The sequence below is a fragment of the Dermacentor silvarum genome, chromosome 3 (assembly GCF_013339745.2).
Source record: "Dermacentor silvarum isolate Dsil-2018 chromosome 3, BIME_Dsil_1.4, whole genome shotgun sequence".
NCBI classification, from domain to species: Eukaryota; Metazoa; Arthropoda; class Arachnida; order Ixodida; family Ixodidae; genus Dermacentor; species Dermacentor silvarum.
Genome location: NC_051156.1, coordinates 121,409,977 through 121,554,155, shown reverse-complemented (window position 1 = coordinate 121,554,155; position 144,179 = coordinate 121,409,977). Strand labels below are relative to the sequence as shown.

At 48.0% G+C, this 144,179-nt stretch overlaps 1 protein-coding gene across 2 annotated transcripts; it reads right to left on the bottom strand.

Annotated features, from left to right (window-relative positions):
- Positions 1 to 24,063: 24,063 nt before the first annotated feature.
- On the bottom strand, positions 24,064 to 139,613 carry LOC125943969 (digestive cysteine proteinase 1-like). Of its 2 annotated transcripts, none has more exons than XM_049663599.1 (3): positions 139,383 to 139,613; positions 138,921 to 139,063; positions 24,064 to 24,217 (listed from the first exon to the last, which is right to left on the bottom strand). In XM_049663599.1, exons 1-3 carry the CDS (start codon positions 139,486 to 139,488, stop codon positions 24,188 to 24,190), a joined length of 279 nt encoding a protein of 92 aa, XP_049519556.1. In that variant the 5' UTR covers positions 139,489 to 139,613; the 3' UTR covers positions 24,064 to 24,187. The 2 variants fall into 2 exon arrangements, with proteins under 2 accessions (XP_049519556.1, XP_049519555.1); XM_049663598.1 differs by lacking the exon at positions 24,064 to 24,217 and adding an exon at positions 99,896 to 100,065.
- Between the last annotated feature and the right edge of the window lie 4,566 nt (positions 139,614 to 144,179).

Here is a 144,179-nt window from a genome sequence, read left to right as displayed (position 1 = left end):
CCTTGCATCAGTAGATGCGATAAGTTACTTTCAGCGACCACTTCACCTTCGCGCATTCCACCGCACATCACTTCGACTAGGACACTGGTTCGCGGAGGAAGCGTAACACATTCGGTGGAGACACGAAGGGCGTCGTCTCGACGCTTGTGGTCGTACCCGTCGAGTGCTCGGTCTGCTGAGAAGGTGACTACACCTCCCCGTAGGTCAATAACAGCGCCGTATTCTTGGAGAAAATCAACCCCGAGAATGACGTCACGGGAGCATACGCGTAGGACAAGGCAGCTCGCCACGAATGTCGATCCTCGAATCCGAACTCTTGTCGTGCAGGTTCCCAGTGGAGTAACGACGTGACCGCCAGCCGTACGAATCTGCGAGCCATTCCAAGGGGTAATTACTTTCTTCAGCAACGTCGCCAGCTTCCCGCTTAAGATGGAATAGTCCGCACCGGTATCTACTAAAGCGCTAACCGCGTAACCGTCGATCACCACCGGTATGTCGAGCGAAAGCCGGTCATTCCGTTCATCTGCAGTTGACGTCGGATCGGTGTCCTCGCTCGTTCGTGTCGATCGGAGGTCTTCAGCGTGTCGACTGTCAGCGGCCTCGCCCCCAAAGGTCGCTGTGGTTAGTTTTCCCGGCGGGGACTTGGTGATCGTGTGCCGGAATATCGCTGGGGCGGTGGTGAAAATCGCCGTGGTGACGGCGAGCGGGACTGTCGCCCGGTAGACGGTGGCATGCGTTGTTGAGCAAGGTAATCTTCTATCTCCCGAGGTCGTTGGCCAAGTCGGGGTGGCGGTGAGTAGGTGGAAAAGCCCCGCAACCCGAGACGTCGGTATGGGCACTGGCGGTACAAATGATCTGCCTCACCGCAGTGGAAGCACAGAGGCCGACGGTCCGGTGTGCGCCAAACATCCGACTTCCGAGGGGTCATGCGGCGATCGTCGGCGTAATATACCGGTAGCTCCTGCGGAACCGCAGCGGGAGGCGCGCGTCGTTCTGCGATGTATGGTACTGGTTGTGCAGATGAAAGCGTAACCGGATGAGCCGCGTGAACTAACAGCGGGGTTGGTGCAGGGAGTCTCAGGGCTTCCGCGTAGGTCGCACGGCGATGTTCAGTAGGTGCAGGCGCGGTGTAAGGAAGAGGACAGGTCGACCGGAGCGCTTGATGAACTTCATCTTTGACGACACTCTCAATAGAGCTCACCACCGCTTGTGACGTGCCGAAAGCCTTCTGTATTTCTTCGCGCACGACAGTGCGGATTAGTTCGCGAAGGTGGTCATCGTTGCTTCTGGTGGCCGTGAAAATATCGGTGGTGGATGTCACGTTCACTTGCCGCTCATAGAAATTCGATCGTTGCTGCAGCATCTTCTCCATACTTACAGCTTCAGATAAAAACTCGGCGACAGTCTTCGGAGGGCTCCGCACAAGACCAGCGAAGAGCTGCTCCTTCAGTCCTCGCATCAGGTGACGCAACTTCTTGTCCTCGGTCATTCCCGAGTCTGCTCGTCTGAAGAGGCGCGTCATATCTTCGACGAACGTGGTAACACTTTCGTTGGGAAGCTGAACGCGGACCTGGATTGCTCGTTCGGCTCGTTCGCGGCGATCAGCACTGGCGTAGGCATCTAGTAACTGACGGCGGAACTCAGGCCACGACGTCAGTTGCTGCTCACGGTTTTGGAACCATGTGAGCGCGCCGTCTTCCAGGCAAAAGTAGACACTTCGAAATTTATTTCTGTCGTCCCAGTCATTGTATTCGGCCACGCGCTCGAAGTCGGCCATCCAGTCTTCGACGTCTTCGAAAGCCTTGCCATGGAACGACTTTGGAACCCGTGGATTTTGAAGCGTGTACCGGTTCGTCACTGCGGCGCCTTCCATACCGGTTGAGATGGTCTGAAGCGCTGCGGGGTCTTCAGGAGGCAGTCCCCGGATCCTGCGGCTGGCCCGGTGGACCGGCGTATCGATTGGCACGGGGGTAGTGGTTCCACTGCCAGAAGGGGTCTGCGACATGGGCGAGGAATACCCAGCACCTCCACCACTTTGTCACGTGCCTTGTGAGAGAACTGGCGACGCGACGTTTATTGAGGGTAGCGGCTCCTGAAAAACACGGCGCTGGGGGCTGGCTATGGAGCGGGCGGAGAAGCACACGCACTTCTTCCTTCTTGTCCGTGCCTGCCTCTTAGCACTGTACCCACTACTGCTGGTGGCAATATCAGTGTCTTTGACTGGTATTACATGTAAAGTAATAGAGCACGTTATATACAGTTGTATTATGTCACATCTTGTTAAACATAACCTATTGAATATAAACCAACATGTCTTTCGGCAAGGTTCTTCGTGTTCCACACAACTTGTGGAATTCACACACGACTTGGTACTAGCAATTGACAAAAGGCAGAAAACTGATTGCATCTTTCTAGATTTCCGAAAAGCGTTTGACGTTGTGGCTCATGATCCGCTTATTAGCAAATTACACGCCTACAAATTGAACAAAAAGGTAATTGCATGGATATCTGAATACCTATCAAATAGACAATAGTCTGTGGTTCTCAACGGCATATCGTCTGATCATGCTGTGGTGACCTCTGGAGTGCCCCAGGGCTCAGTTTTGGGGGCTCCCTTATTTTTGTTATATATAAATGACATTACTAGAGGTATTGCGTCGACTTTCAGGATGTTCGCGGATGACTGTGTGGTGTATAGGGTTATTGATAGCGATTCTGATTTTTCTTCCCTTCAGAGTGACTTGGATAGAGTTTCATCTTGGTGTGACAAATGGAAAATGTCACTTAACGTTCCTAAATGTTTAAACATCACCTTCACAAGGAAACATTCATATAGGTCATATGAGTACAAACTAAATGGCGTTACCCTACGCAGGGTTAGCGAATGCAAATACTTAGGTGTTTTGTTTACGTCAGATTTAAGATTGAACAGGCATGTACAGGAGATAAGAGGAAAGGCGGCACGTAAGTTGGGCTTCCTACGTCGAAATTTTGGCCAATTACCCAGTAAACTGAAAGAACGACTATATTTTACTCACGTACGTACGGTACTTGTACGCATGTGTTTTTGGGACCCTTCTACTGGTGAGTTAGTTGATTTGCTTGAAAAAATCTAGAATAGGGCAGTCCGATTTGTATTGCGAAATTACAACAAAAACCTTAGTATCACTGAAAGCTAGCGTAAACTTCAGTGGCAGGATTTAAAGGACACAAGAAAAGTCCTTAGACTTAAATTTTTCATAATATATATTATTCTAAAACAGGCATTGACAGAGAAAAGTACATTAGGCCACCATCGTATATTTCACACAAAAGGGACCATAACTTGAAGCTTTACGAACTTCCTTTTAAAGGTGATGCCTTGCGATACTCATTTTTTTGTCGAACCACGAGGCACTGGAACGTTCTTCCGTCACATATTGTAGGTATTGACTCTAATGATGAATTTTACCGCGCCTTGTGTGTTTTAATTGAAAAACAATTTTTGTCGCGATTTGTATACGCCCCTGCTGTAATGCCTGCAGAGGTGATGCAGGTACCAAATAAATAAATAAATAAATAAATAAATAAATAAATAAATAAATAAATAAATAGCAGTATACCGCTCGGTAATAAGAACCGACTTGAAAGCTGCTTTTGTTCTTGAGCATCCTCTAGTCTATAGAGTATTATGGGGAATCTAAAGAAAAAGCTGTCTTCTACACTTATTGTGTGTTTTTCTACAGACGATTTTTTAATGTTAGGTAACACAGTCGCCAAATATGTTGATGGCGTATGATAGTATTGGAGACCTAAAGTTTTTGTTTTTCAGTGCATCTGAGTCAGATGCTTTTATGGTCGGCATTGCCACGTCACACTATTTTATTATCACAACCATTATCAAAAGGAGCCCGAACTGCGGTGACAACGTGTATACAATCGTTCAATGTCCCTTTGAGCGACTAGTAATAATTTCGAAACGAGCTTCATTCTTTTGAGACAGATTGACTTTGGTTGTGTTACCTCCATCATAAGTGATACGGTCACTCAGTAGGGCATAGAAGCTGCTATTCGTCTTTCTAAAAGCTCGGCTCCCGGTCCAGACGGAATCTGTCCATCTGTACTGAAATAAAGGAAATGACCTCCCGCATGGCACTATAATAAAATTCCTATAGCTTGTCCACCAAGTAAACTTTGTGTGTGTTTCAAGTGAATGGCTTTAGGAAGATAATGGCAAACACATTTCACATTACTTAGAAGACGCCACCCATAAAGTCGGCTTATTTGCCCGTCCGCTAAGAAACCTTGTGTGTGCTCTCAATCGAATGTTTCTTCTGAAGCTAATGCTCCAACACAGTATTAATTTACCCATAAGGCGCCACAGAAAAAAGTGTTTATCAGCACAAGAAGAAGCTGATGTGCTTTCTGAAATGAGAACCTGTTTAGAGAAGTAGATACTGGATCATATCGTGTATTGATATTGAATGAATTTCTAGTGCCTCATAAGGAGAGACTTATGAGCCCACCAGAAATTGCAAAACCAATTTTACAAGAGTGGTTTGTTGAAGCCAGACAATGCCCCAACTAACTAATTTCATAAAGCAAGGTTACGTGTAGCCAGAAGCTATTTACTGTATTCCGTTTTACAAGTAATCATTTATAATTACTGCGAAATATCTAGATTCAAGTGCGTCACAAGTGTCCTTGAAATTGAATGCATTTGTTTAGCCCATAAAAACTGGGTAGCACTCCAACCACCTTCAAAATGCTTCGTACTTAGTAACGGTGTTTAAAAAAAATCTGATCAGAAAGCCGGCCTTTTTAATATCTGCCAGCCAGAAAAATAAAAAAAAAACGTCCGTGATGCATGAATAGGTCACGAAGCAAAATTGCATAAACTATTAAGGACATAGTATCTTTACTACATTAGGCGCCGTGCTCACTACACATTTTTGTCCTCCGGAAAACCGTCTTTGAATCAAGCCGTCATTCATACGAGTTTCAGTATTGTTTATTGCAAATAAAAGTTGACTCTCTCCGATTTTATGGATACAGGCATGCATTCTAAGGCCTGGTTTGCTAGAAGAACGGAAATTCTGTGATGACGTAGAGCAAACGCCATTTTTTATAATTGTTTTGCTTGCGGAGTACGAAAAGACGTGAACTTTTATTTGCCACATTTTTTCTCTGCTATTATCTAGTGCAAACAATGCACATTTTTGAAACGCGTTTTTATTTTCTGCAAATCTGCCGTGTTAGCGGCTTGCTTGTTGCTAAGGGTGTTCAGTTCCAATGCTTAACTTTCGACACGTGCCTGCAAGGCTCGTTCTATGTAGCGTCAGTGACCACTTGTAAATCAGAATGCACACTGATCTTAGCTGTTATTAAAGGCAGCCCGCCATCGATTAAGTGAATATTCATCTGAGACATTCAGTAGAAATAATGTAGAACTAGCATACTCTTGCCGTAATCTTTCGCAAAATTTGCATAAATTTGATATCGGCCGTTGTGTCGTTACAGAGATTGCAAAAAAAAACGGTAGCGTGTTTCCAATACTGCTACTTCATGTGAAAATCTAGGTTGTGGCCATCGTCAGTCTACCTTGTACAGGATGTTTCACCTTAAGTTGCGTGATTAGAGAAACAAAACATATTTCCCACACAATCTATTTGGAGACGGGTTGTGATGCTGTCTTCCACATTTCTATGATTTAAAAGAAAACGTGATTCTTGGTTTCGCAATATATCACTTGGCAATAAGAACCGACTTGAAAGTTCCTGATGTTCTTCAGCATCCTCTAGCCTAAAGAGAATCTAAAGAAAAAGCTTGCTGCTAGACTTCTTTGTTTTTATACAGCCGATTTTTGAATGTTAGATAACACAGTCGCAAAATATGTTTACGGCGTTTAATAGTATTGGACAACAAAAGTTTATGTTTTTGAGTGCTTCTGAGTGAGATAATCTTATGCTGGTCATTGCCACGTCAAGCTATTTTCTAGAAAATGCATAATGTTTTTTATTTCATTTGCGTGAAGCCGTAATCAAAAGGAGTCTGAAATGCGGTAACAACGTGCATACAATCGTTAGTGTCACTTTGAGCGACTGGTAAGAATTTCGAGACGAGCTTATTTTTTTTACACCTACTGACTTCAGTTGTGTTACCTTCATCACGAATGATATAATCACTCAGACGGGCGCAGAAGCTGCTCTTCGTCTTTCTAACAGTTCGGCTCCTGGTCCAGGCGGAATCTGTCCAATATGTACTGAAAATAGTTAAACCAGTGAGATATTGCACTTTGCCTTTTCTTTCTCATCAATCTGTTCATTAGGATGCGTTCCCGACAGATGGAAAATAGTTACAATAATTCCAAAATTTAGGTTTGCTGAACAATTATCTGTCTCCAACTACAGACCCATTTTACTGGTCAGTATACGATATCTCCTATTAGAACACATTATATCATCATCAATTATGAAATACGTAACAGAGCAAAATCTTCTCTTCATTAACCAACGCGGTTTCCAAAAGGATCGCTCATGCGAGACGCAGTTATTTGAGCTAGTCTCCGATCTACACCAAGCTATTAAAGACTCATTACAAATAGACGCCATATTAGTTATATTTCGAAGGGTTTCGTCAAGGCAGCTCATAACCATTTAAGGGAACAGGATAGGGGCAAGATTTCATTGTTAGAGATTTAGAATCTGCAGTCTTTCCTGAACAATGCTGACTCATCAACGCGTGCGCGATTTATATACCCGGAAAATGCCTTTTTCAAAACCTAGGTGGTATCCGGCCATGCCCTTTTTACACATATACGTGCTCTGTAACTATCCTGCGTGTGAAAAAAAAAATGTGGAAGAAAAAGGCAGGCTTTCTCTAGGTTTAGCGGAATGGTCATTGCGCGTTTGGCAACAGCAGAAAGCGACCTGGCTTTCCATTTTCACCCAAATCCTAAGACGCTGCCAGTATTACTTCAAGGCCAAGTATCACAAAACAACCATTTCGCCACGCTTGGCTCTTTTTCTCTGGAACCACGAAAGCCTGAAGCATTATTATTTCCCACTGCCAAGGCAACACAAGGGAGAGAGGGGAAAGAAGTTGCCGGCGGAGCGAACGGACGCATGTTTACTTCGCTCCGTCTTTCGACCTCGACTACAGCGATTGTTTGACAGGATTGACAGGATTTTTTTTCACCAAAACTCCGTGAAGTCTTCCCGGACATGTGGACATAAATTTCACAGGTGGGAGATCTCGGATTTGCATTCTAGAGGACTTTGAGTGAAATCAGCTGCCGACGCCGCTCTGACCCTAACCTCGACTACGGCCACGCCGGGGTCGAGGCGGGTCCCGGGCGGACACCGATAGCGACAGCGGGAGCTACTCGGCTGTTAGAAGAGATGGCTTCGGCCATGCACATAGAAGTGCAAGTGCAAACATGTACGATGTCGCTTCTGGCGTGGAAGTCGATGAGCTGGATGCCGTAGGGGCATCTCATAGGTGACAGGAGTCACCTGGCGCAGCACGCGGTATGGCCCGACGTACTGCGGCATTAACTTTTCACAGAGGCCGACACGACGAGCTGGGAGCCAGAGAAGGACGAGAGAGCCCCTTGGAAAATCAGTAACCCGGTGTCGACGATCGTAAATGGACTTTTGTGCGGTCTGCGATGACGAGAGCCGAGCGCGGGCTACTGAACGCGCGGCGAGTGCACGCGTGATGCCATCTTGCGCATAGGAAGTCGTGCGCAGAGCAACTCCCAGTGCCCCGGTGGTATGCGTTGTTGCAGGGATATCGCGGCACACCGTGAGTTGCTTAACGGATGTTTGTGCGCGTGCCTGTTCCAGCTGTGAGGCGCTACGTTTATATTTGCAGGTGAGGGCGTCTAGTTCGAGTAGCTTGGGTTCAATGGTTCATTTGACTGAGGCCAAGCTTTATTCCTGAATTCTTTGTATAGAGGCGAAATGTTGGTCCCCCATTTGTTATAGTCCCTCGTTAATCTGTTCTGTTATGAGTGGTGTGAGCGCCTTGACAACTGTGTTAGCGATTTGCCCGATCAAATATTGCTGGGGTTTGTTTCATGGATCTTGTACTGTTGCGGTTGTACTGGATAGCGTTGGACTGGCTTTCTGTGACTTGAGTGCTTGTTCGAGTTGCACTATCTTGTGTTGTTCTTTCGAGAGTGCCTTTTGTTGGGTGGCTATCCTCTTTTGGAGTTGCGCGATCATTCGCGCATCGTCGTTGTGTGTAACTTGGGTGGGAGTGACGATCTCTTCCGGCACCTCGTGACGGCCGCAGTGTAGCCGATCGCAGCGACCAATAGCAGCCGCGTATTTGAATTCGTTATATTACGAAATAAAGCGCGCAGAAAAGAGTGAGGATTATGGCTTATGTTGAAAAGAGAGCGTTTCAGAGAAAGATGCGTCGCGCTCAGATTGCGAGCTCCGCGTACCTCGTACGACAGCGAAACTTGGCTGAGATGTTCACAACAACGTATGCTACATGCGGACTATGTTATTTCACCAAGCCAGATGGGTGGTTCAGGGCCACTTTAAGTTCTAAGTATTGTCACGGTACTGTCACCTGCACCAAAATTTGACGGGTATAAAATATTTACAAGATGTATTTACAGGAGATAGATTAACAACAACTTAGAATACAGAGAGGCTGTTGCCACTTCGCCGTCTTCTACATCATCGACATTGTCTGTTTTTCTCATCGTAACAATATAACCTCCATGAATCATCTAGTAATACCAAGATATCCATAAAGCAGGGATATAAGAATTTCGAGCAGTTCCAGTCGCTCTAGTTCCTTCGCTGTAACAACTTGCAGAGCAATGGTGGAATGAATGTGAACATTTAGGAAAATATTTATTGTCTAGGTAGAAGCTGCCCGTATACCATTGGGAATGAAGATTAGTTTGATAATTTTGTCTTTTACGCACGGTTCCCTCGATTATCAGCGTTCGCAGAAATTACGGGCAACTAGTATTTAATAAAAGGTGGAGTACGCGCACATGACCAAAATTATAGCAAGCTTTTAGTCAATTGAAAAAATTAACAATGAAAAGTCAGGAACCTAAAAGAAACCTCAGATGTCACTGATAGCTGCCTGGTTATGAGAAAATCGGCCACAGGGAAGGAGGGTGGTCTGGCATCAGCATCCCTGGGGAGGGGGGGATGGATGGCGAGAACGTCGGAGGGGGCTCAGTCCGTGAGTGCCCCCGTAGTCGACGCGTATGCCTCCATCACACTGGCTACGTATAACTTGGATTCTAAATTCATCTACCTCTCGTGATACACCATTTCATAGCTAATGTTACAATTCCATCCGGGTGAAACAACACATGAGCCTTGTTTCTTCACTTGTGCGTTTTTTTAATGAGTTCAGGTCGTGGCTACGAATCATAAACATGCACTAATAGTAGCTGTTTTGACGTGATCGACCATCCGATGCCTTGTGTCCCAGTTGCACAACACGCCGCGTGGCCTTTCTTTAATGGACGCATTCGACATATTTTCCTATGGCGTCAGTATCTGGTCGACCTAATTTTATAAGTTTCTGGGCTTGCGGACGAAAGTTGCCCCTTAATGGTTCCGAGATGATGAGTTCGTACACGCCTTCGTACGTCTTAGACGTCTTTAATAGGCCGATCCAACAGTATAAATTGGGCGTTCCATTACATCGTTAAGAAATGATTCGCGACCTTAATGCTATGAGCAATCGACGTGACGGTTAGTGCGTAGTTCTGAATGATATATATTATATAATGATTATGAAAGGCAGCACATATCCTATGACGCAACCAAGTTGAGTTATAGATACGCAGTGACCCACGTAGCCATCAAAGAGGTTTCTTGAGAAGAAGCACAGGTCATATGAGAAATACCCTCTGACTCAAGTTTTTCTCTAGTATGTTCAATATAGAGCAGAACATACCCCGTGGCGCATGCGTACTGACCAAATTCTGCGTCTAAGAAGTTCATTGAACAGCAGAAACTATCGACTGGCACATATCCAGACTTAAATGACCAAACTTAGCCTCTTAGTCATTGTTATTCTTATTAATACTAGTTATTCTTATTATTAAACTTCTGAAATTTTAAATCAGAGGAATACTGTCAATAAAAAAAAATTAGATCATGCTGTAAAATTTCTGCTCCAGCTTTGTTTCGCAATACGGGCTTACATAAAGGTCTATTACAAACCTGGAACAAATAAATTGCCCCGCGACTAGTCCCGCAGTCCCTTTTTTGTATGTTGGGCACATGGCATAGATCGATTAGGGCGTGTAAACTCAAGATTTAAAGCCACAGTGTGGTTTTCAACTGCTTACCGCGTACTCTATAGCTTTAAACTCGCATAGCTGCCACATTTTGATAGAAGGCGAAATAAAAACATGCATGCTTGCTGCTTGCGTGATCTCGTTATTCACCCCAGTAGTGAGAATTGTGTCAATTGTGCGATGACGCTAATGATCCAAGTTTTAGTTGGGGACGTAGAACCACAGAAACATATCTTTCAAACGATTATTGCGAGCGCTTCAAGTATCCTGGATACCAACGCATATATATTTGCAGTGCAATTAGTATTCTTAAGTTACGTCCCGCAGTTTCGTGGGCTGTTGTCCGTCTATTTATCTCTATGTGTTTAACGGTTTACCCGCCAACTTGGGTCACTGCGTAGTACATAGTCTAATGTTCAGAGCGTGGAGCAATCATCGGGCCAATTTGAGTCACGGATACCGGACACTGCAGATGTACCGCTCATCAGTTAAACTGTTTCACGCGAACTACTGATACTGGGAATGCGTCAGTGTTGATGTGCCGCCATTCAGTGAACATCAGTCAGTTCAACTTGGATCACTGCGTATGTGTCACTGGGTATATGCTGCTTTTCGAGAAACGCCTGTTGCGACCGCTTGGGTCACTAACTGTGTGTAATTGTAGAGGGGCTGCTCTTCAATGAACCTCTTTTACGTCAACTTGGGTCGCTGGGTATATGTGCCACTCTTCAATAAGAAAAAAAGAAATTGGTCGGCTCTTCCACTCCGTGAAGATGGCTTATCACCATCCCAACAAATGTAGGGTATACGCACCCGTTGACAGTGCTGAACACAGGCAGTTTTCCCTTGATGAATGATTCCTTACACGTACCGCAAACTCTAAATTCACCAAGGTATTCTCCACTAGTAGCGTAATGTTCGTTCAACACTTCCAAGGCATTGTGTCGCTGTTCGTTGGAGTGGATCACACTGATCGCTGCAACATCGAAAGAAAACGCTTGCCTTTGATGTCTCGAGTTTTCTTGGCAGCTTGGTTAACAGCATCCAGCCGCCCCCATTGCCGCTTGCGATTCTTCAAAATTAATATGCTTCAAAATTAAACCTGTCCATCAAGTAAGACAATGAATAGCTCATACCCCCGTAAACGAGACCTCCCCATTACGATGACACAAGAGAAGTGAAATGCTACGCTGGAATGATGAGCGGCAATGGAGCCAGCTATGGAAGAAGACAACGCTCGAGCTGTTGCTGATGGTGATAGTTTCAGCGAACAGACACGGAAGTTCAGGCTAGACATAGACAAACTTCGTTTGTAAATAAAATTCTGAGCCCTTCCACTACTGTGAAGATGGAAGTCAGTCAAGCTGTGACTATAGTGGGCCTGATATACTGAATATTGCTATAGTGTATTTATATATTATCATTATTGACAAGGCCCTAGGCAATCAGGCCAAGACGCTTTACCTGAAGCCAAGTCGTCAATTGCATTCATTATTTTCCGCACAGTAATCTGCTATTCGAGACGTGCTTTAACTTCGTCATCAAGCTTCGGCATAAATGGAAGAAATTCTTTCTGGAAGCCATGTTAAAAATGCCTTTGGTGGCCTAGAAAATTACTGAAATGCTCGGCTCTCACGTGCTATTTTAATAACCTTGCTATCGGACATTATTTCATTCCCGTAAGCTATCTGGCGGATTTCCTTCTGGCACGCGTATCTTTTTTTTTGTCCGATAGCGCACGGTTCGTTGGTCTTTTCCCGACCCATAGGTTTTTGTATCTTGGACGTAATATAGCAGCTTTGTACTTCTGGGCATCGATTCCCTCCAGTTGACTTTTCACGTCTCTTAATTTCATAACAAAAATATCTGGCTGGAGGTTTTTCATACTAATCAAGAATCCTAGTTGCTCGCGCAATTTTTATTCAGTGTCGTTCTGGTTATCCTTAAGTAGGGTACTTTTTTTATTGGCTGTTGTTTTAACCCTCTGTTTAAATTCTTCCGATTCAACTGCCAGGCTCATTGGCTGCGCTGCAAGTAGCTTCTCCAACTCTTCCGTTACTACGCTAAAAAAGTGTTCGTCGTGCAGCAGCTTCATAATAAACTTTCAGAGGTTCCAGTTCGATCGGTTTCTTGCCTGCCTTCTTCCAAACGAGGCAATAACTAAACAATGGTCACTAAATCGAATGGGTTTGCCCTCGTACGCGGTGCACAACGGGACATATTTTCAGCTGAGACATATATTCTATCCAGGCTGGCGTTACTGTCACGCTGGAAATGAGTGTACTGCGGGGGAGTGCCGTTGGGGAAAAAAACGCCCGCCTAAGCACTTCGTAGAGATAGTTAACCAGCGAAGCTGAAACGTGCAGCCCCGGTGTTTATCATTCCGTTAATTCCGAGGGTTCTTTAAAGTACTTCTAAATTACGAGGTTACACACACGGTCGGTTTCGACGGAGAGAACGACGTCACAGACAGTATGCCCGAAGTCGCGACTCTGCGTAATTAAATTGCTTTAAAATTAAATCTATCCGTTACGTAAGACAATGAATGGCTCATAACGCCTTAGGCAATGGCTCAAAACCCCTGTTAACGCGGCCTTTCAATTACCGCGAAACTCTGCGCTGGAATGATTACCGGCAACGCAGCCAGCTGTCGAAGCAGACGGCGACGACGAATGCGGGAGCAGTGGCACGAGTGCGTGCCGGGCACGAGCCACCCAGCCAGCCGCGGAAGAAGACGACGCACGAGTTAATGCTGATGATGATAATTGTCTGTAGACAGGCGATTTCACCTAGCCATATAAAGTTTCGCTTTAAAACCTTGCGAACGTCTTCTAAGCTGTTATCAAGCACTATTTCAGACAGCAACTCAGCGCTCTTGTCGCGCACTCTTGTGTTCTTCGAGCGATCCTCAGCTGCACAAACACACTTTAAGTCGGCTAAGAGTAATACCACTTTTGCACAATTTAAGTACATTTTGAAGCGATCCAAAAAGAACCTGCGCTCTGTTTTGACGTTTGGTGCATACGTACAAATGACGCAGTAACATAAACCAGAAAAACTGAAATTAACGACGAGAAGGCGTCCACTGTGGCACTAATCGACCATCTTTACACATATACTCAAGTTATTAAGGCGAAAGTCTTATTTGTCTCATAGTTCACTCGACCTTCAACGTCCTTGAGGGAAAAACGTGTCGTCGAGGCGAAATCGTACACGATGTCGACTCGGTGTAGTAACTGATTTACTACACCGACCCGGCATTGTGTCCCACCTATATCCAAACGCTCATGCAACAATGATGGTGGTGTGCGGGTGAAGCAAGCAATGCTTACTCAAAGTTATTTTGATGGTGCGCGAGTCACCGTCGTCATCGTGTTAATTAGGATAGAGTTAATTCAGGCACTCAAACCCACGACCTTCGGTAGCAGTCGAACCCTCGAGCATATGTGGGAGTCGAACCCACAACATTTGGCGTTAAGGCGAAGTTAATTAAGGTACAGTTAATTATTGTAGAGGTAATTAAAACGCTCGAACCTACGACCTTTGGTGGGAGTCGCATCCTGGATTTTGATGGGAGGAGAACCCACGAACATTCGTGTTATTTAGGGCGAGGTTAAGTAAGGCGCAGTTAATTAAGGTAGCGTCAAATAAGACACTCGAACCCGCAACATTTGGTTGCAAAAAACAAGTAAGAAGTAATAACATATTCGACTGAGCATGTCAAGTAATTTAATGAATGTCGCTTGAGCGCGAAGGCTTTCGCCTTCACCCTCTTTGGCATATGCTACAGTGACTGCCAGTTTTGAGTATGAACAGAGCATAACCACCCGAACTACCAACTGCATGACACACATACATCGAAATGGGCACAAAAATTGGATGCCATTAGGTCTATCACTTCCTGCTTTCTATTTTTGTTTCTTGGACTGTTAAAAAGTGGAAGTCGGTATCTAGCTGTAGGTGCTTTAGTTTACACTGTAAAAAACCCAGTTGACACTGAGATACATAGTAAAAGTCGTTATCTAGCAGTAGGCGGTTTAGTTGACACTGTAAAAAAAACAGTTGACACTTAGGTACACAGTGCAAGTTTGTTATCTAGCAGTAGGCGGTTTAGTTGACACTGTAAAAAAAACAGTTGACACTGAGGTACACAGTGCAAGCGTTATCTAGCAGTAGGCGGTTTAGTTGACACTGTTAAAAACACAGTTGACACTGAGGTAAAACGGCGTGGGGGCGTGTTGTTTCTTGCGTAGCAGTGTTTACATGCAAACGCTACGTGAGGAACTATCTCGTCGCTTGTGTTCTGCTGTACGTCCACGTACCTAAGCAGCATGTCAGTCATTGTTTTGTTCAGTCGTTCGGTCAAGCCATTTGTCTGCGGATTATAGGCAATTGTCTTTCGATGGGTCGTGTAGCTGAGTTTAAATACGTCTACAATAAGCTGTGCTATAAAGGCTTCGCCTCGGTCTGTGATGACGTGCGATGGGGCGCCATGCCACAGTACGATGCTCTGTATGAAACACTGGGCAACCTTGCAAGCTGTCCCTCGAGGCAGCGCCTTTGTCTCAGCATACTACGTTCAATCAAGTTGGAATACGCTAGCGCAAGACAGGGGTAATTGGACATAGCAGGGAGAGGCCTTCGTCCTGCAGTGGACATAAAAATATACGCTGATGATTATGATGACTACGTTTAATAGTCTGTGCCGTAGATTATCCACATGTTTCCAGAAGATGACAGTCGAAACAGGCTCAGAAGATCCATGCCGACCTGAAAAAGACAGAGAGGGAAGGGATAAAGGAAAGACAGGGAGGTTAACCGGACTTAGTCCTGCTTCCTGTCTTACACGTGGGGAGGGGGATGGGGGAGTGAAAGAAAGAGAGAGACATGGTCGAAAACTTAGGCAGTCGGGTCAACCGGATTCAGCAGTCCCGCAGGCTTCACAGCTGGCGACTTGCGGCACTGGCATTCACGGCAGGCTTGGCTGTATGGCTTAACACACGCGGCAAGTTACGACCAATAGTAGGATTGGCGTACTCTAGCAAGGGTTCGCGTTTAACCGAAAAGGTCGAACGGAGGCTCGTCATGACAGGCGAACAAAATTCGTCACGGAGGTGTGCCGGAATGGCCGAAAGGTAGGACTTGTTGATAGCGACGTTCTACTTCTACAAGGTGCCATGCTGTAAACTAAAGGCGACAATCCTCGAGCGATATACCGGGGTATCGATAGGTTTCGTCCGTTTAGGTGTTCGAATATAGGTCCTAGTGCATCGTCTTCGCGCTGCCGTGTGGACAAATCAGTAACGCTTACGACCCCAAGGAAAGCGACGTCGTCCTCAATGTCTTGGTCGCTAGTATCGATGAGGACACGCGAGAGTGTGTCAGCGTCTTCGTGTATGCGGCTCGACTTGTACACGATGGTCACGTCATGCTCCTGCAAGCGTAAACTCCTCCATGCCAGTCGTGCAGAAGGGTCCGGCAGGTTGGCAAGCCAGCATAATAACTGATGTTCTGTCACAACTTTGAATGGGCGGCCGTAGAGGTAAGGATGAAATTGAGCCAGCGCCCACACGACCGCAAGACACTCTTTCTTCATGGTGGTGTCGTTGGTGTCTGCACGCGATAATGTGCGACTTGCGCATGTTATCACTCATTCAGTGCCTTCCTGCCGTTGTACAAAACAACACACCAAGACGAACGTTACTGGCGTCGGTATGTGTTTTCGTGTCCGCCTCCTCGTGTCTGCCTTTCGTGTCCACCGAGCTGCCGAAGCTCAGTGAAAGCAGTCTCTTGCTCCGAGGTACAGACGAACGGTACATCGTCCCTCGTTAGGCGAGTCAGCGGCTCCGCCATCTTCGAAAAATTTTGGATAAAGCGCCGGTAGTATGCGCAAAGGCCCAGGAAGCGTCGGACACCTTTTTTGTCGGTCGGTGTTGGAAACGTAGCTACAGCGTAAGTTTTCGCGGGATTAGGGCTGACGCCTTCCGCGCTGTCCACTTGTCCCAGAAACATCAGATCCTTGTATCCGAAGTGACACTTTGATGCTTAAGGGGTGAGGGTTGCAGGCGGGATGGCGTCGAGAAATTGCTACAGTTGTTTTAGGTGTTCGTCAGGTGTCACCGAAAAAACAACCACGTCGTCGAGGTAAACGAGGCAGCTTTGCCAATTCAGACCAACCAGAACGGGGGCCATCATTCGCTGGAAAGCTGCTAGTGCAAAACAGAGGCCGACAGTAAGTACCCTGAATTCGTAAAGGACATCTGAAGTAGAGAAATCAGTTGATTTTGGCGGTATCGTTCATCTACCTCAGTTTGCCAGTAATCACTCTTTAGATCAAGAGACGAAAAATCGTTAGCTCGCCGCGACATGTCTAAAGTGTAATCAATACGTGGCAGCGGGTACAGGTCCTATTTATTGGTAACCTCGTTGAGGCGCCTATAATCAACACAGAAACAAAGCGTTCTGTCTTTTTTCTTGACATCAACGACCGTAGAGGACCACGAACTGGGCGAGGGCTGAATGACGCAATCATCTAGCATCTCCTTGACATGGGCTTGAATTATTTCACGTTCTTTCGACGAGACACGATAATGTTGTTGCTTGATTGGGCGTGTGTCGCAGCACGTCGTTATTGGGTGCTTCGTGATTGCATCTGGCCCACTCTAGAGTAGACCTAGCGAAGCACGCGTGGAACTAGTTTAAGAGTTCCTGCAGTGCGCTTTTTTAGTCTTCCATAACATCAGAGTTTACATCGTTGCCTCTGAGGAAACCGTCGTCTGTGCCCAGTGCAGAAGCAAAACACCTGACGATGTCTACTGATGGTTCGACGTAGGCGATGGCAGTGCCACGAAAAATGTACCGATGCTCAAAGGTAAAGTGGCTAAGGAGGACCGCTGTCAGGCTATCATGAAGTTCAACAAGCCTTCGCGCTACACATATAGCTTGGCTCAGCAACAAAGAAATGATGCCTTCTACAATGGTTTCACAGTTTAGTAGTTCGGCGGGCTTGAGGGAACCATCACACTCGTACACGGAGGCATGGTAATGCTGTCGTCCGAAACGCGAAGTGCGGATCTGCGGCCGGTGGCGTTGGTTTGTGCTGTTGCCCTCCTTGTCAGGAACGTGATTCAGCGCTCGCGAAGGTCAATAATGGAGCCATAATGCCGTAGGAATTCCATCCCAAGAATTAAGTAGCGGGAACGCTCGCGCAAAGCCAGACAAGTGGCAAGAAAAGCAGCGCTGCGAATTTTTTCCCTGGCCATGCATAAACCAAGCTGTGTGACGACGTGGCCACCTGCTGTACGAACTGGCGCCCCAGTCCAGGGCAACGTAAAACTTTCAGAACGGTCTTCAGTTTACGACTGAGAATCGAGTAATCTGCGCTGGTATTTACAATTGCACCCATTTTGCTGCCGTCTATCAACAAAAGTATGTCTAGTGAAATCTTGTTTGTGGGAATGGTTTCTGACGTCGTCGTATATTCGTTGTGCTGCAGCCGTCTCGATAAGAGGTCTTCAGTGCGTCGAGTATCAGTACCTTCGCTTACTCTGTGAAAAGGCTGGCTTCTTTGTGCACTATGTCACATGTGACGTTGCCAACTAAAATACATCAACGTGGAAGCTGTTTGGTATACAAGGTAACATCTGAACTGAATTCGGAAATTTCTTCTTTCAGTGGGACATTTTCCTTGAAATTGGTGCATCTTTTAACGCAAGCGTACTCATACGCACACGATGCAAAACTCCGCATCCAGTCGGTACAGCTCGTCATTAGCACTTATTGTCAGATTTTCCCCATCTAGAAAAAGATGTTGCAAACGCATTTGTCACTAACGGCTTCAACATATCTGAAGGCCGCGCGCATGTAGGGCCCAGTCAAGAAACTTGTAAAAGGGATAATAACAATGCTTCACTGAAATGTGGTGCCAAAGATTCCCAGCAGCCATATACATCTCAGTTCATTCGAGAACATGAGAGTTGCCCCAGCTTTGCAAATATTTGGCGACGACGTAATCAAGGACTTTTCCTTTATCGCTCCCATTTAGAAAGGCCTTATTAATATCTTGAACAAACAAAGCATTTTATGAAAAAATGAGCAAACAGATAAGGATAATGACTGCTCGTGTCCTAAAAGTGGATTTGTATGCTCAGTCACGCAACTACATGTTTCTAAAAGAATTCCTGGAATACCTGACGAAATAGGAAGAACACGCTGGCGGCTTTTTAAGCTGGACTACCGCTGAGGGCCTCCTATTGACAATCGGAAGCACGCTGAACATGCTTTATACCTCGATAGCATTGTCTTCACGTACATACTTACTGCAAATTACAGCCAGGACATATTCGAAAAAAATTTGGCATTTTCAGGCTACCTTCTGGAACTAATGATCACCCTACTTCTGCACAGTTCCTATTTATTGTGAGCGCGACCCATGACTGACTCTTCTTCATGTCCACACATCATCATCACTTGTACAAATTACTCATTTGTATTTATCATCATCAGCCACCCAGCTTGTTCTTCGTCGTAGCTTGAGCTGGGCTGGAATAAACGGTTCCTTATAAGTGGTGGAAGATGCTTTTCATTCCCCGAGACCTCTCGCCCTTCTCACTGAAGCTCCGCTCGGGTCCCCGCATACCACCTACTGCCATGTCTGCTTAGGACAATCCGAGCAAGTCCGCTATACTACCACCTCAGCACAGCCTTCGCCATCCGTCGTGGCCATCCACAACCGGCACCGTGACCCACCAGTCCTCGCTGGTGTGCCGGGAGATGACATCGAGGAATGGTTCCAAAACTACAACTAGGCAAGCGAGTTCAATAAGTGGGATAACACACAGAAATTGCACGATGTCCCCTTCTACCTCAACGAGGTCGCGAAAACCTGGTTTTGGAACCATCAGCCTGATCTCCCCGACTGGGAAACGTTCACGCAGCAACTTCGCCAGATCTTCGGCGCTTCCACTGTTCGCGCTGAGGTCGCGAACAAGAAGCTCGATGAGCACGTCCAGTTCCCCGGGAAATCGTACACATCATACATTGAGGATGGGCTAGCTCTGTGCAAACCTGTCAACGCCACCATGTCCCAGACCGACCGACCGCATACAGCATATTATTAAAGAAATATACACCGTCGCCTTTAGCGTTCTCACCACGCAAAATCCTGCTACCATCCAAGATGTAATAGCCACTTGCCAGCGCCTAGAGGAACTTCAATATATACGGCTATGCACGGATACGACAGACCTCCGTCTGCCTTCAACATTGGAATTGCGCACACTCATACGTGATATCGTTCGGGAGGAACTTCACGGGCGGTGTTCTTCTTGTGCGACAGAACCTGGCGTCGCCCCTTCTCCCACCGGCTTACGCGAGATGATCAAGCAAGAGATCACCGCTGCATCCCGTCTAACGTGCACCGACGGCCCCTGTGCTCGAAATGTGCCAACATATGCTTCCCATCAACTTGCCGACCCATACTGCCGAACTATTCTCGACCGCATACAAGGTTCTGCTTCACCTCCGAATGCCCGACTCCGTCGACAACTTAAACAATTCAAGCTTCACGATGGGGCTTTGCATCACTATATTTACCCCGTCGATGGCAACAAATGGGTACCCATCATACCACGTTCTCTGCAACGCGAGGTGCTTGAAGCCTTTCATGATGATCCAACGGCAGGTCATCTTGGATACCACAAGACATATGACAGAATGCGCAGTCAGTGCTCTTGGCCTGGCCTCTCTTCTGCCGTAGCCAGGTACGTCGAATCATGCGTTAGTTGTCAATGCCGCAAACGCCCTACGACTCCCCGTTCTGGTTTCTTGCAACCTCTTCCTTGTCCCGCTTCGCCGTTCGAGGTGGTCGGAATAGACTTGTACGGTCCTCTTCCCAAGACTACCAATGGCAATCGCTGGATTGTTACGGCCGTAGACCATCTGACACGCTACGCCGAGACAGCCTGTATACAATCTGGTACTGATGCTGAAGTCACCGATTTCTTTCTACGAAACATCCTCTTACGTCACGCACCTCCGTGCGTTCTCCTCAGCGACCGCGGCAGAGCCTTCCTCTCGTCTCTTCTTACCGAAGTTCTGCGTGCCTCAAACACCGTTCACAAGACCACTTCGAGTTACCAACAGCAGAACAGCGGCTTGACAGAGCGTTTTCATCGTACTTAATCGGATATGATTGCAATGCACATCAGACCCGACCACACCAACTGGAATGCAATCGTGCCGTTTGTGACATTTGCTTACAATACGGCTGTGCAACTTACCACCGGCTTTTCTCCATTTTTCCTTGTCTATGGCCGCTCACCAAGTTTTGTTCTGGGTGTCTCGTTCTTTACGGCTCCCGTGTCCTCAGCAATGCTCTTCTCAGAACAATTTTTATCCGGCCTCGAAGCCTGCCGTCATCGAGCCGCATTAACACCGACATCGCTCAGGATGTTCGGAAGCATAGCTACGAGTCTTTTATGGACTCCAGTGCGCGTTCCCGGTTTATGCGAAAAATTCGCCAGTCGTTTCATTGGACCCTACGCAGTCATTGAGCAGGCACCTCCGGTTAATTGCCGCGTCTCCTCCCTTATAGTTTCTTCCGTCCACCGTTGCCATGGTACAGAAATTTTGCGTGTATCACGCTTAAAACCGTACACTCGCCGCATTTCATCATAATGCCGCGCGACCAGGCGGCCGCTTCCAACGCGAGAGGGAATTAGTGTGAGCGCGACCTATGACTGACTCTTCTTCATCTCTACACATCATCATCACTTGTACAAGTTCCTCATCTGTATTTATCACCATCAGCCGCCCAGCTTGTTCTTCTTCGTCGTAGCTCGAGCTCGGCTGGAACAAACGGTTCCTTATATAAGAATCAATTTAGTTGCATTTTGTAACCTTGCGAAAGCCCCTAAATCGGGAAACTGTTCTCCAGAACTTAACACTGCACTGACTTCTGTTCCTAAGGCGGTACCCGAAAATCAAATTGCAATAATGGACGAATTGATTCATGCAGGAGAGTTTGGCGATGCCGAAAGTGCACTCATATGTTGCGCTTTGCGCCGAAGCATTTTTTCAGACTACACTGCTTTTGTGACTGCAAGAAGCCATGTCAAGCTCACATATTGTGTAACAAGGTGCAGGGCAAGGAAGATTTTAAAGAAGACCTCATGTAGGAAATGTGCGCTGATGCCGGAAATTGAAAAACAGACAGCTATAGCGAACAGCGAAGCTTCAGCCTTCACATCGCAATTTGACAATGCAGACTTGCTGTACCCCAGATGTACTCTACAGACGTATTATTAACCTCCTTCAAGGCAGCTTCACTACATTTTTCAGTTTAAATAGACTACATGAGAAAAGCATTCTTAGCTTTGCTGAATTTCTTGCTAAGGTGCATTTTACTGCAATAACAGGTCCTGACTAGGGATAGGAAATGACTAGTGAATAGTGATGTTTTACACTCTTGGGCGTCTCCGGTTTTTCATGAAGTCTCTCAAAAATGAAAGGACAGCTCAGAAACAAAAGATAAAACATTTGAAAATTAGAATATGCAAAAAATTCCTTTTGCCAATTGCCTCACATCGGAGACGCATATTCAGCGCCCTTGTAAATGTAGTTTTTCTATAATTTTTCCTCTTATTCGCGCACTTACCATTTCATCGGTTCTTGTGGGCTGTAATTTGTTTACGCTGTTTCTAAAGGTTCTTCATTGTTGACATTATAATTTATTTTTGACTGTGTGCTTGATTACATTTGTGCTTGATTACTTGCGCGGAATTATCGCGGAGTGGAACGTGCTTCCACAATTTTATCTAATGTCGAAACATGTTCGGATGCTATCCTTGACCACGAGCGATATCAAGGTTACTTGTTGCGTCTTTTCCTTGCATCCCATCAGCGGGGCATGGTTCGCAAATGATGTTATTTTTTTCTTTTTGTTGACGTTTGCCATTTACAATTTGGTCTATTGTTATGTGTTGATATTTGTTCTCACCGTTTTGCCTCACACTCACATGGAAGTGCTTTCTTTTTGTCTTGTATGGTTTTGAACAAGCTCGGGCTTGATTTGTTTTTTTTTTACCCTCTACTATGCCAAATCGCACACCTGTACCTCATGTTGGTTATTCTTTTCACTTTTAACCTCTCCGGCCTTGGCTGCCAAAGGGCGGCTGGCAGTAACACATGAATAAATAAATTCAGTGCTCAACCTATTCAAGGGTGTGCAATCGCTTTGTGCTTTGAGTAAACCGCTTTCTAGTATTTCTTTATTGCTTGTGCAGAAAATACTTTTTCTCCGAACGAAGGTGTTGTCATTGTTTTATTTTCATTTGGCTTAGAGGCAGTCGGCGAGCAAGGTCGAATACTCGTATCTGTAATCCACAGGCACGCTTGTGATGCGGTTGAGTAAAACCAAGTCTTCGCGAACGAATACCAAGTTACGATGCTGAAACCTCTCATCACACGCGTAACAAATATTTCTCTAGTGCAGCACAAGCACGTGGCAACGGAAAATAATTGAAAAAAAAATCACCGCATATCCCCGAAGCGAATGATGATGAGTGGGCGAAGCACCGGGGGATCAATTGGTTACGTGAATCCCCCGACGCCGGCAAGCGGACCCAGAGGCGGCGGGAGTGCGAGAAGCGGCGGCAAAACGCCGGAAGCGTTCTCTACCTGATGTTGGTGACGCCGAAGCTCGGTTCAAGCGCGAGCTTCACGAGCCCTCCACTCCGGGTCCGCTTGGCTGCGTTGCGGTACTGCTGGAGCTTTGCGAGCCTTCAGGTCTGGGTCCGCATTGCGGCGTTGCCGTGCTGCTGCAGCTTCGCGAGCCCTCAGCTCCGGGTCCGCTTGCCGGCGTTGCCGTTTTGCTGCAGCTTCCCACGCCCTAGAATGCGGGTCGGCTTGTTGTCTACGTGACGTGCTGCAGCAGCTTTGCGAGCCCTCGACTCCGCTTGCAGTTGAGCCGCCACTCTCGCCTTTTCATCCATAGCGGACGCGCCGTTATCAGAATCGACCGTTATCATCCATGGCTGTAGAGAGAAAGAGAGCGGGCGTCCGGAACGAAAGAAGCCCTTGTGCATCGCTGCGTCCCTAGTGAACTCCATGCAAACCAGAGCTACGGACGAGAGAGAAAGAGGGCGCGCGTCGGGAACGAACGCCCTTGTGCACCGCACCGCCCCTAGCGGTCTCCTTGCAAACCAGGGCTACGGACAATGGATGACGAGGGAGGGACAAGGCTCGGTCCTAAGGTGCTTTGGCCCTAAAGAGGGAATGGCTAAACTACGTCGAATGCACGTGCGCTTCGCCAACACGCAGCCGGGCGGCCGAGCGCCGCGCCTTAGCATGAGGACTGCTCGCAGCGCCACCACCGCCGTCATTCGGGAACAGTTCTCGCTCCTCTCGGCGGACGGCAGACTAGCCAATATTCTAGGAACCTTAGCAGAACATTGGAACCACCACCAGAGAGAAATGCAATAAAGGAGTGAAAGCAGCAAATACACGACGCCGGCATCGGCTATATCCGTCGCTATGGCCACCCGATTCATCTCCATGATGAAGATGATGATAGGACCATTTATGTTTTGCTTTCAGTTTTGTTTGTTGACACGGCTGCTGTTATGCTTGTTTTCGCGCTAGCATATCGCGCTAAAACGCCATTTTCGAGCCCTATGGCGCGTAGGACAGATCTCAGCAGAATTTCTGGCAACTGGAGCAGCTGTTCTACCACTTAGTGGTAGAACAGCTTGTGAACAGCAAATTGTGAAGACGATTTATTATTCTTCAGCGTGCACTTAAGATTTAACGCAAAACTCCTAGTTTTTATTTGTTCAGCCAGCAATTATGATTGCTTCCGAGATGTCTTGCACATGTCCTTCCGCCCTTTCGGACTTTGGTGATCGGGCCACATCGATACCTTTACATGATTTGCCTAATCTCCTCCATAGTCTGCATAGAAAACAGATAAATGCACGGTAAGAACACGAGATTCAGTTGCTTGCTGCTCGAAATCTCACTAAATTGCACAAGTAATACCTACCCACATTTTGCACGATACACAATGTCGCGCCATTTAACTGTATGAATGGGTTTGCTGCAAGATGAATTTCCTCAGAGTACTACTACAAGCACTGTATTTTGTCGCACATCTTGAAGACAATTTGATTCGTCGAACTTGGAGCGAAATAAAAATAAAATTGAGTAGCGGTATAGCGGTAAGTACGAAAGAAATGCGTCAGTATTACATCGCACAAGTTTAAGACCCCGGATCCATGATGTCAATCGCGTTGCACACTGCAACTGACGATGGTCCAGAGCAGCCCGCCGTCAGCTGCACTGATTTTGTATATATATATATATATATATATATATATATATAGATATGCAGTCGAGGACGCCAGAAAACTAGGTGGGGTGATGACGTTAGGAAATTTGCCGCTTGGAATCGGCTGGCGCAACACCGGGGAAATTGGACACCACAGGGAGACGCCTTCGTCCTGCAGTGGGCATATAGGCTGATGATGAGGACATACATACATACATACATACATACATACATACATACATACATACATACATACATACATACATACATACATACATACATACATACATACATACATACACGCTCTTCTAAGCTATCCCACCTTGTATTTACGTTTACGACATGACCGGCTTTCCACACTTCATATATAGTTTTTTCCACTTTGACGTGCCTTATGCTAGCGCATTATTCAAAGGATAAAGGACATCCTAAGCACCTTGAACATTTCGCTGTTCATTTTTAACCAACTACGCATGGTAATTGCAAAATAAACATTGATTCCGTTAATTGCTTGACTTGACGGGGGAACATTCGAACCGACGAACATCACATGGAATCTAGACACCTCATGTACTGCACCAAACAGCAGCCTGATATTTTTTTATTGGACGGCAAGGAGACGCAGAGAACTTAAAATACTATATGAACAGAGACCTAATATTGAGGCAGACAAGCCCATGCGTCTGTTGAGTAGTTTAATTTAGAGCATGTGTCTCCAAACTACGGGCACCGGTCCGCATCTGGCCCACGCAGGCTTGGCAACTGGCCGGCAACCGATGGCGGTCCATCCGATGAAGGTCGACCCACAGGCTGGCCGTTTTAACAGCGGAGCTGTTTAACTCGACGTTGAGCCGTGCAGAGCGTACGCCAAGAATCAGCGCAGCTGTGTGAGGAGCGCGTGTCGGGGCGCCGGTGTTCGGAGAGCGACGAGGGTGAGAAAGGAGGAAGGCACGCGCTGAGCAGCAGGAGGGTGGAGCTAAGCCAAGTTATAGCTAAGTAAAAGCCAAGTTAAAGCTAAGTAAAAACTAGTATAAGCCACGAGCTCCGCTGTTTCGTCAGTCTTCGCGAGACTTAAGTCTGTGAAGCTGGCTAAATTTTTTCTCTTCACAAAGCCTTCATCTTAGAGCGGAGGTTTTCCAAAAAACCTTGGGCTATGGCGCTTATTTTTGGCAGCTGTGAAGCGGCTTCATACAACGATAGCCCGAGGAGCACGTTATGATTCGATTGGCGAATCCAACCCAACGTTCTTAGACATACTTTAGTTTTACAGCTCCGCTCGAGAGATCAAGCAGCGGTCATGTGTACTAGTGCCGCTGCGATCGGGTGTTGTTTCACGTCTTGTTTCGCTCCTAATCGGAGGTCTTTCACTTCTAGTAAGATTCTGGCGTCAATTTTTCTCAGAAGTTCTTTTACAGTGTTTACTTGTTGGCCTGTCGTGAAAATGTGACATATTTGGTCTACATATTGTGATTGCACTTATTGTAATAAATATGAAACTTTACTGTTGCTTTTAGTCCTGGTGATGTCGATGGCACTACGTCGTCTGCCGGTATACTTGTTCGTTTCGTTGGAGACGTGTGATGTGTTCCGCTTCTTCCTGGTTCACAGCTCCGGGAAAAAGCGTTTCCGCGTTTCATGGCACAAGGAGTTCTGAATGCCATGCTGTTTTCCCCCGCCTGTATCAGTGGCCTGAGACACGATGCCGCTTGTCACCATTTTTAGCACCGCCACATAACGCCGGGGAGCTTACAATATGGGAACTCATGCTGCAGTGACAGCACAGACGCCTCAAAAACAATAAAAAATTATGCGAACGTCACTTTGAAGACGACGACATTTTGAAGCACTAAATGCACGTTGTTAGGTTCAAAGAAACATTAATTACTCGCATGAAATGAATGCTCGTTCCCGGCACACTTCCTCGACTTGATCCCAGTCTGCCTGAGCACTTCTCAAAGCCAAAAAAGTGTGAAGCGGAAGCGGGATCCAACGAAGGAACCAGCTCAAGCGTCGGCAAGATCACGAATGAATGAATTCTGGGGGTTTACGTGGCCAAAACCACGGTTTGATTATGAGGCACAGTGGGGAGACTGCAGATTAATTTTGACCACCAGGGATATTTAACATGTCCAAATGCACGTGACACGGGCATCTATGCATTTCCCGCCCATGGAAATGCGGCCGGCGCGCCCTCTTGATTAGCAGCGCAACACCATAGCCGCTAAGCCACGGCGGCAGGTGGCAAGAACATCGTAGGGAGTTTGTAGTGAGAACGCTTCATCTGCAAACCTGCAGTTATGCTTCGAAGGAACGTGAGGAACATGCGCCACTCACATGGTGCTCAAAGAGAATAGATCACGAACGTGACATTGCCTGCTTGGCAAGGTTGTATTTATTGAAGACGACGCCACACAAAAGCGGTGTGAGTACTTTATATAAGGCAGTAGGTAGCGGGGTATCTGCGAGTATTTTAAAACTGGTGTGCTTGAAGAGGATGACACTTGTTGCATAAGCAGCCACAACAAAATCCGCAAGAGGCTACTTCAAGCTGCAACTAGCAGCAAAAGTGAAGACAGAAATCCATTAAGAAGCTGAAAGCTTGAATAAATGTGCGGGCGTGAAAAGAGGTCAGCAACACACACTGTCATCAGATAGTATACACCCCAAGCATTGCAATGTACTTACAGATCAACTATAGTTGGTGCGCGATGTCTCCGTCGCCACAGGAAACGTCGACGCAATCTTCAAGTGATGTGAGAAACTACACAATACGCTTATAACATATAATTAAAAAACAGCGCTCAAGCATTCCGTACAGATGGTTAACCAGCAAAGCTCAAACTTGCGGTTCCGTTGTTTAGCAGTGGGTTAATCCCGAATTATTGGTTACATGTTTGTGTTTCTAGTGTAACGCAAGCGCCAATGGCGGGCGCATGCTGCTAACCATGACGCTGAGCTAACTCGCGATATCGAACGCATGCGTCAACGGATAGCGGAGGAGGCGGCGTTGCGGGCAGGGCAGCGTCAACATGGCAATGGCGGGAACGCGTTCGCCGGGGCCAACGCCCGCTTTCAGCGGGAGTTTCTCGAGCGGCACTTTGGCTTCGGCTGCGATGAAACGTCCATGTTGAAATAGCAAAGTGGAATGCAAGCGCCAATGGTCGGCGGATCCTGCTAACTACTACGTCGAGTTAACTCGAGATTATAGTGCCTAGAATATTTTTTATTTACGATACTGTTGGCCATAAGGCCGTTACAGGGTGGGTTTTAAGGCATCACAAAGCGAATTTCGTTGTTACGACAAAAGGTTATCAAAGATACAAACTGGGTGTTACAGCAGTAAAGTACATCAATAAAGTGTCAGTCATAGAAAACGGGTAAACACATAATTTGAACAGCAGTTATCAAAATAGAAGCTGGGTATTACAACAGTAAAGTGCGTCAACGAAGTGTCCGTGATAAAAAACAAAAAAAAAATAACACGTAGAATGACAATTTGTACAGGAGTCTAGCACTTCGGCAATGAATTTTGTAGCCTCCAATTCATAAGAAAACTGTAATTCATAAAACAAACCATACATGGTATATGGTAGCAGTTCACAAAAAAGGGGGAAAAGAAGCATGTGTATTATGTACAAGAATGGAAGCAAACAATCATTCAGGTTTGTAATGATGTCATTAAACATTTTTCGAAGGTTTCAACTGAGGTGCACTGCATAACGGGTGATGGCAGTGCGTTCCAGTCTTTTATGGTTCGGGGTAGGAATGAATTTGCATATGTGTCGATATGTAGCTGTGGCAAAACAAACGTCGAGTCATGTTGTTTCCTAAGAGTTCGCTTTTTTACGGGAGCTAAGTAATCTGAAATATCGATGTTAAAATGGTGTTTAGAAAGCAAAAATAGGAATTTTAGTGTTGCCACTAGACGCCGCTGTGATAGAGGGGGTAGTTGAAGCAGATTTAACATCTCTGTTACCGAGTCGGCGGAGGAATATTTGGACAAAATAAACCGTGCAGCCTTTCTTTGTACCCTTTCGAGTTCGTTTATTAGACCCACTTGGAACGGATCCCATATAGTGCTTGCGTACTCTAACGTTGGCCTCACATAGGTTAGAAAAGCGGTTAATTTGACTGATTGAGGCGCAAGCTTCAACTTTCTGCGCAGAAACCAAAGTTTTTTTTCGGCAGTGCTCGTGATACTTGTGATGTGTGTTTTCCAGCTTAGGTTCTTGCTGATAGTTATCCCTAGATATTTCAGTGTATCAACTGTAGCGAGTATTCGGGAGTTCACAAAGTATTTGTGATCCAGGACATTCTTTATCTTGTTTGATACCCTGAAGAGAACTGTTTTTTGCTCGTTTATCTTCATTTTCCACGTTTCACACCATCTGGCTATACTGGCTAGTGTGTCGAGGGCGGACTAGGAGAAGGCCCCGACGTTAATGATTTGCGGCGGCGCCCGCTTTGGTGCGCTGCTGTGCGAGTGGGTGCATCTGAATTCAATCCGCACGCTCCCCAAGCGCTGCGAAGCTTTCAGTAAGCCGAGCAGCGCGGAGCAAACTTTTACCTTTTCCATGCATTTGGAGCGTTCTTTACAAAACGCTTCGTTAGATAAAAAGTACGATAGTTCGTTCACAGTGCGCGCATTTTGCAATACCAAATTAAAATTAAATTATGGTGTTTTACGTGCCCAAACCACGATATGCTTATGGGGACTCCGCAAATTTGGACCACCTGGTGTTCTTTAACGTGCACCTAAATCTAAGTATACGGGTGTTTTCGCATTTCGCGCCCATCGAAATGCGGTTGGAATACCAAATATAGATCAATTTGTGACGCTCCCGCCCGCAAGAAACTCAACGTGTCAGTAACCATCCAACCGATTCTTTTTATGTACCTTGCTCTCAGGAGCAAGAAATATCACAGAGTCCAAGAGCCCTTACCACATAGCCTTCATTCGACCGAGCTTGAAGTGAAAACAAAGAATGACAACAATGTCAAGCAATGACCTGACACTAAAGCAACGTCTGAAATGCTGAAGTGCCTTGTTGTGCTGAAAATCAGAAGTTGAAATCGAAAAAGATATTGCAGTGAAATTTAAAACGACACCCTCTATTTGTTTTAAATAAACATCGATATTTGAGAATGCCTCTAAAGGGCTGTCTTTGTTGAAGACAAATAATCAACAACTTAATAAAAATTTCACCTATTACAGCATTAAAAACTACACAGAACTTATATTAGGTTTTCAAAACTGTTATAATCACAAACCTTCAAGCAATAATATTGCCGTTTCAAGTCTTACGGCACCTGTTGTGCTTGACAATTAAAGCACCACATTAAAAACTAACATTTTCTTATATCTGCTACTTTGAATTGTTTCTCATGAAGGGCCTAATCCACCATACTACAACCACAATTTATCATACCTCAACCGATCGCAAGAGCTCCCTCAAAATTCAACTAACCCACTTACCAGATAGCTCAGTGAGATGTTAAGAACTGAAGGACTGTATTCAACGCAGCACATAAAGGCTGATATGCCCAAAGCATGCAACCTGTTTCTCATTTTGCATCCTGAATAAACAAGCTACTTCCAACAAAGCTGTATTTTACACCACTGCTTAAGGGCTCTGTCCGAATGAGTCGGGCCAGTGGTAAGTAGATGAATTAGATATAGGGATAAGTGGATACTATAAAATGATAAAAATTTGAAAACAAGAATCGGGGCAAGTTTACATTTACTGCAGACATCAAAGGCAAATTACTTTATTTACAGAACATTGAACACAATAATAAAACAAATCAGGTACCACAGAAAGGGGTCAAACCAGAATTATGCACACTTCACGCTACTGGCAGTGGCGCAACTTAAGCATTTTTTCGCTGCCTTTGACCTACTCTTTCCTTGTTTGGGCCCTTAACAAAAAATCTGAACCTTAACAAGACACAGAACTTGACCGCTTTGTTCAAATTTTCTTTTTCATGGCTAGAGCAGCCAAGCTGCGGCAGTGAGAGTGAACGTAGGCACTTTGCAAAATCGAGAAAACTTTCTTCATGCAGAATGTTCTTGCTAAAGAAGACGGTGAATTCGTCCTCGATTAGCTTAACTGCCGTGGAGAGGGCGGAACTAGGATAAACAAGCCCACCATTGTGAAAATGAGCGGTGAAGTTAGAGCTCTCGTCCATGTTAGCATCATTTGGTATCACACAAAGGCAAGATGCGCACTGTGGGCATGCACTTTTTTTGCGATTGTTTTTCTCGCCACATAGCCGGCAGCATAGTAGATCAAGGCAGCGTTACTTTTCCTTTCTACGTACCCGGTATGATCATTCTTGAACAGAACACTGTAAATGGCCTCCTCAACTTCATCAACCTTTCCTTGGTCAAATAAGTCATCAATAGTGTTCAAAAGTGGTGGTGCCCCGGTGCTAGTCTGTGATATAGGTGCTTCGCTAAACAGTGCTTTGATAACATCGGGTAAGCAGTTGGTTCCTCTCAGTGGTGTTGCAAGGTTATAAAACGACATTAAATTAACAGTTACGAGAAAGAGTGACACGGTAGGGTTGTCATTACAACCGGATGACTGCCTTAAAATGCCGAAAACATTTTCCAGTTTGTCTTGACTTAGACGCGACATGAAGAGACGCCCCCAGCTGGTTCCGCGTGCCGCTCCCATGCGTCTAGGTGGTCTACGAAATCTGCTATAGGAACTTTTCATGTGCATTACCATACTTCAGAGCCCTTTGGCTCGTCCTTGAGGTCATTATGCGGATAAGCCAGTCCATTCGCTTGACGAATTCCTCTGTTGGTTGCACATTTGTGTACACGGAATGTATACGTTTCCTGTGCACATAGAGTCCTTTGATCACTTGATCACATCAAAATGGAACGCTAAATCTAGTCTCCTTTTTTCAAAAGAATTCGACGTCAGGTGTGCAGTCGTTATGTTGGTCATACCTTTCAGTGTAACGTTGTCACGGTCCGACTCCCAGGCTGTCTCAATAATACCACTGTGAACGTGGCCAGACGGGGTCAGGTTACACTTGCACACAAATCCATTGCGCACATTTTTCAAAAGGTGTGGAAAGTCTGAGACGAAGTTGTCTTTTAGTGTCCACTGAGTGCTTCGTACTGCTTCTCAGATGAACAGCAGAACCTATTAAAAACATATTTTGTACATAAGGTAAGTACGAAATGATGCGAGAACAAAAGTTTTAAAAGCCAGCAACAAATGCTTAAAGGCATGTAGGTGAAGCCTACATAGTGTCTAAGTGTAATACCGGAACACAATTTTTATATTTACCACAGTGGCAGGATATCAAACTTTAAGCTTTGGAATATATTAGTAGGAAAACAGAAAATACACGCTTCACTATTATTAATCCATTGTCGCCTACATTTTAAGAAGTTCCAATTATACAATAAATGAAGAGAACTTGTTAGACTGTTGGATATGTGGAAATTTCAAGCAAGTAAAATTTTGCTTTTAGGATGTTCATTATGCCTCCCCACAGGATGACAGCAATAATAAATGTGCAAAATGAATAATTAGCTCACAATGTATGCCAAAGATCTGCCACATGCTTCTGTTCCAGCTTGCGCCGTCACAAGTCATGGAGTCGAAATACAAGCCTGCTTGTTCAGCCAAGACGGTGCATTCGACTACGATTTTTGCCAGCGTGGCTGCTTTTACATTGCCTTTCGAGGCAAGAACGCCACGGATTTGTGTCCAGCTTCCTGAAAAAATGAGCGAGACCAAGGATAGTGTGAGATAACCATGTTGTTGATGCCATGAGCTTGACAGCAGACTCTGCTGAAACAACTTACCGGTGTAGGGCTGAAACAGCACAACAATTCCGTGGTCTGCAAGCACACCCTTGTAGTCACTGGCCGTGTAATCTCCAAGATCCTCGAAGTCTTCAATGTTACCTGAATTGTTACAAAAAGCATCATTACACATCATGCGGAACGTAAGCTGTCATAATGCAGCAAATAAAATGCAATCTTGCTTTTTTATCTCAATTGTAGAGTCAATGTAAAGCAACAAGAATGACTTGTTGGAAGCGGTTTTGGAACTCACCGGCTGCCTTCTTATTGAGATGATCCGAGAGTTTACAATAATCCAAAAGAAGGCCCCCATGACGGCTGAAGGTGTCCATGTTTTGGTCTTTTCGCTTAAAGCCACAAAAATCTTGGTGTTCAGGCCAAAACCACCCTTGAATCGCTGCAGATACTTCTGCAAGCAACTTCGCCCAAGCAGAATCATAATGCTTTGCTTCCGAAGCTGCTCGTGGAACTTTGGGCTCCGCATTCTCATTAGCAAACATTCCACAATCAACTCATCACCATAAGTCATGCCTTTAAGAGATTTTCGTCTTGCAGCAGGAAACAAGTTCTCCCAGCTAGCTGCTGCTTCTTCGGGAGTGACTGTATTTTTGCCTCAAGAGGTTCTTCACTCAGTGCAATGTTTTGCTCCTTCATTTGAGTCACCTGCTGCTGAACATTGGCCAGGCTTTTCTTTATCCTTCTCAAAGCACGAGAAATATTGCACTTTTAGTCATTGGAAGGATTATTCGTCATTTTTCTTCTGTACATGTTCTGCGAGAGCTTTCGTAAATATTTGCAGTGGAAGCATGAGTCTCCTTTGGCATCGGTGGTCAGCAAGTATTTATCTGCAAAGTACATACTTCTGTATGAAGTGTGCTTGCCTGCAACAGGAATCATTCCACATTCATTGCAAATGTCAGGCAGAGCAACTCCTTTGATCAATGCCTCTGCCTCATGGCGGGCTGTGAGCACACGCTTTTCCTTTTCCTTTCCTCGGAAGTGAATTGTGGCAATTACAGAACTGTGGTCACGCGAAGGTTCTCCAAAAGTCGCCCTTCTTTCGATGAATAGCTTCGAGAAGTCACCGGCTTCATTCTCGCAACAGGCATAACTTAAAGTGTCATTTAACGCAGCAGGCAACTTTATAAATGTCGCCGGAATCAGAACTCCATCGAACGGGTGCCGAACACCACTTGGGCACGGCGACTGCGGCATTACTTCACCATCACACAGTGATCTTGTAGCAAGGCATTGCTACTCGGAATCGGAGCGCTTCTGGAGTTTCTCCGATGCACCTCCACGTGCGACGCAATGAGAGTCACCCCGCGTCTCGTCATCGTCGACTACAGAGCACAACTCGGGATCCGCCAGCTCGACATTTCGTTCCGTTGTTTAGGTGCTGGTGCTTGGTCGCAAAGATTTCGCACCTTCCTTTTCGCCGTTTTCTTAGGCACAAGATGCGTTGGGTAAATTTCGAATAATGTAGGAACAGCAACGGGCTTCAGACGTGGCTTCTCTCGGGCGACTTCGTTCACGACACAGTTCACCGTAATCTGAAAATATCGTTGGATGAAGTCGTCCTCAAAATGTCTTTCGTACACGACAGCCTTCGGCGTCAGCCTTTTGTCTGCCCTCTTGATCCTACTTTCCCATTCAGCAAGCCGTGCTGGGTCCGCTGGTGCGGTGAACAAAGACACCTTTTCTTCGTTCGACCAATAACCGCTTCGGCACAACGGCACAAAACACGTCCTTCTTTGCTTTGCCGCTTAGCCTTTAACATCTGAGGATGTTGCTGTTCACATTTACAGTCTTCCAACTTGACACTCCAAGAGACGATGCCTGTCAAACACTGATTTTACAAGTATGAAATTTCCTAAGCAATCTCACGAGACTTTGGCAGCAATGGGACGACAGGTGCATCGCGGCTTCCATGCACCCACTCGGCATGCAGCGCCCCTTACGGCCTCTGTGCGCAGTCATCGCGGGCGGGGCCACCCTCTACCGCAAGGAATGCGCGCGCTCCGCACACTAGCCAGTATACTCTAAGTGCTATATCGAGATATGGAACGCATGCGACAACGGCGAGCCGAGGAGACGGCGTTGCGGGCAGATCAGCGTCAGCGAGGCAATGGCGGGAACCCGTTCGCTAACGACGTCACTAACGGCGCTGCCAATGACGCCCGCGGTTGGGTGCGTCGTAGGGAACGACGTAACTGACGGCGCAGCCAATGGACACGTTTGAGGAAACATGGCAGGATCGGTTGTTCATTTCGCCTAGCCATATACAGCTTTCGCTGTAAAAGCAGTTACCATGGGCTGCTGCGGTGCATCAGGAGCAAAAAGAAAAAAAAATGGGCTGTGAAGAAGAGGCTTTCTGAAATTACAGATAACAAAATTGAGGGAGTGCTGGCTGCACTTCCACCTTTACAGTGACTTGCATAAATGAAATCGTGTAAATATCGCACAGCAAGGTCTCCGTGTGGCATGCCGTACAAAGGGACTGAGTTATTGTTTAGTGCTGAGTATAGCGAGGCCTTGAGCACATAAACTTCCATATGTCATGCAAATGCTGCCCTTGTCTCGATGAGCCGTCTGGCACATATTCTGAAAGGAATACCAAGTAAGCATGGTTTAAGCCGCTCTGTATAGAAGCCATTGAAAAGCAGCTGGAAATTGAGCCGATAAGAAGTTTGGCACATTTAAGTTATACGAGATTAGGGTACGCCTGGCGTACGATTCCAACAGGCCCTGGTATAAACTTGATGGTTTTCTGAACTACGGTGAGATTTCAAATGAACTAAGTGACCAACTTGCAGGTGATGTGCTCCTGCTAATATTCGTACCACTTCTTGAGAGCTGTGTGCGAGCAATTGCCACCATTGTCACGTAAGGTCTTACTATAGGCAGGATTTTAGCAGAGCTGGTGCTGGAAGCAATAATGCAACTGGTGCTGTGGTGAATTCAGTAGTCAGTGATCGTGCTGGGAACAATCGCTCTATATGGCAGCAGATGGGAATCAGGGGCAGCTTGACCTAATATTTCACAAGATTCCACATTCATGCCTATTTGGGGGCACGTGCCTTCACTTCATGTTTGATACGCCACATGCCCTGAAGTGTGTGCGCAAAACTAGCTTAATCACAATTATGGACAAGTGCGCTCCGTAGTTTACTTACCTTATAACCTGTACTGATCGGTGTCGATAATTTTTATTCGGGATGAAGATTAACCGCTCTATGAGTACGAAAGAAAGCGTCATCACAAGTCGTGCCCAAGTTCTCAGCATGCCGCGTAAACACCACAAGCTTACTGAGATGAAACTGCAACTTGTAGCACAGGTGAGTTATTATAAATGGTAATATGCCTAATTATACAATGCGGTATCTCTTGCTTTGTAACGTTTGTCAAATAACTGTTATACCTTCTATATCTTCCATAGCTATTTAGCCGTATTACTGCTATTGCAGTGCAGTTATGCAGGACAGAATACGTTGATGGCCTGCAGCACTCGAAGAGAACAGTAGCGTTTAAAATGAAAATGAATGACGTCTATGAGGCACTGAACACAACACATCCTGTAGAAGGAATACGAAAGGACTCCCTGAAGATTAAGGTACTCTTTACGCCAGTGTACATGAGGGCAACGAAGTGAAATAATATTACAATGTGAACCTTAGCTTAGCGCAACTGTCAGCTACCCAAGAAAATGGAGCTCCGCTATATATTCATTTATTTGTGCTGAAAATCAACAATTTTCTCGAACTGCTCAACTCAACGCGCAACAACTAGCACCACCGAAACTTGCTTATGTTTCTTTCACGACAGACAACACAAGCTTTGCGGGTTACGCTTATGTAGGTACTCGACATAATTGATGAGCTTAGCGAGGCGTACTTACCCTACATACTGATAGTGGTGCTCGACGAAGGTACCCTAGAGGTAACACGTGAAGGCTTGCTTAAGGCGCTACCAAAGCCTACACAATATTGCTCCATATTTGTCTTTTATTGCGTAGCACACGTTACTGCTCCTAATTTGCAGTGACATGAAGTAACATTTGAAGACCAGCATTTGTAAAGTTATTTTTAAATGACTGCGATTTCAATGTAAAGGCAAAACATAGGCGCTTCTCGTTGTTTTATTGTACCTGCGTGGCCAGAGATGGCTGCCTCAAATTTCTACAATTATCGCGGCAACAACATGGGCAAACTCGCAAACAATTCGAGAATTTGTCCATGACCTAATTTGTGTCTAAGCTTGTAAACATGTTGATTCTGGCGTAAAGTACGGAACATGAAAATAGTGCAACAAGTAAGAGAGAGAGGAGCATCGGGTACCAACTGTTTAATAATTATCAAATGCGCATAACCAGGAAGGCACGAAGCATGCGCCTGAGACTGAAAGCGTGACGTGAAGCTTGTCAACACAACAAATAACGTTTATCAAAAAAGCACACTTATGTGGTATACAGCATGATTGGCATGTCACTAACACAAGAAGACCCTTTCATTGGTAAATGGAATGCTTCTAGAAGCCGCCTCGACGCTTGAAATCTGCTTTTACCAATAACCTTAACTTGCGTAAAGTGCGGCACACATGAGCAAATTTACCAGTGTGCCGGAAGGTGTGCGCCACCGCGTTTTCCCATGCTATTGTCGGGCTCCCTCAGCCGGCCAATAATGCAACGTCCAGTTTGTTTAATGCATGACTTGCCGCATCTCAGGGGAACGCCATGTACAGCACTCTCGAGACAACACCTGAAAGGCTTTGCGTGCCTGTTTTAGCAGCCTCGCTGCTAAGCGCGATACATTCGCTGGCACAACTGTGCCAATAGGCCGGGAGCTGAAACCACACTAGGAATGATCTGGTAGTCAATTAGGTAGAAATACCTGGTAGTCAATTTCATCAGGTTATGGCTAAATCTGTGTACATACTGCACCACCTCTGGTCTACGACGCTCCCTTTCTGTAAAGTGCACGTGTCCCGAGCGCTCATTTTCAGTTTCTGTGGCAGAGATTGCACGACAGCATTCAAGACCAACCGAAGGAAGCCAGTTTTTTTTTATTTCTACTGATCTGATCGTGAAGACTAGCCCGCATTAGGTGCATACAGGACCTGCGCAGCGCCGATTGCAGACAGACCAACACCATGCCACGGTTAACAGTTTTTCAGTGGGCAGAGTCATAGGCTAACAGCGCCTTATTACTGCGAGGGAGGTATGAGTAACGAACATGATCTTTAGTAAAAGCCCGGTTAATATCTAAAAACTGCAAAGAACTGTCCGTGGGAAGCTCATGTGTGAAAGGTAGTTTTTTTTCATTTGTCTTGAAAGTCTCTAAAATTAAGTCTACCATTTCATGGTACCGAAAAGGGCGCTTCTTGCTGCAGGGACCTCTAGAAATGAATTTTTAACGTTCAGTTTCCCGAATGGGTCTCTCTAAAAAAGCTTAAAGGGACAGACAACCACTAAGAACATGAACTGAGATAACCCCGCTGATGAAAGAATCGTCTATCGTATTGCCTAAAACTGGGCCCTGTTTTTCTCATTAAACGTGGAGTTATATTTTTATTTCTTTACTAAAAGTCGCGGAAATCACCTTTGACACCCCACGCGGCAAAAACATGAACGTACTTATGAGGTCTACCACGTGACTTTCTACTAGTGTACGCTGTTCCTGGTGTTTTAGTAATTAGTATCAAAATGCAGTAACAGTCCTTTTATTATAAGTTTTTAACACGAAAGTGTTTTATGCCGGGGTCCACCAAGACTTCACTGACGTATTTCCGTCACGGAAATACGTCATAGAACATTATACAAAGAAAGAAACCAGAAGAAAAAGTTCCACAAACATGCAAAATTTGGAAATCGAACCCACGACCTCTCGGTCCGCGACGATAGATCGCCGAGCGTTTAACCCATTGCGCCACAAACGCATTTGCAGAGAGCTACACAGACGCACCTTATATATCTAACACTCCTCCGTGTACCCGCGCTCTTGCTCGGGGCGGTGCCGCCGCCTACGAGCAGAAAAGAGAAGTACTGCATTATGACACTAACGCGCACCGACAGTGAACGCTTCGGTGGTCTCAGCACTACGACGCCTCGATGCCAGCATTCGAAGGGACGCTGGCATCAAGAAGCACTACCAACGCCACCTAGGTGGCGTTCACCGTACTCAGCACAGCGGAGCGTGGCCTCCGCAATTAGCTCTGAAAATGTTTCTCGCGGAGGCTGCAATTACGACGCGCTGTACGCGCTGATTTGACTCGGTGACGATTCAGTTACGTGCTTTGTCTTGCGCGTTGTATTAGTGTGTCAGTTACGTGCTTCGTCTTTCGCGTTGTGCTAGCGTGTGCAGCGTAGTGCAGCTTCCATATGCACGACGGTTGCTCATGGTCATCGACTTTGGTAGTCGTGATGGAGGAGACGTGCCACCAGGCGTCAGCGTGGGTGCATCAACGCCTAAGGGCGCTTTAGCCACAAAACACCAATAGACATTATATATCAATGTGCAATAAACATTACACTACTTCTGTGAAGACACGTTTCACTTTCGTGTTTTATACCGATTCCTATATAAGAGGGATCAACCACATTTTTTTTAACTTACAATGCGCAGATAAGCCTTCGTTTGTAGTGAGCAGAAAAGTGGCGCTGCCTTCGCCTTCGTTCTCCATGAGTTAACTCGTCCATCCACAGAATAAAGACGCCGGGTCCATCTAGCTTCACGGAGGCGTGTACTTTGGCAAAAACGCGGCAGAAATATAATAAAGTTCTGTACAACAACGCACTTATTGTACAAGTCTATTTACCTTTAAAAGTGGTTGGAAAGGTGACAATATAGGTTGTTTACCACAGTTACGCTCCTTTCATTGAAAGCAGGACAATGGGTGGATTTCGCAATTTGTGAGGCGGGCTATCGGCATCGCTATCACTTCTCAGCATTGCTGGAGGAGGGACTGTTCTTAAATGCGAAGCAGTTCTTGGCGAACATTTGGTACTTGGACAATATCTATCTATCTATCTATCTATCTATCTATCTATCTAGCCGCCTACGACTTTGTGCTCTCATGGTCATTTCATTAACTTGGCATGTACCAAAATGGACATACTATGACAAGAGTATATGACGAACATAAATTATATAACATAACATGAATGTCACGACATGCGTGAAATCTAGGTCATGAAAAAGCCGCCTACGTCTTGATGCTCTCAAGGTCGTTTCGTTAACTTGGTAGGTACCAAAATTGGCATAGTATGACAGGAGTCTAGACGAACATAAGTGATAGGTCATGACATAAATTACATGTCATGCGTGTCATGTAGGTCTTGACAATGACCCAGCAAAAAGACATTAACACTCAAAAACCACTCAAATGGGTTCGGACGTGGGTACTAAGTGAAAGAAACACTAAATAATGCTGATAGAAGTCATAGTCATGAGCGTGACTCAGCAAAATTGACAATGACTCAGCGAAAAATATTAACACTCAAAAGCCACTGAAATGGGTTCTGACGTAGATACTAAGTGAAGGAAACACCAAATGATGATGGTAGAAGACATAGTCATGACCATGACCATGCTAATGCCTTTTCGCGCTTGGTCAGTGGTAGAGCACTGCACGGGCTCGGGCTTACCCGAAAGCCCGAGCCAGTTTTTTCACGGGCTCGGGCCGGGCTCGGGCACGGCGTGTGCTTTTTGACTCGGGCCCGGGCCGGGCTCGGGTTTTTTGACGTGGGCCCGGGCCGGGCTCGGGCTTTCTGGTGGTGTGCATGTAACGTGCAGCGAGTTATTTTCGGGTGTCTCAACTCTGAAAAACATTATTTTTCGGTCTCGGGCCGGGTTCGGGCCCGTTTCGAGTCGGGCTCGGGCCGGGCTCGGGCCTAAGGTAAAGGGGTGGCGGGCCGGGCCGGGCGGGTAACGTAGATTATTTCCGGGCCCGGGCCGGGCCCGGGTCTCGCCATAAAGGTTTTGATCGGGCTCGGGCGGGCCGCCCAACGTAAAAACGGGCCCGGGCCGGGCCCGGGCTGAAAAAATCGGCCCGTGCAGTGCTCTAGTCAGTGGTCGGAGCGACGGTCCGCTCACGTTATCAAAGGGAACAGCTGGCCGTGAGCGGTGGGTCATAAGACTAGCATAGAATACAGCATAACGCAGCGCTACAAAATACCGGCCCATGACTGAGCAAAGATGACAATGACTCAGCGAAAAAACATTAACACTAAAAAAAAATCACAGCATATCCACGAGGTGAATGATGGTGAGGTGGGCGAAGCTTCGGAGGTTATGGGTGATACCGTTAATCCTCCGAGAAGTTCGCCCTATAAAATCATCATGCAAACACGTGAGGTACGGTGAAGAAAACTTTTATTGAGATTTCAAGTTACCTTTATATATTACGCACTTGTGGTCGGAGAAGTGCACAGCTAGGGGTTCGAGTACTGGTTTAAGGGGAATGTTAGCAAACACGATGTCTATGCACAACCCCCGCACGGTAGTAGGTGCAAGGTGGTCTAGGGAGATGCACCTGAGCGAGTATCTGATGGCCATGTGCTGAACGAGCCAATCGTTGGTGGAGCGGTCCGATATGTCGACATTAAGGTCACCCACGAGCACGAACGGTCTGTTTCTGTATTTGGTTTCTGTATTCGAAGCTCGCGGCGGAGCACGGCGATGGCGGCGGCCTCATTCTGCTCGTTCCTGATGCCAGAAACCGCGGTGAGATTATTATTGAACCAAAGTCGATCACACACGTCGCAACTGTGGCCAAACGAATGAGCGAGAAATTCCCGCTCGAACCGCGCGTCGACTCCTTGACTGTGAGGCCGCTGCCGCCACTTGGTCACCACTTCCCGCGCACGAGCACCATCCGGGTCTGCCCGGCGCCGCGCTCGCTTAGCCGCCGCTTCTCGCTCTCGCCTTTCGGGGCCGCTGCTCGCAGTGCGTTTCGCTGCGGCGTCATTGGCGCGCACCGTCTCGGGACCCGCCAGGCGCCGCGCTCGCTGAGCCGCCGCTTCCCGCTCTCGCATTCCGGGGTCCGCTGATCGCAGTGCACGTTTCGCCGCGGCGTCATTGGCGCGCACCGTCTCGGGATCTGCCAGGCGCCGCACTCGCTTGGCGGCAGCTTCTCGAGCTCGCACCGCGGGATCCTGCCGACGAGCACGAGCCGCAGCAGCCATCCGCGCCCGCCGCTGCGCATCGTCCATGCTCCACCAACGATCCGACACGTACGGCGACGATCCAAGAAATGAGAGAGGCGCTCGCTCCCCGCGCATCCCCGCGCAGCCCGCGCAGCAGTCGATCGGAGAGCAGCGGCACTTCCAGCGCCATCTAGTGTCGATTCCCACAAGCGCCATATTGCACACAATTCTATTGGACCAACGCCATCTAGGAAATGAGACGAGAAATGGTGATGACGACACATATTCTGTACAGCGCCATCTAGAATATCGTCCCTGAACTGCAGTTTGTATGTACTTCTATGAGACAGCGCCATATATTGCATTATACGGGAGATACTGCCGTTTACTGCCGGGAGATACGCCGGACAACGGAGACGTGACAAGGTTAGACTAAGAGGAGCTACGCCCCTAAAACACTGAAATGGGTTCGGACGTGGGTACCAAGTGAAGCAAACAATAAAGGATGGGGATGTAAGTAATAGTCCTGATCATGACTAGGCTTTCACCTTAAGGTCTCTTGGGTGTAGCTAAAGGGACTCCTGAGGACTCATGACATGAATTTCATGACATGACATGCGTGTCATGTAGGTCATGAAAGAGCCGCCTACGTCTTGGTGCTGTCATGGTAGTGACACGCCACCATCCAGACGAGCCTTCGAAGTCAAGACTGCGCCACTAAGAGAAGACCTTACGGCGAGACGTAACAGCAGCAGGCCAATGCGATGCCGTGATCCGACGCAGCGCCCAAGCCTCAATTCAAGACGAAGAACCATCGACCTTGACGTGCTTCTCGATGGCCACGAATTCATCCCAATTCTAGACATACCATCGGACTATTCCCTAATAGTGGCTCCTTCTCCACCAAGTTGAAGAAAGCCAAGACTGAATGTGACCGCTGTCTAATCCGGACACCTGGAGAACTCCTAATAACGCTGACTGGAATCTGCGCGGCAATAGAGTTCATGACCAGACTTACACTGCGACCTTCGTTCCCCTCTGGGATTGCTTACGAGACTTAATTCGTGGCGCAGACTCCATGAGTTAACATGACGCAATCATTGACCTATAGTCCAAGTTGCTAACAATGTCTACTGACCAAGCAGTACCGCAGAAGAAAACACTCAGTGGCGTTGTTTTATATGGGCTGGAACATCTCGCTCGAGCGTGATCATTTCTGTTGGCTATGAAACATGCACAGGCGTTGAAGGCGTCGTCGGGGGCGTGCAACATCTAGTCATTTACCTTGCAGACGACGTCGCAAGAGAAACAGCTCAACTGCATGAAGGGAAAACAACGGTGTTACTGACGAATATAAGCTAGGAGTACAAACACCTCAACATGATCACGGTTGCCTATATTTCTTCTCCGTATGCGCAGAAGAAACAGTCGAAGCCAGCAAGACGTTTCACGGTTTCCGCCGCATGTACCTCGATGGGCGTCGTTCGCGTGCAAGTCTTGTGGATCAATCGAAGTCTCCCCATTCGTGAAAAGGACTGGCTTTGAACTGTTCTACAACTGCAGAAGGACTGCTGTTCCGCGTCATCGAAGATTGGAGAAAGATCAATACAGAAGCATCGTATAAAAATTTGGAGGACGCTTCAACTTCGCCTTTACGAGTGGCACGCGATAGCATTAAAAGGTCCCAATGCTTTCCAGGCTGCCCAACGTTACTAGATTAGCTTCAGTTGTAAAACTCTCTGCCCCTGTGCTTACCGCCGCTGTCACTACTCCTCGGGCAGCCGCCAGATGGCGGCGCTGTTCCATCGCGCTCAACTGCAAACGCCTCGCCGCAGCCTTCAGCTCGTGCGGACGGGCAGCTTGCGCGCGTTTCACGCTCGCTGGAGTTCTCCCTATATTTCGAATTAGGGATACCATGCGAAAGCGTTATCCGCCTACAGCAATAAGATATATCGGGCTAGTTGGTTCATACTGAATGAAGGGTAAATTGCACGATAGGAAGAAACGCATACGACGAAGCGCAGAATCTGCATTTTTAAGTGTTGTGTGTTTCTTCCTGCCGCGTAAACCTTTCACACTGTCTACTTTTACCATACAGCAGGTTGGCATGTTTTCTCGCTGCTTTTACTTGCTTAGGCACTTTCGTCTGGGGCAGTTAGTTATACGATAGCTAGCGAGACCGAATTTGTTATCCATAAAAATAACAGCACAACTTTCTTGTAAACCAATGAATGCTTTTTAAAGAAAACGAAGTAAAATACAACGGTATCCCCGTATATATAGCTAACACTTAAATTGTCAGAAGGGACATAATCTCGGCAAATGATTTGGGTCTACGTGGAAACCAACTCTACCTACAGAAGCTTGGCACGTTTTTTCGCTGCCTTTACTTCAAGACTGGATCCCCGCCACTGATCCAGGAACCTAGCCTAAGAATGCATTTTTATGCAAGGCTCCTGTAAGGTATGCGTGTATGCATGCGCGTGACTAAATAAAAATTAGTGTAGCTTGCACAACTGGTGCAAGGCTGATAAAAAAAACAGCGGAGCTGATTGCCACCTAGCTGGTCCTGGCCTTACGGGTTATGCTTTTCTGGAATTTATTGATTACTGATTGATTATTGATTACCTGTTGATTGGCTATCTCGAGGTATTGACCACGCATTTGGGCTAGGCTAAGCACTACCAAGTCAACCATAGCATTTTCACGAATTTATTATTGCGATAGCAATTATATGGACACTCCAAAGCAGATTTCTGCCGTCGGCGTCGCCGTCGCCGTGAGGTTCCGTATGACGTCAATAGAGATGAAATCGTCGCCGCGCGCCGCCGAACGCTCTATGTGCGAGTGAAAGGGCGCGAGGGACGCGCGCTTTCACGGGGAGTGAACCCAAGGCGGATAACAAATGGCGCGTTCTGCGCCGTGCTCCCTTAAATGCTGCAGAAGTAGGCGTCTCTTTCCTCCTTTACAATCACCATATATGTAGAGCAAACGCGGCTTCTTCCGACGCGCGTAAGGCGGTGGGGCGAGGGGGGAGGAGGAGGGAAGGGAGGTGACGTTTAGCTGCGGCACGCAGTGCCTATTTATATCAGAGGCTCCAGCAACAGTCACCAACGCCGCACGCATTTTGTGCGAACGGGGCAAAACGCCGATGGCGTCGACAACAGTTCTGCGTGTTGCCTGTGCTGCTGCATGTCCAAGTTTATAAAGCTGATAAAGCTATTATCATTACTGCGTATAGCTCTCTACAAATTTGCTATCGCAATTGATGCTTCGCCTTCCAGGTGAAACTGCGACAACTTTTTTGTTATTGATCCATTTTCGATTAGCTATTGATTGGTTATCACAAGCTGCTAAAAATTTAATGATGCGTGCCTGCACTCAGTTTCTGAAAGCGCAAGGGGCCCCCAACACGACTCAGCGTATTCTCTGACAGCTCTTCTAAGATGGCCCAGAACAGGTCACCAAACATCTCTCTTTGTTCGCGTTTTTCCCCCCGGGTGGTTCGACATATACAAGGGAAGGTTCGGGGACAATTTCGACACAGCACCCTCAGCAAGTGTCCACTTGTCCCGTGGCACCTCAACCGTCTGTCCATTCATAATGTGCACAAACAGTTTAAGATGTCCTGCTCATGAAGGTATAAATCACACCCCATAATTTTCGCAGTGAGTTCCCGGTCGGCACGAGGAATCGCTCTTTTCAACGCTGAGCGAAGTGTCCCGCCGAACTGTCGACATCGTTCGATAGCCGCTTGTTGCAGTCAGGAACGCAGCACGTCGGCATCGTCTGCTGATATCCTTAACAAACCCGGCGAAGGCTATAGTTTCGCGAATGACATGCTTCCAGAAGTCCGCCGTCAACAACCAACCACAGAATACACCAACGATGCGTTGCGTGTTTCGTGCGGCCAATTCGCGTAGCCGGCTTGAGAGGAAGTGAAGCTGGGTGCGACGGCAGTGCCATGAAGGTGCGGTCGGGTGGCGGTTCCGCGCAACGCCGCCCAGTTGTACAACTGAAGCTAGTCTAGTAACTTTGACGCTGCCCGGGAACTGCAGCCTTCTTGTTCTCCACCTTCGCCTCGGCGCGCCGCTACCGTTTTACGCTGATGCTGATGATAATTTAATGGCATCCCCTTTGAAACGGGGCGTCAACAATTCGCCTGCTTTATTTATTCAGGTATACTATACATGCTCTTTATCTAGCATTTTGATACCTCTCATTATTCTTTGTATTTTTTACAAAATGTACCTTGTATCGCTACCTATGATTTAAGAGATCAGCGCATCACATCCGGGTCACCACTGTCGCGAACCGAGGGGTCGCAGCGGAGCGCCAGAACAAGAGGACCAGCTCAGCAGGCTTTCAGAACGGACTAGCGCGTGCCGTGCTTGCGCCGCTGGCACGCGCCGCCCAACTTTATTTTTCTCGTCAGTCGCAGCCGGCCCCAAGGCGCCGCTGGTCCTCTTGTTCTGGCGCTCCGCTGCGACCCCTCGGTTCTCGACAAGGTCTTGTCAATCTCTTCCCTGCTTTTTCGCCACCAGTACTCTAATCGTCTCTTGCTTATCTCTACGGCTGATCGATTGATGGTTCCATCGAGTTTAAACACAAGCGTTTCTGGAAGTTGTACGCTACCTACGATTCTCGCTGGGTGAATCCCTTCGCATTCCATTCGGATGTGCTGAGTGGTCTCCTGATTTTTGCTGGAGCATACACATCCCTCACCTAGTTCCGAATATGTGCTCTGGTATGTTTTGGTCCTTAGCCACCCGGCTCGAGCCTCAAATAGCAAGGTACTGCCATTTGGGTTATCGTACAGATTTTCCCTTCTAATTTCTTTCTTCTCATTCTTGCAAATCTCCGTGGTCCTTTTTGTTTTCATTCTTCGCATCCAATTCAAGGTCTATACTTCACTCAGTTTCTTTCTGGTGACTCCTAGTTGTCTATTACACATTCCATTATCCTGTACTTGGTTGTCAACTTCCTTGACCTCTTCCTCCATTCTGTGTCCACGCTTTTCATGCGCAGATACTTGTGCACTTTAGCCGCCCATTTATTTTCATCCATGTTCCTTAGCCTTTCTTGAATACTTTGCTCTTTGCTTCTCGGACTTCAAAAGAGGCCCAACCCATGTCACCCTGCACTGTCTCATTTGTGGTTTTACCGTGGGCTCCCAAAGCCAACCGGCCCACTCACCTTTGGTTAACTTCCAACCGCAACTAGATATACGATTTTAAGCATAGAATGGCATTTGCGAACGTTAGCGTTGGCACCATTACTCCTTTCCAGATTCCACGCACCACCTAATACTTATTGTGGCCCCACAATGCTTTGTGTTTCATTTTTGCTGCATTCCGCGTCCCCTTTATTTTCAGATTATCTTGTTGGTTGCTCAAGTAATTCTCTCTTTCGTTTATGTGCACGGTGAGGTACTTATATTGCTTGACTATTGGTATGACTTGCTGTTGAATTGACACCACGTAATCTTCACTCTTCACTAAAGATCATAATTCCTGATTTCTCTGGGCTAAACTTAAGGCCTAGATTTGTCACTGCGTTGCCACATACCTGGTGTTTCAGCGAACACTTTCAAAAATTCTTAGAGGTTGCCTCTGGCAGATAGCCCAATTCTAGTTCATGAGCTGGCCTACTCGAAGAGGCGCGCACAAGAAAATGCAACGCATAATCGACTAATTAACAAAAATTAACTAATTAAGCTTTTAAATGGCCTTATGGCCCATATTGCAATTTACAAATTATCGCCGTAGAGTTAGCAAGACGGAACCACTTGGGAGAAATTCTGGGGACGACACCAGTTTCGAGATATTAATTCCCGAACTTTGTGGAGAACGGCATTGGCGTTCCAGTTACTTGCTTAACAAAACATCGTTTTATGCATTCAAGCACAAAAGTAACTGGGAATAAAAAGTAACTCCGCAATGTTTGGGAATTATTATCTTGAAACTGGTGTCATCCTGAGAATTCGTTCCAAGTGGATCCGCGTTGCCAACTCCGTGACTACAATTTGTACTTTGCAATATGGGCCATCAGGTAATTAGATAAAAACTGAATTAGTGTTTTTTTGTTAATTAGTCGATTATGCATTTTATTGCTTGTGCAAGTAATGTCCGCCTCTTCGAGTAGACCAGACCATTAACCACAATTCTGCTATCTGCCACAGGCAACCTTTAAAATTTTGGAAAGTGTTCCCTGAAACACCCTATATATTCGCAAGTATCTGTAAATCTTTTTTTATTGTCGGCTATAGTAGCACAATGTCGTTTGCGCACATCAGTCCAGGAACCTTCTGTTGCACCATTTGTACATTACGCATGCAGGATAAATTAAATCCCTAATTCGCTGTTTTCCAGTCGTCTTTGTATACCCTTAACGTAAAGGGTGAACCACGCTGCGGAGGACGCGAGCGCCATCTGAATGGGGTTTTCGCAAGGAACCTTCCCGAGCGCGCCGCTCCTATGGTTGAAATCCTGGGTTTGGGCTTGAGTTTCCTCGTGCCAGAATTATGTTTTCTCGTACATTCAAATTAAAAATCGATGCTATCTTGTCTATAGGTTGTAGTTTGGTCGCACTTTACCATTTTTCAGATGGATTTTAGGTTGAGAAATTCAACTTTTTCTCACTAACGCCTTGCGCCATGCGTGGGGCCTGTGTGGTTGGGGTGGTTCGGTATAATTTTCTCCGCCATGGTGTCACGGATGCCGATGCTTACGACGAAGCCGGCGCCGACGCCCAAGCCGACACCGACGCCAAGGCCAACGCTTGATTTCTGTGACACGGAGCCCTCAACGCTATCGCTTCAATAACTGAGGAATGTGCTTGACCACTCTATCAGAGCCCCTACCGAGTTCTGATAGGGAAACTTCGATCTATATATATATATATATATTGTACCGGAGCACATCGGCACCAGCTCTGTGCCAGCGAGTGTGTGGAAGAAGACGTTGACGATCGTGTTGTTCGCGCTAGGTCGGTTTTCAACGAGCCAGCTTGTTTAACCGCTTCATCTAGTCTACCTGCAAAATACTCTTGTTGCATTTGGTGGAGGTGCTGGGTAGTCCCCTTCAGCGTCCTGGAACTCCGCAGCCGTACGCTACCATCTGCCTTCACGATGACCGAGGACGCCGGCCCCTCGCGAGCTTCTCCCGCTCCCACACCTGTCGTGTGCTCTGGGGTGCTTCGTATGCGTGATCCTCCAGTCTTCAGTGGCACTGACGATCACGACGTGGAAGACTGGCTGGCCGAGTATGAACGTGTTAGTGCAAACAACAAGTGGGATGACCGCGACAAGCTGACTCACGCCATTCTTTATTTTACCGGCGTGGCCCACCTGTGGTTCAAGAACCATGAAGCTGATTTTACCACCTGGTCAGCTTTCAAAGAGACCCTCGTTTCGTTTTTCGGCCGGCCAGCGGTGCGCAAGCTTCGCGCTGAACACAGCCTCCGCGGACGATCTCAACAAATTGGTGAGACCTTCACCAGCTACATTGAGGATGTCATCGGCCTCTGTAGGCGGGCGAATGCGTCCATGTCGGAACCTGACAGAATCAAACACATAATGAAAGGCATCGACGATGACGCCTTTCATATGCTCGTGGCCAAAAACCCACAAAGCGTTACTGAAGTTATTGAACTTTGCCAAAGTTTTGACGAGCTGCGTAAACAGCGCATCTCCACACGTCGCCCTGGAATGCAAACGGCTGACGTTTCAGATTTGGCTCCCAGCACCGCTAGTATTGATTACACCTCGTTGCTGCCTCAAATTCAGCAATACGTACGCGAGGAAGTGGCACGTCAGCTCTCTCTTGTGGCATCGGTCACTGAGCCTCTCCCCCCACTGGACCAGTCGCTTCGCCGGGTTATTCAGACGCAAGTTGCTGAAGCCCTACCGTCCCCCGCTTCACCGCCGCAAGTTACGGCGCCGTTAACTTACGCTGAGGCCCTTACACGATCTCATGCCCCGCCGACGCCAGTCCCATCCAGCCCAGCCGCCAACTTCTACACGCCGCCAAGTCCGGTACGGCCGGTTTACGTACCTATCTCGCATCCAAGACCACCTTTCAACCCCTGGCGCACTCCGGACAACCGGCCAGTGTGCTACGCTTGCGGTATTCCGGGACATGTTGCGCGCTTCTGTCGCCGCCGCGGACTCTATTTTCGCGATGGCGCTCCCAACCTAAGTCATGTCCCTCAACAAGCTACGCACCGTCTTACATCTGACGCCACGGACTCGTATTCACGTCGCCCCGCCTTCAGTTCACGCCGATCTCCTTCTCCCCGCCGCCGCTCCCTTTCCCCCATGGTTCGCCGTTCCAACCATGCCCAGGAGGAAAACTAACAGCCGCAGTTCCTGAGGCAAGAACTGCGCCGTCGTCGAAATTTGCAAGGCCTCTTCTTTCGCCGCCTAACGAGATTGTAGTGTTTATAGACGGTGTCGCGACGAACGCTCTTGTCGACACAGGAGCAGCTGTTTGTGTGATTAGTGAGATTCTCTGCCGCAAACTGAACAAAGTGACGACTCCGCTTTTTGATATTTCGCTACGCACAGCGAGCTCGCAGCACGTGACGCCTTCGGCCACCTGCACCGCTCGTGTTTTAATTCAAGATGCGCTCTACATCGTCGAATTTGTCGTCCTTTCTCATGCATCGCATGCCGTTATCCTGGGCTGGGACTTCCTTTCCGCGCATCATGCAGTTGTCGACTGCGCTCGTGCACAACTCGCCTTGTCTCCGTTCTGTACCGCAACCGTCGATGACCGTCGCCCGTCTGCTAAAGTGGTTGTCGCTGCTGACGTCGTCATCCCTGCTTTCTCTGTCGCCTTAGTGTCCGTCACCTGTGACGCTGTCCCCAATTCAACTGCACTTTTTGTACCGTCTGAGAAATGTGCGCGTCGCCGGGACGTTGTCCTACCGTTCGCAGTCGTCACACTTGATGATGATTCCAGTGCAGTTTACGCGTGCAATCCGTTTCCCTGCCCTTCAACTCTATTACGTGGCGAATCTGTTGGGCGTCTCGACACTTTTGATGCCATCTTTCCGTTTGATGCGCCTTGCGATACGACCCCACTGCCTATCGATGCCGTCACTTCTGCCGCCGCTCCCGCCCCACCCGACCACGACGTCTTGTTGCGCAGCGTCGATAACGCGCTCCCGCAAGCTCAGCGCAATCAGCTCGTTCAACTCCTTGACCGTTTTCGGACCTCTTTCGACATGGGCCGACCTTGTTTGGGGCGCACGTCAGCGGTTGTTCACCATATTGACACCGGTCACCATGCTTCACTGCGTCAGCGTCCCTACCGAGTGTCACACACCGAGCGCAGCGTCATCAGTGAACAAGTCGATGACATGCTGCAACGTGGCGTGATCCAGCAGTCACACAGTCCGTGGGCATCTCCGGTCGTCCTGGTACGGAAAAAGGACGGCTCAATCAGATTTTGCGTGGATTACCGCCGACTGAACAAGATCACACGTAAGGATGTTTATCCTCTACCACGAATAGACGATGCTCTAGATTGTCTACAAGGTGCCGAATTTTTTTCTTCCCTGGATCTTCGCTCTGGATACTGGCAAGTGCCGATGGCTGAAGCGGACCGTCCAAAAACGGCTTTTGTGACCCCTGACGGGTTATACGAATTTAATGTGATGCCCTTCGGCCTGTGTAATGCGCCTGCAACTTTCGAGAGGATGATGGACACTATCCTCCGGGGACTTAAGTGGCGTACCTGTCTTTGCTACTTAGACGACATAGTTGTCTTCTCTCCCAATTTTGAATCTCATCTCGATCGCCTCGAGCAAGTTCTTGAGTGTCTCACGGCCGCTGGTTTGCAATTAAACTGGAAAAAATGCCATTTTGGTGCCAGACAGCTTACGATTCTCGGCCACGTCGTTTCACAAGAGGGAATCCTACCAGACCCTGCCAAACTGCGAGCCGTTGCTGAGTTTCCCAAGCCAACCACTCTTAAAGAGCTCCGTAGCTTCATCGGCTTGTGCTCTTATTTTCGGCGTTTCATCCGTAATTTCGCCTCTATTATCGCCCCCTTGACTCAGCTACTTGCCAGCAGCGCTGACCTCTCGGCATGGAATCCCGCTTGCGACGAGTCATTTACTACGCTCCGCCGGCTCCTTACGTCCCCTCCAGTACTGCGCCACTTCGATCCCAATGCGCCTACTGAAGTTCACACGGACGCTAGCGGTGTCGGTCTTGGTGCCATCCTCGCCCAACGCAAAGACGGCTATGACGAGTATGTCGTTGCATATGCCAGCCGTACCCTAACAAAGGCAGAGTCGAACTATTCTGTAACGGAAAAGGAATGCTTGGCAATTATTTGGGCAATCAGCAAATTCCGTACTTACCTTTACGGACGCCAGTTTGACGTTGTGACTGACCACCATGCCTTATGCTGGTTGTCATCTATGAAAGACCCCACTGGCCGGCTCGCACGTTGGGCTTTACGCCTTCAAGAGTATGACATACGTGTCATTTATCGCTCGGGACGCAAGCATTCAGACGCCGATGCCCTATCCCGTTCTCCGCTGCCTCCTGACCTACTTTGCTTACGAACTTCCACCTGCGATTCGTCGTCCCTCAGCATCACCGACATGCCGGCCGAGCAGCGCAAGGATCCCTGGATCGCTTCTCTGCTTGACGTTCTCTCTCACCGTTCACTTGAATCTGTTTCACGCACCATTCGTCGTCAAGCGCATCACTTTGTCGTTCGTGACGGCTTGTTGTACCGGCGCAATTACCTAACCGATGGCCGCAGGTGGCTGCTTGTTATCCCCCGTCATCTGCGCTCGGACATATGCACCGCCTACCACGACGATCCTCAATGCGGCCACGCTGGCGTATTCAAGACCTACTCCCGCTTACGCCTGAGGTATTACTGGCGCGGCATGTATCGATACATTCGCCAGTACGTGCGATCATGCCTTTCGTGCCAACGCCGCAAGACTCCCCCTCATAGCACCGCTGGTCCTCTACAACCTTTACCGTGCCCTACACGACCATTTGACCGTGTTGGCATTGATCTTTACGGTCCCCTCCCCAATACTCCTGCAGGCAACCGGTGGATCATTGTCGCCGTCGACCATCTCACACGGTACGCTGAAACATCTGCGCTGCCGGCTGCCACCGCGATAGACGTCGCTCGCTTCCTTCTTCGCCGCCTCATTTTGCGACACGGTGCGCCCCGTGAATTATTAAGCGATCGTGGCCGCGTCTTTCTCTCAAACGCTATTGAGGCACTGCTCCAAGAATGCCGCATCGTTCACCGCACCACCTCTGCGTACCATCCTCAAACAAACGGCATGACGGAGCGTTTCAACCGTACCCTTGGAGATATGCTTGCGATGTACGTGTCCGATGATCACTCCAATTGGGACCAGGTGCTCCCCTTCGTCACGTACGCCTATAACTCTGCGCCACAAGCTACCACCGGCTTCTCCCCTTTCTTTCTTCTATATGGACGTGAACCATCATGTTCAATGGACACCATTCTCCCCTACCGACCCGATGTCTCTGAAGCCACGCCCGTTTCCGAAGCGGCTGCTTATGCTGAAGAGTGTCGTCAACTGGCTCGCTCGTTTACCGCGCAAGACCAATGTCGCCAAAAATCTCGCCATGACGAATCTGCATCTAGCGCCCACTATTCCCCGGGAATGCTAGTTTGGCTCTGGGTCCCATCCACTACTCCCGGCCTTTCGACCAAGCTTCTCTCGAATTACCACGGTCCCTACCGAGTAGTAGAGCAAACATCTCCCGTCAACTACATCATCGAGCCGCTCGAGCCATCTTCCGACCACCGCTGCCGAGGGCGTGAAACAGTTCACGTCACTCGGCTGAAACCGTTCTACGACCCTCCTGTGCTGTCATTCCCCTAAGTCGCCAGGTTGGCTCCTTTCTGCGCGGGGAGTGATTGTACCGGAGCACATCGGCACCAGCTCTGTGCCAGCGAGTGTGTGGAAGAAGACGTTGACGATCGTGTGGTTCGCGCTAGGTCGGTTTTCAACGAGCCAGCTTGTTTAACCGCTTCATCTAGTCTACCTGCAAAATACTCTTGTTGCATTATATATATATATATATATATATATATATATATATATACCATCGACTCGACGAAATGTTCCACTATCAAGATCATGCAGCCGTCGAAGAACCCGTGAGTGTCTCCTGCTGTCTTGGCAAATAAATATGATTGAACTTTGCGTTTTGTTGTCGATTATCGTCGAGTCACCAATGTCACAAAGAAGAATGCATACCCGCGCTCTCGTAACAACAACGAGTGAAGCGACTGTGTTTAGGAAAGTATTTTTCATCGATGGATCACAATACTGGCTACTGCCAAATCGCAGTCGACGAGAGGGAACGAGAAAATGGTGCCTTTATTACGTCTGATGGCCTTTTCAATTTCGATGCCACACCGTTCGCCATTTGCTCAGCACCTGCAGCATTCTAGAATAGTATGCGGTAAGGCTTGTACTACATTCATTCTATACCTCCTATTCAGCTTGATTACGACGATTGCTACCCTCTCATTAATTCTGTAGAATTTATCAATGTTTCCCGCTATGTCCTTATGGATTAGAAATCCCACCCCGTATTCTCTCTTATCTGGAAGACCCCTGCCGGAGAGGGCGTGGCCGTTAGTCAGCACTGTATAACCCTCACTTGTTCTACTTAACTCGCTAAAGGCAATAATATCCCAGGCCATGCCTGATAATTCCTCGAACAGCCCTCGCTTCTCTGCATTAACTCTTTTCACGAAGAGGTATGGCCGAGTAGTTAGGCAGAAACTGACCACCTTCTTTCTTATAGTTCAACCGCGTGTTCGCTGCAACCATGCAGGTTCGGAATATTCGTGGGGATAGCGCCTCCCGATAGCAAGGGCCTTCCGCGAGGAACGCGTATTTCCTTCTCATCGATTGCAGGCACATAGTCTCTGATTATACGGGGTGTCCCAACTACAATTCATCAAGATTTAAAAATATGCAAATGCTACGTAGCTGGACAGAACCTAGGTAATTTTTGCCGTGGCTTCGAGATACTCAGATTATTTTTTACATTCCGCCTAATTAGATAATTAGTCCTAATTAATTTTTGACATTCTCAAATATTGTAATTAGAGGAAAAGTGTAAATCGGAAAAATGTTTAACTTTATGAAAAACTCCCGACACGTACAGCTTTCTGTTGATCAATACATGTTAGATAAAGGTTTTTCCAAGCGCGAGAGAAGCCCGCGAATGTATACAAATTGCGATGCGACTCGCCGACGCACTTTGCCTGTTTTCGCAGGATTCTTTCACGCTCGGAAAAACACGTTTATGTCACACGTATTGAGGAACAGAACGCTGTATCGGGAGTTTTTCATGATGCTCAACAGTTTTCTGACACATTTCATTTAATTATAATATTTGAGAGGCTGTCTAATTAACCCTTTAACTGCCACTACCGAGATAACTCATGAAACCACCCACGCGCACCCTCTGCTACTCCCGAGTATACTCCTGCTGCCACTCCCGCGACAACTCGTGCAAAAAAAAATGCGTTCATGTCGCGGCATCTATGAAGAGGTCACCTAACACATAGAACATGTAAATTAAATTTTAGACAACAGATGTAACGCACGTGTTTACACCCGCGTCGCTTCGTCTCGGCAGAGGGCAGCAGCCATGGCGAGTCAGCGCAATAAGTGCGTCCGTACTTTGACGGACGAAGAAATTCAAGAACTGCTGATGAATATCCTTACATGTACTGTGGAGTATCATGGTGCATTACTAGCATGAAATTTCCACTGAACCAACATGAAAAAAACACCCGGCAGGGGTGAGAAGCATAAAAAAAACCGGCAGTGAAAGAGTTATTTAAGACTAATTATGTAATTAAACGGAATGCAAGAAATAATCAAAGTATCTCCAAGCGACGGCAAACAGCATTACCTTGGTTCTGTCCAGCTACGTGGCATTTGCACATTTTTAAATCTTGGTGCATGATGGTTGGGACACCCTGTATATCGCTGCTCGAAATATAGCTCGCAGACCACGCTTGTTTCATCCAATATTCCGTTCCCACTGCTTTCTTCGTTCCTTGTTTCGCGTAACATTGAATAAGGACGCCTTCGGTGCACCTTTCACCCGGATGTATCCCGTACGGCACTCGGGCGCGAAACAATAGTTGCGGCGACGGTTAGGCATTTTGCCAACCCGGGACGCACGTCTGTAACGTGGGCACACGCAGAGACAGGCACTACACGGAAATGAAGCCGGCAACAAGCAACGAAGTCGCAGCCAACCTACCGCCACTGCAGCATAGAACAAATAACCACCCGCACGCGAGACAGCGAAAAGCTCGGGCGGACTGGTGACTTAAGGAGGAAGCTGCTGCCTCTATCAGGCCCGTTGGCAGTTGACAGCGGCCGCTTGAGTGTAGAGCATAGGAAGCATGGGCGAATGAGCCCACTAGAAAAGATTCTAGAACACTGTACTATTGCTTTGTGGAATGACGGCCCTCAGCTTCATTGCTACGTTGGCTAGCTTACCTTCTACCAACTTCCTCTCCTTCTGTTCGCCCTTCAGTTGCTTTTCGAACTTCCGAACGCGCTCAGCTAGCTCATCCTCCTCCTGCTCTTGAAGGTGTAGTCGCGACCCTAGTACGTAAGCCCTACGCAAGAAATCTGCCCCGTCTGCAACGCTTTCCGTTCCTAGCCACGTGGTCTCCAACGCGCAGGAAAGCTGGCACTCAGAACAACGCTTCTTTCTTGACACGCTGCGCCATCTAGCGCCAATGCCGAGAGGTGCGCCCGTGGTCTCCGAGACGAGAAGTGCGGCGCTCCAATGCCTGCGGACGCTGAGAATTGTTAGCTCGCTTGCCACATAGTCCGTGGCGCATGCTGAGTGACCCAAGTTGGCGAGACGTTTATTGAAGAGCGGCTCATACCTGGTGCATTCATGGCGCAGCTAGCTAATGCGTTGGCACGGAAGGCGTCCATTAAAAAGGGGCACATACTTGGTGCATTTGGGGCGCCGCCTGTTAATGCCTCGGGTCGTTGTCCTTGAATAAACCTTGTTACGTGGGAATAAACCAACGCTGGTGTCACCCTGTCAAGGCTCGAAAATAATGTAGTATACTCTATCGCTGTCTTCCATTTATGCGACCCCGGTGTAGACAACAAACCAAACTTGATTATACAACTTCAATGCCGGTATGTGTAGTTGTCAATTCAGTGCATGACAGTAACAGAACGGTCAGCTACCTTACTGATTGTACACGGTGTGGCCGAAAAATGTAGATAAGAACTGAAATTAAATCGACGAAACACAACAAGCAACATTGTAATTACGCGTGACATATTTTTACAAAATATTCTGCGCTACATGTCCTTTCGATGACTCATTACAGGCGTACCCAATGCACGATACACGGACACTTCATTCATTTCACCCCCATCGAAATGCGGCCGCCCATCCCGAGTCCTCGGACTTAGCAGCTCATCGTCATGTCTACCTCGCCACCGCGGCGGGTGATTGATTCTCATAATGGTAGAGTTGGTCGTAAGTCACGGCAAACGCAACATGACTGGTTGTGAAAAGAGTCATAAAATTGCGATTCATAATTCTATATTGTTAAGCAGCAAAGCAACGCGGGAAACATACTGGGAGGCAGCAATGTTCTGGAATATAAGTTATGTATGATATAAACTACTTATTACTAAAAGAAGAGTTTTCTATGATTAATCTACTTCATTATATGGGGCATCATGCACGCGGTCGCACCTTCTTTTCGAGCAAATACGTTCGCCAATCCCGAAACCTGTCTTTAACAGGCTCACGGATGCAGGACAGTTTTCAACGCTAACGGGCACTCCTCATTACCGCAACAAAAAACTCTTTTCAGTCCGCGCATCAACACATTGTAGAAAGACTGCGTAACAGGGTTAAGAATTCACGCAGATTTTAAAAACACACAATTAAAGTGGGTGATATTCTATTCATTCTGTATTATTCTAAATGCACGCACATAATTTGACTTGTTACATACACAAGCACTTAATTGGTGCAATATGGACAGAAGCATGAAAAACACATTTTAAGCACCTTAACACATGGTGAATCTTAACTGGGGTACCATAGTTGCGAGGCGGCTGTAAGGGGCTCAGCAATTGTTGAGGCGGTGCCCCACATGCCTTTAGGCTGTAAATTTTTATATAACGTGACTGAAGGTTTGTAAACATTGCTGCACATGAGTGCCGTTTAAGGGCAACCGAGGCCTGTAACTTAAACTAAAGTGACGGGCGCCCTTTAGGCTTATGGATGTAGCCCTCCTAAGTGCTTTAAAACGCACTTCTGTGCCTTCTGTTGTTATCTGTAAAGGGAACAGCATATGCTCGGGAAGGCTCGTACAACAATGGGCTTCAGTGGAAGGAGTTCTCAGAAATTACTCCACCTGAGCGAGAGTATGACAACTTCATCATTCTCCTCTATGAACAACCATGAATGCAAAGAACATACTGATCATGCTCAGGCTTTGCTGTGTCACATAGAATGCTCTAAATACAACACCTCTGGAAGGAAACAAAACGCTTGCTGAAGACTTTCCACTCACCATGTCTGAAAATTGGTTCAGTCCGTAGGCGACTGAGGACTCGCCCCTGTCATATTTTGCGTTCTGCACTTCGATCTCCTTTACGCTCTTGCAAAAAATTTCGAACCTAAAGCTGTCCTCATCCTCGGAAGAATAACTTTTGTCTGGAGAAAAAATGCACAGCGCACATGATAAAATCAGTACTGTGGTAGGTTCATATATTTCACAGAAAAAAATTGTGTCATGTTTGTAACATATACGCATGCTTTCATTCCGATTGAAATTGTAAATGACGTTAACTACTAGGAGCGAAATTTTATGGTGGATTGTATACAACCCGGCACTTTGAGACATAGAGCAAGGGCAATGAGTAGACATTGGCCTGGTTTTAAAAACACAGTTAGGAGCAGGGAGCTCTTCTGTATAATATAATGCCCAATAATAACACTACAGAGAAATGGAAGAAAAGTAAAATACGCACTGAACTTTTGTTTATATTCTTCCCAAGCACCTTGGCTGCAATCTAGCGACAATGCAAATATTTCTGCAGAAGTTGTCGCAAGCAGCAGCCAGATTAGCGTCATGACAAGGGAAAACGTACGTAGCCTGCAATGCCGTGGCAGGGAATGATCCTTCCTTGTTCGAGTACCTCAAAAATAGTTTCTTCAGGCTCTTTCAGTTTGTACGCGAACAATCAGACGCAACAGCTCGTTTATATAATGCTCGCCTATCCAAAATCGCTGGGGTCAGAAATTAAAAGAAACGCATCCATTATGCGGCGTAGTGACAGAGGGGAGTGTTGCGCTGCGAAGAATTGAAGCTTGAGTTAGCGCGCTGATGTCAAGATTGTAAATTAAAGCAATAATAACTTTACAACGTTCTTTAGTATAACATCGGCTGCGCTTTTATATGCAAGTGTTAAAAGTTAATGTCGTGTCCTTGAGCCTAGCGAGGCTTAGCTTCAGAGAGATAATTTATTGAAAAAAAAACAAAACATTACGCGCTTAAATAAAAGAAGGATTGCCGAACATACTTGGCCTTCAGAATAAGGTAGCCCATACTCCAAAAGCATGCCAGGAACTACATGTATTTGAAGACCAGTATTGTTACTTGTCTGGTTTATCAAATCTCCGGAAAAGAAAATACAACGTGGACTGCAAAGAGACAAAGGGTTTCGTGCGAGAGGTTCAGTGAATGCGAAATACACGCACATATTATGTAGCGGGGCTGGAAGAGCACAGGTGAGAATCGAGTTGAAGGCCATTATTTTGAAAGAAGTCCGACTCATCAAAGATGAAATAAAATATTTTCTCTGCCAAACAAGGTAAAACAAACATCATGTCATGTATACCTTCAAAAAAGGTAGACACGGTATGTGAAAGATTATATTTGCGTTTCTCTATACGTGTAGGCATGGTCGCGTGGAGCAGAGGTAGAATACCGGGCCTTTAATCTGAAGGTCGTAAGTTCGATTATACACTACAGTTTCAGGCTTGAAGAACTGGTGAGGCTTATGCATTGCTTTGTAACGGCGACATTCTCTGCTACAGAGGTCTTCCAGATAAGCGAAAATATGGGGTATGATCTCTTGCTCACATGTTATTATTTCTATTGCATAACGTTAGGAACTTGCAGGAGCAACTTAGAATCAGCTAGCGCAAGACAGGGGCAAGTGGAGATCGCAGGGAGAGGTCTTCGTCCTGCAGTGGACGCAAAGATAGGCTGATGATGATGATTTTAGTCATAAGGACATAGTGGGCAACACTGATGAATTTTACAGCAATAATTAGAGGGTAGCAACAGTCGTACTAAATGTAAATAGGACATATAGGTTAACGGTTGTAAAAGCTTACGCTCCAACCTCCAGTCAGGATGATGAAGAAATAGAACAGTTCTATTGAGACGTTGCATTACTAATGAGACCGTGCAAGCTCAGTATACTATAGTCACGGGGGCCTTCCATGCAAAAGCGAGGAAAAAGTAGCCTGAGGAACAAGCAATTGGCAATGACGGCATCGATTTTAGGAACGCCAGAGCAAAAATGTTGGTAGAATTCGCAAAAGGAATAGATTCCTAAAAATTGGCTGAGGTTAAAGTCTTGCAAACCAAGTTAACACGAGCGAAATGTCTGTTTCGCTTGGTTTTGCAAAAACTATAAACGCAGTATTTCATTATGGCATGCTTTCGCGCTTTCTAAGCTTCTCTATAACGAGCTAGTGGGCCTCCCTTTGCTCCGGTGTTTCAGCAGCCAACTTTGCCTTTGCTTGAGATTTCGCAGCCTGGCGTCTTGCATGCGATATCTACTAGATCAGTGGATTCAGCCTGTCGTTTGAGCTGAAGCGCACGAACAGACGGCCCCGCCGGTGCGCTTATCCATTGCGAGACTCAGCGACCAAGCACCGGCGAAGAAGCCGTTAAAGCCTCCCTTAATGACGGGGTACTGCAGCCGTGAGGTTCCGAGTGAGGGCAGCTGCGACGCCTCTCCGCAGCGGATCACGTGGGGTGACTTTACACCTGCCACACTTGTGCTCCGGTGGCTAAAGGTCATTGCGACGCGATGAATGTCTTTGCGAGACATGGCGTAGTAGAGCTTTCGCGCGAATAATTAATACCTTCTTGAGTAAGCGCAGTAAGAGGAAGTGGAACTGGAAAAGCCCTAATGGAGAAACAAGAAATGAATTACATTTACTACTCGCTGCCGGTACCAGCATAGTGCACGATGTAGACGTGTTAGGTATAGTAAAGGGCAGTGACCTTAGGTTAGTCAAGTCTAGGATTGCTCTCAATTTGAACAGAGAAAAAGTGAAATTATTAAAGAAGAAACATACCAACCTAGGCGCGGTAAGGGTAAACGTAGACGAATTCAGGGTGTTGCTCGCTAATAAATATGCAGCTTTGGAGCAGCAAAATGGAGATAACAAGAGCTAATGAATGCAACCGTGAATAGGGTGATTTGAGAAGCAGCAATTGAAGTAGGAGGTAAGGTGCCAAGGCAAGCGGTAGGTAAGCTTTCCCAAGTTAGAAAATACATATTAAAGAAACGACATAGCATGAAAGGGTCTAACTCAAGAGGTACGATAGATATTCTTGAACTGTCAAAACTGATCAGCACGAAGAAAATAAGGATTATTCGAAATTATACCGTGGGAAAGGTCGTGGAATCAGTAAACAATGGCCGGAGTACGAAATCAGCGAGAATAAAACTTGGCATAGGACTTGAAAGGTGTATTAAGTGAAAAATAAGCAGGGTAATGTCATCAGTGATTAAGATTATTTAGAAGAAGCGACAGAAGAATTCTATACGGACCTGTGCAGTACCCATAGCACCAATGCTACCTTCATTGGAAGTACTGATGAACAGGGTATATACAGGGTGTTTCAGCGAACACTTTCAAAATTTATTTAAGGTTGCTTGTGGCAGATAGCACCATTCTAGTAATGAGCTGGTCTACTCCAAGAGGCGGACATTATATTGTCGGGATATGGTGGGGATCGCCGACGGCCCTCTGCCTCGACACTCCGAGCCCCGCGGTTGGCGCAAGCCTGCGCATCAACCGCGGTCCGGTACAAGCTCGAGTAAACAATAGACGACAACCACATGTACACTCGGAAAGCATTTATTACGACTGCAACTAACACTTCGAGCAGGCCAGCTAGCTATAGTTGATATCGCTGAGGGTTCCCTCGAAGAGAATAATACACTCGGTAAAGAAGGGCTGCCGACTTGCCAACTGGGGAATACGGCGGGGCCGCGGCGTTTGCCGCGGCAAGAACGCGGTTGACCAACCACGTGCGGGAATACGGGAGCAGCGGCGGAGACTTCCGCCGTTGCCGCTTGCTGGAGACCAAAGAGACCCGGGCGATGTCCGCGGGATCTCACGTGACCCACCCGGTGGCGCTGCTAGCGCTTGCGATTAGAGCACTGCACGGGCCTGATTTTTCGGCCCGAGCCCGGCCTGGGCCCGCTTTACGAGGCCCGAGCCCGGCCTGGGCCCGCTTTACGAGGCCCGAGCCCAGCCCGGGCCCGCAATACAAAGCCCGAGCCCGGCCCGGGCCCGAGCGTGCATGACCGAGACCAGCCCGGGCCCGTCCCGGGCCCGTGGTTCCAAGTCCGGGCCCGACCCGGGCCCGTGGTTCCAAGCCCGGGGACCGACCCGGGCCCGTGTTACTGAGCCCGGGCCCGGCCCGGGCGTTCATTACTAAGCTTAGCTACGGCCCGCGTGTGCATGATCAGGCAGGGCCTGTAAGAAAAAAATTCTTTTTTTTACTTACAGATTGTACCGTATCTGTCAGCCTCACCTTCTAGAGGTTTAATCTGCTGCAGTATATAAGCAATAAAAGGCCGATATCTTTGTTTCTCCCACGGGAACAACAGTAATTCGGCCCATTGCCTGTGCTGCTATTTTTCCGCTGGTGCGCATGCACTTACCTTGATTTGTACGATATGGTTCTATGATGTCATTGAGCATGCAAATATACAGGGTGTTTCATTTTAGCAGAACCAAATTTTTTAAAATTGCCTGTGGCAGATACCACAATTCTAATCCTTGATCTAAACTGCTCTATGAGGCGGCCATGACTTGCATGAGAAATCAAAACGCCTAATTTATGAATTAACATAATTACGCTAGAACGTTTTTATTAATTATTTTACGGCAATCTTTCAATCTATGAATTATAGCCACCGAGTTAACAAGGCGTATCCACTTAGAACGAATTCTCTGGACTAAACCAGCATCGAGACAATAATTATCAAAGTGTCCGATGAAATCAATCAAATCAAATAAATTTATTCTCCAGTTTAAATGCTGGACGACGTTGGACTAAAAGCTATATATGTAGCTTGACGTGACCAAAAAGACCCGGCAAGGCAATAATAGCACAGCAAACAGTGTGCGCACATGCACAATAATTCACATATATGTAGCGCCCACCAACGCCGCAACGCGGGGCGCTTTGGTCGGCGGTCTCAGCCGGTGCCTCAGCGCCGGCTGTCGAAGAAAAAAAAATAAAGAAGCGCAGCGCGTGCTCGGGGCGCAAGCTCGGCACGCGCAGTGTCGTTCCAGAAGCCAGCCACGCTAGTCGTCGCAGCCGTTGCTCGGCTCTCCGCCTTCGCCCTTCTGATCAGGGACGACGGCACGGCTCATATAGCCGCCGTCACGTCCCTCCTACATTGGTGACCCGGGAGAACGCGCCTTCCACTGAGCGACACGCTGCCATGGCCACCTGGCCGGAGCCACAGTTTGACCCGCTTCTGCCACCGTTCTCGTCCAGCTACGTCGGCGCATGGTTCGCTCAGTTCGAGGCGGCTCTGGAGCTTAACCACATCTGGATCCAGGAGTTCAAGCACGCGGTACTCCTCGACGTCCTGCCGCTTGCTCTTCAGCTCCGCCTCGGCGTTCCATCACCTGGCCCGCGCCCCTACAACGAACTGCGGCAGTCCATCGTGGACTTCTACGGTGCTGTCTACCACCCTCTTTCAGAGGTAGACCGTGCGGTGCGCGAGTCATCTCTGCCGGTGCCCTCACCGCCAGCACCAGACGCGTCTGCTCCTGCGCCCGTTAGCCACCATCAGGCAAGCCTTCCTCCCTCGACTTGCCCCGATACCGTCTCGGCGACCACCCGATGCGCTACCGCACAGTCCCCGGCCTCCGGTTCTCTCCAGGGGTCTCTTTCGTGCGAGTACGAGCACAATGTTGTCGCCGAGGGTATCGTCACGACCATGACACCGGCCACGTCATCGCCTTTCTCGCCCCCAACGATGGCAGGCGACAGTGGAGACATCACCGACCCAACGCCGGCTACCGTGCCGCATGCCATTGGGTCTGTCTCCAACGCCATCGCTCCTGCAACAACGGCACCCGACCTTTCCACGCGGTCTGCTGATCCGGTCTCCGAGGCGGCGCGCGAACTCGGTACCGCGCCGATCTCACTGCCTCCGACTCTGCCGGCTACCACCACCGCGGACACGGGTCACGACCTTCAGCGACCCTCACTGCATCCCACGTCAGGCATCCTCAACGAACCACCGGACGCTCCTGCAGGCCTTGACCCCCCTTTGCCCGGTCAGCTCGTGGCTCACTTGCGACGTATTCCGTCGCTATGTCCCCCGCCAGGCTGCGCCGCGTCCACCTGCACTGCTCGCGTCGTGGTCCGCCCAGAACTTCAACTCCATCGGTCGTGCGCGCACCCTACGCGCCATGTAACGGTGCGGCACGTAATACGCCGCCGACAACGCTCGCGCGGGTACCGCCGGCGTACCATTCGCCTCACAGGCCTCCCCGTTCCTCCTTCAAGACGCATGGGCCGATCATTATATTGTCGGCTGGACGCGCCCCTCCCAACAGCGTCCATTCTGCGAGTCCCTCGACCGTTGCGGAGCTCCCAGTGCCGCCCGCCTGAGTAGTGGTGGCGACCCGATGCCTTCATGTTGACGACTCGGACTGCCCACGGACCTTTCTTGCACTTGGAAAACTTGTTTATTCGCCGCTCCGTCTGGGCGGGGGGCCCTGTAGCGCCCACCGACACCGCAACGCGGGGCGCTTTGGCCGGCGCTCTCAGCCGGTGCCTCAGCGCCGGCTGTCGAAGAAAAAAAAAATAAAGAAGCACAGCGCGGTGCTCGCGGCGCAAGCTCGGCACGCGCAGTGTCGTTCCAGAAGCCAGCCACGCTGGCCGCCTTCGCCCTTCTGATCAGGGACGACGGCACGGCTCGTATAGCCGCCGTCACGTCCCTCCTACATATATTTCCAGCTGTCGCTGGAATTACTCACAGACGAAATAGCTTGAACGGAAATACAAAGAATATTTCCGTCACGGCGAGTTAACAGAATTGGAAAAAGTTTTAACAGAATGTATTTTAAACAATACTACAATAGCAATACTAGCTATAGAAAACAACGCAACACAAGCTATACAACATAGCATGAGACTGCTTTTACAAAATTAACATTTGCTATGAAAACGAAACAGGATGTACATTATATACTCAGAACCATACACAAAGGCAGAATAATAATCACATCAGGTACATTACAGGCGACCAAAGTATGAGCTGAGTTCTTTTTTACTGAAATTATAGACATTTTTGTATTTGTTCAAAGTGAACGGTAGGTTATGTATTAACGACTGATGCTTATAGAGTGTTCTGAAATATGGAATTCACCATATCTCAGGATTTCTTGCGTTCTCATTAATGCGATGACGCTCTAAGGAGGCTAATTGTTTTATGTAGTTCCAAGCTAATTGTGACATGAATGACCTAACGAATGGTCAAAACGCCTAATTGAATATTTACCATAATTACACTAATTAACTTTTCAATTAATTATTTTACGGCACATGTTTCAATCTGCGAATTATAGCCGCTGAGTTCGCAAGGCGTATCCACTTGGAACGAATTCTCAGGCCTGAACGAGTTTCGAGATATTATTTTCAAAGTGTCCGACGAAATGCATGGACGTTTCAGTTAACTTTTGAGGAAAATGCTGTTTTATGCATTGAAGCGCAAAAGTAACTGGCCTTAGCGCTAAAATAATGCAATAGTATCGGCACTGGTAATAGTGCAATCGCAAAAGCAGTAACATGGAAATGGTTTGAGGAGTGTTTCTTTGTATGATTTATTATTCCTTACGCGGAAACAATGTTCGTTTTTGTGGACAAGAAAAAAAATAGCGTAGCTTGCATTGGCGGCGCAATGCTAAAGAGACAGCGGAGCTGATGGGCACCTAGCTAGTCCTGCATGGCTTTTGGGCTAGGCTAAGCACTACAAAGTCATCCCCAGCATTTCCCGGAATTTATTCATTATTGATTGATTGTCGATTAGCCATTGATTGGCTATCGATTGTCTATCGCAAGATATTGGCTACGTATTTGGGCTAGGCTAAGCACTACCAAGTGATCCGAATTTATTCATTATGGATAGATTATCGATTTGCTATTGAATCATCCCCAGCATTTTCGGGAATTTATTGATTATTGATCGACTATCGACTAGCTATTGATTGGCTATCAATTGCCTATCGATGACTGACTAAGTTTAAGTAGTGCCCGCCATTCTTAGCTAGACTTATCCAGGCGCAGCTTTGCTAGTTTACAGGTGTATGTGCCATGGCGCGTGGACCCTTTCTGCACTGCTGCCAGGATCTGTCCACATTTTTGGATTCAGCAGACACATTACGCCCGGCTGAAACAGCTCCGCTGTTAAAAATGAGAACTTCATCTGTTTTACTATTTTCTTTGATAAAATATACAGTCATCTGATAAGATATACAGTCAAGAGAGCGGTGTGGATCAGAGAACAAACTGGGATAACCGATATTTTAGTTGACATTAAGCGAAAAAAATGGAGCAGGGTAGGCCATGTAATGCGTAGGATGGATAACCGATGGACCATTAGAGCTATAGGGAGAGGCCTTCGTCCTGCAGTGGACATAAATATAGGCTGATGATGACGATGACAGTCATCTTCAACGTGTCACTTCAGCTTGGTACAGAATGCATTGAACCATGCAATGCATACCGGTCGCGTATGCTCGAAGCCCTGCTTAGGCCCTTCAATGAGCGGGCCCGAGTCTGGCCCGGGCCCGTGGCTTCAAGCCCGAGTCCGGCCCGGGCCCGGCCCGGGCACGCGGCCTCAAGCCCGAGCCCGGCTCGAGCCCTCCGACAAACGCTTCGAACGGCCCGGGCCCGTGCAGTGCTCTACTTGCGATTCCCGTGCGCCGCCCGCGGAAGGAAAGTTTCCCCTCTCCCAACTCTCCCTGGCGCGCATGCGTCTGCCGCGACGTTCGCTGCGCGTGCGGCGGTCATGGGACCCGAGGGTTCCCACAATATGCACAAAGAATTGAAATGCATAGTCGAATATTTAACAAAAATTCACTAAGTTCTTAACTAATTACCTGATGGCTCATACTGCAATTTACAAATTGCAGCCGTGGAGTTTGCGAGGCGTATCCGCTTGGAAATATTTCTCAGGATGACACTAGTTTCGAGATATTAATTCCCGAACTTTGCGGAGAAATGCATTGGCGTTCCAGTTAATTTAGTACTTGAATGCATAAAGCGATGTTTTGTATTCGAGTAGACCAGCTCATGAACTAGAATTGTGCAATCTGCCACAGGCAACCTTTAGGAATTTTTGAAATTGTTCGCTGAAACACCCTGTATGCCTCGTATATAACAAGCAATGAGGTCAGAAGGTCCTTGAATGATATGTCGTGGGTTAAAGCGGCCGGAGAAGATGGAATAACAGCCGATATAATCAAAGTTGTAGGATATATTTTGCTTGAAAAGCTTGCGGCTCTTTATACGCGATGCCTCGCGGCTTCAAATGTAGCAGAAAGTTCGAAGAATGAACAAAAATTATACTTGTCATTAAAAAAGGAGATGTTAAAGAATTGAAAATTATAGGCGCATTAGGTTGTTTTTGGTATTATATGAAATATTCACAAAAATAATTTCCTATAGGATCAGGGCAACAAATGACTTACTCAACCAAGAGAACAGGCTGGCTTCAGGAAGGGATATTCAACAATGAATGATATCCACGTGATCAATCAGGTAAGTGAAAAATCAACGGAGCACAATCAACCTCTCTAATAGCTTTCTTAGGTTATGGAAAGGCATTTGATTCAGTGGAGATACCAGCAGACATGGAGGCATTGCGCAATCAAGAAGTACAGGAAGCATACGTGAATATCTTGGGAAATACCTACAAAGATTCCACAGCTACCTTGGTTTTCCACAACAAAAGTGCACAATTACCTAACAAGACTGGGGTCCGGCAAGGAGACACAATATCTTCCATGCTTCAATGCTTAGAAGAGGTATTGAAGCCATTGCACTTGGAAGGCTTAAGAGTGAAGATCAACGTAGAAAATCTCTGGAGAGAGAAAAACATGTTTATTATTCATATTTGAACGGAGAGAGGAGTCTGGGAGGAAACCTCAGTCAGGGGTCCCTAAGATGATTCCGGCGATGTTTCGAGCCCTTTGTACTATGGCTCGGGAGACCTCCGGAGGGTGTAGGGCATCGTCCTACAGTTCTTTTTTGCGTAGAGGGTAAATGAGAGTTGGCAAGGGAGGAATCAGGTTTGCAGGCACTCAATCGTGATGCGAAAAATTTTGGGCCGAGCTGCCATAGCCCGGGCAACGGTTTGCGTAAGAGTGTGTGTAGAATTTTTTGAGACAGACGAGATTTGGAAAAGTTGCGGTTTGCAACAGGCGTAATGCCACTGCTTCCACTCGCTAGAAGCACTTGGGTGGTGCGCCGTGGATGCGACGAATGTGCGTATAATGACAGAGGATATCTCTGTAACGAAGCAGGGGATCCGCCCACCCTGGACTAGTCGCCTCACCACGCCGAGCCGCCCGGAGGAAAATTTCTCGGGCAACTGCACGTGCGCGCTCGTTACTCGACAGCACGATATGACCAGTGGTCCAAAATAAGTGGATGCGGGCAGATGTGGTTGATGCATTTTGTGGGATCTGTTTGAAAATTTGGTGTGCCGGTTTTGGGATGCCATGTCCTGATAGGAACGCCCGGCATGCCTGTTGCAGGTCCGTCAATTTATACACTTCCTCGGGAACACGGATGGCGTATCGATTCGCAAGAGCAACGCCGAGAATTTCTCCGTAAGCGGCATTTGATCCGCGTATTGCAGCAGAGTCCTTGAGGGATTCGACGCCATTCAACACTACCGAGGTGAAGCCCCCTTGATTGCGTGCTGTGGCCCTGTATAAAGTATGTGTTTCGGGTATTTTAGCAAGCATGCGGCCAAGGTATCGTACACGGGCTTTGCGCCGTCCTTTGTCATGCTCGGGTGTATATTACGCGGAAATGGATGAATGCTTAGTACCTGGCGTATCGCAGGCGATAATGTCGTTGGACGGGTTTCAGTCTCAAAGGGTGGGGCAGAGGATCCTAGCCGTGTGGGAAGATGGTGGCCAGTAGGGGTTACTAGGAGGCACTGGCGATGACTGACCCAATGTGCCTCTAGCAACTCGCCTAGTGTGTTATGTGTCCGTAAGTTAAGGAGACGGCGTGTGGAAATATGGTTCGGGAGGCCATGGGCCAGCTTTCTCGCTTTGCGCATCATTGCGTCTATGCGAAGTTGTTGCGTTTGGGTCAATTGCTGAAAGGGCAGATGGTATGTAAGCCGGCTGATTAGGCATGCCTCCACCAAGCGCAGCAGGTCCTCTTCTCGAAGGCCCGAGCGCCTGTTGGAGACCCATCGGATCATGGTCCGAATTTGCTCAATCTGTCGGGATAGAAGGACAACAGTAGAGTTAGACCTGCTATGCGCTTGGACGTGTAGGCCGAGCATGCGAGCCCGATTAACCTGTGGTATGGGTATGCCATCTACGTGCACCGTGACAGGGGGCGTAGAGTAACGGTTGCGGGGGCGAATGATTATGAGCTCCGTCTTTTGTGCAGTTCAGCTTAAGCTGCCGTTTCTTGCGTACTTGGAGACTGTGTCGACTGCTTGCTGCAGTCGGTCCTGGATGGCTCCGTCGGAACCGCGTGTCGACCAGACAGTAAGGTCGTCGGCATAAATGGTGTGGGCGACATCGCGGATCTGGTCGAGTAGCCGGGCGCGACCTGCAAGCACGATATTGTCACGAGTCAACGCGAACAAGAGACCACACGTTGAACAAGACGGCGGAGCAGCTTCAGAATCACCAGCACAAAGACATCTTCTTCGTCTTCGAATACCCTGTCCTACTACTCAGAGTCAGTTAATGCACATACTGTCATCGTCGTTTAAACGTCTATAGATAGAGTACGCGTCATTTGCTCTCTCTCCAAAAGAGCATCGCCTCGATGCTAGACAATAAAGTTCGCTTGGTGAAATAGAAAGTCGTTCGTACAGTCACTCGATGACGTAGGGCTTCATGCGCACTACGTGCACAAGTTCAGAACGGTGTTGGCGGCGCCTTGTGCAGTGCGGGCTATCTGGAACGACCTCGTATGTGATATCACTTAGCCGACGCAGCACTTTATAGGGTCCGAAATATCGCCTCAGAAGCTTCTCGGATAGTCCCCGTTTTCGTATAGGCGTCCAGGGGTGCTATGCAGGATGCGCCGAGTTTCTCGTTCACCCGAGTTTTACCCGAGTTTGCTCGATGACAGTCAGTGAACGAAGATAGCAAGGAACGTGCAATAACAGCAGCCAAAAAGAAATGTCGAGATAAAGCCGCGTATGACAACATGAGCGCACCCTGCGCGGTGTTTCAAGCATAGAAGACTGCGCAACGAAACGCGCCAGCGCCGCGTATTGTTATCAACGTATTATCGCAATTTAGCAATACCGTCACTGTCCCGCTGTATATCTGCACACTTGCCGTGAGCCGCTTGCCACGCCTTTCTCGGGCGCGTCAAGGGCGTGCCTCCTTTTTCGGGCATTATCTTTCTATCCTCCGTCGAATGCGAACAGGGCACATGCGGTGCATTCTTGCACCTATACTTTCCCTCAATCGAATACTTTGAAATACAACAAATAAAATAACCAACATTTGACTTCTTAAAGTATCGGTTTTTTTGTTTTGAATGCTGTAAATTTGTGATGACAAACGGACATATAATGAATTATTAAATTTTGTACTTTTTTGCCGCGAGTGGCGACAGTGAGGCGAAAGCTTACAAGCGGATACATTCTAGAGGGTTGCTATGTTCGATAAAGTCAGTCATGACAACGATCTGCCTATTCCCTGTCTAATAGGGGAATGGCAACGCAGCGCTGCGGCATGGCTGTTCACCGCAGGTGCTTCACTGCGGCGGCTATTAAGGCCGCCGCTTTCCCAACTGAAACGACACTTTAGCCATAGAGACGGGAGCAACGGCTGTCGCTGCAAAATGGCTGTGCGGTATTCTGGGTTTGTAGTGACGCAGCACAATGAAAATGCACCAGTTTATCTGCGTGCGCGAAGTCTCCGCGATGCATTGCGAACACGAGCGTGCTGCCCAGCGACACAGTTCGTCGCTTGTCACCGCTTGCCCATTGAAGGTGCCTCCATGCGCATGTGCGCAGAATTTGAGTGTGTTGTTCACTCCAATGTGCTTGCCGATTGCCTCTGCTGCTGAGCTAACAGCGATCGCAGATGGATATCGTAACGACAGCGCAGCAATCGCATTTTGGTGGGTGAGGGCTCTTGTGTGCAGTTAGGAAATTAGACTTCGAACGCAGGAAGGTGTTGCAATTGTTTAGTGTGCCGTGCTTGTGATGACAAAATGCCATTGCACTGGGTGTGTTTGCGCTGACCGCTGACCGTGTTTGCTGCACTATATCATTGATAGAGCAGCCATCTCAAATGACAGCTGTGATACGTTGTCGTTGGAAAACACTACGCACTGCTCAAGATCGTCGTCCACCACGGCGCATCGACGCCTTGCAAGCAGCTACAGTGACGTGCGGCTAATTATTTGCTGTGCGCTACGTAGCCACAACGCAGGCAATGAACCGTGTTGTGGGGTCATCACAGCCCAAGAAGACATATGCATAAGGCAGCGAAAGACGGCGGTTTTTGTTTTTTATCGTGGTGCTGAGTACATCACCGATGACAGTGCGTTGTGCGTGTTTTATTTCGCCGGTCAAGATTGTTAATGCCTCTCAGTTCCGCACCACGTCGCTGTTGTCGAAAAATAAGTTGGGCGTGGCCCAACCGTGGTGGGCGCGCACAAGAGTTACATGCCTCGCTCGGGGCGTGACCTATGGTTTTGATTAACACGCGAACTCGGGCCAAACTCGTACATCGCGAAACCCCCCTCGAGTTAAACTCGGGAGCATGGCGGCGGCAGCAGCAGCCTGTGTCATCGCATCCAGCGGCGGCAAGCGTCAATATGACCATCTGGACCCGTTCAGCTACATGACCGACGTAGAGTTTCAGCGTCGTTTTTGCCTTTCCAAAACGTCAGTGCGCTGGCTGTGTGACGAGTTAGGCGAACGCCCTTGTCTGCGGAGACTGCGTGGCGGGCATATTATGCTTTCCGAGCACAGACTGATGTGACTAGGCTGCGGAGGAAAAGTTCGTGCGATCGCTTCGGCTCTCTCCTGTTTCAAGCGCTGCTCGTCTACCGCGCCCTAGCCCCAGGCCAGGTCCGGCGTCGTCATCGGAGTACTGGGGCACCTGCGAGCACCTGGGGTTCAACCCGGGCCAACCAACCTGCGTAGGCGAAGTGGTCACATTATATTGGAAGACTCAGAATGGAAGCCGGGCTGCCTTCCGATGCAACAGGTGCCGAAATCAGTTTTCGCAGTTACACGGTAAAGCTGCACTGCACGGTCAGAGATGCGAAGGACGTTACTTCGCCAACACGGACCGCCTCGGCCGTCCGAACGACCACCTCTCCAGGCGGCAAATGATTTGGCTCAGGTACTGCGTGGTCAAAAGCGTAGACATATGGCTGTTGAAGGAGATGACCGGCGACTTGTTTCCTCTATAGGAGCACACCATCGCCGACAGGACGAACTACCCCCGTAAGGTCGCGAGGGACGAGCTGCTGGCGCGACCTCCGCTTGGTACCCCGGGTAGATAGCGCAAATTGATGAGTGCCTTCTTCGCGGCGAGCAAAAGTATACAATCGAGGCTGCCTAATGACGGGCGACAACTTTCCGCCAGCCGCCAAAATTACGGCGGTGTTAAAGTTGGGGGCCCATGGGTCTTCGGCATGTTCTGCGCGACCAGAGGGGTGCTGCGACTTTCAAAGTCGACCCACGAAAGGCGGCGACGCTAGGCGCCATTATTGCAGCCAATGTTCAACCGGGGACCATCATTCATAGTGACGAATTGGCCGCATACAAATGTATCCCAAGTTTAGCGGATGCTAACGGGGCTATGCCTCAATCCGCATTGGTAGACAGTCAACCAAAGCGTGAACTGTGTGGACCCCATCACGGGCGTTCACACGCAAAAAAAAGAAAGTTATTGTCAAAAAGTGAAGCGCTCCCTCGTCAGCGATGGGTACAGGGTAACTGCACCGATGCTGGAGTCCCACTTGGGATGAATGTGGTGGCAGTCAACATCCACGTGCGCTGCAAAGACCCTTTCGTGCGTTTGTTAGAAGCCACGGATCGCTCGGGCTAGCCACTACAAAGACTCTTTCCTGCGGTCGTTAGAAGCCATCGCTTGACGCTTGCCAGTATGGAGGTGTATCGCAAAGTAAAAGAAAATAAAGCGTAGTTTTCTGACCCTTGTATGTGTGCTTTCCGGCATTCCTGTGTGCTTACACGGTAAGCGCGCGGCAAACCACTTATGCGCTAGCCGACGCTCACTTCGTCTTGTAGCTAGATGCGCGCGCTACTCGCAGCTTTTCTTTAGTGCGAGCAACGAGCGATCTGTTAAAAGCCCAGTGTGAAAACCAGGCGCACACCAATCTCAGCTCGGAAATGGGAGAGCAAGCACGTAGCGAGCCGTGCCAATCGAATCCAGAAAAAAAGAGGGGGGCGAGCGTCCCCTCGTGGCATAACGCGAAACGTATTTAAATACAAATTAGTCTAATACACATTCCGTGTACATCGTGGAAACATTAAAATGCTTACAACCCACGTTAATGTGACTAATATTATTGTACTAAATGAATTTATTTTATAACTTGCTTGTGCCTGTATTGCACTCGGTGGAACGACAAACAAGTGAAAGAAGGCACGACCATGCACCGACCGTATGATCACGTGAGCCCCAGTTTGTCGACCGCCCATATGGCAACGCCCAAGGGATAATAGCCACCCAGAGTGAATCTAGATTAACCAATGAAACTGGAGGCGTGCCGATGGACAAACTTCGTCTTGTTATCATTTGTTCTTTGATCTTGGGGCGTCGCCAGAGCTCGTGAAGATCCCGAGTTTCGCCAAACTCGGGGCATCCTGCATAGCACCCCAGACCCATACTCTTTCATCGGTTTCATACGTTACAGGCCTATGATGGGCATTATAACGACCTGCATCGTATGCTTGCTGCTGGTGTATTCGCACGCGTGCGAGCTGCCTGGCTTCTGCACATTGCGTAAACGCATCGGCATCCGTGTCAATGTCGTCAGGTTCGTGTGGTAGCATGGCGTCGAGCATCGTCCTTACTTCACGTCCGTGTACAAGGCTGAATGGAGTCATCCGTGTAGTTTCTTGTTTAGCCGTGTTATAAGCAAACGTGATATAAGGCAGAATCTCGTCCCAATCGTTGTGCTCTATATTCACGTACATGGAAAGCATGTATTCGAGTGTTTTGTTCAGGCACTCTGTTAGTCCGTTTGTTTGTGGATGGTAGGCTGTTGTCTTTCGGTGACTTGTGCCACTGAGCATCAGGACGTTATCTAAAAGCGCGGCTGTGAATGCGGTGCCTCGGTCTGTTATGACGATGGTTGGTGCGCCATGTCTCAGCACAACATTCTCTATGAAAAATCGGGCCACCTCTGCGGCTGTGCCTCTTTGGATAGCTTTTGTTTCGGCGTAGCGAGTGAGATAGTCAGTTGCTACAATAACCCAGCGGTTACCACTAGTAGAAGTAGGAAGCGGACCCAAGAGGTCCATTCCGATCTGGTCAAATGGTGTTTGCGGTACCTGAACGGGTTGTAGCAAACCGGCTGGTTTCGTTGGAGGTTACTTGCGCCGCTGGCACTCTAGGCAGGTCCGAACGTGATGTTTCACGGCAACGGGCAGTCCTGGCCAATAATATCTTTGTCGCACTCTGGTCAGTGTCCGCGTATATCCTAGATGCCCAGAAGTGACCTCGTTGTGGCATGCTTCCAGTACTTCACTACGAAGAGCAGTAGGAACGACGAGCAAATAGCTTGATCCGCTCGATGAGAAGTTCATTTTGTATAGGGCTTTGTTCCTTAAGCAAAACGATGACAATCCCCTTGCGAAAGCTTTAGGTGCTGTCCGAGTTCGTCCGTCCAAGAAATTATTCAGGTCAAGCAACTCACGGTCGTCACGTTGTTGTTGTGCCATGGTAGACGTGTCGAGAAGACCAAGGAATGCTGTTTCCTCTTCATCGGTCGAAGGAGCTGACTCAATGGGTGCCCGAGACAGGCAGTCAGCGTCGGTATGCCGTTTCCCTGACTTGTGCAGGACCGTCATATCAAACTCTTGCAGTCTCAGGCTCCAACGTGCTAATCGCCCGGAAGGATCTTTCAGATTTGTGAGCCAGCAAAGCGAATGATGGTCGCTGATAACGTCGAAGTGGCGACCGTACAAATAAGGGCGAAATTTTGTAACCGCCCATACCACGGCGAGGCACTCTTTCTCAGTTGTAGAGTAATTTACTTCTACGCGTGACAGCGTTCTGCTTGCATAAGCGATCACTCTTTCTGTGTCCTCCTGGCACTGCACAAGCACAGCTCCGAGACCAACATTGCTGGCATCAGTGTGAAGCATTGTCGGAGCTGTCTCGTCAAAGTGGGCAAGCACAGGGGGCGTTTGTAACCGGTTTCGCAAATCATGAAATGCAGCTTGCTGTTCGTCACCCCATACAAACGCAACGTCATCTCTCGTGAGGCGAGTTAACGGCGACGCAATGCGAGCAAAGTCTGCAATAAACCGCCGATAATATGCGCAGAGGCCGAGAAAGCGCCTGACAGCCTTTTTATCTGAAGGAACAGGGAACTGTGCGACAGCGGCAATTTTTTTAGGATCCGGGCGGACTCCCGCGTGGCTGACGACATGGCCAAGGAACTCTAGCTCCTCAAAGCAAAAGTGGCATTTCTCAGGCTTTAGGGTGAGGCCGGCGGACCGTATAGACTGCAGAACGGCTTCGAGCCGTTAAAGGTGCTCTTTAAACGTTGCGGAAAACACTATGACGTCGTCAAGATAGACTAAGCAGGTTTCCACTTCATCCCCGAAAGCACGGTATCCATAATCCGTTGAAAAGTAGCAGGTGCAGAGCAGAAGCCGAAAGGCAAGACCTTAAATTCGTATAGTCCATCTGGCGTGACAAAAGCGGTTTTCTCACGCTCTCTCGTGTCTACTTCAATTTGCCAATACCCGCTTTTTAAGTCCATGGAAGAGAAATAACGAGCGTTTCGAAGCCTATCAAGCGAATCGTCTATGCGGGGAAGAGGATACACGTCTTTTTTTGTCACCTGATTTAGCTTTCGATAATCCACACAAAAACGTAGGCTGCCGTCCTTCTTCTTTACCAAAACTACAGGTGATGCCCAGCGGCTCTTGGAAGGCTGAATCACATCGTCTTCAAGCATTTGGTTTACCTGCTGCTGTATCGCTTCACGTTCTTTTGGGGCCACACGATAAGGGTTTTGGTGAATCGGTCTCGCTTCGTCCTCAGTGATTATGCGGTGCTTGGTTAGGGGCGTTCGACCGACTCTTGACGTCGTCGCAAAGTAGTCGTGGAACTCGGCCAGTAGCGCAAGAAGTCGTTCTCGCTCACGTTGCGGTAAAGTAGTGTTAACGTCAAGCACAGGTGCTGGGTCTTGCGCATGCGCTTCTTCTTGTACTGAAAAGAACCCACGAACATCAGCGACATCGTCAAAATAGGCGACAGCCGTGCCCTTTGGTAGGTGCCGTCGCTCTGTGCTAAAATTGGTCAACAACAGGTTCGTGCGCCCATCGGTGACATTTACGATGCCTCTTGCAACGGCGATACCGTGAGTAAACAACAAGGGGGTTACTTGGTCTGCAACTCCTTCACAATCAAACGGTACGTCACATGCGACCGAAACAAGGATACATGACCGAGGTGGGACGATCACGTCGTTTTCGATTAGACGACAGGCGTTGCGTTTCGGCGATAAGCAGGGAATTAAATCCGGTGTCCTGTGAAACGTAACCAAGCGGTCCAGGATGTTGATTATGGCGTCGTATTCGAAAATCCATGCCTATGATTAAATCTTTACAGCATGTTGCAAGAACGACGAAAGTTGCCACGAAGGACGAAGCTCCTATGGTGACTCTCGCCGTACAGCTACCAGCAGGCGTGAGCAGTTGGCCGCCCGCAGTCCTTATATGAGGTCTGGTCCAGGGAGTTTTTACTTTCTTAAGGCGAACGGCTAGAGCTTGATTCATTATCGAATAATCGGCACCAGTGTCGACTAGCGCTGTCACTTGCAGTCCGTCAACTGAAAAAATAATATCGGCGCTCACTATTTCGTCGGTGTTAGAGTTTGTCGGCTTCACGGCGTCCTGCGGTGGGATTATTGGGGGTTTTTCATCGTCTTGTTGGCCCGCAACCATACCCCCAGAGGTCGCCGCCGTTAGTTTCCCCGGCGTGGACTGGGCGACCTTCTTACCCGGAGGTCAGCAAAAGTACGTCCATTCGGTGCAGATGAATGAGCAGGGGACGGAGAGCGTGACCGCCGGCCAAAATCGGTCTGGTGGTTGGACTGAGAGTCGTCGTTCAGAGTGCGCGTTGCGGGTGCACCTTGAAAAGCAGCGTCGTCGCGGCGTAGCGTGTGGTCGTCACTGGTGCGTCGACCGTCAGACCAGGATTGATAAGGTCGAAATGAGGCATCGCGGTACCAGCAATGACGTGAGACATGGCTGATGCCTCCGCAGTGATAGCAGAGGGGGCGCCTAGTGAAAGTGCGCCAGGCGTCCGTTCTTCGAATTTGCGGCCGCCTCGAAGGCTCGTCTTGTGGCGGTGACCAAAATGCAGCTGACGGCGGCTGGCGGTAGGACGGGATTGGCACAACGGGCGGATGTCTCAAAGGTTCCTCTGTTGGTGATGACCATGGTGTGGCCCTCGGTGGCTAATGGTGCGACCGCATGGGCGTCATAGCTGGTTGACGTCGGACAACGTCGGCGTAACTTAGGGGGCGCTGCTCATGAACAGGATCGCCTGCCGAGAATGTGTAACTTAGGGGGCGCTGCTCGTGAACAGGATCGCTTGCCGAAAACGCTTGCCTAACTTCATCACGGACGATTTCAGCGACTGATGCCATGGGTGGGTCCACTGCCGGTGTCCAGAGCTTCTGAAGTTCTTCGCGAAGAATCTCCCGAATTAGGTAACGGAGGGAGTTCTGACTGGTAACGGTCATTGCGGCGGAGTGGATAGGAGTGCTGGTGGGCAAGCGACCGTACTGCCTGCCTCTTAGATGGAGTGCGCGTTCAATACCAGTGGCTTCCTTTATAAAATCAGCCACGGTACTCGGTGGATTGCGCACAAGTCCGGCGAATAGTTCTTCTTTTACGCCACGCATAAGGTAGCGCAACTTCTTTTCCTCAGTCATGTGAGGGTCAGCTCTACGACAAAGGCGGGCCATGTCCTCGGCAAACATTGCCACAGTTTCATTTGGTTTCTGGAACCGCAACTCAATTAGTTGCTGGGCACGATCCCGTCGATCAACACTCGCAAATGTCTCAGTGAGCTGATGTTGGAAATCATTCCACGTGGTGATGTTGGCTTCACGGTTCTCAAACCACGTGCGAGCACTACCGTCGAGGGAGAAATAGGCGTGGGAGAGCTTTTGTTGAACAGTCCACCCATTGACCTTGGCAACACGTTCGTACTGGTCAAGCCAGTCTTCAACGTCTTCATGTGCGCCACCATGAAAGCAATCGGGAACCAGTGGTTGCAGAAGGCTTACCTGGGACGGACTGTGAGTAGAGCTGTCTTCCGGAACTCGTGGAACCTGTGGCGGGCTGGTGGTCGCCATTGACAGAGGTAGACAGGGCTCGGAAGAGCGTTCTTGCAGGGGGTTGAGCTCGGGAGCAAGGCCTAGCAACCGCCGACTGAAGCGATGCACAGGAGTTATTGGAGAGGGGCTAGATGAACGGCTTCCGGGAGGAGTCTGGATCATCAGGCGGGGTTGTGTACCCAGCACCTCCACCAGTGTCACGAGTCAACGCGAACAAGAGACCACACGTTGAACAAGACGGCGGAGCAGCTTCAGAATCACCAGCACAAAGACATCTTCTTCGTCTTCGAATACCCTGTCCTACTACTCAGAGTCAGTTAATGCACATACTGTCATCGTCGTTTAAACGTCTATAGATAGAGTACGCGTCAATATTGAATAGAGTAGGGGAAAGAATTGAGCGCTGCGTTGTCCCACGTCGTATAAGGCGGATCGTACCGGAACGACGCGGTCGCATTCCTACGGTTGCTGTGCGATCTCGAAGAAATGCGCGGATATAGTTGTACACACGAATTCCACAGTGCGACTGTTGCAACATTGCGAAGGATGAGGTTGTGTTCAACATTATTGAATGCTTTTCAAGTCGAAGGCGATGAGTCCTCTCGTTTGGGCACGTGACGGAGGTCCTATGACTTCCTCACGTTACTGTAAAAACATCTCTGGCAGACAGATGACATTGATATCCGAATTGAGAGTGTGAAGATATTGATTTTTCTTCGAGGAAGGGCTGCAGAGGCCGCAACAGTACATGCTACAGGAACTTGCCCATGCAGGATGTTAGGGAGATGGGCCCTAAGTTTTCAACCTTTACAGGTTTGCCTGGTTTGAGGATCAGTTTAATGTCGGCGTGTCGCCATGCTTGGGGAAGCGTACCTTTGCACCAGCATTCATTGAAGATATGGTTGAGGTGATTAATATCCGCCTCATTGAGGTTGCGAAGAGTGGCGAATCGCGTGTGGTTGGCTCCCGGTGCCGTGTTGCGGCGATAATCTTGTAGACCACCCGCACCTCATGAGCTCTGATGTCTTAATCTAGCAAATCGTTGGCCTCGCCTACACAAGAATATTCAGGGTACTGCTGCGGCGGGCCTGTGGGTATGAAATGCTTCTCTAGCTCCCCGAGGAGTGTCGAGGCATCGTCCCTGTGCTGGTGCATTAGGATGTGTAGTTGTTGGAAGGTTTTTCTCTTTGTTGTGGTGGGGTCTGTGAGTGAGCGAAGAATCGACCACGCTGTTGCGGTGTTTAATGTACCTGAGAGGCGGTCGCAAAATCCTCGCCAGTTATTCATCGTGAGGGTCTCTGCATACTACTGGGATTCCCGTGTAATTTGGTCTATACGTTTCATAAGTTTGTGGTTGAGGCGTTGTCCTTTCCATTGCCGTGTCGACCCTCTCTAGGCGCACCAAACATAAAGTGAATGCGGGTATATGCCCGGTGTCTAGGTTGTGGTACTCAGTGTGCACGTGGTGGCCTCTAGATCGTGTATGAGAGAGTCAAGCCATCGTTCGTACCCCTGGCCCTCAGGTGGGTCCTGGCGGCGTTCCCTGAATTTCGCCCAATCCGTAATGCACACAATTTGCTCGGGCCTGCGCGCACCCCGTAATGGCAAGGTAGTCGCCACAATGCAGTGGTCACTACCAAGGTGCTCCTCTAAAGGCCCGTGCACTACGACTTGGCGAGTATTGCGCACGACGGTAAGGTCAGGGTAGGTGTCACGAGGTACGCTGTTGCCTATCCGAGTGGGGTGCTCTGGGTCGGTAAGTAGTGTGTATATCATGTTACAGATGTCGTTCTATAGGCGGGTCCCTTTAGGATGCGATTTAACGTAACCCCATGCTGTATGCGGAGCGTTGAAGTCACCGCATACCACACAAACCCGTCCAAAACTACCAAATTCTGTTAGTAGGCGGTGAAAACGGTGCGTACGCGAACGGGGGAAACTGTATATATTGAGTATACAAAGACTCTCTCGTTTTCCTTGCGTAATTATTTCCAATATTTGATGAGGAATGTCGCTGCCAATCGTATCTATGCGACATGTTACTCGTTTCCAAACTTAGGCTCCCAAAGGATGAGAGACATCCGAGAGCGCGCTGCAGCCGGATAAAGAAGGGGTGCAATTGGGTTCCTGTAAAGGTGCATAGACACGCGAGGGCACAATCCCGCCTGCTCCGCGGGCGAAACAGACAGGTGATTACCTGAATCCGGCGCAGCCGAGTCAGGTCGAATTCCCAGAGCCGGAGCGCCGTTTGCCGAATCCGCGTGCCTACTCACGACTCCAACGCTTAGCAGCTGCGCGTTTCATATTCCATAGTATTGTGAATTCCTCAACAACAGCCAAAAAAGAAAAAGTTGCAGTGGCTTAGCTCGGCTATACGTAGCGTTAGCAAAGGTTCAGCTGATTATTCTTAGGTTATTCTTAAGATTATTCTTAAGATAAGATGATTCTTATGAGTCAAGCTTCTCCGTTCTTCTGCGCTGTTGAGCAGCATTTGCGCTCTCCTTCTCCATGGCTATACCACACTGACAAACGCCAGTCAGAAGTGCAGCGGCTCCAGCGCAGTGTCAGACGGTGACTGCACAGCGAGCGCGCGCCGGCGCCACTGCGTCTACCACGGCTACGACGTCACTCCTGTGGAATGCGCAGACCGGCGGCGGTGAGTCGCGCGCGGCGGCGGCGGAGTGCGCGAGAGGTGCCGGCTCCGGTGGCTCCGGTGCGCAAGCCGTGTGACATCACTGATCCCTGCGCATGCGCAGCACGGCTCTTGATGTGCCGTGCGAAACGGGCTTGGCTAGGCCAGTGTAGCTAACGCTACAAAAAGTGACGGTTGCCTCTTCACTTAGCGTTTTCTTGTGCACCTCACTCATGTTGAGGTCACGAAGGCTGCCCGGTCTGAGTAATTAGAAATGCGCGCGCAGCCACGACTCGCCTTTCCCGCCGCACCACAACAAAAGCACATACGGTCACTGCTGTACAACAAAAACACACGTGGCTTAAAGCCAGCAACACGTCATCGAAGCCACGCCAATCCGTCCAATGATAATTTGACGCTGACTACGCTAAAGGTAAAAACGGGGATAGCCGATATCCTAGTTGACATTAAGCGGAAGAAATGGAGCTAGGCAGGATATGTAAGGCGTAGGATGGATAACCGATAGACCATTACGGTTACAGAATGGATACCAAGAGAAGGTAAGCGCAGTCGAGGTCGGCAGAAAACCAGAGGGAGTGATAAAGTTAGGAAATTTGCAGGCGCAAGTTGCAATACGCTAGCGCAAGGCAGGGGCGATTGGATATCGCAGGGAGAGGCCTTCGTCCTGCAGTGGACATAAAATATAGTCTGATGATAATGATGATGACGCTAAAGGTGCATTCACACGACCGGACGGAGGAGGAATTTTCGCAGTGGATGGCGTATCACGTGACGCGCGCGTCATCAAAACGTGCCGCCCTCGCCTAGTCCGGGTCCTCCGCTCGCGGTCCGGATTGAAAATTCTCGCCGGTATTTCCATCCGTCCGTTTGGCGCACCTGCCGAACCTTTATTTGCGTGCACTTTATGAAGAGCTTCTCTCTCATCGCTGCGCCTCTGACTCTTCTCACGAAATCCGGCATCGAGATTAAGTGGGAAACACTGCAAGTCGAGGCATTTGAAGAAGTTAAAGGACGCCTGCAGTCACCAGCAGTACTCACCTAGTTCAGCGAAGAAGTCAAAACCGAAATCCTCACCAACGCAAGCAGCGTAGGCCTCGGCGCTGACCTAGTCCTGCGAAAACGCGGACAAGGAAGGGTCATAGCTTACGCTAGCGGGTTGCTGTCGAGCGAAAGCCAAATATTCTACGAAGGAAAAGGAATGTCTTACCATAACTTGGGCTACTACGAATTTTCGCCCTTGCCTACGTGGTAGATCCTTCAAAATCGTGCGCGCTGATCACACTTAGCGTTGGCTGCCAAATTTAAAGGATACTTCCGGGAACCTAGCCCGGTTGAGCCTCCGACTGCGAGAATTCGACACCATCGTGATGTACAAGGCTGGGCGATAACCACGGCCTGTCTAGCACCCCCATCGACCCGCTGCGGCAAGACGACCGCGACGAGGACGGCTTCCTATTAAAAATAAGCGCCGGCGACATCGCCAGGCAGCAGCAGCCGCAGCCGGATCTAAGCTTTGAGGATTATTTGGAAGGACAGGCATACTTTGTCCAGGGGCACTTAGGAGCGGTATATCTGCGTTCTCCTCACGAAACGACATCCTTTTGAAGAAATTCTCTCCTCTCCGTGCCAACTACCTTCGTCTTGTGCAATCAGCAGTGTGATAAGAATTCTGCGCGCTCTGCATGACGATGCGGCCGCTGGGCAGCTCGGGTTTTCCCGCACGCTCTCGAGGAACATGGCAGGGCAAGAGACAGACAGGCAGACAAAGAACTTTATCGATGGTCCTGAGGAACCGCGTTAGGGTACGTTCCTTTTCAGGGAGTCCCCGTAGCCATCGCGGGCCGTTCCCACGTCGGGGTTGGAAGATCGTGGCCCTGCGCCCTGTCGCAGGCCCTCTGGACAGAACGTAGTTGCTCTGAGAGGTCGCCGCTCTTAAGGACTTCCTCTGAGTCCGTTAGAGTGCTAAGCGATGAGCTGCGTAACGCAGGGCATTGCCTGAGCACATGAGATAAAGAGCAGTACGCCTCCCCACAGTCTGGACAGTGGGATTTTATATTAGGCGCGAAGTGACTGAATCGGCCCCTGGAGGGGAACAACCCCGTTTGGAGCATGCGAAAGGCCGACGATTGTGGTCTAGTGAGTTTAGGATGTGGTAGCGGAAAGACCCGCCGAGCAAGTTGATAATTTGCCAAGTTGCCATGGAAGGTGAGGAGCGAATCCATATACAGTCCTAAGTCGCCACCCGTGAGTCTACCGGAACCGCCGCGGTGTGTAAGACCTCGCGCACAGTCATGGGCCAGCTCATTAGCATTAACAACCTCATAGTGCACATTGATTCCATATGGGCCGGGAACCATTTGATAAAATGAAAACCAGCAGCCCCCTCGGTGCCGAGGATGGCCGCCGCCTCATTTGATATGGACCCTGAGGCGAACGCATGGGCTGCATACCTGGAGTCTGTAAAGATATGGGGACGTAGAGGGTCCTTCAGTGCTATAACTATATCAACCTACTCGGCTACTGTTGCAGAAACCTTTCGCACAGATGCTGAGTTAATGAGGGTATCATTGGAGTCAACCGAAGTACGTCATAGTGATCAGAGCGCCCGTACTGGGCGGCGTCAACGAAACATGCAAGATTCGGAGTGGCCGCAGTCCCTATTAATAGGGAACGAGCCCGGGCTACCCGGCGCCCTACATTGTTACGTTACGTGGAAGGGGATGTACCTTGAACGTACCATGGTGGATAGGGTCGCATTGCGCTCCGTGATTTCCTGGTGACCGCATCCAACGGATTCGAGGATGCGTCTCCCCGCTCTCGATGATGAGAGTCATTATTTGGGCCACTCGTTGGGCCTCAAGCACCTCTGACAGGGTGTTGTGCATGCCTAGTTGCATCAGACGCTCGGTGCTGGTAGTGAGCGGTAAACCCAGCACGCGCTTGATCCTTTTCCGTATGAGGGCGTCGATGTTGGCCTCTTCCCGTTCAGACGAAGCGCAACGCGGAGGCTACATAGTTAAAGTGGCTCATAAGAAACGCGTGGTAGAGTCTGAGGAGATGGCTCTGACTTAAACCTCCCCCCCCCCCTGCAGTTGGAGACCGTGAGGCTAAGCCGAAGCGTATTCTCCGTATTGGAGGTGATGCGGACTATAGTCTGTCAGTTGCCCTCGGGAGATTCCAGTAAGAGTCCGAGGACCCTGCTGGTATCCACTCTGGGGATTTGTTGTCCGTCCCTCATATGGGAACTTGTCCGTCGCCTATGGGAATCTGATGTAAGGGTGGGGAGCCCCTAACCCCCCGGCCTGTACAACAGAAGTTCCGACTTGGTTGGTGACAGACTCAGGCCCCTGTATAGTAGGAAGTGTTCTGTGATCTCGAGAGCCTCTTGGAGCGCAATCTCAACTGCAGCGTCAGACCCTCCGATGCACCACACGGTAATATCATCCGCGAAGTGGCCGTGACCCGTTCCTCTTAGTGTGGCCAGTCTTTCCGAGAGGCCCTTCATGGCGATGGTAAACAGTAGGGGAGAGATGACGGGCCCTTGCGGGGTGCCTCTCGCTGCCAATGTAAATTCCTTGAATGTGATTTGCCCTACTTTGACAGTGGCCTTGCGATCCCTGAGGAAGGAGCTAACGTACGTATGGAATCGTGGCCCCAGGCCCAGGTCCGAGATGGCGTCCAGCACGAACTGGTGCGAGAGATTATCAAAAGCCTTGGAGAAGTCGAGAGCCAGGATACCCCGATTGTCTCTAGTGTCGTCATGAATGGTTTGCCTCTTTATAAGTAGTATGACGCCCTTTGTGGAGAGTGCCGGTCGAAAGCCGGCCATGTTGTGAGGGAATAACTCATTAGTTTCTATGTGCGCCTGGAGATACGGTATCAGTGTTGCCATGTCCGACGAGGCGGCGTAGCCAAAAGCTAGAAAAGTTGTAGCCCAAATGTAGCCAAACAGAATAAAAGTGCAAAATATTTCGTAGCCAAATGTAGCAATCTTTATTTGCAATTTTATTTGTCTATACATTTTCACATTCGATTACGGCAATCCTTTTTTGCGCTACCCGTCCATGCCACCGTGACGGTCGGCCCTTTACATCAACATCGACATCATGCTTGTACAGCACAATTTTTGGTTGGCCCCGGAAGCTCTTATGTTCCAGCGAATTGCTGCAGAGGACGAAATCAGTGCTTTTATTTTATGACAGATAGTAATAAGTTATTATTTTTAGTTATTTACAATAATATTGTTACGGAAGGATAGTAATAAGTGGATCGCCGTCGCTACCGATTACGTGACACGCTACGCGATAAACAAGGCGTTGCCGACTAGTTGCGCAACTGACATCGCAGATTTTCTCCTCCATGACGTCATCCTCCACCACGGTGCACCTCGACAGTTACTTACCGACCGCGGCCGCTCGTTCTTGTCTCGAGTTGTTGATGACCTCCTCCGCTCTTGTGCCACAGAGCATAAGCTGTCCACGGCCTACCACCCACAAACGAACGGTCTTACGGAACGTCTCAACCGAACACTGACAGAGATGATGTCGATGTACGTCTCCAATGATCACCGCGACTGGGACGCCACGCTGGCCTACGTCACTTTCGCGCATAACTCGTCCAGACATGGCACCGCAGGATATTCACCCTTTTATCTTTTGTATGGTCGCGACCCTACATTGCCTTTTGACACCATCCTACCTTCTGTGCCACGGGTTACAACTGAGTACGCTCGTGAAGTCATCGATCGCGCTCACATGGCGCGTCAAGTCGCCCGATCTCGTCTGTTGGCCTCTCAGGATATACAAAAAGAGCGGTACGATCGGTGCCATCGCGATGTTAAGTTCGTCCCAGGTGCTTGGGTGCTCCTCTGGTCACCATGTCGTCGTGTCGGTCTCTCCCAGAAGCTTCTCTCTCGCTACACAGGGCCTTATGAAGTCCTACGTCAAGTTAACGACGTCAATTACGAGATCTCGCCGTTACAGTTTGATCCGTCCTCAAGTCCGACGCCAGTTGACATCGTGCATGTTTCGCGGTTGAAGCCATACTTCTCTCGCAGTTCTTCGCCTGACATGCGCCGAGACGGCGCTTCAGCACCCGGGAGTCCTGTTACGGAAGGATAGGAGGCAAGAGAAGCAGAAGAAGATCGAGAGACACTGGCTGCTGCGTGTTGTTGCTGGTCAGCCATCTTGACCACGCTAACCCTACTCGTGTATATATTGCAAATACATCCACTCTTACTCGCAACATCCCCGTAACATATTAACTACGAACTCTGCTTTTTAGCTGTCGTGAACACAAAATAATGTTCAGCATCATCGATTTCTCACGTTATTTCTGCCTATGGCGTAGAAATTCAGCTGCCCAGCGATCTGCAACGGCGACTTGCTTACGGGTTCCTTTTTGATGAGCTAAAACATATCTTTCGCGCTATGATATCTCGTGTTGTTTGTCACATTGTCCTTTCTTATTTTCTCATTTTTCTGTTTTTGTTTTTCAATTAGCTTGGCTCGGATTAGCTGGGACACACACTTTATATACAGTGTCAATTGACATCAACCTGGCCGCCATCTTAGGTCTCTAGCATGCCAAGAACATGCGTTAAGAAAAGGGACAGACAACAGATGCCACTCACTGTCTGAATCGGTGTAAGCGGAGCTTTAGGCGATTACTGCGCAAACCGGAACACTAGTGTAGGAAGCGCGCAGTCGTTTTCAGCGACGAGCACGTCCCGAACTAACTCGCTCGAAATGGTAAATGCCGCGACGGCACCCAAAGAGCAATGGTAAACAACACATTGATAACAGTGGTAATGCTGTGAAAACCGGTTACTGTCAAAAAGCAAACCATGTTGATGACTAATAAAGTTTTAGAATAGGGGCCCCTAAAGTTTAGGGCCCCGAAGAGCTTTGCGGGTGTTAGCGTTGGGGCATGCAGGAATGAAGAGTTTTGGAATAGGCGTGTTGCGATTGCGAATAGCATGTTGATTTTGCAGCGTCACTACGGCGTCAAAGTAAAGCTGTTACGTGCTCCAGCAGCCGCCAAATCCTTGGGCCATTTTCAGTGATTCCAAAGCAGCCCTACAGACTCTACAGTTTTCCTTACGACAAGCGTTACACGAGCAGCTAGTGCACGAAATTAGGCACGCTCATCATCACGCGCTCGAAGGACATGACATTGCATTTCAATGGTTGCCAAGCCATTGCCGAATTGTCGGCAACGACAGCGCAGACGAAGCAGCACGCTCGGCTCATCACAAACATCCGCTGCGGATGCTGCGCGGCAACTTCAATCGATTGCTCGCCACATCACACTTCTGTGATGGAATTCACCGGGTTTCACCAACTCACGTTTGCACTCTCTTGACCCTAACTTGCGACTTCGCCTACCACCTGGACTCTCCCGTCGTGAATCCACCTACTGTGTCGCATGTGGTTGGGTGTCGCATTTACCAACGCCTGTTCGTTCCTAATAGGGATGACAAACCGTGCGGTGTGCAGTTTGTGCGGGTGCGACGAGACTCTCGAGCACCTTCTGTGTCACTGTCCATCTTTTGACACTCAACGACGTATTCTCCAAGCTAAACTCAACCTGTTAGATAACAGAAAGCTCTCGGAAAAAAAGATTCTTGGGCCATCGCCTATGCATTCTTGCATGCAAAAGGCCACAAAAGCCCTTCTGGAGTTCGTGAAGAGTACTGGATTGTACGAACGCTTGTGACAGCGGAGATTCTTCTGTGACTGTTCTCTGCGAATGACTAACCCTATTTTTTTCTTTTCTTCTCTCTTTATCTGTTCTTCCCCTTTCCCCTCCCCAAGTGTAGGGTCGCCAACCGGGCACGTCCTTGGTTAACCTCCCTACCTTTCCCTCTTTCTTTCTCTCTCTCTGTTATAAATATTAAAATAAAATATACCAGTTTATGATACGAAAAGTTATTTAGACTTTTATGTTTTCGCCTTTTTATTACAATTTAGAACTTATTCTATTAGCAGCATGCAACTTGTTGCGCTTAGTATTGAGTAACCAACTTTACGCACCTTCACCCAGCCAAGACAATCCGTGATAGGCCTCCGAGTCAAGAAATCGACAATTGAATTCGGAGTAAGCAGCGTATAATGAATCAATCTTCATTACACATGTTAGTAGAGAGAAAGCGATAACCGCAATCACTTCTAGCTTACGAACTTCACGCATTACCATGAATCGAGCCCAGTTTTGTGCTAGGTTAGAGCCGTCGCTTTGATGGGCGCCGCCATGTTTGTTTACAAAAGCTTTTGGGGCAGCTTTTGGGGCTCCCGCTAAATTGACGAAACTGCGTGCCCGACGCAATATCCGAGCACAGTTTGCGTCTTGCGCATGCTCAGTGGCTTCTACGCTATTTCTTTGGGGCCGCAAAAAGTTTGAGGCCCCTTTTCTAAAACTTTAATAATTGCTGGGGTTTTATGTGCCAAAACCACGATATGATTGGGAGGCATGACGCAGTGGGGGATTCCGGATTAATTTTGGCCACGTCGGGTTCTTTAACGTACACATAAATCTAAGTACACGGGTGTTCCAGCATTTAGCCTTGATCGAAATGCGGCTGCCGTGGCCGGGAATTAAACCCACGTCCTCGAGCCAGCAGCGAGACACATCACAAGCTAAGCTAACATAGTGGGTGAAGTTCATGTGACGTGGTGCACTGATATCATGGTGGCAAACATGTTTCGATATTAGCAGAATGAGTATCTGCATCCGTGACGTTACGGGCAAACCATCTAGAAGTAAAAGCACCAGAACCCACCTTTGGCTCGGGGTCTTGCTCCCGTTCTCCTTTTACACGTTCTCGCATACTTGGCCCACTTCCCCATGTTTAGAGAGATCCGATCTTACGTCCAACCTATCGAAATGAATCTCGAATCTAAGCACGAAGAAAAATTCATCTAGCTGGAAAAGGAAAATGGCAGTAAAGCTTCGCGTGAGATACGTTGACTAGGTCGAAAGCTGTGCCCGGCGCGATACTTCACCCAGAATTAAGACATGGCCATGAACACACTGCGGCGTGTCATCCACCCGTGCTTCTCTTCTTTTATGTCGGTGCCACGGTCGCCCGACGGCCCCGACCCTATGTTATTGCTCTCCCTTCCTAAGCATAGCCATGTCAGTGCAGTGTGCAAAACCCACTACTCCCACGTTCATTCCAATGTCCTGGGACCGTGTGCCTAACGGTGAAGCAGGGTGTAAATTTCTGTGCATCAAAGATCAAAGCCACCGGCTCAGACAACGGCGCCGAGAGGGAAGGAAAGGCGGGGGGGGGGGGGGGGGTAATTTCGCGCACACACACACGCTCAGCCACGCGGCCGGCGCCGCCAGCTAAAACACAGCCTTCGAGATTTGCTTCTACCCGATCAGAGCCACCTCTGGAGCGTGGATTAGGGCGCCACTTATAGCCCAAACACAGCCAAGTCGCAGATTTTCAGTAGCCCAAATATAGCCGCATAGCCAACTCGTCCAAGTCGACGCCAATACATTTTTCCCGTAGCCCAATTTGGCTATATATAGCCAAACCTGGCAACACTGATACGGTTGTGAATGGCATGTTCGGCCACCATGCCCACGCAGGACGTGAGCGAGATGGGCCGCATGTTCTCTGGTGCAAGAGGTTTGCGTGGATTCGGGATGAGCATCACTGCGGATGTCTTCCAGGAGTCGGGAACGAGGCCCGTTTCCCAGATTTTATTGACTTCCTCGGTGAGCAGCGCAACTGATAATTCGTCGAAGTTGCGGAGGAGCTTATTGGATATGCTATCCGAGCCCAGTGCAAAGCGACCGTTGACGTTTGGAGCACCTCCCGGATTTCAGATTCCGTGAAGGGGGCATCGAGCTCCCCCCCCCCCCCCCCCCCCCCCCCCTTTGGTAACGAGGATAATCCCCGTCACCAGAGGGGCCCAGCGGGACATACTTTTCGGCCAACTCTTGCATTAGGACGTGTTCAAATATGCCCGCCGCCTTTTGATTATGAACTATGCGATCAATGGCTAGTGTCTGGTTGCTTTTGCTTTACGAATCGTCGAGTAAGTGTTTATAGAGGTTCCATTTGCCCCCCGCTCTCATAAAGCCCCCATCAACCGAGGAACACACTTAGTTACATTGTTGTTTGGACAGTTCGATGGAATAAGTTTCTATTGAACGATTGAGTTCCGATATTTTCTTGCGAAGTCGGCGGTGGAGTTTGTGCGTTCTCCAGAGGGTCACGGTGGAGTTGTTGGCTTCTAGGAGGTGCGCAAGGCGCGCGTCCAATCGATCTACTTTTAGGTCGATCTTAACCACCTTGGTCGCAGCTTGTACGTCCTTCTTTAGTCTTGTGAACAGACTATCGAGATTATCGTAGTCGGTCTGGTCCGCCTGCCGCACTTTCTGGAAGGCATCCCAGTCCGTCACTTTAAGTTCCCTGGTAGGGGCTGCGCTAATTGTTACGGTAATCTCCACAATGAGGTGGTCGCTATCCAGGTTCTCTTGCAAATTTTACCATCCTGCTCCGGGGGAGTTCTTGACGAACGCCAGGTCCGGAGTGGTGTCTCGGACTAGAGCACTGCACGGGCTCGGGCTTTCCAGAGCACTGCACGGGCTCGGGCTTACCCGAAAGCCCGAGCCCGGCCCGGCCCGTGGGCCGGGTCGGGGCGGGTACGGCAGTTTTTTCACGGCCTCGGACCGGGCTCGGCCACGGCATGTGCTTTTTGACCCGGCCCCGGGCCGGGCTCGGGTATTTTGACGCGGGCCCGGCCCGGGCTCGGACTTTCTGGTGGTATGCATCTAACGTGCAGCGAGTTATCCTCACGCGTCTCGACTCAGAAAAACCTGTTGCCCCGGCGCAGCTGGAAGCAAGCAGTGCTAATCCTGTGTACTTCTCTTGTCTTCTTACGTCGTATTTTGCGCCCTTCGAACGGAATGTAAAAGTCCAGAAAGACCGAAGTAGCCTCAACCCAAATGATAGCATTGTATTCCTTACCTAAATCAATGTAATAAATGTTTTCCGCGCGGTGTAAGCGCGTTCGCGACTTGCTGATTCTTCAAATGCGAATTAGTAAAGCGATTACTGGTAAGATAAGATAATTCGCAACGCGGCTGAAATATGGCACTGCGTCCATTCATGATTGCACGCATGTTCTCAACCGGCCGCCTAGCAGTATACGCTGCACCATGGAGGAACGAGAAGCTTTCTTTCTCCATTTACTCACGAGCGGCCGTGGCTGCGCTTCGGCTAGAGTGTACTAAAATACTGTTGAGTTGGACGAGCGGCTGGGACGACGCATCCTTTGCAGTGAGGCACCCGACGTGGAAAAATACTGTGGCGGAGCTGCGATAGAAGTGGATTGGGCGGCAGCAAGGTCGCGCCGTTGGACACTGCTGGCGATACTGCTCGGCAGGGTCATTCGTACTACTTCGCGCGCTGCATGGTATTTGCGTTCATAATGGTGTTCATAATTGCCTATGACATGTATTTATGCCTTAAGAATAAATTCCTTTCATTATTTTCTTTATTTTATTTTTTAATGCCACTCGGTGGTCTTTTTCGGTCTCGGGCCCGGTTTCGAGCACGGCCGGGTCGGGCTCGGGCTTGAGGTAAAGGGGGGGGGGGGGGGGGGCGGGCCGGTCGGGCGGGTAACGTAGATTCATGCCGGGCCCGTGTCTCGCCATAAAACTTTTGGTCGGGCTCGGGTGGGCAGCCCAACATAAAAACGGGCCCGGGCAGGGCCCGGGCTGAAAAACTCGGCCCGTGCAGTGCTCTATCTTGGACTACCGGCGTGCCGGTACGCGTCGGGTATTGAGGATCCGTAATCCATTTCAGCGAGCAGTCAGAAACTTCCTGGGCAAGGAGATTGCCCTTGGTGGAGTGGTGTGGGTACCCCCGGCATCGTGCGGTGCATTGAAGTCACCCGCTATCACTATGGGGGCCCCCTTGGTCAGGGCCACCGCCTTTGTCATGATCGTGGCGATTGCCTGCCGTTGATCCGACGGCGAGCTGCATATGTTTAAAAGGAAGACACTGCTTTTAGGCCAATTGTTAGGGATAATTCCGACCATAATGATCTCCGCCCCTGGTTTGCCAAGTGGTAATTTGTGTACTTGAATGGAGCACTTCCGTGTGACCAAGGTTGGTAAGCCCCGCTTTCCCTCTTCCCGTATCGATTAGACCCGGTATCCCGGGAAGGTGGGCGCGTCATCGAGAGTTTCTTGCAACAGAAGTACGTGCGGTTTCACAGCCTGTGGCGAAACCAATTGCTGCAGCGGAGCTTTGCGTCGTTGGAAACTGGCACAGTCCCACTGCCGCACAACCATCTTATTGGAATTGACCTCCATGGTGATTGTCTTGGATTGGTCATTCCACCATCTTGTTGACAGGGCAAGAGACAACGCAGATGACACTATTCAAGCTTAATTACCGAAGGTACGTGGCGACGACGCTCGACGCCACACTACCACGCGTCACCGACGAAGACCTAAAGTTCCTTGATAATTTGAAAGTACCCACATTCTGTGAACTCTGCCGCCACGCCGAAGGCACTCGCACGACCTCCTCTCCCACCTCTCCAATCGGCGCTTTTCTGAGCGATGATTTGAGCGCTTTTCTGAGCGGCGGCGGCCCCTCGGGCCGCCGCCGGGAATTTCGCGCGAAATGGCGCTTTGCTTGTAGTTTTCATTTTTTAGTCGGCACCATTAGCAGGCCGCCTCCCTCTGTTGGGAGTCAAGCTCCGTCGGGGTACCAGGAGTACGCTCTGACTCTTGAAGGTCTGCTTTTTATGTGGTTTTTGTTATACCCGGGTGCACACAGCAAGCGCGGAAGCAAGAGTATCAGGATGCGCGCCGTGGTATGCGTAATATGGTAGAATATTCGAATCCTTCCTATTCGTGCTGATGCGTATGGTTATAAGGCAGCGCGTGTCCCCAGCCATGATTCCACAAGTTTCTTCTACAACTGCGTTTTACCTGACACCTTTTATTTCCCTAGGCATATGCCTTCCTTTATTTTCCCGTATTTTTCTCGTGCAAAGCTTCAGGAGGCGCCTCAAAGAAAAAGTGCACCAGAGCAGTTGTGAGTTGTTTTATTGCGGTTGTGCAATCGCTGCTCCCGACTGGTACTCCGGATTCGAAATTTGTTTTGGCAGCGCTGGATAATTTCTACCAGTACCTGAACAAACAGAGAAAATGTCAAGTCCCTGCAGACCTCTCTCGGCCGGTGCTGTCAGCCTTTCCTGCTCCTATTCAGGGGCGGATCCAGGTTTTTTCTGAGGGGGGGGGGGGGGGGGTCAGCTTCTGTCAATGATGATGATGATGATGATGATGATAGTAGCCTTTATCATTTACCGAAATTCACCGTTTCTGCTCACGATAAACCCGCGTTTTATACGGCTAGAGCAACACCTGTAGCCCGTCGTGGTGGCTCAGTCAGCTCAGGCGTTGCGCTGCTGAGCACGAGATCGCGCGATCGAATCCCTGCCGCGGCGGCCGCATTTCGATGGAGGCGAAATGCAAAAACGCCCGTTTTCTTGCGTTGTAGTGCACGTTAAAGAACCCCAGGTGGTCAAAATTAATCCGGAGTCTTTCCACTACGGCGTGCCTCATAATCAGAACTGGTTTTGGCACGTAAAACCCCAGAAAGAGGAAGAAGCCCTATAGCGAAGCCAGGTATCGGTTTCTCCGAGCTTATAGGAAAAGGAGGTTACCCAATACAGCCATGTGCTTGGCGGCTGTGCCTGATAATACAGGTTGTTCAAAACTAAGCTTTATGGTTTTCTTAGAATTAGGCACTGCGAGGCACGCGAAGACCACCTGTGCAAATAAGTTATGTGGCCAGGGGGGCACAAAGTGAGGTGATAATTACGCTGTGAGCAGCCCAATTAACTAAAATTGAACAATTATTTTTTGTCGACTGCAGTGAGTGGGTATGTTTGTATTGAAAACTTAGAGGCAGTCGTGTATCAGTATCAGTCGGAAGAATTATTCTAGCGTGTTCGTGCTCCGAGATATCTGACTCCAAATTTCAATTGTACTGCGCACAGTTATCGACTCGACGCGAGAGCGGTTTATGCTTTGCGTTGCTGCGGAAGGGAGGCATTTTAAACATTTTTAGGGCATTGACATCTTGATGGGTGAAGTGTTGTCATGACATTTGTGCATGACATCGTTAACATAGCCAAAAAGGTTTCTGCTGTTGATGGTGCAGTTGTTGCTTCTGATTTCAATAAAACTTACAATACTTGGAAATCAGCAGTCACTTTATTTGCGTAGCCCAAACAAGGACCATGCCCGGTCGCCTAGTCACCCTTACGCACGCGCACTGCCCTCCGGCTTCTCCGCTCGCGCCATTATCTCGGCATGGCAGCTGCCGCCATCTTTACAGACCGCTGTCGTAACACGCGACCGCGCGGTCGCGTGTTACGACAGCGGTTACGGGTTCTTCCATTTTTTTTATTTCGCCAGCCGTGAGGGGAAGGGGGGCAGTTATTATTTTTGCCAACGCCTCCGCCGCGTTGTCAGACTAAACGCCGCACCCAACAGCCGCATCACATCAGGGAGGAGCTTTGCGCCGATCCTCACTCTCTTGCATGCTTAATCATGCGAACGACAATTAAAATTTAGAGTTGTATATCTCGGAGCATAGACATGCTAGAAGAATTCTTCCAAGTGAAACTGTGTAGAAACACGACTGCCTCTAACTTTTGAATACAAACATACACACTTACCGCAGTCAATAAAAGGTTAATTATTCAATTTTAGTTAATTCGGCTGCTGACAGCGATAATTATCTCACTTTGTGTCCCCCTGGCCACACAACTTATTTGCGCAGGTTGTCTACACGTGCCTCCCAGTGCCTAATTTTAAGAAAACCATAAAGCTTAATTTTGAACACCCGGTATATCTAGCCTGTTTTGTTTCTTAAAATAAAATTTGGGATGATATGTCGCCATTCGTTATAAATGCGTAAACACGGGTCCGTCTTTGGAGTTCTGTTGGGACACCTTGATTTCCTTAAGAAGATTCTTTGTGTTCGCCTGAGACACCTTCGTTTGCTTTGGAGGACTAACTTCCTAATTCTCAAACAGCCCTCGACCCGAAGCTCTTCCTCCACTCCACCTTGTTGAGCACAGCGCCGCCTCTCGAGTGATAAAGACGTGACAATTCTCAAGAATTCCCATGAATGATCATGAAGCTCAGTGACCACTTCTTTGGAGGGATGGCAGTGCTATCTTTCCTCTTGAGTCGAGGTGTTGACTAGAGGAACGTTCTTGAATGACGGGCGTAACGCTCCGCTCCAACGCGGCAACCACTACGCTGGTTGTTTACGATATGCGAATAACCGCGTATGAAGACTCACGACGCCACCTACAATAAGAACGATGTGGCGTAGTAGCCGAGAGCGCGAGCCAGCGTCTTCATGTTTTGTTTCCCACGCGACGTCATCCTATTACACTAGGCGCGTATCTGCTCCCGTTTCTCTAACCACGCGACGCCATCCTAGGCCCGTGCGCTGGCGTTGGCCGCTGACGTCACGCTCCCCCACATCCAGCCGCTGCTCGAGGCTTCGCCCCGCTCCGCGAGAACGCCCACTCAAATAAACGGATCCGGCGGCTTTGAGCTTCCTATGCTTAATGTACGACAATAAAACTGCGAAGTTACAATGAAAAACTTGTAGCGTACGAACGGTACTGTGCTCGTACTGCATATTGTCAACGTGTGTGTATCTGTGATCAGAATGAGTGCTACAGTTAAAAAAAAAAGTTGCCTATGCGTAGTTCTTAGTTTTGCTGTTAGTTGTTATTATTTATATATGAACACTTCAGCGAGATATCTCTTTCATTAAGCAGGTTGGTCGCAGGACCGATGACAGCAAATGAGGCAACCGATGACACCCCAATGCGGAACTAAGTTGATCAGGCGCGAAGGCGTTCGCGCGGACATCGGCTTGCTTAGCAAAAGGGACGTCCCCTCGTTCATTCGACGCCACCGATGGGACGACGAGTAAGGCATGGCCGGCGCCAGGAGGTCCAAGGTGTTCATGAGAAAAATTAACCACTGCAACTTCGCGACACCACACCCTTACGGAGTACAACTAAGCTTGTGAGCGAGCTAACGTTACTTCTACATGGCTATTACCACTGGTACTCACGAAAAATAATTTTGAAGAATGCTGGTGGCCATATTTTTTGTTACAGGGCCATCCCCCTATCGGCGAGGGGGCGATACAGAAATCTGAGGGGGGGGGGGGGTCAGGACATCCGGACATCTCCCCTGGATCCGCGCCTGCTCCTACTAGCAGTTTTACGGGTGAATTGCAACAGAAATGGCACCTAGGTGAATCAGTAAGACAATATTTTGGCGGAATAAGCCGAATAAACCCCAAAAGGAGGACCAGAACATAGCTAAACGGATCTTTAAACCCTTTCTAACATAACTATAAGCATCTGTTTAGACCGATGACGGCCTTCGCTCCACCGTCGCGATAACACAACACTAGCGCTTTGCTGATATAGCGTCATGTAAGGAGGGAGTCAGAGAAATGCCTTTTCACACGAGCCTTGACTCGCTACAGGTGATCTACAAACAAGGGGAGGGAACTGACGGTCTCGTTATGACATACACATGAAGGAAACCATCAGTGGGTGAAACCAAGGCAAGCATAGAGGAGTGTTCCTATGTTTTTCTTTTTCAGTTGTGGTGTTAAAGACTTCGAAATTGATTGTGTAATCATTCAAGAAAGAAATAATGTAGGGCTCATTCAAGAAGCTTGCAAAAATTCTAATAACGGTGTTCACTCAAAATGATGCCAAAGATTCCCAGCAGCCATATCCATCCCAGTTAATTTCAGAAACTGAGGGTTGCCCCAGCTTTCGAAATATTTGGCCACGAAGTAATCAAGGGGCTCTTCCTTTATCGCTCTCATTTAGAAAGAACGTATGCATATGTTCAACAAACAAAGCATTTTGTGAAAAAAATGAGAAAACTGATAAGTATATAATGACGGCTCGTATTCTAAAAGCGGGTTTGTATGCGCAGTCACCGAACCACATGTTTCTGAAGGAGTTCCTGGAATATTTGACGAAATACGAAGAACACGCAAAGGCAGCGGCTGGCGGCTTTTTAAGCTCAACTACCACGGAGGGCCTCCTAGTGACAATCAAAAGCACGCTGAACTTGCTTTCATACCTCGATAGCATTGTCTTCCGGTACATACTTACTGCAAGTTTGAGCCAGGACATACTTGAAATTTTTTGGCATTGTCAGGCAACCTTCTAGAACTAATGATCACCCTACAGCTGCACAGTTCCTATTTATAATGAATTTACTTGCATTTCACAACCTTGCGAAAGCACCTAAAACGGGAAACTGTGCTTCAGAACTTAACACTGCACTGGCTTCTGTTCCCAAAGGGGAACCAGAAAATTAAATTGCAAAATTGAACAAATTGATTCATGCAGGAAAGTTTGGCGATGGCGAAAGTGCACTCACATGTCGCGCTATGCGCAGGAACATTTTGTCAGACCACACTGCTTTTGTGACTGCAAGAAGTAATGACAAGCTCACATATTATGTAGCAAGGTGCACGGCATGGAAGATGTTAAACAACACCTCATGTAGGGAATGTGCGCTGATGCCTGAAGTTGAAAAGAGACAGGTATAGCTAACAGCGTATCTTCAGCCTTCACATCGCAATTTGACAATGCAGACTTCCTGTACCCCACATGCCTTTTCACAAGTCTTATACCGTCCCTGAAGACAGGTTCACTGCATTTTTCAGTTTTTATAGATTGCATGAGAAAAGCATTCTGTAACTTTGCTGAATTGCTTGCTCAGGTGCGTTCTGCTGCACTAGCAGGTCCTGACTATGGTCAGGAAATCACTACTGAATAGTGATCTTTTATACTCTCCGGCGTCTCCTGTTTTTCATGAATTCGTATCTCAAAAATGAAAGGGCAGCCAAGAAACAAAAGATAAAACATTTGGAAATGAGAATATGCAAATAATGCCTTTCGCCAATTGCATCATATCGGAGACGCATGCTCAGCGCCCTTGTAAATGTATTTTTTCTATAACTTTTCTTCTTATTCACGCGCTTCCTACGATTTCATCAGTTCTTGTGGCCTGTAATTGTTTACATTGTTTTCTAATGGTTCTTTATTCTTGACTTCGTAATTTCTTTTTGGCTGTGTGCTTGATTACATTTGTGCTTGATTATTTGGGCGAAATTATCGCAGGAGTGGAGCATGCTTCCACAATTTTATCTAATGTCGAAACATGTTTGGATGCTATCCTTGACGACGAGCGATATCAAGGTTAAAAAAAATTTAATTCTGGGGTTTTACGTGCCAAAACCAGTTATGATTATGAGGCAAGGTAACTTGTCGCGTCATTTCCTTGCATCCGATCAGCGGCGCATGGTTCGCAAATTATGTTATTTTTTCCTTTGTGTGCTTCTGCCGTTTGCAATTTGGTTTATTATTATGTATTGATATTTGTTCTCACTGTTATTGCTCACCCTTACATGGAAGTGCTTTCTTTTTGTCTTCTATAGGTTTTGAATGAGCTCGGGCTTGATTTGCTTTTTTTTACCCTCTACTATGCCAAGTCGCACACCTATACCTCATGTTGGTTATTATTTTGACTTTTAACCAATCCGGCCTTGGCTGCCAAAGGGCAGCTGGCAGTAGTACAGGAATAAATAAATTCAGTGCTCAATCTATTCAAGGCTGCACAATCACTTTGTGTTGTGGGGAAACCGCTTTCTAGTATTTCTTTATTGCTTTTGCAGAAAATACTTTTTCTCTGAACGAAGGTGTTGTCATTGTTATATTTTCATTTGGATTAGAGGCAGTCGGCGAGCAAGGTCGAATACTCGTATCTGCAATCCACAGGCACGCTTGTGATGCGGTTAAGTAAAACAAAGTCTTCACGACCGAATACCACGTTACGATGCTGAAACCTCTCATCACACTCGTAACAAATATTTCTCTACTGCAGCACAAGCACGCGGCAACAGAAAATAATTGAAAAAACCGGAATGGCTAAACTACGCCGAATGCACGCGCGCTTCGCAAACACGCAGCCGGGCGGCCGAGCGCCGCGCCTTAGCGTGAGGGCTCCTCGCAGCGCCACCGCCGCCGTCATTCGGAAACAGTTCTTGCTCCTCTCTGCGGACGGCAGACTAGCCAATATTTTCGGAACCTTAGCAGAACATTGGAACCACCACCAGAGAGAAATGCAACAAATGAGTGAAAGCAGCAAATACACGACGCTATGGCCGCCCGGTTCATCTCTATGATGAAGATGATGATAGGGCCCTTTATGTTTTGGTTTCAGTTTTGTTTGTTAACACGGCTGCTCTTATGCTTGTTTTGGCGCTGGCATGCCACGCTAAAATGCCGTTTTCGAGCCCCATGGCACGTAGGGCAGATCTCAGCAGAATTTGTCGCAACTGGAGCAGCTGTTCTACCACTGGAAAAAAGAGTGAACGCAATTTATTATTCTTCAGCGTGCACGTAAGGTTTAACGCACAACTCGTAGTTTTTATTTTTCAGCCAGCAATTATGTTTGCTCCCGAGATGTCTTGCACTGCCTCCTACATATCCTTCCGCCGTTGTGGACTTAGGCGATCGGGTGACATCGAAACTTTACGAGCTGTGCTCATACTCCTCCTGAGTCTGCAGAGAAAACATATAAAAGCACGGTAAGGACGCGAGATTTAGTTGCTTGCTGCTCGAAATGTTAGTAAACTAAGGGGGCATATTTGGAAGCTATATTGCACCGGTAATACCTACGCACATTTTGCGCGATACACATTGTCACATCCTTAACTGTGTGAATGGGTTGTTGCAAGATGAATTTCCTCAGGGTACTACTTTAAGCACCGTATTTTTGTACATATTTAAGAAAATGTGATTCGTCAAACTTGGAGAGAAACAAAAATAAAATTGAGCAGAGATGTAGCGGTAAGTGCGGAAGAAATGTGTGAGCATTACATCGCACCTGCACCGTTTAAGTCCCCGGATCCACGATGTAAACCGCGTTGCACACTGCAACTGACGCTTGTCCGGAGCCGCCCGCCGTCAGCTGCACTGATTTTTTATATATATAATATACATATATCTGCGGTCAAGGACGACAGAAAACTAGGTGGGGTGATGAAGTTAGGAAATTTGCAGGCGCAAGTTGGAATCTACAAGGGTAATTGGAGATAACAGGGAGAGGCCTTCGTCCTGCAGTGGACATAAATATAGGATCATGATGTTGATGTATATATATATAAATGAGAAGCGCAACTTCGCGGTTATCTTCGGCATATTAGCCGAATAGTTTCTGTGAGTGGATCGACCGTCTTAAAGGGCTACAGTAAATTCTGAACCATTGACATATCCAAAAATTCACTCACTATATATACGGTGCTCGTAGAAAATGATGTCGAGCCGTGGATTTAGTGGGATGTACCCACAAGCAGCCACTGCCTGCTCAGGGGACGACGACGTGCCTTGCTTCAAGTTGGCTAGCTTGCATGTTAGGCCCTTCCTGCTGCCCTTATAAATATGCATTGTAAATAACTTCCCTATTGCACTCCCACGCAACAATACATACATACTCACCCACAAACATACATACATACAAACATACATACACACACATACATACCTACATAGATACATACATGCATGCATACATACATACATACATACACACGTACATACATACATACATACATACATACATACATACATACATACACACATACATACATACATACATACATACATACATACATACATACATACATACATACATACATACATACATATATGCACGCTCTTCTAAGCTATCCTACCCCCTCTTTACGTGTACAACGTGACCGGCTTTCCACACTTCACATATAGTTTGTTCACTTTGACGCACCTTATGCTAGCGCATTATATTCAAAGGAAAAAGACACCCTACGTAAGTTGAACATTTCACTGTTCATTTTTAACATCATACGCATGGTAATTGCAAAATCAATATTTATTCCGTTAATTGCTTGCCTTATAAATGCACGGAGGAACATTCGAACCGACGAATATCACACGGAACCTAGACACCTTATCTACTGCACCAGACAGTAGAATTCTATTTTTTTCTCATTAGACGGCAAGGAGACGCAGAGAACATAAAATACTATATGAACAGACAACTAATATTCAGGCAGACAAACACATGCGTCTGTTGAGTAGTTTAATTTAGAGCACGTGTCTCCAACCTACAGACAGCGGTGCGCATCCGGCCTGCGGAGGCTTGGCAACTGGCCGGCAACCAATGGCGGTCCATCCGATGAAGGTCGACCCTCACGCGGGTCGTTTTAACAGCGGAGCTGTTTAAGTCGACGTTGAGCTGTGCAGTGCGAACGCCAAGAATCGGTGCAGCTGGGTGAGGAGCGCGCGTCGGGGCGCAGGTGTTCGGAGAGCGGCGAGGGTGAGAAAGGAGGAAGGCACGCGCTGAGCAGCAGGAGGGTGGAGCTAAGCCAAGTTATAGCTAAGTAAAAGCCAAGTTAAAGCTAAGTAAAAACTAGTATAAGCCACGAGCTTCGCTGTTTCGTCAGTCTTCGCGACGTTAAGTCTGTGTAGCTGGCTCAATTTTTCTCTTCACAAAGCCTTCATCTTAGAGCGGAGGTTTTCCAAAAAACCTTGGGCTATGGCGCTTATTTCTGGCAGCTGTGAAGCGGCTTCATACAACGATAGCCCGAGGAGCACGTGATGATTCGATTGGCCAATCCAACCCAACGTTCTTAGACATACTTTAGTTTCACAGCTCCGCTGGAGAGATCAAGTAGCGGTCATGTTTACTAGTGCCGCTGCTATCGGGTCTTGTTTCACGTCTTGTTTCGCTTCTGATCGAAGGTTCCTCACTTCTAGTAACATTCTGGCGTCAATTTTTCTCAGAAGTTCTTTTACAGTGTTTACTTGTTGACCTGTCGTGAAAATGTGATATATTTGATCTACATATTGCGATTGCATTTATTCTAATAAATATGAAACATTACTGTTCTTTTCAGTCCTGGTTTTATTTAGATGACGCTTACTACGTCTGCCGCTATACTTGTTCGTTTCGTTGGTGACGTGTGATGTGTTCCGCTTCTTCCTGTTTCAAACCATCGGGAAAAAGCGTTTCCGCGTTTCATGACACAAGGAGTTCTGAATGGCATGCTGTTTTCCCCCCACCTGTATCAGTGGCCTGAGACACGATGCCGCTTGTCACTTTTTTTAGCACCGCCACATAACGCCGGGGAGCTTAAAATATGGAAACTCATGCTGTAGCGACAGGACAAACGCCTTAAAAACAATAAAAAATTCTGTGAACGTCACTTTGAGGACGACGACATTTTGAAGTACTAAATGCACGTTGTTAGGTTCAAAGAAACATTAATTACTCGTATGAAATGAATGCTCGTTCCCGGCGCATTTCCTCGACTTGATCCCAGTCTGACTGAGCACTTCTCAAAGCCAAAAAAGTGTGAAGCGAAAGCGGGATCCAACGAAGGAACCAGCTCAAGTGTCGGCAAGATAATGAATGAATTCCGGGGGTTTACGTGGCCACAACCACGGTTTGAATATGAGGCACAGTGGGGGGGGGGGGGGGGGCTTCTCATTATTTTGACCACAAGGGGATCTTTAACATGTCCAAACGCACGGGACACGGGTGTCTATGCATTTCGCGCCCATCGAAATGCGGCCGCCGCGGCCTCTCCCTTAGTAGCGCAACACCAGAGCCGCTAAGCCACGGCGGCAGGTGGCAAGAACATCGTTGGAAGCTTGTAGTGAGAACGCTTCGTCTGCAAACCTGCAGTTGTGCTTAGAAGAAGGAACCTCAGAAACATGCGCCACTCGCGTTGTGCTCAAAGAGATCACGAACGTAATATTGCCATCTGCGCTATGCAAGCTTGTATTGGAGACGACGCCACACAAAAGCGGTGTGGAGTACTTTATGTAAGGAAACAGGTAGCCGGGCATCTGCGACTAATATATAACTGGTGTGCTTGAAGAGGATGACACTTGTTGCATAAGCAGCTACAACAATATTTACAAGAGGCTACTTCGAGCTTCAACGAGCAGCAAAAGTGCGGAAATAAATCCATTAAGAAGCTGAAAGCTTGAATAAATGTGCGGGCGTGAAAAGAAGTCAGCAGGACATGCTGTCACCATATAGTATACACCACGAGCAGTGCAATGTACTTACAAAGCAATTAGTTGGTGTGCAATGTCTCCGTCGCCACTGGAAACTTCGATTGAGTGATCCTGCGAACGCGATCTTCGAGCGATCTTCAAAACACCACTCAACCATCCGCACAGATGGTTAACCAGCGAAGCTCAAACTTGCGGCCCCGGTGTTTAGCAGTGGGTTAATCCCGACGCTGTATTGAAGTGTTCCTCAATTATTGGTTACATGTTTGTGTTTCTAGTGGAATGCAAACGCCAATGGCGGGCGGATGCTGCTAACCACGACGCCGAGGTAACTCGCGATATCGAACGAATTCGACAACGGCGAGCTGAGGAGATGGCGTTGCGGGCAGAGCAGCGTCTACGTGGCAATGGCGGGAACGCGTTCGCCGGGGCCAACGCCCGCTTTCGGTGGGAGTTTCTCGAGCGGTGTTGAAATCGCGAAGTGGAACGCAAGCGCCAATGGCGGGCGGATGCTGCTAACGGTCGCTTGCGGGAGAGCGCGGACGCGCTCAGATGAGCTCCTCATCTTTTCAGCTTTTCAAGCGTAATTCTGCAAGTACGACCATTTTCAGCATTCCCAATGGATCCGTGAAGTTCACCAGTATAAGAGGATACCAACCAGACCTGTGAGTGACTGAAACTTTTTATTTTCCGACCGCTAACGCAGTTCACCAACGTGCGCGCCTCGCTAACCCAAACGCCGCCGGGAACGCGGCCATCGACGCGCCGGCGAGTGTGCGGTGCTCGCGCGTGCACACGTCGACTTCGGCGGCTCCCGAAACGACACCGATACTCACCAGGCTTTCTGAGCTTCCGGATAACAGCCGGGACAGCATGGACTGCCAGGAAATTGATGCGCAGGACCCTCCCGGCTCGCACGAGCCTCGGACGCAAACCCAAAGGACGGAAAACGCCAAGCAGACGGATGGGGACTGGCAAACAGTGCTCACGCTCAGGCAGAAGAAAGCCCTAGCACAAGCAAAAAACCAGAAACGCTACTCGGAAAACGCCGTAACATCGACGGCTCACCACACGTCGAGCACACCGGCCCCCGGAAAGCCCAAACGGAAATCTAACTATCGGCGACTGCCCCCTCTTCCCAGAGATGACTTCAAGATCGTTATGCGTCCACACCAAGGACTGCCCGTCAAAAACTTCACCAGCCCGCAACTAGCGGATCCAGTGACTGCGGCCTGCAATGGTCAAGTAAGCGGAGACCAGTTCCTACTCCGAATCAAACCCGGGTCGAACATTTTTATTCTGTCAACGCCAAGCCAAGAAGTGGCGGACAAAATTCGCCGAATCGCTGAACTGAACTTGAATGACCGCGCGTACGCAGTAAACACGTACGTGGCGACCAGCGAAGGAACGAATAAGGGGGTCATACATGGCCTCGAACCACGTACGCCCCCCGATACCCTCAAGGCCAATCTGCGAATACGCACGCAAGGAGTAGAAATACTTCACGCGCGAATGCTGGGCGACACGAAGACAGCCGTGATCACCTTTTACGGAGATATCACTCCGAGATACGTCTACTACAAAGGTGGGGAGCTCGCATGCTATCCTTACAAGAATACCACACAAGTATGTAAGATATGTCACGAGATAGGTCATCGCTCGGACGTATGCCCTCAACCGGACATAGTGGTGTGCCACACGTGCGGAACGCAGAACCCAGCACCTGATCACGAATGCGCCCCCATATGCAAAGCATGCAGAGAAGGACATTTGACGGGAGACCGCGAATGCAAGAAAAGGCTAAAACCGACAAGCAACCGCCCACTCAAGACCGGAAAGCAACGACAATCCAGAATAGACGCAGCAAAGCAAAAACTGCCCGCGCCACCAAGGTGGTTCAGCTCCGAAGATGCCGAACGAAACTCATGGCCGACCCTCACCGACACACAACCAGACTCCCAGACAAGACATCGACTCAGGTCCAGATCCCGATCACGATCCAGTTCCAGGTCCAGATCTAGGTCAAGAAGAACCCAGATCCTCCCACCTTCCAATCCTCTAGGGCCCCGAAACGCGAGACTCTCGGACACAGGGTGGAGGACTCGCAGAAATTCGACAAATCGAAGGTAAGCTGGGCGAGAGTGGTAACCCCTGCTGTTCCCATAACAGATAACCCAGAATATCAAAACAAATGTGGTTGATCCCTCTTATATAGGAATCGGTATAGAACACGAAAGTGAAACGTGTCTTCACAGAAGTAGTGTAATGTTTATTGCACATTGGGCGCGAAGGCCTCCCACTCCCCCCTGGTGTGTCGATCGCTGCACTAAACTCACTTGCGCGACGTTAGCTCGCCGAGGTCGTTGTCTTTCGACGGCGCTTAATGCCGCAGTTTTCGTAGTCGGTGCCATCACACTCGTATCAGTAGACAGCGGAGAAACACCGTCGGTGCATATGGAAGCTGCACTACGCTGCACACGCTAGCACAACGCGAAAGACGAAGCACGTAACTGACACACTAATACAACGCGCAAGACAAAGCACGTAACTGAATCGTCACCGAGTCAAATCAGCGCGTACAGCGCGTCGTAATTGCAGCCTCCGCGATCAACTTCAGAAACATTTTCAGAGCTAATTGCGGAGGCCACGCTCCGCTGTGCTGAGTACGGTGAACGCCACCTAGGTGGCGTTGGTAGTGCTTCTTGATGCGAGCGTCCCTTCGAATGCTGGCATCGAGGCGTCGTAGTGCTGAGACCACTAAGAGACCACCGAAGCGTTCACTGTCGGTGCGCGTTAGTGTCATAATGCAGTACTTCTCTTTTCTGCTCGTAGGCGGCGGCACCGCCCCGAGCAAGAGCGCGGGTACACGGAGGAGCGTTAGATATATAAGGCGCGTCTGTGTAGCTCTCTGCAAATGCGTTTGTGGCGCAATGGGTTAAACGCTCGGCGATCTATCGTCGCGGACCCGAGAGGTCGTGGGTTCGATTTCCAAATTTTCCATGTTTGTGGAACTTTTTCTTCTGGTTTCTTTCTTTGTATTATGTTCGTGTACATTTTAAGAACGTCATATCCGTGACGGAAATACGTCAGTGAAGTCTTGGTGGACCCCGGCATAAAACACTTTCGTGTTAAAAATTATAGCCGAGAACAAACTCCTAAGAGAGAGCCTGCAGGAAATCAAACGAGAGTTGGCGTCCCTAAAGCAACAACATTCTGCCACTTCTCAAAGCACCGCAAAAGCGGGCACGGCAACGACATCCCCGGCACCGGCACCAAAAGCTCAGACTCCGATAGAAAACGTGCTGGCGCAAATCTCGCAACAAATGCAAAGTATGCAGAATTTCCAACAGCAGTTATACGCAGAATTCCAAAACCTTAAAAGCTATGTAGACGAATCAATCTCAAGCTTCAAACAAACAGTGCGTAAACGTGCGAGTGGAAGCCCGGGCGCCCCATCGAGCAGACGGCCGCGTCAACTGAATACAACAGAAAGCGAGAACAATGGCGAGTAGCCTAACATGCACATCAGACCGACTCGAACTATGGCACTGGAATTGCCGCACTTTCAACAAAAAAGCGGCGGCCATGCAACAGTTTATAAACGCGGCTTTGATCAAACCAGATATCATATGCTTACAAGAAATCGGTACCAGACCAGTTAAGGTACGCGGATACTATACGATTTTTAACCCCGATTATCCACGTGTGGCAACACTGGTGGCCAGGGACGTCGCAACGAGTACCCACTACGCACAAAACTGTGCCATGCAGCACCAAATTATAAAAATACATGCCAACAAACGAGGTAGGGCCACAACCATCATAGTAAACATATATAGCCCGCCAAAAGAGAAAGGAGGGGATTTTGAAAATATCCTCGCAGAAACGATCTCCCCACTAGAACGGAAAGACCCACTAGTCTTTTTAGGTGACTTCAACGCCCCTCACACAACCTGGGGTTATAAACGGGACACTACCAAGGGAGCGCTACTATTACAGGTGACAGAGAGATACGGTTTGCAGTTAGAAACGCTTCCAATGGCTCCAACACGCATTGGAAATAGCGTCAGCAGAGATACTTTCCCCGATTTGACATTTACGCTCAACTCGGACAATGTGATTTGGCAAAATATCGACGAAACCTTAGGGAGTGACCACTACATTATCAGCCTATCAATGGATTCGGCAAAAATCGGACGTACCATCGGGAAAGTAACAATCACGGATTGGTCGGTTTATCGAAACATTCCCTTCCCCGACAACGGGCTAGATAACGCGGAAGAGTGGGTTGCTCACATTCGGGAGGCTCACGGCCGCACCTCTAAACAAATCACCCTTACCACGGAAAACCCCGTAATTGATACCCATCTCCTGCACCTATGGGATTGCAGGAGGGGCCTCACCAGACGGTGGAAAAGGCAGAGATTAAATCGGAAACTGAGAATCAAAATAGGTGAAATTACTTAAACGCGAACGACTATGCTAGGAAACTGGAAGCCGAAAACTGGGTCCGGTTTTGCGACTCCATGAGAGGCACACTAACGACAGCCAAAACATGGGCAATACTGCGAAGCATGCTGGAGCCGGAGAATACAAAAACGGTCACTAACAGGACCCTAATAACACTCGCCGAGGAGTTCAAGGGCTCGAACGAAGCCCTCATAAGCTTACTTCGGGAAAAGTACATCGGCACGGTAACCATGGCTCCAGTCATACGGAAGTACAATGGCCCCGCAAATGGGACGCTAGACGCTCCGATATCAAAGGCCGAACTTTGTTGTTTGTTTGTTTTGTTTATTTGATACCCACAGCGCCATAAGGCATTACAGTGGGGGGAATACTACATGATTACAAGACAGAACACAAGCTCAATTTGCAGTAAGTACAGTACAGTCTAACCAGCTAGTAGGAAGTACACTCAATACACAACGTAACGAAGATTGACAAAAATGTACGAAAAATTCCAGCGGGTAACATACAGTAAGACGAAAACAAATACAACATGTATACCGCACAGAAGGGGGTATTCGCAACTATTCGCAGCGGCGCAATCCGCACGACGGAACACCGCCCCCGGTCCAGACAAACTAACTTACGCAATGCTACGAAACCTTAGCGACGAGCATCTAGAAAAGCTTACAGACTACTTTAACCGGCAGGTTTGGGACAGGGGAACACTACCGACGCAATGGAAGGAAGCGTCGATAGTTCTTATACCAAAGGCCGGGAAAGCCCGCAGCATGTATAACCTTCGGCCCATATCTCTCACTTCATGTCTAGGAAAACTATTTGAAAAAGTCATACTAAATAGATTAACTAACCACCTAGAAGAAAACGACTACCTATCTGACAGCATGTACGGTTTTAGGCAGCATTTATCCACGCAAGACATATTCCTAAGACTGCATGACGAGGTTATCACCAACATCCCAACAGGGGCAAAACACGTAGTGGTGGCATTAGATTTGAAAAGCGCCTTCGACACCATAGCACACGACCTAATTCTGCAAGAACTAAGCAGTACGGCGTGCGGAGAAAAAACCTATAACTACATTCGATCCTTCCTAACGGGCCGAAAAGCCACAATAGGTCTAGGAGAAGTCCGATCTGAAACTCTCGAGATGCCCAATCGTGGAATCCCACAGGGTTCAATATTATCCCCTTTGCTCTTCAATATGGGCATGAACAGGCTAGCTAAAGAACTGGAAAAAATACCGGACCTAAAATTCGCGCTATACGCAGACGATATCACGCTTTGGGTAACAGAAGGATCCCTGGGGCACAAAGAAAGCGTGCTACAAGAAGCAATACAGACAGTTCACCACTTTGCAGTAAAGGGCGGTATGGCTTGCGCGCCGGAGAAATCTGAATTCATCAGAATTCACGGCAGAGGGTACCGCAAACCACAATTCTCGCTCCGGCTCGATGGCGAAGAGCTCAAAGAGGCACAAACAATGCGCGTACTCGGCCTTCGCCTTCAAAGTAACAGGCGCGCAGATAAAACAATCAGAACTCTCCGAACGACAGTCAAACAAATCTCTAGAATTATACGAAGAGTGACGAAGCATCGTAGCGGCTTTAGCGAGGCCGAAACTTTGAGACTTGTTCACGCCTTCGTCATCAGCCGCATTACATACAGCCTCCCTTACCAGGAGTTGTGTAAAACGGATCTGGAGCAGACAGACGCCCTTATACGAACGGCCTACAAAGCTACCATCGGACTCCCTATGAGCACCTCCACGGCTAAACTATGTGCACTAGGGTTGTACAACACCTTCGAAGAACTTAAGGCAGCGGTATTAATATCGCAAAGAGAGCGCCTAAACTTATCCCCAACCGGGAGAAAGCTGCTAGAAACATTAGGCTACCCCGTACGACCGCACTACTGCGAGGAAGACTTAGTGGCTCTACCTCGAGCGATACGCGAAAACCTCATAGTGGCCCCAGTTCCCAAAAACATGAGCCCCTTTTACCACCAGGGCCGGCGCAAGGCTCGGGCACACCAACTTCAAAAAAGATTTGGAAATTGTTCTGAAGCGCTGTACACAGATGCAGCTCCGGGGCCAGGTGGCCATGTAATAGTGGCCACAAGCTCGATGGATCGATCGAAATTCCAAATTAGCGCGACAATTAGGAGCAAATTCATAGGCACGGCGGAGACAGCCGCCGTTGCAATGGCAATTAAGGCCAAAGACGCAGCCGGCCAGCCCTCGGTGATCCTCACGGACTCACAGGTGGCTTGTCGCCTGTTCATGCAAGGCAGAGTACCGGCATGTGCCCTACGCATACTAGGTCACACGCTCCGGGAAACGCACAGTGTCATCTGGTGCCCGGGCCACGCGGGGGTTGCGGGCAATGAAAGGGCAGATGCTCTCGCTCGAGAATTGGCTTGCCGAGCGGGAGTGCAGCCCGAGAAACCCCGATTCGATCATTTGACATCTCCACGCGACATCCTTGAGCATCAGCGTCTGGAACGCAGAACATACTCGGGGCCCCATCCGAGTCTGAGCGGAGCGGATGCCCGGGATTTGAGACTAATTCAGACAAATACCTACCCGCACCTCGGGCTGTGGCATGCCATTTGGCCTACGGCCTATCCAAACCACTGTCCATGGTGCTGGGGTAAGCCAACTGTCGCCCACGTAACGTGGGAATGCACGAGTAGGCCCCCAAAATTAAATTCCCCCCGGTTGGGGTCCAAATTCACTAATAGGGACCAGTGGGAGACCATCCTCGCCGGCGCGGACCTGGAGACCCAGAGGGGTCTACTCGACCAGGCCCGGCGAGTAGCTCTGGCCAGTGGAGTCTCGGAATAGGGACCCACCCACCCGCTCTCAACACCCCTTTCCTGTCCAATCAATAAAATGTTATTCTCTCTCTGCTGCTAACCACTACGCCGAGTTAACTCGAGATTATAGTGCCTAGAATATACTCGCTAGTGTGCTGAGGGCGGACTAGGAGAAGGCCCCGACGTTAATGATTTGAGGCGGTGCCTGATTGGGTGCGCTGCTGTGCGTGTGGGTGCATCTGCGTTCAATCCGCGCACTCCCCAAGCACTGCGAAGCTTTCAGTAAGCCGATCAGCGCGAAGGAAACTTTTACTTTTTCCTTGTATTTGGAGCTTTCTTTACAAAACGCTTTGCTAGATAAGAACTACGCGAGTTCGTTCACAGCGCATGCATTTTGCAATACCAAATTAAAAATTAAATTATGGGGTTTTACGTGCGAAAAGCACGATCTGATTATGACGGGTTTGTACGGAACGTACTACGCGTACGGAACGTACTACGTATCAACGTGCGGTGCGTGATAAGAGCCACAGTTTACTCCTTACGTTTTTTCCTTAACAAAGAGGAAATTGCGATGCGGAAGGGTAAAAAGTTAAGCAGTAAACTCTAGCTCCCGCATTGTAATTTTCATTCGCTGCGGGCGTTTCGGGTGCTCCGGCTCGCGACTCCATTACTCACGTTACTAACGACTAATGTTGTGCTTACGTTTGCCTTTCTTAGAAAATACAATAATAGCATCTGCGCTCGTGATCACAAATTTTGCTCCATGCCAAAACGAGATGGTTTTCCTTACATTTTTGTTACCTTCTGCTTCTCAGACAAGCCGCCTTAATCTATACGAGTATAATAGCGCATTGCGGCTGCTGGCGCATGCCTACGTTGCTTTTGAAATCTTTAGTTCGTTTATTGCATTTCGATAACGGATACACGCTAAAAGGGCTGCCCGTGCGCGTTATCGGTTCACACCGATTGCGTTGCAGATGTTGTTTTTAGTTTGTTTTCTATTCTGGAGTTTCATAACATACCGTTTGGTGAGATATCGTCCACTGTATACATTTTTTCAAGCATTTCATGTATTATGGAATGTTGTCAGGGGCTTCAGGTGTGCCTTACACATCTTGTATGAAAATAAGAAATACCGCTCCGGGAAATGGAGAACATTCGAGTGTGGGTGCGCTATTGTGGGTTTCGTCAAGGCATTTTCTTGTCAGTGTTTCCTCGGCGTCGCAAAATCGAGTCTAGCTGCAATGCGGCGACATCCGCAAGACCACCGTAGGCACCGAGGCGATGGAGTGAAACGATAATTTCATTGAGCTAACGTGTTATTTATCAGTACATCTCAGAAGGATCCTGTGGCCACCCAACTACACTCAAAACTTTCTGAAACAAACTTTGCTCCGTCGCAGCGCCTGGTCGCGTCGCATGCGAAAACCTCTTTATGACCTTCGCTCACTGTATTTGCAAGCCTGCCTTGTTATGCGAAAGCTTTTCCTCTTGAGCCAGCATTGGAAATGCATGAAGGCTACCCAAAATCACATTCTTTGGAAATGCGAAGGAAACCCTCCTCCACAGTCAATACTGCCAACTTCCTCCCACGAGACATGGGAGTCACTCCTGTCGACGACTGACTGCGAGATTCAGGCAGAAGTAACAAACTGGACCGAAACGGTCGTGGGAAGCAGTTGACTACCACCCTTCGGACCACCTGCTAATTTAACGACCTCGTTATGCCGTAAAGTTTTTTTAAATGCGAAGCATTTCTTGCCGGTGGCTCTGTCCGTCCCTCCCGCGGCGTCCCACACCCCCGTAGCGCATGCGCGTCCCCTCCCCCTCTCTCTCCTCTCCTACGCTCTCCCCTTTCTCTCCTCTAGGAATCCTCTACGGAGCGGTGCCCGCGTGCCGCACCCCCACAGCGCATTCTCGTCCCCTACCCCTCTCTCTCCTCTCCTACGCTCCCCCCTTTCTCTCCTCTAGGAATCCGGAGCGGCGCGCACGACAGGTGGTGCCACAGCTGCATACTCCGCCGGGGGCGCCACGGTAGTGGCGCGGTATGAAAATGACGGAGCGCGCGTGCCTCATTCTCTCTCTTGTGCAGCGCCGCGATGAGCGCTCGTGCCGCTGCCGCGAAACTATCTCCCGCTCAAGCTAACCATCTCCCCGCTGCTTCGCATCCACACATGGTTCCCTTTAGCGGGAGATGGAGTAATTTTTTCCCTGTCTCTCTTGCACACTGTACCCATGATATTCAGATGGCTGAAAATGCTTTATACGCCAGACTGAAAACAAAAAGAGAATGTTTATTACCTTGCGCACTGCTTCGTTCTCGATGACGGAAGGCTCACATACGACTCGGTGACGAACTTGTAACTTCGTTATCGTTGTGAGGCAGTTCTTGACGCGTAAGAACTGTCATCTAATCACTAGGAAATGCCGGTAATGCGGTCAGGTCCGTACATCACTTGTTTGACATTTTTTATGCTCAGATTGATTATGATCAAAGCACAGATAAGCAAACATTTGTAGCACCAACAGCAATGCGACTCGGGCAGATGTTTTCAACATAGCGCCGCATCGGTAGCTTCGTCATACCTCCGACAGATGGCAGCAATTTCGCATAAGGCCTATTGCTTGAGGTATTTCCTTGTTCCGTGGTTACGTGGTTTCCTATTTCCAATCCAACCATTTTTTGTAGCGTTAGCTACACTGGCCTAGCCAAGCCCGTTTCGCGCGGCACATCAAGAGCCGTGCTGCGCATGCGCAAGGATCAGTGATGTCACACGGCTTGCGCACCGGAGCCGGCACCTCTCGCGCACTCCGCCGCCGGTCTGCGCATTCCAGAGGAGTGACGTCGTAGCCGTGGTAGACGCACTGGCGCCGGCGCGCGCTCGCTGTGTAGTCGCCGTCTGACACTGCGCTGGAGCCGCTGCGCTTCTGACTGGCGTTTGCCAGTGTGGTATAGCCATGGAGAAGGAGAGCGCAAATGCTTATGCCAGTCGTGTTGACGCTACCAGAAGCTCGGGAGTCTGCATCTATGTCAGGAATGGGATTGCTGCCAGTGAACTGCCAAACGTAGCGGTGCCTAAGGGTGAAGCCTGTGCCGTTCAGCTTGACGAAAGTGGTGTGATAATCGAAGCCGTGTATGTGCCACCGAACAATTCCGTTAAAGACACTATAGACGTAGTGGCTACGTGTATACCTAGTCGGGCGGCAAGTGAACTGTGTGGTGGCTGGTGACTTCAATCGTGCTCCAGACTCTCTTTGTGTTCCTTTGAAGGACAAGTTTAACCTCGACTTAGCCAGTCTTCCAACTGCACAGACGACCCAATGGGGAAGCACCATTGATCTTGTCTATCAGAGACAGACAGACAACTCCAAATACTGTGTTGGGGCCATAGAGACGGCAGCGTCTTACTTCACTGATCACCGAGCCGTCTTTGTGGCAATAGAGAAGCAACGTGACGTTGAGCAAAAATAAATATACATGTGCCACATAATACGTATACCGCGTGTGTGTCATTGGAGCAGCAGTAAGCATGACAATCAAGCTAATCCTTGACAATCTAGACAACCAGGAAAGCTAAGAATAATCAGCTGAACCTTTGCTAACGCTACGTATATCCTGGCATAGCCGAGCTAAGCCACTGCAACTTTTTTTTGTGTTTTTCTTACATCCTGCTGCATAACGTCCGCCAGTTTATCTTCTCAGATTGTTGTAGGAAGCGCTTCCATTTTCTTCTCACAGTTTCTTTATTATCTTTTTTATTTGCTTCATATCGTTTTTAAGGAATGTTATGCTATTGGTCTGTGTTTAGAGTTGTATCTCTCCTAAAATCTAAGGTTAAACGTTTATTATCGCTACCTAGGCGGTCATCTCCATGTTCATCTATAGTCGTTTGGTCTAGCCGTTCGTAGACCATTTCTCAGACTAAGGCGGAGTCGTTACGTTACTGCCAGTTACCGGATTGTCACATTACCTGCCCATGAAACTTATTCACCCTGTTACCTGCTATAAGGTTTTCTTCATCGCACATATCAAGCACTAAAGAACCGTTTTATTCGGTATATTCGTCTAAATCGTCCGTGTGCTCATTCATATCTCACAGTAATACCACGTGGCCCGATTATTCTTGAACTCAAGTTTTATATCGGCTATTACTAGCTGACAGTCGGTAAGCTACTCCAAGCCGCGTATGTTCTCCTTCCCATGTGCCGCTAAGCCATGAACTGTTCCTTATAAGTCACTTTTACCCTTTGCCACTTAATACCTAGCCTAATTAGCATGCTTACGCCTGAGGCTTTCCTTGACCCAGTCATTGTGTTGCACCCCTGCCATAAAAAATTTTCAATAACAGGTGGTTGCTATAAATATCGAGGAACCCGTCGTGGTGGCTTAGCGGCTAGGTGTTGCGCTGCAAGGAACGAGGTCACGGGATCGAATCCCAGCCGCGTCGGCGGCATTTCGATGACGCCGAAATCCAAAAACGCCCGTGTCCTGTGCATTGGGGGCACATTAAAGATCCACTAGTGGTCAAAATTAATTCGTAATTTTCCACTACGGCGTGCCTCATAATCAAATCCTGGTTTTGGCACCTCCAAACCCACAATTCAATTCAGATCCCGAACGTGCGTTTTGTTGAAGACGTACACAGTAAGAATTTCATCATTCAGGCGTGTTTGAATTTCCAGCCATTTTTCCTGCTTACGACCATATTGCCTGTTTATGTAACAAATTGTACCGTCTATACACTTGTCACTTGTGCATCTTTTCCTAACACCTTGTGGCATTCAATACTTCATCTACCTTAATGATAACTTGGCGCCAGCCAAGAAAAAATGCTGCCCGTGCTTCGAATTGACCTCTAAGCGGTGTCGCTACACCATCGCTAAAATGTAGCCCGTCACGCATAAAAGCGCCTTAGCGGCCTGCTCGGTGCACTTCTCGGTTGATGTCAATGACTGTAAAATTCATTCCCTTGGCTAGCGTCCCAATCTTTCTGTCTACTACAAACACTGACCCGCCGCGGTGGCTCAGTCAGCTAAGGCGTTGCGCTGCTGAGCACAATATCGCGGGATTAAAATTAAATTATGGCGTTTTACGTGCCAAAACCACAATATGATTATGGGGCACGCCGTAGTGGGGGGACTCCGGAAATTTGGACCACCGGGGGTTCTTTAACGTGCACTTAGATCTAAGTACACGGGTGTTTTCGCATTTCGCCCCCGTCGAAATGCGGCCGCCAGTGGCGGGGATTCGATCCCGCGACCTCGTGCTCAGCAGCCCAACACCATAGCCACTGAGCAACCATGGCGTGTAAGATCGCAGGATTGAATCCCGGCAGCGGCGGCCGCATTTCAATGAAGGCGAAATGAAGAAAAAAAATGTGCCCGTGTGCTTGCGTTGTAGTGCATGTTAAAAAACCCCAGGTGGTCAAAATCAATCCGGAGCCCTCCACTACGACGTGCCTCATAGTCAGAGCTGGTTTTGACACGTAAAACCCTGGAAAGAAGCAGAAAGAAGAACTACAAACACTGCCCTTTCCTTTCGATCTCTGGCACCGTGTGCATTGCGATTTTGCAATTCATTCAAAACATTACCCAGATCAGTAACTCCTTTAACTATTTTTTCATGATCCCTCTCCCACATTCCTGCAGTACGTCAATATCTCCCTTCATTATCTGTCCATTATCTTCGGCCTCTCCTTCATTGTGTCCCAGAGTGTTGCTTGGCTTGCGCTGTTACTTCCCCAGTCAGTTTCCAAGGATGCGTGCCAGTCTAGACTCGCTCTCCTGCACCTACCATCGCTATTATCACCGGTTATACTTTACGCATGTTTAAATTCCCTGCAAAGAAGACTCGACGCTATTCCTTCTAGACGCCGCCGGAAGCTGCACTTGTGGCCGCGATGCCGTCCCCCCCCCCCCCCCCCCCGTCTCATCCTCAACTCCTGCTTTCTAGTCGTTTTCGTCCGCCAGCACATCAATGGTAACCCCTTCTTAAACATCAATGATGTGTCCGCCACTGGTCTCCGGCACGGCGGGTTCGGCTTCCTTGCCTGCTCTTTATTCGGAGGTAACCATCTTCGCAGCACTCGCACCGAAGCGCTCACTATTATTTTGCGGAATGACGGCCCTCAGCTTCATTGCTACGTTGGCTAGCTCATCTTCTTGTAACTTCCTCTGCTTCTGTTTGCTCTTGAGTTCCTTTTCGAGCTTCCCAACGTGCTCAGCTAGCTTCTCTTTGTCCTCTACCTGGCGGTGCGGTCGCGACCCTAGCACATAAATCCTACGCATAAGATCTGCCCCGTCTGCATCGCTGATCAATTCTAACCGCGTGTCCTCTAACGCGTAGGAAAGCTCGCACTCTAAACACCACTTCTTTCTGGGGGCGCCGTTCCATCTAGTGGCAATGCCGAGAGGTGCGCCAGTGGCATCTAAGACGAGAAGCGTGGTACTCCAATGCCTGCGAACGCTGAGAATTGTGGTGGTGGTGGTGATGAGCAGGCGGGGTTAGCCTGGCATGCATAGCCGGCAATTGTTCCGCCTGATCTTCTTTCGAGTAGAGATCGGGGGTGTGTCATCAGGTGTGGATGAGCCCCGTGTTTCGCAGGAAGGCTATCAGCAGTCGTTGCGCTCTCTTCCCGATTGCCGCGAACCCTCCGGGGAAAGCGACGTCTTCAAAGGTCCCGTGCGTAAGACCGCTCTTTTGTAGGCCGTCGACCATCGCTTTTCTTTCTGTGTCAAACTGCGGGCATAGCCAAATGAAATGTTCCATGTCACCAATGTCACTACAGAAAGCACAGAGTGGGGAAGCGTGAAGCCCATCTTGAATAACCAAGCTGGGGTGTGCGCAGAGTCGATCCTGATGCGGTATAAAAGCGTCGCTTCTTCACGGGTAAATCCATGAGTCACACAGGTTTCGTGGGGATTCTTGTGGATCTTCGTAAAGTGAAGGCGGATTGCACCGTTAGGTTCCTGAAAAGCTTTTGTAGCTTTCACTTTTGGGACACATGTCAGCGCTAGGCGTGCAAGGGCGTCAGCATTCTCGTTTCCGTCAATGCCTATGTGTGATGGTATCCACTGAAACCTCATGTTAAATCCTTTGCTCGTTAGATCATTAATCAGTGCCAGAGATTGCCTTGTAAATTTCTCTAGAGGTAGGCCACGATGTAATCTCTGTAATGCTGACTTGGAATCCGTCAGCACCACGACATCTCATACCGAAAAGGCCCATAGTTTCCGCAACGCCGCGGTGATTGCGGCGCTTTCTACTGTTGTAGAGGAAACTACGCGATCCAGTCGGCCAGACCATGACACATCAAGGGATGGCATGCGGAATGCCGCTGCACAGCTATCTGTTTGTGCGCACACCAAACCGTCTGTGTACATTTGTAGGTGGTGTTGAAACGCAGTGCTCAAGTGGTCCAGCACAATAAACTTTGCTTCTGCAGTTGAAATGGTGCGTTTCGCCGGTAGGTGGGATACACTCAGTCTGCAGGTAACGTCCCAAAAAGACCATGGCGTGTCAAGGTGACTTCGTTTAGGTCATTCCAATCCTAAAATCGGAAAGTGTTCAGCGCCGCATGTAAATGTGAGCGTGTTCTTGCTCTTAGCCGCCGGAGAAGCGCTGTGCCTGCGCGCGACTCGCCCAGCCTTAATAGCTGCGTCAGCAACGCCTGAGATGCCAAGAGGCGGAGTAGAAGAGAGTCTGCCTCATTAGTGACTTTCTTGTTTGAAGCCGCCTGTGGAACTCCCATTGCCCAGCGAAGTCCCTTTCTGTGCATTGCCTCCAAGCGCTCGAATTGACTCGATGACGGTGATATCAGAGGGAGCTGATAGAGAATGCGGCTTGTTATCAGTGCAGTGTTCAGTTTAGGCATGGACATAGGATTGTTTCCCTAACGTACACCTGCCAATCGACGAAGTGCGTTGACTCGTTCCACTGATGCAGCCACAACACTTTCGACCGCACGATGCCATAGTAGCTTGCTGTCGATGGTGACGCCCAGGAATCGAACATGAGTTGCACGAAGAATGGAATACTCTCTGATATTCAGCGTCAGGCGTGTTGACTTGCGTCTCACTCCCTGGAAAAGCATGAAGGCAGATTTTTCCGCTGATAAAGATAGGTCAAATGTCGATAAGTGGCGTTCGATGATGGAGATTGCGCCCTGGGCTATCCGGGCCAACCGTTTGTGTTGGTACCCCGAGATACAAATGCAGATGTCATCTGCGTAGATAGACATTTTAACTGCCGTCCGACCTACTTTCAGCGCATCTGGAAGGCTGGCCATGGCAACGTTAAAAAGCAAGGGAGATAGGACACTTCCTAGAGGGTCGCCGAGGGAAATGCGTCGCTTATCACTCATTATACTTCCGAGCTTAACTTGGACACATCGTTCTCTGAGAAATTCATGGACGAATCGAAGAGCATTTCCCGAGACTCCCATAGTTCGGAGCCTGTTGATGATGCCTGTATGAAGCACACAGTAGTATGACTTGGCAACGTCCATAAAGATGGCGAGTGTGGAAAGGCCGGCTGCGCGATGGTGCTCGATGTGGCTTAGTAAATCCAAGACACTGTCCTGGGCACTCAACCTTGGACGAAAGCCGGTCATTCACGATGGCAGTCTATTTCCTTGCTAAAGATACCATGTTATCCTCGTACATATTAGTCTTTCCGTCAGCTTTGATACGCATGATGTTAGCGATACTGGCCGATATGAGGCGAGGTTCGCAGGATCCTTTCCGAACTTGAGTACTGGCACCATCCCATGCTATCTTCCACGCTTCTGGGATCTCTCCTGTGTCACAGACGCGATTAATTATGCCCAGAAGGGCTCGTCTTCGTTCGTATGGTAAACTTGTCAGCATGAGATTGCTGATCGAATCGGGACCCACGGCACAGCTACTTCTTAAGTTGCTAAGCGCCAAATCCAACTCACGGAAGGTCAATGGCCTATCCATGGTATGAAATGCTTGAGACAACAGAGGGTTCGGTACTCATGCTGATCTTCCAGATGTGTATACGTCTGCAACATCTTCTGCAAGGGTTTGCAAATCTTTTCCTTGCTTTAAAGCAAGTGCTTCGAATGGCCTCTGCGGGCGAATCTTTCCGCATAGCCTATTCATTACTCCCGATGTCCTTGTCATGGGAGTACACACCGATAAACTCTCACAGAAAGCAGCCCACTGAACTCGTCGTAACCTTTTTGTGTGACGACGGATGACAGCCTTTATCCTGTTGTATTCAGTTCTCGCAGGGGGATTTCCCATTTTTCTCATTAGTTTCCTCTTCGCTCTCCTACGTGCTGCGCAGAGGTTCTTTAGTTTCAAATCAGGAGTAGGGAAATCATCTGGTAGTTTCAACATTGAGGTAGCCACTCTCTTTCTCCGCAGCATATCTGCGAACAGCTCAGGGGATTCATCCAACGCTTCTCTGTATCTGTCCCAGCGTGTCACAGCACAGAATTGTCGACCAGGAGTGTGAAATCCGGTGATGTTGGTGAAGATCGGAAAATCGTCTCGGCCCATCCTGTCTGGGGCCATTGTCGACGACACGAAAAGGTCTGTAGAATGGATCACGAGGTCTATGGCACTCCATGCATCTGGTGGTCTGAAGAAAGTCGGTTTGCCATCGTTCGCGATAGATAAGTCAGCAGCATCCGCAGGCTGCGACAAGTTCCTTGCCACAGAAATCTGCAATTTTGTCTCCCCAAAGCGAACGATGTGCGTTAAAATCACCACAGATTATTCTAGGAGAGGGGCGAATGCAAAGGTCCTTTATAAACGCCTCCATGGAGACCTTCCTGCGTGGACTTACATACACCGACACCACACCGAGTTTTCGGTTTCCTAGGCACACTTGCACAGCGGTGACTTCCAAGTAGGTAGAACAAAGGTCTTGCACTGGTAAGGTGACGTGAGGTATTTCTCGCCTGATGTATAACATCGCACTTCCATTAGCAAATGACGGTATACTTGGATTTTCATGTCTGATGTACCCTGGGATCGTCCTTTCATTAGGGAGACCGGCCTCCGAGAGGGCTAGAATTGGTATAGGTATGTCTCGAAGGAAAAGGCTAAGTTCACACAGATGCTGTTAAATACCGGCGCAGTTCTATTGCATTATTAAGGGCACTTTTGTACGACGGAATGGACCAAGTGGGCGAGAAATTGCCATTATGGTACTGAGGGTATGTGAAAGTAGAGCAGAGTATTACTGACTCAAGAGCCAGCACTGCTTCCAGCATATCCTTCGTTGAACTCGCAGGCATCTTCGCGACATGGGAACGTAGTGCCGTGAACAAAGCGCCTATCACATGCTGGCAGTTTTCCAGTTGACTGCTTCCAAGTGGTACTTGAGGTCAGTTCACTGCGCTTTTCGGACTCTTTTGGAACAGGTTTCTCAGCGGCGGTGACCGTTTGCGTTGGCTCAATAACTTCGTTTATCGGTGGGAGACGCGGGAAATCAGATGCGTACTTTCTTTCCAAACCAGTTAGTTGTGGCGCACTGGGCGTCTTCTTCGTGTTCGATGGTGCGCTTGCATTCTTTGGACCCAAAACAAACATCTTATTCCTTCGCTGAGCAGCTCTCCGCGAAGGACATCGACCGTAGCTAGCAGGATGGTCGCCACCGCAGTTTGCACACCCAGAGTTTTCTTTACTTGCACACGTTTTATAGTCATGAGGTCCCCCACAGCGCTTGCATCTCTGTTCCCCACGACAGTACTTAGCGATATGTCCGAAGCGCTGGCACTTAATACAGCGTGGTGGTGTCCTTACGTAGTCGACAAGCTCGTGTCTGGTGAAACCAAGGCTGGTCTTCTCCGGGCGTTCAGAGTTTGCAGCAAATGTGAGAACCACTGAATTAGTGTTAGTGTGCCTTGACTTCCATTCAGATGACGATGTTTGGACCCAACGAATGATTCTTCTTGCATGGAATACTCCCTGAGGTCTCAGGTAGGTGAGCAGCTCTTTATCTCAGTACCATTTTGGGACTCCTCTGACAATGCACGTGTTTTTCATATAACTGTGTGGGACACGGGCAGATATGGCTATGCCGCTGATATTCTTAGTCTCTAGAAGGATGTTGGCTTGTCCTTCTGTGTCTACATCTAAGAGCAATGCTCCCTGTGCTGTGAAGTGGCTCTTCACTGGTGCTCCACCGAGAATCGTTTCAAGCTCAGAATACAGGACAATAGGGTTCACTTGCCTTCAATCAGCTCTTTCGGATGCTGCAGTGATTAACACTGGAATACCCTCCGCCCTGTCTTTACGATGGCGCACAATTCGGAAACCACTCTCGTCCATGTCTAGGTCTGAAAGTTTCGCCACGTTGTCGTCCTCGATGATTGTTGACTCGTCTTCAGATTTACCAGTGTCTTGTCGCCTGCCGTCAGGCTGGCTTGTACAAACCAGCTGGCGTTTCTGACATGGTGTCACCCCTTGGGAGGTCATGGCGGAGTGCTCGTTGGTGCCAGCTTGGGTCCTTCTAGCACCTTGCGAGGCGGAGGGTGGCGCAGCACCCGTCGGTCTCCGATACGGAAGGTACCTTTTCGAGTCGACCGACGTCTTTACCAGTTCTGACCAATAAGATTACCAGAAAATAACGATAATAACGATAAATGTAGGCAGAGCTACTCAGACACGCTAGCAGCAGCTTCGTCGTCTTCGTCGTCTCCTCGTTACCTCGCTTGCCACACAGTCAGTGGCACTTGCTGAATGACCAAAGTTGGCGAGACGTTGATTGAAGAGTGGCTCATACCTGGTGCATTCATGGCGCAACTAGGTAATGCGTTGGCGTGGAAAGCGTCCATTGAAAAGGGGCACATACCCGGTGCATTTGGGGCGCAGCCTGGTAATGCCTCGGCTCGCAGTCCTTGAATACACCTTGTTATGTGGGTTTGAGTCCGCCACTGAGCTGGCTCAAACCCAAGCTGTATTGCACTGTCAAGGCTCCAAAATAATGTAGTCTACTCTATCGCTGTCTTCCATTTATGCGACCCCAGTGTAGACAATAAACAAACTTTATTATACAACTTCAATGCCGGTATGTATCGCTGTCAATTCAGCGCATGACAGTAACGGAATGGTCAGCTACCTTACTGATTGTACACGATGTGGCCAAAAATTGCAGGACTGAGTTCAACGCTAACGGGCACGCCTCATTACTGCAAGAACAAACACTTTACAGTGCGCGCATGAACACATTGTAGATAGACTGCGTAAGAGGTTAAAGAATTCACGCAGATTTCAAAAACACACAATAAACCCCGGGCGATATTCTATTCGTTCTGTATAATTACAGTGCCTAACCCGCCGTGGTTGCTCAGTGGATATGGTGTTGGGCTGCTGAGCACGAGGTCGCGGGATCGAATCCCGGCCACGGCGGCCGCATGTCGATGGGGGCGAAATGAGAAAACACCCGTATACTTAGATTTAGGTGCACGTTAAAGAACCTCAGGTGGTCCAAATTTCCGGAGTCCCCCACTACGGCGTGCCTCATAATCAGATCGTGGTTTTGGCACGTGAAACCCCATAATTTTTTTAATTATAGTGCCTAGAAAATACTGGCTAGTGCGCCGACCACCCGCTCTTTTCAATGGAGGAGCGTGGCACCGTCTGCAATCAATGCCTTCGGTGGCCGACAGGGGTCGCAGCAATACAGGTGGGTGCAGATTCCGCGTGTCGTCTGCTTCGCACAGCAGTTTCGCAGCGGTTGCGTCGATTTCTATGTTTGCGTTTTCAGTGTTATTACAGTGTTGCGTGTTTCTTCTTGGGATTGTCAAAGAGTGAGTGCGTGGTTGTTGTGTTCCTGCGCCTGTCATTGCGAGAACTATGTGGCGGCGGTGAAAAAATGGCGAAGCCAGAGCGACAGTGCAAGGAGAGGACCTGCTTTGTGCCATTGTGTAGAAGTGGTTACCGCTCGAACAAAGATCGTGTATCCTTGTTCACTGCACCATCTGATGCCACGCGGCTAGCAGAATGGGCAAGAATGATCAGTAGAACGGACAGCAGGCTGACGCCAACAGCTGTGGTTTGTGAAAAACATTTCGAAATCAGTTTAATCGAGCGCGTGTTCTCCATCACCGTGAACGGCGTTGTCCACGAGATTCCCCGCGATAAACCGCGCCTGAAACCCAATGCCATACCCACGATATTTCCTGAGTATCCTATGCACCTTGTGCCTAAAGTGCCAACAGAAAGAAATCTGTGCGAACAGGATCTAGTGCTTCCAGCAAAGCGGCGCAGGCGTGCTGAGTCAGATGCCTCTGAGTTGTGCTTATCCTTTGAGAGTGCCGAATCAGAGAGCCTTGAAGGATGTGGTGACCACCTGAATACTGCTGTACCTGAAAAGTGCACCGCGCGCTGTAGCCCTGAAGCGGCAAGCGCGCAAAATGATGAAGCTCAGCACCTGCAAACCGCTTGGGAAATTCGCACCCGTTCTGCGAGCTCTCTATTCCGGTCTCTTGGATGAAAGTACCAACTCCGCCAGTAGAATCAGTAGCTTACGCTTATTGTGAAGCCGAAGTGAATAACTTCGCCACACTTTTCATTGATAAAATGGTATTGTTCGAAAAGCCTTTGCCTGAACGACAATCAGTGGTAGCCACGGTGTACTTGAGAGGAAGGGAGAAGTCGGAACAAGTCCTCAGAACTCGCGATGGCGCCGAATCCCTGATCAAGGATATTTCCTTAACAGCTTTTGGTGGTGGATGCGGCCTAAAGCCTGCTTCAAAGAAGCACACTTCCTACAGAGACATGTTTTTTGTGGGAAAATGCTCGTTATCTACGCAGTCTGATGGGGAGGTTTGTGTTTTCTGCAAGTACCAAAGAATTCTGGCTCAAAACCAATCCTGCAGGAAAAAGAAAAGGGAAAAGGTAAGCGCAGGAAAGCATGGTGAAGAGAAACACTGTAAGAACATTTCTCGCAATTTGTCGAGAACCAAGAAACGACTCACAACTGCAAAAGAACAGGTGGCACACATGAAGGAGCAAAAGGAGGCTGTTAGCGAATAAGCATTTGAGAGTAAAATTAAATCTCTTCCCCCAAAACAGCAACTCGCCGTGAAGAGCTGTTTCCTTGCTGCAAGACGGAAGTCGCATAAATAAATGCGTTACAATGATGAGTGGATCGTAGAATGCATGACGATGAGGATGCGCAGCCCTAAGTTATACGAACATCTCCGCAGAGAAACCATTATGGTACTGCCCGGTAGAACATACCTCCAAAGCTACCTGCAGTGCTTCAAGGGTGGCTTTGGCCTCAGTGCCAATATTTTCAATGCCTCAACTGAAAATTCGAAGACCATGGATGTTTACAGTCGACACGGTGGCCTCGTCACCGATGAGATCGAAGCTTTCCGAGCACCTAAATGTAAAATCAGCCGGTGAGTAAAGCTTAAGTACAAATTCTTGGAAAGTCCTGCGTACATGATGAAAAATGTGGTGTTCTGTTAATTGCTACAATTTTCCTCACGCAATGTACGATTGAAAGCCAATATGCCTAAGGTGTTGCTTTCTATTGCGGTATCAATTATATGACCACGTACTCCAGGTAAATTTTCGCCACCGCTGTAATGTTCTAGATACAGTTCAAGTGCGATAAAATCCTATCACACGCTGAGTGCCGTATGCTGTGCGTGTGAGGGTGAGCCGAAAATGATAATGGTTTGATGCACACCATATTCCCGTGCGCTCAATGTTGGAGCTCACGTTATTAAACGCGAGCTTGGGGCGGGGGTGGCCGGCGAGGGAGCGTCTGCTCCTCTAGCCCCGCCGTGGCTGCGCATGGATGTGCGCGCGCCGTATCTTGGAGGCTATATGCGGCGGGTGCATAGCCTAAGGGCAAGCCGAGATGGCTTGTTGCTACATAATCGCTCTCTGTGCCCGCGCGCCTTGAGTTGGAGGTCAAGTAATCTCAATTTCCCGAAAGCTGGTGAAGCGCGAGGCAGCATGAAGCTTTCACTCCCTGCTGCTTGTGGCAGTGAATGTGACTGTGAATGTTCGTGGTCATCGAGTGATATCCGACCAAGAAGTGCCTGTGCATACGCAACACCACTCTTGTAAATTTAATTATAGTTTACTGCAACCTGCACGGCCGAATAAACTACGAACCTTCATACTTCGTGTACTTGTTTAACGCTTTGCCGTCGCTATGAAATTGCTCGCCTTTCATGTGAAACTGTCATTTTAACATTGTTTTACAGCGATTGATATATTCTAACCTTTTTTTAGAGATGTCAAAGTAAAACTTGTTGTTCCTCCTGTGCTTCTCTTTTACTATTAAGGCCACATTGAAGGCTTTGTCGACGTCGGGGACCATACACCTGCTGACCAGAAGAATGTGCTGGCAGACCATGGCATGGTTGCGCTGTTTCAGCCATTTATTGGTACGCTGATTTATTTTTATTTTTTGCCTCTCAACCTTTATGCAGGAAACTGGACACAAATTCTTGGCGTTTTTGCCTCCAAGGGCAATGTGAAATCCGCGACACTTGCGAAAATCATTGTGGAAACGGCTGTCCTTGCTGAAAAAGCTGACCTCTTTGTAGACTACAGAACATGCGATGGCGCCAGCTGGAATAGGAGCATGTGGCGGCTGTTTGGAATACAGGGTGAGATTTTATTTGAGTGTAATATGCTAAGTTGTTTTTACAACGTGGTGCTACTGCAGCACACTGATTACGATTTTTACAAGTTGTGATAAAGTGATGACCAGCGATGGCGCAGTGGCATTTGTGTTGCGCTGCTAATCCCGAGAGTGCGGGATCAAATCCCTGCCGCGGCCTCTGCATTTCGGTGGGGTCAAATTGGAATAAAAAAACGGCAGTATACCGAGCTATGGGTGCCCGTTAAAACACCCCAGGTGGTCAAAATAATCCGTAGTCCGGTCCCCCACTACCGCGTGCTTCATAATCAGATTGTGGTTACGGTACGTAAAACCCCACAATTTAGTTTTTTTTATTAAAGTAATGATTGTTCCTTCTCGGCATGTTCTTTTTTTACAAGGTTCTGCAAGCCACGTCCGGAGCACCACCAAGCACTCAGTCGATCCGAAGAGGCAGCTGTTCTTTGTGCCGGATTTTCCACACTTAATGAAAAACGTAAGAAATGGATTTGTTGCAAAAGGGTACCTGACGTCAGCTGGACATGTCCACAGTGGTATTGTTCAAGTAGCTTTCGAAGCAGATCGGGAAAGTGTTACATTAAATGTGATGCGGAGCATTACAACTTCTCACATTAAGCCAAACTGTTTCGAAAAAATGAAGGTGGACATCGCATTTCAGCTCTTCAGCTATCCGATCATCAAAGGGCATGTTGTGTACAGGGAGCGCATTGAGGCTTCGTATAGGACTGTGGAAACGACTGTGGATTTCGTGAAAGAAATGAATCGCCTGATTCGTGTCATGACATCACGGACAAGCGAAAAGGTTCTCAAGCCTGGCAGTCCAAGCATGCACTTTTTTAAATGGCTTCTTGAGTATTTGCAAGAGTGGGAGCAGCATGCAAAACCAGCTGGTGGTGGTTTTCTTACACAAAGCACAGCTTCTGGACTAAGGGTTACCATCAAGAGTACCCTTGATCTGTTGTCCTACCTGACATCTACCGTAGGCTTCAAATATCTTTTAACGCCCCGTTTAAGCCAGGATAAGCTAGAAAACCTTTTCGGAATAATTATACAATCATCAGGGTGCAACGATCACCCAACAGTTTCGCAGTTTCTCGTGACTGTCAATTCACTGGCATTTTATAATCTAGCCAAACCACCCAGAGGAGGTAACTGCCCACCAGACATAGTCAAGGCACTGCTGAATCCTGCTGAGTTGTGTGCAACAACGGGCAGGAGCCTTCTGGACAGGATAGACGGCCTTCTTGACCGCGGAAGTATCAATGAAGCTGAAGATGTCATTCAATCTCTCGTGTTCAGTGGTGAGCATGAGGCGCACACAGAAAAAAAAGAGCAATAGTGCTTTGATCTACTATACTGTAGGTTATGTTGCACGAAAGATCATTGCCAAAAATGCTTGTCCCCAGTGTGCAGGCTGCCTTTGCGTAAGTAAAGCTGAAGCTAGTGCCGACACCGCTTCATACTTCACTGCCCATTTTGATAATGGAGGCCTTGTCTGTACTAGTCAGAACTTTTCAACCGCTGCAAAGGCCATGAAAGATGCTTTTACTGTGTTTTTCAGTAAAAACAAGTTACATGAAGCGAGTCTAGCTAAATTTTAAGTCAGCTGCAGACACTGGCCTTTCCTCAACTAGGGTTCCCAGAGCATGAAAAAGAGCTTTGACAGCAGTTGTAAAGTTCTGTGTTCTCTTGAGGTTTCGTTTTTTTTTTTGTAAAAGGCATCAACAAAGAAAGGGAAGCGCGAAAGGAACGGCAGAAGCTCTATAAACTGCGCCAATGCCACTAGATCTATCTTTTTCATGGATGTTTGCATTATTTCAGCTAGTGATGTATTGTGCCTACGTTTGAGTGTTGTTACGTTTCAATAAACTATTTGTTACTTTAAATAAAAGCTCTGGTTCCTACTTTTGTTTACGTATATTAGACATAATAAAGAACGAGTTTACCAGGCATAAACAATGTATAGTACACAGAACACCAGCAGTCAACTTTACAGGTCATTATAACCTTAGCATTACATCACTTTATTAGAATATAGTAGCCTAAAAATTACCTTAAAATTTGCGCTATCACTAAAATACGAATTCCGTTTGCCCTTCGCAGCATAGAAGCACTGCAGGTCCGACGCTCAAAGCCCAGCTGAGCTAGTATAGGCTTTTCACGCAAGCAGCAAGCTGTAAATAGGCCCTCTTATAGTCACAAGAAACCCTAAATTAGAAATCACCTTCCCACATAAGAACTTTAGTGCTCTTACGGCTTTATAAATACAAAAAGCGCAGTAGCCCCCTTGTGAAAACACGGCGGTCTATGAAGAACGGGATGCATGCGCCGCGGCATGATGATGATGATGATTTATTGGAATCCCCTTTGAAACGGGGCGGAGACAAATAGTCACCTAGCCTGCTTGATTTAATCAGGTATACTATACATGTTCTTTATCTAGCATTTTTGTATACCTCTCACTGTTATTTTTCTTTTTCAAGAATTTACCTTATGCCGCTGCCTATGATTGTAAGAGATCAGGTCGTATCCATCGTTTCCCTGCTTTTTTTCTACCAGTACTCTCATCGTCTCTTGCTGATCTCTACGGCTGATCTGTTTATGTTTCCTTCCACTTTAAACCCAAGCGCTTCTGGGAGTTGCACGTTACCTACGGTTCTCGCTGGGTGGATCCCGTCGCATTCCATCAGGGTCTGCTGAGTAGTTTCTGCATCTTTACGGCAGCATACACATGTCTCATCTAGTTCCGAATATTTGTTCCGATATGTTTTCGTCCTTAGGCAACCGGCTCGAGCCCTAAATAGCAAGGCACTGCCCTTTGTGTTATCGTACATATTTTCCTTTCTAATTTCTTTCTTCTCATTCTTCTAAATTTCCATTGTCCTTTTTGTTTCCATTCTTTGCATCCAATTCACGGTCTCTATTTCTCTCAATTTCTTTCTGATGACTCCTGGTTGTCTATATACAGTTTCGATTATTCTGTACTTGGTTGCCAACTTCCTTAACCTCTTCCTCCGTTCTGTGTCCACGCTTTTCATGTGGAGATACTTGTGCACTTTAGCCGCCCATTTATTTTCATCCATGTTCTTCAGCCTTTCTTCAAAACTAATTTTGCTCTGTGCTTCTCTGACTTCAAAAGAGGCCCAACCCATGTCACCCTGCACTGCCTCATTTGTGGTATTACCGTGGGCTCCCAAAGCCAACCGGCCTACTGATATTTGGTTAACTTCCAAACCCGCCAATATATCCGATTTTAAGCATATAATGGCATTTGCGAATGTTAGCGCTGGCAACATTACTCCTTTCCAGATTCCACGCACCACCTCATACTTATTGTGGCCCCACACTGCTCTGTGTTTCATTATTGCTGCATTCCGCTTCCCCTTTATTTTCAGATTATCTTGGTGGTTGCTTGAGTAATTCTTTCCTTCGTTTATGTGTACGCCGAGGTACTTATATTGCTTCACTATGAGTATTACTTGTTGTTAAATTGACACCACGAAGTTACTCGTGTGTTCATTAAAGATCATAATTCCTGATTTCTCTGAGCTAAACTTAAGGCCTAGATTTGTCGCTGCATTCCCACAGATATTCGCAAGAATCTGTAAATCTTTTTTATTGTCCGCTAGTTGCACAATGTCGTCTGCGCACATCAGTCCAGGGACCTTCTGTTGCACCATTTGTCCATTACGCATCTAGGATAAGTCAAAACATAATTCGCTGTTTTCCAGTCGTCTTTCTATACCCTTGACGTAAAGCGTGAACCACAATGGTGACAGAGCGCATCCTTGCTTCAATCCTTGGTGAATTCCCACCATTTCATTTCCTTTTCGACCTTCCCATACAACTTGTACTTGATTGTCTCCATATATCTCCCTCAGCAGCTCCACAAAATCGTCATCTATGCCTTCGTATTGAAGAATATCCCACAACAATTCCCTGTCTACGTTGTCATCAGCTCCTTTAATATCTAGAAATGCTATCCATAAAGGTTTTTTCTGAGCTACTAAAATCTCTATGCACGGAGTTAGTACAAACATATTGTCTTCTAAGCGCCTGGCCTGAACCCATTCTGTAGTTCCCCCAATACATCATTTTTCTCCACCCACTTCGACAGTTCTAATTTTATGGCTTGCATTGCTATTCTATATATCACCGACGTTACTGTAACTGGCCTGTACGAGCTCGCCTTATCCTTATTTCCTTTGCCTTTGTAAATGAGATTCATCTGGCTTTCACGCCATCCAACGGGAATTTTCTTTGTTCTAATCACTTGCTCTATGGCAGTAATCAGCAGTGCTTTGCCTTTTTGGCCCAATGTTTTTGATTAGATGTATTGGGATTTCATCGGGTCCTGCTGCCGTGTTGTTAGGGACATTTTCTGCTGCCTTTTTTCAATAAATGCTTTCTATACAAAAATTTTATCTCTCTGGCCCCTCTGCTGTTGCTGGATCTGTTGTCTGAACTACGCTTTTTCTCGTGCCGAAGTTATCCCTAATAACGTCTGTGATGTACCGCATCGTATAATCTCCTTCGTAGATGTTGCCGTCTTCATCCCTTATAGCCGTTTGCGAGTTCTTAGTTGGAGCTCCGAGTGATTTTATATGGTTCCAGAATCTTTTTGGAGCGCCTTTGTCTCTTTTGTGAATGTTATGCACCCAACGTTCACTTGCGCATTTAATTTTCTCTTGCACGAGCTCACTCGCAACCCTTTTCTTTTCTCGGTATGTATTTCTTCTAAGGAGCACCTCTTCTTCTTGTAATTCCAACTTTTTGGCTTCTTGATGAGCCCTAGATGCCTCTTTACGCTCTTCTATAGCTTGTTTTATTTCCTTCTCCCACCACTTACGTGGTTTCCTCTTGCCAATCCAACAATTGTTTTGCCATGTCCGCCTTATTTCATGCTGCACATCGTCCACCAGTTTCTTATATTCCCAGACTGCTGTAGGAAAATCCACAATTTTCTTCTCTATGTTGTTTGCGATCTCTGTTATTTGCTTGTCATTCATCTTTAAAAACTCTGAGGCTATTGGTTCATGTTCTGCGCTAGTATCTCGCCCAAACTTTAATGCTAAACGTCTATGATCGCTTCCCAGGCTATTTTTCCCAGTTTCGTCTATTATCATTTGGTCTAGTTGTTGGTAGACGATTTCCGAGACTAAGGCGTAGTCGATTCATGGCTGCCTGTTTCCGCATTACCATGTTACCTGTCTATGGCACTTATTCTCCCTGTTAACTACTATAAGGTCCTGTTCATCACACAGATCCAGCACTAGAGAGCCGTTGTAATCAGTATATCCGTCTAAATCGTCCATGTGTGCGTTCATATCTCCCACTAATATCACCTGGCCCGATTTACTGAACTCATTAATATCGCTTCGAAAACAATCAACCAATTCGTTTTTTTTTCTCTGCTATCACTACCTGTCCATAGGTAAGCTACTCCCAGCCACGTCTTTTTACTTTGCCATGTACCACTAATCCATAAATGCTCTTTACATGTCTCGTTTACCCTTCGCCACTTCAGACCTCTCCTAATTAGTATGCCTACGCCTCCTCCTTTCCTCGACCCGGTCATTCTGTTGCACCCTTCCCATACAAAATTGTCAATAACAGGCAGCTGCTCCAAATCTCTTATATGCGTTTCGGTCAAAGCGTACACGGTAATCGCTTCATCATTCAGCTGCGTTTGAATTTCCATCCACTTTTCTGCTTGCGACCACCCTGCATGTTAATGTTGCAAATTTTACCTTCTCTATTCTTATCGTTTCTGTGTCTTTTCCTGACTCCTGGTCGTCTAACTCTGCCCTTTACTGGTGTTTAGCTACGTTCACTGCTTAATCCTGCTTCCTGATTGCCTGGGGCCCGCCTAAAAAAGCTACAGCTCACGCTGCGAATCGACGTCCGACCGGTGTTGCTACCCTTTCGCTAAAATGTATCCCGTCACGCACAAAAGCGCCTTCGCGGCCTGCTCGGTGCACTTCTCGGTTGACGTCAATGACCATAAAATTCATTGCTTTAGCTAGAGTTCAAATTTCCCTGTTGAATGCAAGAATTGCCCTTTCAATTTCATAGCCCTGCCTTTCAAACTCTGGCACCGTGCACACCGCGATTTGCACTTCCTTTGAAACATTCCGCAGGTTGGTGACCTCTTTCGCTATTTGCTTTGTGATCCCTGCAGAGCGGGTGTGAACCTACCTAAGGTCCCTGTATTTTTCAAAGGTAGCGCAAACTCCTCCTCTCCGCGCGGTTTCCTCCTCGCCCCTCGCTCTCGGCCGCCATTAGTGAGCGAAGCGCGCGGCCGCTACCGCCCGCTTCATTTCGTATCGCATGCGGCACGTCGAAGCGCTTGCTTGAAACGCGACTGTTCTGGGCGCGTTTTCACAAGGCTGTTCGTACGTAAGATATCTTCGTAAGATATGTACTACTTTCAATTATTAGTAGAATCTGCGTCGCTCAAACGATTAAAACGAAAGGTAGAACAAGTTAAACGCAACCATAAGCAGTCTTTTCTACTGCTGATTGTTTCTCGGAATCGAATGGTGTTCTGTTTACCTGACGCATTTACGAAAACAAAGAGCTACATCAAACCAGGCACACAAAACACGCCGGAGACATTTATGCGCTAAATACCCTCAACATGACCTTTTTTTTTAATTTCCAAAATGCATCCGCGGGCTTTTCTTTCCCCATCAGTTACATGCCTTGGTTCCCGTGTGTGCGCGCGCTTTCTGCGTTTTGCTCTTTAATTGGCGACTCATCATTTATGCTCATTTTATGAAAAGTCATGCTGGTATTCATATTGCCAAAATGCGCCCTTTTGTTCGCTGCAGAGCATAAACCGGGACTTTTTTTTCTACTCAGTCGGTCGCTGATGTTGAACTCGCGAACGCACCCACCTTCCCGCGTTCATCGCTAACTGGGTGAGAACAGCGAGTAGAACCTCCCTCAGTAATGACGCCTCCAAATGCAAAGAACTTTTTAATATTTTCAATGAACATACATATACACATAGTCTAAACGAAGGAAACACGATTATAGCAGCGAATAAAGAGCACTCTTTCTTGTTCACAAGTTTCCGAATACGATAACACATTAAAAGAAACTTGAAGATAAAACTCGAAACTAAAACTTGAAACAAACTTGAAGATAAAACTTGAAACAAAATTATTGCACGTTTGTAACGGCGTCCCTCATTGCGATACTCCTGCTCCCATACTTTTTTGAAGCCAATCGCTTGCCCTCTGCTTCGGCATTAAATCTTTTTACCAGGATGTGCATCCTGGTTCGCAGAAACAACTGCACAATCTTTTGGGTAATTCATGGCATGATGGAAAGCAATTAGTAGTAAACAAAGATGCCATTACTTTCTCCTGTAACGCTGGAATGCTAACTTTGTTGTTCAGAAGATCTACTTCATTTTTCCTGAAGTATGCCTCTGAAAGTTCGACAACCTGCAACACTGCTGCTGAGGGAATAGCCAGTGTCATTTTGTTTTTGCTGTAACTTTTGAACTGTTGAAGCCTGCAAGCATTAGCATCGTCAGAAAGTGCAGTTTGACAGTCTTGGCAGGCCACACTATTTTTGATACACCGCACAACATACCCAGCAAGGTAAGTCAATGACTCCTGCTCTAGAACCTCGAGATCGAGCAGGTCGTCAGGAGTGTGTACAGATTGCACCGCGTCATGTTTGCGTTTACCACTACACATTCCGGCAAGCATGAAACCTTCAGCATCAGCATAGCTGCTATCCTTGCTCGGTCGTAAAAACAAGGAGAGAGTGGCAGTCTTCAATGAACTACGAAATTCTAACGCCCTTGGGACAGGATTTTTTGACCTCAGCGTTGAAAATAGGTTTTCTAAAGCGTCAGTGCTGAAGCGGCTCAACAAAATAAATCCAAACCCTAAGTCTTCTAGAAAGAGCTTCTGCACATGCAACATGACTGTTGTTGACATCACGATACCTGTTTGAATAGGCTTCCAACTTTTCTTGGTGTCACCTCCTATTTCCAGCTTCTCAAAAAGGTCAATCATGTCTTTGAGAAACATGATGGTATCCTCGTACCGGTTTTCATTAAAGTGGCTGATGGCAAGCTTTGTCGTTCTTGAGGACATCAACTTGAACCACTTGAAAACTGAATCGACAAACCATGCTGTGGTCAGGGCATCTTCACTACTGATATTGTTGTCCTTCACTTCCACAAGCATGCGCAGTGCGGCAGCCGTGTCACTATTAAACAAGCTGAAGGCAAATCCTACTTTCATTTTTTCGAAATGTCCTGGTTGCACGCATGTTGCCTTCAAGTGGGGTGCCAATTTAAGCTCTGCACTGGCATCAACCTCCACAAGCCGCTCGATCGGTTTTATTGAAACAATTCGCCCAGGAAGTTGTAGCTTATGAACAAGGTCTGCTGGCAACTTAATCACTTGACCTCGCGTTAGATGATTACGCAAATTTTTAAGTAAGTGGGGCACATCTGGCATAAAGAAAAGCTTTCGGTTGGGGTCACATGGGTGAGCACACCAGGCTTTAGGCTTGCTGTACTTTCCAACCACAATTCCGAATAACTTCCAGACAGCTTGATTTCCTCCCCCCATATCTGTTACGACAACATGCACTCTGATGCCTATTTTTTCACATTCAGTTATTATGTCTACAACAACGTGCTTCATTGCCTTTGCCGAAAAGGAATTGCCTGTGAGATGGTATGCCACAACCTGCTTCCAGCGGGTGCGAACACCACCAATCATGAACACAACTGCATGTGTTGCTTGGCATCCGTCAGGCAATGTGCCGTCAGCTAGGGGCATCGTCGGTGCTCCAAATACCGTTCCAGAGGACGCATCATACGAAAGGCCAGGAGTCAGCTGAATTTCATCGATCATCAACGTCGCATGCCGCTCTTCTGGTTCCATCTGTCCCACCTGAAAAAAAGCAGGTGTTACCCGCCACAACCTAACCTGCAAAAACTCTACTATTTCAAGACACAACAACGACTTGGGGTTCGTGATAAAAAAAAATACCTTTAAAGCGAATGCTGGCATCAAGTCATGAAGCAAACCAGGCTGGAACTTGTAGTTTTGGAGATGATGCTGCAACGTCCGTTCTGCTGGAAGAGGCTGTCCTATTTCCCTCATAAGCTTATAGCCCTGCTTTCCACACGCTAACCTGAGCTGCAGGCTTTTCCTCAAAGTTTTCTCAGTCCATGGCGTGCCTCTCATTGTGTTCTTTTTGAGGCTTTGTATCTGATCGGTGTTCAAGAACTCGTGCAGTCCGTACGCTAAATTGTTCATTTCAGAAGTTATCTGGTTTTTTTTACGATTAGCAAGTAACCGCTGCTGTTCCTTTACTCGAAGTTGCAGCTCTAACTCCGATATTCGATTTCTAAGCGCTGCTTCTAATGACGGTGCAAGGGGTCCTTCTGATTGATGGTTTCTTTCCATCCTGTCGCTTGTCTTGTCCGAGACGGCAGCTGTAAGCATGGGGTGTGTGAGTACACAGATGCATATTCGTTGTAACAGCGCTTTCAACTCACTCAGTGAGCCGCACGTCGGTTCAGGGTCTGGGGTTGTCTCAGCTAATGAACCTGGCTTGTGCGAGTCAATAGCTGTAAGCATGATGTGTGTGAGTACACAGATTATAAGGAAGGATGTCGTCACCGTGCTCTCTACTCACTCGGTGAGCCGCAAGTCGGTTCAGGTTCTGCGGTTGCCTCAGCTGATGATCCTGGGTTGTTCGAGGCAGCAGCTGCAAGCATAAGGTGTGTAAGTACACATATAGGGAAGAATATCTGTGGTCACACTGCTTTCCACTCACTATATGTGTCGCACGTTGGTTCAGGGTCTGGGGTCGTCTCAGCAGATGACCCTGGCTTGTCCGAGGCGGCAGCTGGAAGCATCAGGTTTGTAACTACACATTCTATACTCAAAGATGTTTGTAGTCACAGTGAGACACATGATTAGTGGCAGAGTGGTTAAGGGTCACAGCTGATTAAGATGGAAGCAGGGAGTACTTTCTTATCTGTCAGTGACCCACGCTCATTTTATTATCATGTAAACAACAATATCAATGTCGACATAACAAAGAGCTATAAAGGCCTCACCATAAACGGCTTCCTTTTCCCTTCTGCGCGGCGGTTTTCGCTCTTTTGGAACTGGCCAATGCAGAAATATTGAGGGGACTGCATTGGGCTTTAACTTCTTACAGCCAGTCCTCGCAAGAATCACTGGTTCGAACTGGTCGTCCGTGAAGTGTTTCTGAAAAAAAAAAACAGACCTCCTCCATCGCACCTTCTGCATTTTTCCTAAAGAAATATTGCCGAAGTGTGCTGCAAAATGCTTTGCTTCGTGCATGAATACGTGCAAACAACGACGGCGAAAACAGGATAGTGTCCTTGCACTGAGACTGTTCCTATCAATTTACAAGTCAAAAGTTCACAAAGTTACAAGTTTGGTCAAAACTAGGACAAAATAATAAAAGCGCATAACAAATAAATGGCCAGCGAATAATAAACTCTCCTCTAATTGTACATGCATGCGGAAAATTTGTAAGGGAAAAATGGGGACAAATGAAGAAATTTGAAACTAAAATCACAGAAAAACAAGAACGCACGAAACTCGCCTACAGATAAACATATAGTTCTTGCGAAAAAAAAACAATTATAGGGTTAAAGAATAAACACGTAGTTAAAATAATAGTTACATCTGTTTCCATAAGGGGAGCTTCGCAGTATATTGCAAGTTACATTGCTTTGGTGAATCGGTGTTTAGGTACCTGCCAATTCCTTTTTTATCGTACGCATCTGATCATCGTCCTCTCTTTATGCACTGTGGCAAAATAAACCCTAAAAACAACTTGTGAACATTTTTAAAGCCCCCAGTTTCGCAGCATCCAACCTTTGCGGAATCTGTTTCAAACGACTTGTGGCAACCAAGTTTCGTGATATCTATGGTGTGCGCGGTGGCTGAGAGAGAAACCAGACTTCTTGAATAAGTGATTCTCGGGCGTGTGCAGAAATGTTCGCAAATGGAAAGAAAATTTCCAACAGTAAATATTCTGCTGTATTTACTGTCGCAAGTTTCAGGTACTCGGTGTCCAATACAGGCCAGCTAGAACGATCTCGCTTTCATAGGTATTGAAACCGCACGAGAAAACGCGGCCGGTAATGTCACGCTGCGTTTTTTTTTTTTTTTGGTTCGAGCTAAGCGTCAGTATTAAGCCTCCGTTGATCGGAAAGGCTTCTAGGAGCACGTATACACAAAAGGGTTTAGTAGCGATCGACTTACCTCGCAAAGCCTTCCTCGGTGGCAGTCAAAGTTCTTTCTTCCGATACGGTGGAGCCATATCGCTCGCCGTTTGAGGTCTCGTTTGCCACGAGGAACCGCAAAAAGTTTGCCCCCCTTGGCAGCGCTATTTGAACATCCAACAGCACAGCAAGTCGGCATCGTGCTGGAGGCGAGCGCGTCTTCAAAAATGTAGAAAGCCTACGCTCAAGCACAGCGCACATGTGTCGCGGTGTTTCTACGCTGACTAATGGCGCCGTTTTCCCGCGAAAACGAAAGCCGCGCGGGGGTGATTAGTCACGTGTCAAGCCTCGTCCAATGGGAGAGCGGAAAACGGCGGAGAAGTCGGGGGAGGGGTAGAGGGCGGGGAGGAAATTCTCCTTTCCTATTCGAACAATGGTTTGCGCTACCTTTGGAACATAGAGGGACCTTAAACCTACCCGCTCTGCAGCGCTCCTAGCGGCAGCCGCCGATATTCATTGCAAATGGTACCACCCGGAAGGCCACGGTCGGCACACTAGCCAGTATATTGTAGGCACTACAGTCTAACTAAATGCACGCACATAATTGGACGTGTTACATACACCCGCACTTATTTGGTGCAATATGGACAGAAGCATGAAAAACACATTTTGAGCACCTTAAAACATGTTGAATATTAACTGGGGTACCATAGTTGCGAGGCGGCTATAAGGCGCTGAGCAATTGTTGAGGCGGCGTCCCACTTGCCTCTAGGCTGCAAAAATATATAACGTGGCTGAAGGTTCGTGAATATTGTTGCACATCAGTGCCAGTGAAGGGCAACCGAGGCCTGTGATTTACACTAAAGTGACGACGGGCACCTTTTAAGCTTTTGGATGTAGCCCTCCTCTAAGTCCTTTAAAAACGCACTTCGGTGCGTTCTATCGTTATCTGTATTGGGAATAGCTTATGCTCGGGAAGCCTTGAGAAACGATGGGCTTCAATTGAAGGAGTTCTCGGAAAGTACTTCACCCGAGCGAGAGTATGACAACTTTATCATTCTCCTCTATGAACAACCGAGAATGCTAAAGAACATACTCATCATGCTCAGCCTTTTCTGTGCTACAAAGAATGCTGTAAATACAACACCTCTGGAAGCAAACAGAACGCTTGCTGAACACTATCCACTCACCATGTCTGAAAATTGGTTCAGTCCCATGCTGTATGAGACCTCGCCCCTGTTATACTTTGCGTTATGCTCTTCGATCATCTTTACATTCTTGCAAAAAATGTCGAACCTAAAGCTGTCCTCATCTTCGGAAGAATAGCTTTTGTCTGGAGAAAAAAGGTGCAGTGCACATGGTAAAATCAGCGCTCTGGTAGGTTGACATATATCACAGAAAAAAATTGTGTGTCGTGTTTGTAACATTTACGCATGCTTTCATTCCGATAAGAATTGTAAAGGACGTGAACTACTGGGAACAAAATTTTATAGTGGATTGTATACAACCCGGCACTTAGAGACATGGAAAAAAGGAAATGAGTGGACATTGGCCTGGTTATAAATACACAATTAGGAGCAGGAAGCTCTTCTATATAAAATTATGTCCAATAATAACATTACTGAGAAATCGAAGAAAACTAAAATACGCACGGAACTTTTCTTTGTATTCTTCCCAAGCACCTTGGCTGCAATCTTGCGACATTGCAAATGTTGCTGCAGAAGCTGCGGCAAGCAGCAGCAGCCAGATTAGCGTCATGACAAGATGAAACGTACGTAGCCTGCAATGTCGCGGCCGGGAATGATCGTTCCTTGTTCGAGTACCTCAAAAAAAGTTTCTTCAGGCTCTTGCACTTTGTACGCGAACAATTAGGCGCAACAACTTGTTTATATAGTGCTCGCCTATCCAAAATCGCTGGCGTCAGAAATTAAAAGAAACGCATCCATTATGCGGCCCAGTGACCGAGTGGAGTGTTTCGCTGGGAAGAAATTAAGCTTGCGTTAGCGTGCTGATTTGAAGAATGCAAATTAAAGCAATAATAACTTTACAACGTTCTTTAGTGAAACATCTGCTGCGCTTTTATATGCAAGTGGTAAAATTTAATGTTGCGTCCTTGAGCCTAGCGAGGCTTAGCTTCATAGAGATCATTTATTTAAAAAAATAAAAAGCGCTACATGCTCAAAGAAACGAAGGTTTCCCGAACATACTTGGCTTTTAGAATAATGTAACCCGTACTCCAAAAGCCTGCCAGGAACTACAAGTATTTGGAGACCAGTATTGCCACTTGCCTCGTTCTTCAACACTCCGGAAAAGAAAACACAGCATGGACTGCTAAGGGACAAAAAGGTTTCGTGTGAGACATTCAATGAATGCAAAATAAATGCACGTGTTACTTAGCGGGGCTGGAAGAGAATAGGTGAGAATCGAGTTCAAGGCCACTATTTCTAAAAAAGTGCGACTCGTCAAAGATGAAATAAAATATTTTGTCCTCCAAACAAGGTAAAACAAACATTACGCCATGTATATCTTCAAAAAAGGTAGGCACGGGATATGAAAGAATATATTTGCGTTTCTGTGAACGTGCAGGCATGGTAGCGTGGAGCAGAGGTAGAATACCGGGCCTTGATTCTGAAGGTCGTAAGTTTGAATATACACTTCTCTGCTACAGAGGTCTTCCAGATAAGAGACATTCTCTGCTACAGAGGTCTTCCAGATAAGAGAAAATACGGGTACAAGTTAAGGGCCGCACAAAGAGCGATGGAACGAAAAATCTTACGACTAACCTTAAGAGACAGGAAGAGAGCGGTGTGGATCAGAGAACAAGCGGGGATAAACGATATTCTAGTTGACATTAAGCGGAAGAAGTGGAGCTGGGCAGGCCATGTAATGCGTAGGATGGATAACCGTTGGACCATTAGGTTTACAGAATGGATACCAAGAGAGGGGAAGCGCAGCCGAGGTCGGCAGAAAACCAGATGGGATGATGAAGTAAGGAAATGTGCAGGCGCAAGTTGGAATACGCTAGCGCAAGACAGGGGTAATTGGAGATCGCAGGGAGAGGCCTTCGTCCTGCAGTGGACATAAAATGTGGGCTGTTAATGATGTGATGATGCTGATTGGGTATGATCTCTTACTCACATGTTATTATTTCTATTCCATAGAGTTAGGAAGTTGCAGGAGCAAGTTGTAATCAGCTAGCGCAAGACAGGGGCAAGTGGAGATCGCAGGGAGAGGTCTTCGTTCGGCAGTGGACACAAAGATAGGCTGACGATGATGTTTTTATATATAAGGACATAGCGGGCAACACTGACGAATTCTACAGCAATAATGAGACGGTAGCAGTCGTCGTACTAAAAGTAAGTAGGACATGTAGGTTAATAGCTGTACAAGCCTACGTTCCAACCTCCAGTCCTGATGACGACGAAATATAACAGTTCTATGTAGACGTTGAATTACTAATGAGACCGTGCGAGCTCAGTATACTATAGTCACGGGGGCCTTCCATGCAAAAGCGGAGGAAAAGCAGCCTGAGGAACAAAATCAAAAAAGATGGCTGACTAATGGAGTAGCACACGAGGAATAAGGATTATAAACAGGGATAAGGTGCCTCAGAAAGGCTGGCCAACGTTTCGATAGGAGGACCTATCTTCGTCAAAGGCGGCCTCGTCATCCTCGGCGGGTTAGTTTTAAAGGGTTAGTGGAGTGACGTCACGTCGATGTCCGCTGTGGCTGACATCGGACATCACAGCGGACATCGACGTGACGTCACTCCACTAACCCTTTAAAGAGAACCCGCCGAGGATGACGAGGCCGCCTTTGACGAAGATAGGTCCTCCTATCGAAACGTTGGCCAGCCTTTCTGAAGCACCTTATCCCTGTTTATAAGCCTGAGGAACAAGAAATTGGCAACTACGGCATCGCTTTTAGGAACGCTAGAGGAAAAAAGTCGCAGTTTCGTCCGAAAGGCGAAGCACCAATTGCGATAGCAAATTATCGCAATCGAATTGCGGTAGCAAATTAACCCGCCGTGGTTGCTCAGTGGCTATGGTGTTAGGCTGCTGAGCACGAGGTCGCGGGATCGAATCCCGGCCACGGCAGCCGCATTTCAATAGGGGCGAAATGCGAAAACACCCGTGTACTTAGATTTAGGTGCACGTTAAAGGCGAAGAAGAGCTGTGTGGCTTAAACGGCTGACGGGTGTTTCAGAGGCATCTGACTAAAGAGGATACCGAGGCAAAGTGTACCAGAAGAAATTTTAGAAGAAAACACTAGACTTGCACGTCTCCAGAGACGTTGACCTGGATGTACGGTCTCAAAAACGCAGCCGGTCCCCGTTGAACCGAGCTTCTTCTATGTCCCCTCAGAACAAGTCCAAGAAGTCTCCGCCCAGCACAGTTCTCAAAGAGGACCTTTTTGAGAAGGTTGTTGCTTCTGCAATACTATCTTCAAAATAGGACCCTTGAGAGTATGACAGTGGAACTGTCGTTCGATATTTACTGCTTATACAGATTTACATTGTCTTACCGTTCAGTTAAATCCTGATATAATCTTGTTGCAAGAAACTTGGTTTACACCAGATTGAAATTTTCATTGAAAAAATTATCGTTCATTCCGATTAGATCGATCTTTGAGAGGAGGTGGCTTACTGACACTGATATCTTCCAGAATTTGCCATACGGCAAAGATAGCTCTAAAGCTCCTGTCCTCCGAGTATGAAATACTAGTGTTAGACCTAAGCCTTCCGGCCTGTCGGCCATTTTTTATAGCCAATGCATAATTTCCCTCAGGTGTTCACGACACGCGCCCTTTGGAAACTGTCATTACTACTTGCGGAAAAGATGTTTTACTAGCTGGGGACTTTAACTCCCACCATATTACATGGGGATTCAAAACAGATCAGAGTGGCAATCGCTTTTTAATTGGTCCCAGGACATAATTCTTACATGTGCAAATTCAGGATGACCTACGTTCGTCAGAGGTCAGGCTGCTTCTGCCCTAGACTTGACTTTTGCAAGATGTAGCATTTCCCTGCCCTTCTGGTCGACTGTTGATTATGCCACAAAGAGCGACCACATACCGGTCATTTTTGATATTTCACGTCCAGTTACCTCCTTCCTTTCTAATACGCGTACTTTCATAAACTACAGTAAATTTCAAAAGTCCGTCCCAACGTGGGAGCGGCCCGCGGTGGCTCCTCCCCTGTAAGGCATTCTCGAAGTCGCTCCTCAGGACCAAAAATAAAGTTCCCTGCCTGCCTGCCTGCCTTGCGATCCTCATTGGCTTCTCTGGCTGATGTTAGTCTCAAATCGAAAGCACTGAGCATTTGTTTTGTTTTAAACGATTCGCGGGAAAATTTGAATTTGTTATACAATCAGTTAATAACAAATTCTTCCCCTTGGTGGAATCTGTTGCGTGACTACAGGCGAAGGAAGGCAGCTTGGAAAAAACTGTTGCATATTCAATGCCCTCAAAACAGGCTGTATTACAAATTCCATGGAGGTACTTTTAGACGGACAGTGTTGAAGGCTAAAGATGACAATGGCATCCAGCATTTTGCATTTCTTTCTAAATCAAATAATAAACGCGCACTGTTTAGCTTTCTACGCGCCAAGAAAATGACTCCGCGACCAATAAATGCAGAATCCGCAGTTTTGTCTCCAGAAGAAATAAAGGATTCGTTGGAGGTAATCGCTAGAGGGCTAGAACGTCGCTTTTTCTTACCAACAACCATTAGCTCCATTGCTCTCCCCATCTGAGGAAGATTTCACGGAAATTTCGAAGGCTGAATTATCAGATATCTTACTAAGTTCTCTATCAGCGGCTCCGGAGCCCGATGGAATCACTTCGACCATGTTAAAAATTTTATATAATGAATCACAAGAATGTTTATTAGACATCATCAAATATTTCGTCAGAAGGGCATGGGTTCCATTGGAGTGGAAAATTGCCAAGGTCATTCCCTTGCTTAAAAATCCGGCTGACGGCTATATGTTAGACAATATCAAGCCAATCGCGTTAACTTCAAATTTCGTTAAATTAATTAAAACAGTTGTTTTAAACAGTTTTCCTAATGAGCGATCGATCCGGAGTCCGAAATAAATTGGTTTCGGGTCACAGTGCTCTATATGGCAGGCCCATATTGACTTTGAAAGCCGTATTCAGTTGGCATGGCGCCAAAGCCAGTATGCGGTATTAGTCAATCTAGATATCTCAAAAGCATATGACTGTGTTCAACATGTGATATTGATCAATCAGCTTCAGAATATTAACTTTCCAAAATACCTTCAAGCATGGATTGCAGAATTTTTAAGGAACAGAGAATTTTATTGGTTACAAAGCGGCATTTCTTCGGCTAGGTACGCGCAGTCAAGAGGCGTGCCACAAGGGGCAGTTCTTTCTCGAGTCTTATTTAATATTCTAATGAGTTCCATCCCATGTCCTAATGATGA

Excerpts from the sequence above, each read along its gene's own strand:
- LOC125943969 (XM_049663599.1), bottom strand. The coding sequence starts at position 139,488 with ATGACGCTAATCTGGCTGCTGCTGCTTGCCGCAGCTTCTGCAGCAACA. Across the intron at positions 139,064-139,382 it reads AGAATACAAAGAAAAGTTCC|ACAAAAGCTATTCTTCCGAA; the intron begins GTGCGTATTTTA and ends TTTTTTCTCCAG. Across the intron at positions 24,218-138,920 it reads TGAACCAATTTTCAGACATG|ACTATGGAGGAGATTAGGCA; the intron begins GTGAGTGGATAG and ends TTTTCTATGCAG.